The 142,065-nt window shown below is 52.3% G+C and overlaps 1 protein-coding gene across 12 annotated transcripts; it reads right to left on the reverse strand.

Annotated features, from left to right (window-relative positions):
• Nucleotides 1-4,942: 4,942 nt before the first annotated feature.
• Nucleotides 4,943-99,901, reverse strand: CACNA1G (calcium voltage-gated channel subunit alpha1 G). Of its 12 annotated transcripts, XM_032199597.1 has the most exons (37): nt 99,804-99,901; nt 99,497-99,630; nt 91,528-91,625; nt 89,355-89,514; nt 87,189-87,480; nt 86,580-86,672; nt 84,123-84,921; nt 83,986-84,030; nt 82,166-82,533; nt 69,561-69,712; nt 68,846-69,031; nt 67,599-67,713; nt 67,105-67,260; nt 63,233-63,301; nt 60,411-60,504; nt 59,629-59,813; nt 59,043-59,489; nt 52,995-53,095; nt 51,774-51,897; nt 48,667-48,735; nt 47,611-47,795; nt 41,225-41,351; nt 37,765-37,890; nt 37,061-37,150; nt 36,306-36,519; nt 33,782-33,832; nt 28,026-28,177; nt 25,982-26,091; nt 24,796-24,929; nt 23,302-23,372; nt 22,926-23,004; nt 22,720-22,841; nt 21,474-21,818; nt 19,078-19,218; nt 12,605-12,794; nt 9,912-10,081; nt 4,943-6,180 (listed from the first exon to the last, which is right to left on the reverse strand). In XM_032199597.1, exons 1-37 carry the CDS (start codon nt 99,894-99,896, stop codon nt 5,326-5,328), a joined length of 6,942 nt encoding a protein of 2,313 aa, XP_032055488.1. In that variant the 5' UTR covers nt 99,897-99,901; the 3' UTR covers nt 4,943-5,325. The 12 variants fall into 12 exon arrangements, 11 of the variants coding, with proteins under 11 accessions (XP_032055488.1, XP_032055478.1, XP_032055476.1 ...); XM_032199587.1 differs by lacking the exon at nt 63,233-63,301 and having other exon boundaries at nt 21,507-21,818; nt 36,327-36,519; XM_032199585.1 differs by lacking the exon at nt 63,233-63,301 and having other exon boundaries at nt 21,507-21,818.
• Between the last annotated feature and the right edge of the window lie 42,164 nt (nt 99,902-142,065).

A 142,065-nucleotide genomic window follows, 5' to 3' on the forward strand; every position in this document is an offset into this window, starting at 1 on the left:
GCTCTCCAAAAAGGAGGATGGCCGGCCAAACTCACTGAATTGTCTGGACTAAGCCAGAAACAAATTCAGTCTGAAGTGCTACTCCCCAAGAGTAGCTACCATTACGTAGAAAACAGTCTAGGTCCATGTGGCATCCAGATTACCCACCGAACAGAACAAAATGCTGTGCCCAGGCTCTGGCAAGTTGTGAGCATACCCACAAGCAGCCAGCCTGGGTGGGAACCCTCTAAAAACCACAAGCAAAACTCAGCAAAATAAAGCTTCACACAGGAATACTCATGAAAGCCAGCAAATAAAATAAAATAAAATAAAAATAAATAAAAAAATAATAAAATAAAATAAAATAAAACAAAATAAAATCCCCCTCCCAAGTTCCACCAATAATCCACATTGAAAACAGAAGAATTTGATTTCCCCTACAAGAAATATCTGACTTCCCCTCAACTCACCTGTGTGCAGAGAGGTGTGAAGTGCCCACAGCTGCAGACTGCCCTGCTTTTGGGGCCAGCCCTGCTGCCCTCAGTGCCATCAGGACCCTCCAACCTTGTGGGGTTGGCCCTGCAGCCTGCACCATAGGGATGCAGGACAGAGCTCACCTCTGGAGTCCTGCTCTGCATGGCTTTCTGTGGGATTTTGCATGGATCCACATTTTGTCTCTGTTGGAAGGCCAATTTTCTTCCTACTGCTTTCTACTTGGAGATAGATATGAAAGGGCTTCCACCAAAACACACTCTAGACAACATAACTGCCCTGGGTGCCAGCTTTTGGGTTTAGGGTCCCTCTGGCTGCAGAGCGATCGTCCCGGCTGCACAGTGGCCAAGCACTTGGTTTCTCCCTCTAGTGGCTGCTCCTCAGAGCAAAGGAGACAACTCACACTGGGACCTGCCCGTAACCCCTTTGCTACAGACCCCTGAAGAGTTCAGGGCCAGATTTTTCTGGTGGTACCCAAACAGCACCTGGGGGCTGAGCCCCTGCTGCCCAGCAGCTCCTGGGGGAGCACCACCACCAGCTCTTGCTTTGCAAGCAGCCAAACAGCTGCAGGAGCGATGGAGGAGAGGCTGCAGTGCTTCAGGCTGGAAATCCTGAAGTTATAAATGTGCAGAAGAGCCCGGCCTCTTTGCACAGCCACCCTTTTACATGGGCAGATGAAACCTGCCCCTTCTCCAGACTCCTTCCTCCCCGGCTGCGGCTGTCCTCACTGCAATGCCGGCAGCCTCCTCCGCGGTAAGCAGCGTGCCAAATTTTGCTTTGCCAGCCCCGTGCAACTGCAGAAGCACCACTGACGGGCTCCTTGGTTAGTAAAACAGCACGCCCTGGGCAGCGTGCTGGGCCGGATTTGCTTGTGATGCCAAACCAAATTGTTTCACAAAGGGCCGCCGTTTCGCAAGGCTTCTTTAAACTTCCCGTCTGCTGCTGCTATGCAGTACCTATGCCAACTGTCCACAATTAAAACATTCCTCAAGATTTGATCTGAATGATACAGATTATCATCAACAACAACAAAAAAGGGAAGTGCACATGGATGTTCTTTTCAAAAGCTTTTAATAGGACACATTTGTTTTTGTCATTTGTAAAGATTTACACTCGTTTTTTGTCTTTTTGCTTTTTGTAAAAAGGAACATTTTAACCCAATTTTGCCCATGAATACCACCTTTTGTTGCCCTGACCAGAAGACCTTGTTTTGGCCTATATACCTGATACAGTATAACAATATATTAACTATTAAATACAAAGTTCTATAATATATACTAGGTTGTTACGGACATTGCAATGGTACTGTGCCTACTCTAGTCACCTTGTGTAATAGTGTACATGGGTTATTATAGCCAAAGGGGCAGAAAAGGGGAGACTGGGGCATAGCCTAATTTACAATGGTAACACTTTTGTTTTCTTTTTTTTTTTTTAATCTTTTTTAAAATTTTTTATTTCCTTGAACACACCTTGTGCTGAGTGCAATCCACAGAAGTCAAAAACAGTGTTTTCTTTGCCCTCCTCCAAAATATCTACAGTATAAACGGCCTGTAACCGAGCTATGAAAAGTCAGTCCTATGTGCAAGGGGCTGTAAGAATGGAATTTACATTTTTCCAGACACGTCTGCAATCTCTCTCCTTCCTCCTGTGTCAGCCTGGCAATGGCAGAACATCCTCCTCCTGCCTGTATACAGTAAATCCACAGTATTAAAGTGCTGGTGTGCTTGAATGAGCTGGATAGCAATGCGACTACTTTGCCACCAATATGGGCTGAGTTCTGGGGGTAGATGTTTTATATCAGTACAGTCCTTGAACAGTAATAGCACTGCAATATCATAGAACCTTAGTTTAGCTGCTTACTTCTAAACACAACCTGGATGCAGGCTCTGAAACTAAGCTATAAATGTTGTAATACAGTAGGTCTGGCTCCAGGTTTATGAAAAGAAAATTGTAGGTAGAGCTGCTTCTGTTCCCAAGATGCTATGCAGACTTTTAACAATTTCTCTATAGATTTCTACAAAAATATAAAAAATTCTATCAACATAACCATTCTACAGAATTCCTGTGGATTTTGTACATTTTGTTTAAAAAAAGTCAAATTCTATAAAACCCCCCCAAAGGTATTTAAAATTATCTGAAGATTATTGCACGCACTGCAGTACATTTGTATTTGTTTTTCAAAAGGGCGTCTAGAAAAAACTTATCTGGTTTAGAAAACAAACTATTTTACATGGATTTCTTTTCCTGACTGCATCACCGTACAGGATTTTTTATTGGCTAGTCCTTATTGAATATTCATGTATGATGTAAACTTTTTGTTGCTTACACAAACCTTGTCAGTGGGCGAAACCCCGAGTCTTGAAAATAGAACAGCCTTTAGACTTTGTTACATTTGGAGTTGAGCATTTGGATTAACATCACATCACCATTTTGTGGCACGATTTCAAGCTAAAATGCTGCATGCTTTTTTATCAGGAAGGGACTGTATCATTCCAGAGATATAAACACACGCCTGATCATTAAGGAATCAGGGTCAGCAATTTCAGTGGCCTAGCTATTTTCCCAAATTATTTAGTAAATGTGAAAGGCAAAGCTAAGGCTCATTATGAGTATAAAACCAAAAAGGGATTACGAATATTTCTCAGGCTTAATACACTGTAATTTTATTATTTCCTTAAATATAATCTGGGGGAAGAACTGATGAAAGGTTTGTTTGAAATCATTGCTTTAAACGGGCTTAGCTCTGGATTTGGCCAGGCATATCAAAGAGAGTCTTCTCTGTGTGGGCCCATGGTGAAGAGGGGAAAAATGTCCCAGCCAAGAATTAATCTGTCTGCAGTAAATAGTTCAGAGTGTTAATCTTCGTCCTTCAAATACACCGAGTGCCTGACTTCCTGCTGAAGTCCCTTCCATTTTCACAGGACATGTAAATCAAAAGGGATTGTTTATGGAGGAAACTTCTTTGAGTGAAAATAAAGGAGCTTAAGACCTGACACAGGCTGTTATGTATAAACAGCATCTTTTCCTGGTGTACATACTTGAAGCTAATGCAGACACATGTAGTTGTAATGGTCTAATCTCCGAACGGATAAAAGGCTGTGTATCAACATCTTTAAGTGATTTGAAAAGATCAGTAGTGCTCAAAAAGTTACAGACTCCTGACTGGTAGAATTAGCACAAATCCTTCTCGTGCTTGTGCTGGTTTAAGGACGTGATCCAGCAAAGACTTATCCACACATGCCATTTTAAACCTGTGACTGTTCCCATACTTAAAACCATGCCTTCAAAGTCTTATTTAGCCTACATCTTAATTTGATTTCAGGGAGGTTCAGTGAAGTTAATGTCTGCTTTCTATCGGTCTTGTGAAGAGCAGGATGAGTCGAATGGGGCCAGCCCCCAGTGATTTCAGGCTGCGCTATCTGCTTCTGTGATTGCTTTTTGCAGAGGGCATTAGCGCAGAAGCAAACAGTTCATTTCCTAGATGACTGACGCTAAGGACATGTTAACAAAGTAAGGACACGGATTCCATTTTTGTTGACTTTGTATCATGAAGTTGCTGCTTAAGGCTTTTGCTAGATTTGCTAGATTGGAAATAAAATTTCAGCAGGGTTGTGTCAGTTAACTCCAGCAGTGGTAGCAAAAAACCCTCAACAACCATTTCAGTACTTACAGACTTCCTTACATGCGCTCTGTAAAATAACTTTCAAACTGTAATAGGCCTCGATTCTGCTCAACACGTAAATATAAGATCATCAACTTCAATGCAGTTTAAGCAAGAACTTGAGACAGGTGCTCAAGCGCACTGCTGTCCTGGGGGACTGAAGCCACCTAGCTCAAACCCTAAAGCTGGCCTTGTTCTCACCTGCGTCCTGCTGCAAAAAGGGGGCTCCCCTGGGAACAGCAGGCTTCCGCAGGTGTGGAACTCAGCAAAAGCAGCAGCCTGTCTCCAAGATGCTGGAAAACACTTCAGAAGTGACCACAGGCTTTTGTTGCCACGGTTTCCTAGGCACATATGAAAATTATCCGTTGACTTGATTTTGCGAGCCACCAGTGGATGATCTATAATAATCCTGTTATAAGTCAATATTGTGTAGTGCCAGCGTACAGTTGGATTGGCTCTACATTCACTACCTTCAGGTGTATATCAGTATGTTGTACATCCCGGGTTTTGTGCACCTGTTTTTTTTCTCTAGATGTCAATTTTACACAAGATTCGAATATTATTTGGTTTAAAAAAAAATGCCACTGCATTTTTATACTATCCAAGCAAGCTTTTCTTTTTTCTTTTTTTTTTTTCTTTTTTTTTTTTTTTCCTTCAGAAAATGACTTCAGTCCAAGGGGAAAAATAAATTACATTAAATAATTCTTATTTACTGCTGACTGTGGGATACATTTCCTCTGTAATGCACTAATTGGCTACATTTTGTGCTTTGCAAAACAAAATGAAACCCAAACAAAACAAAACAAAAAAGAGAAGGGATTAAATATATATTTTTAGGTTAAAATATTCATAAAAACCAACTTTATCTCAGAAATATTCTGAGATACATAAAATAGAGAAAAATTAAACGAGTCTTTAGTCACAAAATGTACTACATCCCGCAATACTAGATTCAATTAATTTAATAAAATATAATATACATATAGATTCTGCACATTGTATTGCTTTTACCTAAGCAGAACATATGCTTAAGTAAGCGTGATATAGGTTAACCACTCTTTTAACCAGCTGGTTCTTTAATCTTTCTTTGGAAATTTTTTACCCAGTGCCATTTTGGAATACAGAGTTTTTGATTTTTTTTTTTTCCTATTACATGAAAGGAAGAAAACATTTGGCACCAACAGAAAAGTAACTCAGGGGTCCATTTCCGTTTGATCAAAGGAAAAGCTAGGAAGTGTCAACAAGTCTTTCTTTGGGGTAGGAGATGTTGACATACTGTCTGGAAGCAACGAATCCCCTATATCCATCGAATCCTTGGAATCACACGATGGAGCACGCCGTCTCAAGCAAGTATCTCCACTGGCAGGTGAGATGCTGTGAGGTCCTCTAGGTAGCAAACTCTGTCCGTCGGGTGGATCTATAGATATACACGGAGGGCTCAGTTTTTTCTTCTGCCGTGTTCCTTGCAAGCCTTCCATTTCACTTACCACCTGACTTATGAAGCCAGAAGAGCTAGATGTGGAATGGTGCTGAGGGCTGTTTTCCATGGAACAAATCTCTATTGAATGTCTCCTTTGATCATCTAACCAAGAGGGCGGTTTTTTTAGAAGACCCTGGGTGTCTACACTGTGGTATTTCTTCAGGTCCTTCAGTGTAACGCTGCCGGTATTGCCCACGTTCCTCTTAGGAGTGAGAGGCTGAGCCTCTGAACAGGCACTCGAGGCTGTGCAAGTTTCTGAAGTGAAAGGCTCCGAGGAGCTGTTTGTTTCAGATACTTCTTGGTCCACTGAATCTCCAGGTGTCTCCTGATACGAGTCTGCACAAGCACACGATGCTGGTGCCTGCTTTGAAATGTTATACTGGTTGTGGGAATGCTGCTGCGTATGAACGCTTGCCCGGCTCCATGCGGCCAACTCTTTCGCTTCTGAGGGCATCAGGGCACCCGATGAGTCCTCCCGGGGCGCAGCGGGGACATTTGGGTCAGAGAGTTCACTCACCTCGGTGTGGAGGTTCTCCTTGCTATCCAAAGAGTCATTCCTTATAGCCATCTGTACGGAGCGCATAGGGATCGGGGAGGAGGGGAGTTGCCAGATGAGAGAGACAGACCAAACAAAGATTAGTACAAGCAAGGCACAACATTTACAGGGCACCAGCTCTCTGAGATACCTCAGCACAGACCCGCCGGCTCCTACAACTCAGCCTGCACTGTGGGTTCTAGCAGTCCCCATGCCTCAGTGACCCGTGGGCTTATCCCTGTCTAAGTGACAGCACAATTTGACCCTTTATTCTTCATAAATGGTTGACCTCTAGCTTTCTCCTGTAAGAATGAAGGACTGCAAAAACTGAATGCCCCCACCCAAACTTAGACATATTCTGGTTATGCAAAGGATGAGGATCTACGGCAAACCACTTCGTAATTTTTAGCAGTGCAAGTATAAGGAGGAGAAGGAAACTGTGAAAGTGAGCCTGCGTATTCCCTTCTCTAGCTCAGGTGACGCTGAGGAATGGAGCAGGATCCCCAGTGCCACTGCCACCAGAACAACCAGTCTGTGCCCACAGCAGGGCAACAGCCTGTCCCTGGCTTTGGGACAGCTTTGTTCCTATCCGAGCCACAGCTCGGCACCATTTCACAGTGTGGGAGCTTGAAATGCAGGAGATGCAGAAGCTGGATGGGACCATCTGTAATTACTTCCACCTATTCTGATGCTTGGGTCCAGGCTTTTTAAGGCACATTTTGCCTTGGCTGTTTTGAGCCCTATGCAGCATCAGTGCCTGCTGGCAAAAAAATGCCTATGGCATGGTTTGAAGGCTTTGTCTTTCCACTGCATTGTATCCCTTGCCAAAAAGGTTTATAAATCAGCCACATTAACTGGCCCTTAAAGGCAGCATCTCAGTTTGAGAAGACTCTTAAATGATCTTAAAGATTAAAAACTTCATAAAGAAATTTGGAGGAGATGCATACAGCTGGTCTCAGTCCTTTAGAGAAGTGTAAGGAGATGAAATTCTTCATACTAAGGAATGTTTTTGTGATGAATCACCCCCAAAATGATCTTAGAATTTTTATAAAAATTGTCCCACAAGGATCTTTTGAGCCAAATGATCTCTATTCAGGCAAAGCTCTCATCAGCTGCAGTATGCACATGTGTGCATGCACGAACACCAGAGACTATTGTTACATCTGCACATTGGGCTCCCTTTGTCGTCTGTGAGAACTGAGAGAATATTTAATATGGCAAATGATTTTGTCCAACACTAGCTAATCCTTTCTAGTTAAAATTTTACAGTGTCAGAGTGGTAACTAACCACACTCAAGACTGGAGCTAATTCTGGCCTCCTTGATGCCATTTGCTTTGGGGAATGCTTGGGGAGCAGAAATCATGTTCATATCCTGAGAAGAGACACAGACCACAAAAAAAGTAGAACAGAGCAGCAAAAAGTAATTATTGTCATTACTTTTGCTTGTGCACCAACCTGTGTTGCATACAAAGACAGCGTTAGTCAACACCAATTCTTTCTTTCCCTATGATACAGGCATCTTTGGTAGTTGTTAGAAGTGACTGCTGGTATAAAAGTTCTACTGGTTTCTTTCAAAACAAAAGGACCCTCTGCCACCCCACTGGTGTGTACACCTCTAGTAGCCACAACTTGGTGTGGGCTACACTGTGGACACACAGTCCTGGAACCAGCAAATCAACCTGGTTTTAGTTTCAGGTAGAATTCCCCTGGAGAAAAGCATCTGCACTGCCAAGGAGCACATTCCTCAGTGGGGAGCTTGGCTTTACACCTTCTCTCAAAGTATCCGATCCACTCATCTTCATCTGCGAGTGCATTGCTAATTGCCAAACTTTCCAGAGTCTAAATGGCATGGTACTGTGGGGACTGTGTCCATCCACTCTACAGCACTCTGAAGGGAAAGGGAGGTTAAAGACATGGGTGTCAATGGTGGAGGAAAGTGCACGGACCAGGTATGTGGTGGACAAGATTTATCTATGCACAAATTTAGGATAGAGAGGGGAAAAGGGGGAAGGGAAAGGAAAGAAAGAAAAAAAAAAAAAAGAAAGAAAAGAAAGCAAATCAGAATTACATGCAATATATGTAACAGTAAGGAAAAATGGGTACTGCAAATCAAAATGCTTTGCTAGCCTGGGCTATACTGATGTGCCAGTAACACATCAGTGGCAGCAATAACAGGAGCCAAGCAGAGAGCACTTGAGCAAGCAGAACTGCCAGGGGTGTAAAGGAGATTTTACCTCTTCAGAGACCCAGTTTCAGTGTCTGGCCATCTAGATTACAATTAACTCTAGCAGCAATCATACCCTGTTGCCAGGAGCAACTTCTAACTCCCATTAATGGTGCTGGGAGCTGCTTGCTACTGAGGAGCAAACCTAGGGCAAACACCTCGGTAGCTTTCAGAGGGATGCGACTGGCCTGCAGACCATACCTGCTCACCATCCCAAAGCCTTTTTCTTCCTGAAAGGTCACTCCAAGAGCATGGTTATGTCACCGCACGAGCAGAGAGAGGAGGGAGGGGAATAAATTAATTTAAATGTATGAAAGGTTTTAGAAAGAGAAGCCTGCAAAAATGCGAACAAAATTAGGTTGAGGAAGATGGCTAACACAGTAATTTATTCTAGATAGATCAGTTCAAAAAGATGGGTCTGTTATTCATTAGAAAGCAAGAGAGAGTGGTTATGAACTGGAATCATGACATCAATTAGTTTCCCCATTAGCAGTGATTGGGGTAGCTGGCCATCCCTCTGCAAATGAATACATGCTAGGAATTTCTTATGTCAATTTAGTATTACAGACTAATGTAATTGTTAACCTTGGTACTTCACATTCATTTTTAGAGCTTAATGAATCAACTGTCTAATTTGTCAATGTTGATTAAAAGATGAAAGAAAGGGGAATATTTTCATGCAGGAAAGAAATTGTTTTTGAAAAAATAAAACCAATCTACTCTGTGTATATAAAATCAGACACAAACTAGTGAAGAAAGCGGAGTTTGGGAATCAGATATGCCTCTGGTCCTGATCCAGCAGCACAATGAAATATGTTTAAAAATGTGAGAGTGAAGCACAAGTTCAAGTATGCTACTAAAAAGGATAAATTTAAACTTATGTTTCCAATCAACCAGACTGGAATCTTTGATTAGATCTCTTAGATCTTCGGTTGAATCGGGGCTTAAATCAATGCCAGGCAAAATAACAGAGATAAAACCAGTTACAAAATAAAATATGTTCTGTTTTGCATATACTCAAGCTTTTCAAAAGCACATAGGAGATTTAAAAGGATCTTAATTTTCAATTCTCGCTGTAAAAACAATGTGCTTTCCATGATGGTTTTGCATACAATGAGATATCCAGCTGCCTTTTAACATCTTTCCCCTTTCAAGAAATGAGAGGAGTCAGAGGAAGGGTGGCCTGGGTTGGAGTTTGCAGTCACTGTGTCCTTTCAAGCACTGAGAAAATCACAGCAGTTAAGAATTAGTTCCTTAACCCCAATGAGCCCCTGGGGAGCATTTGGCTGCATTTATGAAGAGACCTGAAAAAATAAAGTGCTAACATCGTGGAGAACATTTAGGCACATTGCCAGAGGAGATGATACGCATCACACACATTCTTTGGAGACCCCTGGATGGCTTTCAGATCAAAATCCATCAACCTTTTTGTTATTTCTGTAGGACAATTACACTTCTCCAGAGGTTTCTCTATGAAACCCTCCTTGAACTTAAAATATGGGTAACCTGAAAGCATGGCAATATAAAACCTCAGCTTACCTGTCTGCGGAGTAGCCTCTCAGCAGAAGAAGAGTGCACTGGCTGGGAAACCTGGGATTTGCTCTCCCAGACCAAGTGGTCATGAGCTCTTATGTGGTGAAAATGGTCTTTTGGAATTTGCAGGAGAGAGCTGGTGTCTGCTGGCTGCGACTGCACTGATGCCTTTGAACCTTGCAAGAGGAAGAAGAAAGAGGAATGTGACATGTTCCTCTGGTGATCGCTTCCCTGTCTCAGTGACCTTTCAGAGAAAACTGCTCCTTTGCACCTTGGATCAGACAGGCACAGCAAGAACACTGAATTCAGCAAACAGTTCTCCATGACTGGAAAAAAAACTTCCACCTACTAATAAATTATTCCAAAATGGTCTATTATTTCATTTTTCTTGGCATTTTCCCCTGATCCAACTGGGACTAGCTCCTGTAAAGAACAGAAGATTATGAACTAGAAGTTCATCTGGACCAGCAATTTCTACATCCCTGCGTAAGGGCCAATAACTTTGCAGGCAACCACTCATCTCAGCACTGTGGGGATCTACTTTTGAAAGGTTCTGGAAGAGGATGTCCCCATACCTGAGTGTAAGCAGAGGTCGACTGCTGAGATCTCATTCCCAGCATACACACTGGGAATCAAGTGGAAGAGAACCGCACCTGGCAGCTTTCAAGGCTAGCTTTACAAAGCATCCCAGGAGAAGGAAATGCATACTCCCCAGCCTCTTTCTGACCCTTTGTGGTTGCTGGCTACTTCTTCTAAAAGGTTTGAAACTCTGCGTGCTCCCCCCACACGGGCTCAACATTTTTCAAAACAATTCATTTAACCTGGACCGTATCCCAGAGAATCTCATTTGTCCTGGAATCTTTCCCAGAACAACAGCCCCATTACGAAGGAGTATTCAAACAAATACCTCCTGCAAGTGCCAGTGTTTCTGACAACAAAACCTTTCTCAGCTTGAAATATTGTGGCTTAGTCGTGGTGATTTATTAGAGGTGCCTGGCACCTTTTCCTATCTTCACAGCACTTTACAATATTACAGACTGTAAACAGGTAGGGGTGACTTCCCCCCACCCTGAAAAACAGTGACATTGCAGGTAGAACAGGACAATGACAAATACGCCAAGATTCAGGCACCTTACCCACCTCCGAGCACTTTGGCCCAGTTAAGATGGCTGGAATTTCACCAGCAGGAGAAAAACACAAAAGATTTAATTGCTCAGCATAGTTATGAATAAGATATCAGCTCTACCTTTCCAAAATACTTCTACATTTCAGCAGAACCATTTTTTTTTTCCCTGTGGATTCACAAGGGTGCAATGCCTGCCCCCATAAGCCAGGACTGTCAGATGGGGTTACACAGTTCTCCATGCTGGGAACTAACTGCAAAGTACAATCTTGAAAGGAAGGACTCAGAAATTACTCACTTTTTGTTCCTGATATAGTGTTTTTCAAGACAGGATGAGTGTGTCTGAATTAAGGGTCAGAAATACAGCACTGGAAACTCCCACTGTACCAAACAGATTTTTTTTTTAAAAAAAAAGGTCAGGAATTATAACTCCAAGGAATTCCTTGGCTGTTACAGAGACCCATAAGTTCCATCTCCACCAAAGGTAATGTGAGTTCTGCTCTTAATTTCAGTGGGATTTGACCAGGATTTCAGCCGCACCTTTTACATTATGTGAAAACAGATTCTTCAAAGGACAGCTCTTGACCTTGAAAATTTCATATTGTGGCAGAGATTTCTCACAACTCCAGATTCATCTTCCTCCGTTGTGTCTGCATTTTCTTTCTGCTGTTCAACAGTCACTATTCATCCAAGTTCTTATTACTATGCAAATTTCAACATCTTATTTCTAATCTGCTCAAATCTCCTACCATTCTGAACAGTGCTGAAATTATGTTCTGCTTAGAGGTTTTCAAATGACAATGCTTGTAAAAACTTCTCTGTCTTATCTGTGACAAATGTCTAAAATGATGGCCTACTAAGAGCACGTACAGGGGAATTAAAGACAGCTACATTCACTTACCAGCCAAAGGTAACCCCTAGGAGACAGTAAATGAAAATATAGTGATAAGCACTGGAGGCAGCTCAAAGTACAGGTACAGAGGTGTATATAGAGACCTCGGTATCTGCAGCACACTGCATCTAAGAATATCTCTGAATTTAGCTCTAAGGCGTGCATCCCAACCACGCACACTGAGAAGGACAATCCTACACTCTCATTTTTCCATTCATCTCACACCGAGCTCTCTCTCAGTTCAGCATGTTTATGTTCATTTTACAGGCATTTAGAGACACCGTTTTCCCTTCTTTCACAGATGTTCCCGTACAGCGCTTCCAAAACCTCTACAGCAGGTACTGCTGCAAAAAAATAAAATGGGCACAAGGAAATATTGTTCTGCTGGGATTTTTGTTCCTGGACAACAATTAGCCTGGGTAAGATAGATGAAGCTTGGGTCTTGTTGACTGTGACTACGCCAGGGCACAATCAGCCAGGCCAACAGCTCCCTGTGCCACCGCCAAGCTCGGAGGAGAGGAGCAATCCCTTCAGCCTCATCTTTGCAAGCTGAGGGGGCGGCTTTGCAAAGCCATTCCACACATCTAGGCCCCCCCCAAGACCTTCCTAGGAACCGAAGGCAATTTGCTGCCTCCTATTGACTCGCTTGGACCCCCCCAGCCCACGGCGGTCACAGCTTTGTACCTGACTGGGCCTTGTGGTGGGTCGGAGTCCTCTCGGCCAGGCCGGCGGCGCAGGGCCGGCAGCGCGGCGGCTGGAACATGTAGCTGTCGTTGGGCAGGGAGCGGGTGCGCCCCACCGACGGCTTCCTCACGCTCAGCAAGTCCTTGTCTGGGGACAGCGTCAACGTGTCATCCTTGGAGCGGAGATCAGCCTACGGGGAGAGAAGCAGTGAGGAAGGGAGAAGCCGTAGGGTCGGGAAGAGGAGAAGTGCCCAGAAACGCTAGCGACAGCCATTGCAACCAGTATGGCACGATGGGCATGCACATCGTCAGTATGCACGGGTGGCACAAATGGATCTACCAGGAAGCTAAACCCCTCGGTTGGTATTGTCGAGAAACTGTCACACGGAATGGACCACAGAAACAGAGGAAGCAACACTGCGGTAATAAACCATGACTATTTCGGGGGTACGTAAAGAAGGCATCATGCCTCAAGGCCAGCGGTAGTCACATGCTTTGCAAAACTTTGATCCTCTGCAATAACGATAAAGCTTTCTCCATGTTCCCTCCTCTGCAAGTCAGACTTTTGCAAAGTTTCCCCTTCTAATGACAACATCAACAGCAAAAAAACAACGGAAACCAGAAACTCACCAAAACTATTTTAAAGAAAATGTCCTATTCTGGCTCTCAGCACAATTTTATTGGTTTTCTTCTCATGTTAGGAATAACTAAACCCATTTTATTGAAAGGGATAAACCTACTGCTTTGGGGTTAAAGCCATTCTCTAATTAGAAGGGATCTAACGCAAGCAAGGGTTATTGTATATGTGTTGACTGTGGGGTTTTTACAGCCAAGGAGTCTCTTGGAATGGGCAGCACTAGATGCAATATCAAACGAAGTAGATTCAGGTCTGATTTCATAAGGAAATATATCTCCATCCCAGAACTGTTCCCGGGTGTTCTTGTGTGTGACAGTGTTAGAAAAATGGAAGTAAAGTCAACTTTCCTGTTCATTTCTAACGAAAGAATTATCTCATCTTTAAAACATCTCTATTGAAAACTAGAGAAATCAGATGTGACATTGTCATTTGATACAGTATATTGCAGAGCATTTTAAGAAAACTTTAAACCTTATTTTTGGACAAGCCTTTCATTCACTCAGTGCACTGCAGTTATTGCAGTTTTTCCAAAATCAACGTTCTGAGGCTGGTGGTTTTTTTGTTTGGTTGTGGTTTTTTGCTTGTTTAATTTTGTCCTCTAGTCATAAAAACAAAATTACGCTGTGGCATTTCATTCGCACAAAAACACATAATGAGATTGAACAGGATTTACAAAAAAGAAAAAAAAAAAGAAGAAAAAAAATAAAATTAAAAAAAAAAAAAGATTACTTGAAAAGTTAATGAAGGAAACAGCTCTGCACTGTCCTGCAGTGTTACTTTCACTCCTGGGGAATCTGTCCATTTGGATCTAGCTGGGATCTACTCATTATCTATCCCAGGTACAAGAGCCTACAGGCTCTTGATCGAGCAAAATCTGTGCTGGTAAAGCTGAGACTTGGGTTGGGAAACCTCTGTGTTCCTCCCTCCCTGCCTTCCCCTTCAGAGCAGTATGTTTATATTATTTAGCCTTCATATTATTTAGCCTAAAGCAAAAATGATGGCCTGAAAGCTGAGCTTTCAAATTCAAAACCATTTGGGTTTGAACTCGAGAATTTGGATTCAAGATCCTGTCCAAACCCAACCTTTAATGAGCCTCTAGGTTCATTGACAGGATCCAATACCACAGAGGACTTGTTTCCAGCTTCTGATCATCTTGGGACAATCTCATGAGTGAAATTCATGAAAACCATTTAAAATGGCTGCAAAATGATCCTCTGAGTCCAGCTCGCAAGCAGAGCAGTGGGAGCACATGACTTTTTGGTTCACTGGCAGTTTTGAAAAACATGTTGTTTTGGCTTGACTGAAAATCAAATTTCAGTTTTCTGTGAACCAAAAAAAATCCCTAACCAAATCTATTTTGAGTCAAACAAAACATTCTGTCTGAGGTAGTTTTCAGCTAATGTGTATAAATGAAGTATAAAAAATGCATTTAGAAAATATTTCAACAAAAGATTGCAGTTTTTCAGCAGTTTGGGAAGACATCTTGACCAAAACACTTTGTTGGTATTGACACACAAATTCACTTTTTTTCTTTCTTTCTTTCTTTTTTTTTTTTTTTTTTCTTTTTTGGAGAAAACCTCTCTTGGCTATATCCTTGAGACTTTACTATGCTGTCAAACTGGCTTGCTTATAACCTGATTCAAAACTCAAATAGGTATCTCCTCCCTCCAAACTAACTAATTTTGAAACAAAACGTCCCACACAAAATGTTCAATGCAGTTTACAAAATCTTTTGTACATGATGCCATGAAGCATGATGGGAAATATTGTCACGGTTTAAGAGGTGTTTCCCAAATAAGTATTAATTAGGATGGCATTTGACTAGAATGGCAGAAAATTTATCAACAACACAAACATCCAAAGGCAGGTACATGAACAACAACAAAGAAAACAAGAATGATCCAAAAATGTTGGAAGAGGAGTTATGTCTGTTGTACAGCAGAAAAAAGCACTTGACTGCTACACAGCTAAAAATGTCTAATGTTTCAAAGAGGAGATGGTTAAGGCAGGGTTCAAAATACTGGTTACTTCATTCAGAAAGAGACAAAATAATCCAGACTTTTTTTTTTTTTTTTTTCTCCAGTGAGATGACTGCGAGTAAGAATTCAGAAAAGCAGCAGCATCTCCGAGAGATCCCCATCTGATATTTGTAAAATAAACAGTCTGGCCCGAATCATGCAAAAAGCCTTGTGGTGCCTGTGTTCATAAAGACAAAAATCCGTTACACACCAAAGGGTTGTGGATGACCCCTCTGCAGAGGACACATGAGTCATTAGCTCATGGGTGTCTCTTCCACGCAGCATCACTGATTTGTTTCAGATGGAGAGGAAATTTCAACCTTGATGCTTTCCAATGCCTTTTTTTTTTTTTTTTTTTCCTTTCTCTATTTATTTTATTTGTAGAAAACACATTGTTTTTACATAAGACACCAAAGGAAAAAAAAAAAAAAAAAAAAACTTATTTCTCACAGGGAGCCAGCTTTGTGGACAAAGAGTGGTACCAGCCTAGGTCCTAATGGCATTAAGGACAACGTCCTGTTCAGGGGGAAGGTTGGTGCTATTTGGAAATGTGCTTGAACTAAGAATGCCATTAGGCAGGTGTAGGGAGGCAAAAGCAGTATTTCGAACCCTGTAAACATCAGACTATACAGTGACCAGTGTATGTACATTGCTTTCCAGAGCATTAAGTAAGTGTGTGTAAGTATCATCAGGAAAAGAGTCATCCGTCAGAGCTAAGGACCAGGACTTTTCAGAGAGAATATCTGACGTCAGAGACAGAGCCTCCATCTCAGCTAGAGGGATCTGAAGGGAGAGATGATTAAACATAAGAAACCAGGACACAAATCTTCAAAGAAAAAATAAAATAAAAGTATCATAATCTAAACACTTCTAGACGCTAAAGCAATATCCCTGCAGTGGGAGCAGCTATATCATGCACATTGTTACCAGGGACAGAACATTAAAGAAACAGAATATAACAAAGAAATGACAAAAAGAGTGGGACGTTCATACTTAAATGCTTACCGATGAGTTGCGAGGGAGTATAAAACCACACGCTAATGCTAGCATTATATTTTGTTGTTTTTCTGTCTAGGTGGAGCAGCAAAAGTAACATTGCTTTCCTACTGGAGATACTTATCCTCCTGGCTGGGATCAAGCACAAGAGGCTTCGTTACCTTTTGCCTTCTCTGGAGTGGTTCCTACCTAGCACCTCAGCTGTTTTTGTGGCCTCCAAGCTAATCTGGTCGGATCCCCAAGGATTCCTCAACACCAAAGCCATTTCAAGGCTGGGGTATGGCACATGCCTTTCTCTGTGCTTCAGGAGGGCATGGAGACCTCTCCCCTCCCTGACAGCCAGCTGGGACCATCGTTAACTTCCTAACGACTCAACAATGACAGTGAAATCATTAAGGCTTGATTGAAATTGGGAAGGTCAGAAGTACCTCACTGGGGACTTCTCTGGGCTTTGGCCTGCTGGTGAGCCTACAGCACCTGGGGAAGCACCAAACCTGCCCTGCCAAAAACACCAGCTGCATCCCTCAGCCCCCAGCTGCCACCATCGCTCTATCCCCCACCATCTTCAGCACTCCTGCTGCACCAGCACATCCCTGCTGAAGGCATTCAGGGAAAATCTTGATAAAGATCTCTCCACAGACACAGAGCATTTTTCTAAGAAGCACGAAATGTTTTGGAGAGAGAATCCCCAGCCTGGGTCTGTGTCTGCAGCTGCTGTGTCCGTGGCAGCAGGCAAGCAGCGCTGGAGAGGACATTTCACCAGGTCACAGGCAGCCTGGACATGTCCCAGGTGCTTCCTTTTCATTCCCTATTTCTCCCTGTGCACTTTTTCCCCCCTACCTTCTATGCCTGAAGGCTTTCAACAGCAACATTTCTTCCAGCAGAAACCACAGAGGCCCAGATCTGCTGCTGTTAAGTTGTCAAAGGGTTCTGAGTTACCTCACTCAAAGAAATTATATCAGTGGGGTGAAATAAATCCAGTGATGAGTGAACTTTGAGAGTCTCAAAACCTTGGCTACAAAAGCAAGAGGGTCAGGCTCCTCTCATCTAACCTCAGGCTTGGTAACTAACGTCCACTGGCAATGGATGAGAGATGCTCTGGGAGACCTCCTGGCTTCCCCCAGGGCACCCAGCCAGGCAGGACTGAGCAGGCTGCCAGCACGAAGACTGCAATCCCTAACGGGGATGCCGATGGCTCATGGGGACACATCCAGCCCGCTGACTGGAGCTGGGCTGTGCTGGAGCGTGGTGGGCGCCGGCATCTCCTGCCCAGCAGAGCTGCTCTGCTGGGAGCTGCCATTCGTCAGGTTGCTTTCAGCAGGTCCCAGCGCTGCTCTGAATTCCTGACTTGCCCGAGAACATGACAAATGTTGTGAACGGAAAAGCCAAAATGTAAACAAAACAGCCCTCCTTTCAGCCTCCCCTCTCCCAAAATTGAATTTGAGGCAGTCAAAACATTTTGTTGGAAACATTCAATTGATTTATATGTTTTTTAATTGCAACAACAACAAAAAAAGTCTAGCTTAAATTTGAAAAGAAAAACCCACTGCAAACTGAAATGCTATATTTTTTCATTACATAAAAATGTCAAAACAAATTTTTTTTATTTTTTTATTTTTTTATTTATTTTTTATTATTTTTTTTTTTGCTGCAACAGCACTTTCTGGTGAAAAATGTTGTGGCAAAAAATTCCCAGCCAGCTCTTGCTGCGATTCGCACTGACCCTCAGCCTTCCCCACCAAAGCTACTGTCTCTGTTCCTCCAGCAGCTCTCAGAGGCAGCTGCTTCCTACAGCTTAATAGACTTCAATCTGGAGAGCGATAGGCAGCAATCAGAGGGAGACATGTTCTCCTGCTATATAAAGACCTGCAGTAGGATTTCATTTTACCTAAGCTTGTTCCTTCCCTCTAATGAACCACTGAGTTGGATAATTTAGAGTGTCAGTGAGCTCGTAAATAAGCACACTGATTTAACAAGAAAACTTCTGGCTATTTTTAGCCAGAAAGAAAAGAAATGAAGAAATACGGAATTTGCTGAATTCCAACTGCAGGGGAAAAAAAAAAAAAAAGGTATGTTTGAATTATTATTATGGTTACTGCTGTGAGTTAGGGAAAATATTTGCTCTAAAGAATGACATGCTTGAAAAAGAAGGAATTTTATTCTAAGAAGTAAATGAACTGTTTTTAAATAAGCACTACAGCATGTATTCAAGAAAGTACTGGAGCACGCCATTACTTAAGTACATTGTTAAGGGCTGCCTCACCTTCAGAATTCAGTGTGGATCAGAGATGAGGATCTAGTTTACAATGACCCACTTGCGAGAAGCCGCTGTAGGAAAATCATTCAAAACTGGATTTTCACGTAGTGTAAGTAGGCACAAGATGCAGAGATCAACTTCTGATCCCTGCCAGCTCAGGCTCCCCTCTGGGAACAACTCAAGCTGTCCTCCAGGCTCTGCAGTTGTGTCCTGACACTGCCGTGGAGCCCTGGGTGAGAGCAAGATGCCAGACACAAGAACCCCACTGGAGGATGAAGATGGGATTTTGCACATTTTCCCTGCAGCACTCACGAACAGTAAATCCAAAGAAAACCTTCTTACTGTGTTGAAGATGGAAACTCAAAGCCTGTATTTTTCCTCTTGTACTGATACACAACTTCATAAAACCAGATCTTATCCTGACTCTCAGAGAAAAAGCCAGAATGATTATCCTCCAAAATCCCTGTGACTACATTACATAAAAGCAAAGAATTTTAACTCTCTATTAAAGGTCTCAGTCAAATCAAGTTTGGATGGAGACTTTTCAGGAAATTAGGAATATTAACCTGGTTCTCAGAGTTGTAATATTCGGGAGCAGGGAGGGCATAATGATGGCACACAGAGCCTGACAGGTTGTCCATCAGCTTCAGCTCTCCTTCCAGAGATTCCTGGATCAGCAGTGATATGGTATCAAACAAGTGCCTTTCCTAGGAGGGGTGGTGTGTAGCATGCAGAAGGGTAGAGCAAGCCAAAGAAAGAGATAAAATTTGAGGGACAGAGAGAAAAAAGTACAGTGTAAAAAAAACAAAAAACAAAAAACAAACAAACAAAGAAACAAAAAAAAACAAAGCAAACAAAAGAGGAAAAAAGAACAGAAGGGAGAAAAAAAAAGACAAACATTAATGGAGAATAGCAGTAACAGAAACAACAGGACAGGCAAGGTGAGGCAGGAGAGGAGAGAGAACAGTGTGGTAATATCACAGTGAGCAGTGAAAGCTTTCTCCAACATCACGAGAGATGGGACTGGAGGGGCTGCTGTGTCCCAGACCCCTCAGCCCTCAACACACATGGCTGGATCCTGCTGGTGTCTGAGCTGTGTAATGGGGCTGTTTTCTACAGGACACTACTGCTGTAAGGTTCATGAGCCCATAGTCCATGCTTTTGAGCAAAGAGGGCCTAATATCTGACACCTAAATCCATATCCTTGGTCACATGAACTAAAATAACCCAACTGGAAGAGATGCCGAGCATCCTGTCCATGAAAGCTGCAGAAGCCCAGGACAGCCACACCTCAGGTCACTCATTCATGTGCCAGACACGGGCTGAGGTGCCTCTGTTGTCCTGGCCAACTTCAAACCATCTGGCCACAGCACAGACAGCAGGAGGGTGCTCAGAGCAGGACCCCTCACACACGGTGTGGCAGCAATTTAAGCACCTTTCATGTAGGGAATGTCTAATGTGTACGATGAAATGAAGACCGTCATTACAGTCAAACAGCACACAGTGCAAAAATCTTGGGGACAAGGCAAGCAGAAGAGCATGCTAACCACATGTCCTTGCAGGGTCGTGTCCTGGGAATTGAATTCCTCTACTGTCATGCTCAAGCATCAGATTTGTCCTGAAGATTTTTGGCTGGGACCTTAAATAATTGGAATTCTTCTGGAGGTTTTCAAAGCCTCTGTTTGGGTGGAAGAGCAAGAAAGATGTTCTGGAGATTTTGACAAGAATAAGCCCTTCCCAATGCCACCTTCGCAAAGGACAGGTTTAACAGGCTGAAGAGCTGAAAGCATCCTTCTCATTGATTTCTCCTGCAATTCTACAACTTCTCTTTTTGCCAATGAGTACTGATGCAGGGCAATAGAGCTGAGGACAGTTTGCCAGCACTCTGCTCAACATGTACAACAGCAGTTGGGACATGTTGTTTCTTCCTAGAGGCTGTAATGAGCCTGGATTTCCCCATATTGCCCTGAACTCCTTTTTCTTGTGCCAAAGAGCAGCTTTGGACTCCATCTCAGACATCAGTGACTCCTAATGGAACCAGAAATCGCCGGTAGCTTAGGAACTGAAACAAAGCTCAAGTAGGGATTTACTCTTTTTCACTCTTGGACTAAAGATCATAAATGAGTTTTTCATGCATTAGAATACTCATTAGTCCGCCGCAGGCAGAGGCCAAGATATGCGGTTGTGAAATCATGATGTAATAAAAGCTAATGAGGTCTGTGTAGAGTTTAACCCAATTTGCAATCAGCTAAGACTAAAAAAAGGCTGGACCATTTTTCTTGTATAATTCCAGTGCAGTTCCCTCCCAAAGGACCCGTCTGGGTCTTGACCTCACCTCCCTCATTCCTCAAACGGAGTCTTCATCCAGAAGCTCTGCTTTGCAGAGACTTGCTGCAGCCGTAGCAACTACCACGTCAGGGCCCTGCTCCTGCTAATGGGAGTTTTGCCACGAGTGCTGGTGAGCTCAGGTTTGCGTCCCCCCTGGATTATTCTATTGTTAAAATAATCTTTTCTTACACGCTTGATTGTGGGGATGGATTTTAAGTTGAGGCTCTATAAAACAAATTTATTTCTTAAGCAAAGATTAGCCAAGTTTTATTCCTCTTTTATGTTGCAGTTTGTGGCAGCACTATTATGCTCGTAATTTTGCTCTTGCAAAGAGCCTAGCCCAAACTTTGGATTAGAGCAAATTTAGAGCAAGCTCTGTACTTGGTGGCTTGGGCACATCTCCAGAACAAATTGCAAAGCTCTGTACCTCTAAACAGATGCACCAAGGTGGACTGGAGACCTGCCTAGGGTCTCCTTCCTGGAGCACTGGCTCCAACACCGTGCAGCAATCCGTCAGCAGACAGCGAGGAATCCAAGCCCCTGGCGTATGGTACACCCGCTCCTTCATTACCGACTCGTGCATGTCTTCCCTTAGCAGGCCAACCCCTCTTCACCCTCCAACTGAGATTCTCACCATAGGGTAAACTAATGAGAGCTGAGAATCCACCTTGATTTGCATGGGATTGGTACATCCTCGGGGGCTCTCGGGTCTCTCGCCACCGACACTGCCTGTCCAAGCAAAGATGTCCGAGGGGCTGCGATGGCCAGGGCTGATTGTCTTCATCTCCATCTCCAGTTCTGCCTCGAGCTCTGCCTCCTCTTTAGCCTCCTTGTTGCTCTCCTCCAAGTGCTTCATGAGCACGGCGATCACCACGTTCACCAGGACGAACTGGGCTGTCAACACGAAGGAGACGAAGTAGATGGGCGAAATGACGGTGTTGTAGCAGGTGGACTCCTGGTCACAGTCTCGCAGGGTGTCCTAGAAACAAGGGGAGAATGGCTGAGGGGTGTGAGGAGGTTCCAGCTGGCCAGCACAGACCTCTGCCTGCCATTTGGCTGCAGTGGGTTCTCCCTCCATGCAGAAAACAGAGAAGTTTGGACAAGTCTCATGTCCAGAGTGACAAAATACTTCCAAGTAAAACCTCACTTCTTCTCCCGTGTTAGTCACCATAAGCAGGCTCAAAGGACATTGTCCCTGGGGAGCTCAGCAACAGCCATTGACATGCTGGTACTGTAATGGCCTCACTCGTTCCAGTGCCTCGCTTTGGATAAGCCCGTTTTACAAGGTTAGAAACCAAAAACAAGAATGTGGTGCATGGACTCAGGGCAAAGCAGGGTGCACTACAACCCATCGGCTACCCCACAGTAGCAGGGCTTGCAGACACCCCTTCCTCAAGCTCACAGCTCCCTGGTGGGGTTTAGCCAGCTTACATTCACCATGGGCTACGGACAGACAGACCAGCAATTCCCTCGGCCCAGCTGGCACCCCGGGCGTTCACAGAGCAGGTTTCTTCACAGTGACTTGACTTTTAGGCTGTCCCCTAAGACAGACTCTCTCCCAGAAACATGGGTTTTCTCAGAAAACAACAATAAAACCAACACACAAAACCAAAAACCACAAAAAAGCAATAGTAATTGGAGACTTAAGAAAAAAAATAATCAAAACTCATCTGTTACTGAACTGAACTCATGCCACTTGAGAAATGTGTCCCTTTGCTTTTATCCTGTCTTCTTAAGGTGCTCTCTCAGGGTTAAGAAAGGAAACATACGGGGTGTCCAGAAACCATGGCATAACTACAGGCATCGCGCTGCTGGGCAGCAGGGATCAGGACCATTGTTGAGAGCAGCAACAGGCAATGCCGTTTCCGTGGGTCTCTTACCTTCATTATCCCATTCCAGTTGTCCCCCGTGGATACCCGGAAGAGAGTGAGAAAGGCCATCCCGAAGTTTCGGAAGGTGGCATGCCTCCCCAGCCCCTCGCAGGGGTGCGTGTCGTCGCACTCTGCGGGACCAAGTGCGGCAGTGAGACCCCCGCTCGCCCCCGCGCCCACCCCCTTTTGCCATCACGGCGCAGGGCAGCACTCACCGAGGTCTCCAAAGAGCTCCACTCCAAGAGCTGCAAATATGAAAAACAACAACATGAAGAGAAGACCCAGATTCCCCACCTGGAAAGAGAAAAAGAAATGGGGGGGAAAAGAAAAAAAAAAAAAAAAAAAAGAAAAAAAAAAGAACATTCATTGATTTTTTTGTTCCAGACCTGTTTCTTGCTGTATTCTTTAATCCAAAACTTAAATTGCTTCGGGGGAAAAATGACCTCAATGTGAGGACTGTATCTCAGACTGTGCTTCGGAAGGGAAATGTGAGTCTCTAATGACAGTAGAGATAAAATGATTAGCATTCCTCCGCAATAAGAAATCAGCTGTGGGCCAGAGGAGATCTGGTGTGCTGTGGCAGTGGGTTACCTGAGGCAGCGCTTGCATCACGGTGTCCAGCAGGGCTCTCATCCCTACAGCCATCTTCAGCAACTTCAACACTGCAGAAAACACGGTCGTAATATGGTAACGGCAGCATTAGTACGGAGGCACAAACTCAGCCCCCCTCACAGGAGCCACAGGTTTATAGGAGGAGAAATGTGAAATGATGGCAAGTGTTCTCCATGAGCCACTACAGCTCCTGGCCCTTTGGCATCGCTCCTGGTTGCTTGGATACTATTGAACTCCTGCGAGCAGCAGCATCACCTATCCCGAGACCTGGAGAAAGCACTGCCATTCTGCCTGGCTTTTCCTTTCCCTCTCACTGAGAAGGACAATTTGACACCTACCCAGGAACACAGGAGCAGCCGTTTCACCTCCAGCTACCGAGCAGAATAATGAGGTTTAAAAGGTACGCACATGTTCCCTTCTAGCTGCTTTAAAGCTAACAGCTGGGGGGAGCTGCATCCTTCGCTGGCCTCTTACACCACTTTGCACACCAGGTGTACTTCCAGCTTGGGTTTTGAATCTAACAAAATACATGACAGAGAATATCCTTTCCCCACGTCATCTCTGTTGGACCCAGCTCTTTCTTCCCCTGCACTGTGAGCAGTTGCTTTCCCAGCTCTGGGGCTACTTTCCCACTTCCATAGGCTACCCACTTTCATATATGATTCACTGAGGAACTGATTTACACATCTCTTCCAGAAGGCTGCATATCCAGTTGGAAACTGCTTATATTTTTAATTCTGAAAGGGATCCAATGCACAGGAAAAACACTTTTTTCTCCCTTGAGACACAACAGCACTTCATTTCTTCTTTCGTTGCTTAGATGAGGACTGCAATCATAGCAATTATGCCTCAGAGCACAACATTGCCCTTCAGGAAAGCCTGGGAGCACTTTATTAAGGGCCTGAGCACTCACATTTTGCCTCTCCAACGTTTGGACCTGAGACGTCCCTGTTGTGAAAAACGCAGCCCTAAGGAAGCTGGCTTCACAACTCGGGTACGTGTCATTACAGTTCTGAGGGGACAGATGGATGCAGAGTGATGAGGCATGTTTTGTCACAATGTGGTGAGATGTAAAGTCCCACGGGAAATTAAATTTATTAGATGCTTGTCTTTTAAAGCCAATGTACTCAAGCTTGTGTTCTGTAATCCCCGTCAGAGACGAGTTTGATTTGACTGGCATAATTTCCCAGGTACATCTCTGGGAGTTACAACCACAGCTATTTGTCCTTTATTTCTAAGCTCTCGGTCTTCAAGTCCTCTTAAGATAGAAACACATGGTCAGTTGGCTCAGCTTTTTGGCTCCTCGCAAGTATTTTCCCCCATTGTTCTTTTATTTGTTTACAGGCTGTTGATGCCAGAGCTATGCACACTGCGATGGGGATGTGCCCCAGAACTGTTTCCCAATGCTTAACTCTCTCCTGGAGGGGACCCTGCAACCTCTAACACAAGCCAGTTCTGCTTAATTTGTCTCACCTCGAGCAATCCTGAGAACCCTCATGATTCGGATAATAGTGGGGTTAATTGGTAGCGAAGCATTCACCTCAATCTCTTCCAAAGTGATACCCATGATAGACAGCAGCACAATTGCCAGATCTAATTGGTTCCATCTGGAGACAACACAAAATGAAGTTTAACATCTACTAAGAAGCTGGCAACAGGAGGCAGCTTGTTTCACATGAATTCCAGTCATTTCAATGGTTCTCGCACTCAAATGAATCTGCAGCATTTTTCTGAGGGTATTATACAAAAGCAGTTATGTTATGAAATCATTATAACTAATGCAGCTTGTTATAAAATCAGCTAACAGCCAACGTTATTCTCGACTGAAGCAAACAGAAACAAAGCAGGGCAGTTTTCTACCCAGAGGCTGCAGACCTCAGGGGAGATGCTGCAGCCTCTGTTGGCCCCTTCCAGACATGGCACTCGTGGACCTCAGCGTGAGCTTTAGCCCAGAAAGAGGTGAAGCCCGTGCCCAGTCCTTGGAACAAAAATTGCACTGGGTGAAGGAAAGACACCACGGATTCCTGCCGGGTCAGACAGAGATGTAATCCCAGCACAGAGAGCCGAAACGGGGGCAGACATGTGAAACCATGCCCCTGGCTGCTGAATGATTCACATCATGTCCAGCTCAGTGCCAGGGCTCTTGGTATTGACCTTGAAGGAGGTGAAAATGGGAGGAGAAAGATTTACCATTGACATAAAATATTTATTTGTAAGATACGAGAGTGGAAATTTAGAAAAAGCAGCCATTTCATCTTCTGCTCAGCATCTGCACAAAAGGAGGTCCTTTTGCTCTTTGATTTCTGCTCAGGAGCAGTCTCTCTCCCTTGGCACAAATTCTGCCACTTCACTCAGTCCTCACGATTCTGTGGACATGCAGTCGGTGTGACAAGGGAACCAGACAGTCGGTGAGTGACTTGCTCCAATTTTGTCCACCCACCAAATCGGTGCAAGTCACTCTTCTTCACATGCACGCTCCTGTCTCCAACTCACATCCAAACTGTCCGCCTACCCTGGTTTCCACCAGCCACACCAAAAAGCATTTCCACGTGTTAGATGCCATCACTGGGAAGAGTGCTGGGGTCTAAGATGCTGAATTTGGGCAGCACACTCTAAAAACCCGCAGCTGCCCTCACGGTCAACATGTAGCTTTAGTTACCTGTCTTGGAAGAAGCGACGAAACCCAAAGGCGATAAGCTTGAAAACAGACTCCAGGACAAAGATAACGGTGAAGATGTAATTGCAAATCTTCAGGGCTTCATCGAGAACCTGGGATGTGGACACAGCACAGCAGTTAGATGCCAGCTCTGCAAAGGGGCCGTGCTGCCCTCAAACCTGCCCTCTCCTGCTTTCACCACAGCTCCTCAATTCCTAACTACAGACAAAAGACTCCAACCGCAGCCTCTCGCAGGATGAGAAATGTCCCAAGGAAAAGTTCCAGTACTCCAGGGAGTGCACAGATGGCATTTCTGCCTGGCCCTGGCCCACCCAACATAATTTGCGGGATGGGGTGATATTAACAACCCAAGGCATGACTTAAAGCCCACAGGGACCTGACTGCTGCTGGCAGGAACGCAGCCTTGGCTGAGATCACTTGGGTAAGTGATAGGAACTGCTGCATTTGCAGCTGTCAGCAGCGCAAAATCCTCATGCTCTCTGCAGAAAGCTGAATTTCATCCCACGTGCTCGTTTGTGTGCTGCTGCGGGAGCTGTGTGCTGGCTGGGTCTGTACGAGCCCTTGGCCAAATGGCTGCTTGGTGACAGCCTGTCCTTTACTCCTCACCTTGCGCTTTTGGCAAGGAGCAGGTCATTGGAACAGCAAGCCAGCAGGACCGAGCAGCCTGGGTATTCCTCTGCCACCCTTCCCTCTGCAGGTGTCCCAGTCTGGCCCATAACTACAGGCACCTCCTGGCAGGGGCAACTTTTGCACCACCGGGAGCTCCATCAGAGCTGATTTCATCCCAAAAAACATGCCTGCAAAGGAGCACTGCAGCAGTAGCATTCTGTATGGCCTCTTAAGTATCTCATCACCAACATGCAAAGAAATCATTAGTTTGGGTACACAGCTTTTTGGTACACTTAGCCTCCTAAATATCTGTGGGATCCTCACCATCAGTTACCCAGCCCGGAGCGACTGCGGGGCCCTGATTCAGCAGGGCCCTCAAACATGTGCATGGCCCTTGCCGTGCTGTCATCTCAGCACAGACCGAGTTTGGAGTTATTACCCAGATGCTGCATACCAGAGGCTTAGAGACAAAATGTTATTTTCCTAAAGAAAATTAAAAACAAAAGCCTGCCCAACATTTTTATAATACAAGAGAAAACGTAGCTGCAAAACGACTGCGGTAAGATGCACGCCCTCGAGCGATTCCAATACGAGCTCCTTAGCCAACAACCTTTTTCATCACCAAATGACTGAATCATGCAATGAGCCTTCCAAGGTATTTAAAGGTGACCTGAACAGAAGAAATAAATTGGGCTTGTGCCCTTTCACTTTTTGGCTTCTTTATGATAGGTTGGAGGATATTTTTCCCCTCGCTTGAAGGTCTTTTTTTTTTTTTTTTTTTTTTACATTAAGTATTCAAGCTCTGTCTAGTCTTAAAGAATACTTCTTCCTATTGTGTGCTGTATTTATTCATTCTGAAAGTGGCTAATAAAAATAAGTACAAGTTATATGGCAAAGGCACCTATTTCCATTTCATTCTTACGCGCAAGAGACTTGACATCCCAGGACAGGCTGTTTTTATTTTCAGAATATGACCAAGACTCAGGAGCTTAGCACACTAATATATTAAAATGTATTTTAGGGACCAGCGTGGAACCCACTGCCTGTGAAAATTAGGCCCTACAGGACTTTGGGGATTTGGGGGAAACGTGTCAAAAAGATTTCACAAGTGCATTTTTTTTTCTCCTTCATTTGTGGGAATATTAAGTCAAACATGCTCCCGTCCTCATTTTCAGAGCAGTCAGCTTGCACTTAACTAGAAGGGAGAGGTGCAAGAGGCTCCTGGTACAGATGGCCATGGTCTGAGCTGGAAGCCAGATGTAGGACGGGTATTTGCAGTGGTGCCAAGGGATGATTTGGACTTAGTGAATGGGACCCTGAGGTCAAACAGCAAAAGTGGCCGTAACTGTGCCCACCAACCTCATCCCACCATGGCTGAGCTTGTTACCCCCTGCTTTGTCCCCCTCTGGCCCGGTACCTTTGGCTGCTGGTAGTGCTCCATGGCCATGGTGATCACGTTGAGGCCGATGACGCCTGTGATGAACAGATCCAGATAATGGCTGGTGCACATCTGGTGGATCAGGAGGCGGAAGCGGGAGTAATCTGAATAGTAGGGCTTGCACTGTGCTTCTGCAGCGGGAGGAGGAGAGCGGAGAGGCACGTCAAGTCATTTCTCTGCGTCTTGCTCAAGTCAATGCGCCCTCACTTTCCAGACTCCAAAGATGATAAATTCTACACCGATTACAGCAACATGCTGTCTTTTTCTTTTTTTTTTTTTTTTGCCCTCCCTTGCTGGCATGTTACCATTTTTAATACACAGCAGGGCTCCCGTCATCTTACATCCATTAAATGTCTTCAGCGGGACATGCGCTATACTCAGCCTTATGGCATCAGGGATGAGGTGAGCTGGGATTACTGTGGTGCTAAGGAATGCTTTCACCGTAGGGAAATTTCAACAAAATTTAAATTAAAACAACATTTTTTTTTAGCTACTGAGCTTAGAAAGTCCCCAAAGTATCCAAAAGCCCAATTAGCGGTAAGATTTTGGGGACAGATTTTAGTAACAATGGCTTAAAAATACAGGGCATTCAGTTAGCGGTGGTCTTTGAAAGAGAAGTAATTCAGTCCTATTATGCTCTTTGCAATAAACTGTGGAGAGAACAAAATTCAACACTTTGGCTGTCAGAGGGCTGAAAAATGGTCCATAAAAATACCAAGGAAAACTGATCCGTCAGCCTTAGTGATTAGAAAATAACGAACCTCCATTTATACAAGATTATCAAAGTACAGATTTCACTGTTCAACTCATTCCCAGGTTGGGCTGCTGCAGGGACGACATGCTCTTTAGACCTCGAATGTTCCTAGAGATAAACTCATTTACTCACCTAATCTCTAATGAGGAAATGCCAAGGCTGAGTATATAATTCAGTACAATTTTCAAGAAGGCATTATAATGCAGATTGAAGTGGAAAGGACTGTCTTGAATATGTCAGAGTGTAATATTACTCTTCTAATTAGATGATCAACTGGTTATGAAAATTATTGAACTGTAAGAATTACACGGCTTGATATTTTGTGCTGCTGAGCAAATGTACAGTTTGATACATTACTCTGAGCAAAAAGTCAGGCCAAGGGAAGCCGTGAAGCCCAGATTTGGGTTGCCCTCAGGGAAAACTGATTTTAGAAGATTAAGTTTTGCCTGGAAGTAGAATTTACTTTGTCAATAGTCAATAACATTGCAATCAAAACCATAGATTTAATGGTTTCATGCGCTCCCTGCTTCATAACAGGATCCTGAAAATCAGAGTTTTGTTCTCTTCGGTAGAGACAGGCTTTTCCCCTACAGCCCAGGGACCAGAGAGACAAATCCTTTAGCAGTTTTATTCTGTAGGGGTTTGGAACGTCCAAAATTCTACCTCGGTGTCAACACATAAAAGGCAGTATTAATATTCACTTTCTGATCTGCACTGTGCTTTAGGTGATCTGTACCGGAGTGCTAAAGCACAATATCGATGAAAAGGTCTGTAAAATGAATTTTCATGCTGAATCTATTGAGTGCTTACAAAAAAGCAGACTGGTAGCTGCTGACTCACTCATAAGACTTTGTCAGATATCTCAGAATCTGCATAAATCTCCATAAAGTCAAGATATCTCGATCACATTATGCTAAATTATGAGTAGCAAATTAACTAAAATGTTTGAATACAATTAAGTTAGGAACAGGACCTATTTTTATGAACCAACTTATCATCGCAGAAAGAAACACCATAGTAATTGGATCACTTACTTCTTCTACATTTATGTATAATTCACATTCAAAGAGAAAAATGTCAATGTTTCTGCCTTTTCTTGCAGTGGATTTACTTATGAATAATTACACTGGAATTCAAATTTTTCTTAGCTTTGATTGACAGGTAATTCCAAATCCTACAGAATAGCACCGATGCTGTTAGAACAGAGAGAGGATTTAGAGAGAGTTTCTAAAATGTCTCCTGTGCAGGGATCCTGCACCTGGATTAGTTAGTGCGTGACCTTATAAGCAGGGTTGCTAATTGCTCATCTATCTGCAAAGGCTTCTCCCTTCTCCCAAACACCAAAGCTCCTTGTCACCTTTCCCAGCACATCCCCAAGGTTTCCAGAGCCAAACGTCTCTGGCTGCTGCTGTGGTGGATGCAGCCTTAGAAAATTACCATCGGCAAATGCTTTGTCCTTCACCAGTAAGTTTGTTAGGAGGGGATTTGTCAACCCTGTTTATAAATCATACCGCCACTCACTTCACTGTTCCCCGCATGCTGGCCATGCATATTAGTGCAGTACAGAAATTACCTCGAGATGATGCACACACAAAAGAGCATGCTGTCCGAGCACCGCGGACAAACAGCTACTGTGCCTAGGTAGGCAGGGAACTTTCTGGACAGATGAACTGCTTTTCTTGCTGCTGTATAAACATTATTTATTTAAGATGACCTGTGCATTTCTGCACGTAAATTGGGTATTGTTCATCTGTAATTATCCAGGTGCGAAGCCCCTGCCCCCTATCACACAGTATCCTTTATAATTATTGCAATAAAGATCTAAACAATACCAACATCTTGGGAAATACAGACATCTGTTAAACTCCAGGTGGTGAACTTCACAACTAACACAACACCACATTACTGTACTGTTACAATACACTGTGTCAAGAACAACAAGAGCTCTGGGTTAGTCTCGGTTATTACTGGAAAGGTTAACTGGCTTCCCGGCACACATGGCATTAAAGAAAAGAGTAGGAGAGCAAACAAACAAAAGAAAGAAGAATTGGCAGAATGAGAATGTGAGAAGATGGGGAAATACAGCAAAAGCCCACTACGAAACATCAGGCTGGTAAACAGGATGTAAATCAAGCTGCTTCACTGTGGCTGGAGGCCAGGAGTGGGGGCGAGAAGTGTCTCGGATTTAGATGGAGTTACACAGGAGAAAACCAGCTCGGGGAGCGGATCCCAAGCAATTTCCTCCTGGCCCAGGTAGGAAGGTGATTTTACAGAGAGATTTTTGGCCCAGAGAACCCTTCCTGTCCCTCTGTCCTGGGAAATGGTCTCTATGGGGCAGATGCCTGTCACAGTGGCACTCACTGTTAGCTAATCATTTTGATGGGCTCTCAGCTTGACTTGTTTCCCAAGCAGACTTTCTCTGCTCCTCTTTGCATCATCCCATGGGATCATGACTGTGGGCGATGCCTGCCAAGGGCTGAGGAGTAAAAGGCAGCAGCCCACAGCAATGCCAGCCTGGATCCTGGGCTACCCGAGCATCTCACCATGCTGCTCCCTTGCTCCCCAGTAAAACCCAATGCCGATGCCCCCAGAGATAGCCCTTAGCTAAGGCAGTTCCTATTGCTGCTGCACAACAAACCTTCCCCATTCCTACCCCTGTTCTGCCCTCTCCAAGCTGAGCGCGTGGCTCCAAAACGGATGGTGCCACTGCTGGAGCGGGGCTGCCTCCCAATATAGCTCTGTCAAGAGAGAAATTGCCACTTTCCCCGAAGTGGCTTTGCAGCCGGAGCTGCGTGGGCATGGGAAATTGGAATTCACGAGAGTGGGACAATTCCATTACAGTCTCCTCTGGCTTTTTCCTCCTTCTATAATAAGGGAATTAACTCCTTTGCAGCTCTGAGTGTGTCTGGAGGATGGCAGCAAGGCCGTGAGCAATGAGCCCATGACGCAGCCGGATTTACAAACTGTATAAAGAACATTATTAGGTTAAAAAGTAGTTTGCACTGAAGGAACTTTTTTTTATTATTATTATTTAAACACAGCATTTTACTTGGCTTTTATTGTACTGAATGGATTTATAACAAAAAAAAAAAAATGGAAAATGATAAATTATTTCCACTGTGAAGTTTCCAGTTGTGATAGAATGTAGACTTCGGGGGAAAAAAAAAAGAAAAAAAAAAAAAAAAACAGAAAAAAAACCCCTGTAATATCTCACTACGCACCAGGCAGCAGCGCACGCACACAATTCCCCGTCTTATCTTCACATAAAGAGAAAGGCAGCCCTTTGTAACTGCAGAGATGTGTGGAAGTGCTGGGATCACAACCTCAGGTTTCCCACTGAACCCCAGGAGGTTCATCTACGGCACCCAGGATCGATTCCCTAACGTCTCCAGCAGTCGGGTTCAGAAAGAAATCTTTCCGCGCGCTCACGCCAGCGCCTGAAGAGCAGCGTGGCGCATTCACCGAGAGGGGATCCAAAGAACAGGCAACAAAAGGCAACACAAAGCACAGACCTGACAATCGCACGCTTTTTAAAGGCAGACTCCAGAACTCTTTGAGTCTGCACAGGATAACAGAGGGGTTTGGAATGAATTCAATGCCTTAGAAATAAAATAAAATACCATAAAACATGTTTGACGTAACTGTACGACTAGAAGAGGAGTCACAACCAGACAGAAAGAACAAACAAAGAAGCCCCCAAGCCCAGGGCAACCCCCAGTGCTACCCTGAGGGCCGGTGGCCAGTTTTGCAGAAGAGAGAGACCAACAAGAAAAGCAAGAATGAAGGCAAAGAAATAAAAGTACCAGAAATGGCAATGGAAAGGAGGTTCAGGGTTTATGAAAGCATGTTTTGATAACTTCCAAAGGGCTCAGAAATATAAGGGTGGGAACCTCTGTCCCCCTGAGTTATCCTCCCCAGCCAAAGCCAATTGCCCTCACCTGCAATTTCTATTTAATCAAAACTCCCTGCAGCGTGTGACAGATGGATGGAGCCCTGCTCCCAGCTCAGGCAGTGGGAGACTTTTCACAGGTGAGAGTTTTAACGGCACAATTTTTCCAGCACATTATTTTTGTCGAAAATTACAGCTATATTTGTTTCTATGTTGGCACCTCTTTAATTATTCAGGCTAATATTCTTAAGTTATGAATTAAACAAAACGCTTGCCAGATCAAAGCTTCTTCTAAAAATAAAAGGGGACAGGTCAATGCCAGCGAGCAGCGGGTCAGGGTGGTTAGCACAGACTCCGAGCAGGTTCCAGCACAGCTGCCCCATCCCTGCAGGGCTTGGAGTGGATACGAGGTGACATCTTTATTTCTTTTAACTTACAAGATGCTCATGGGTGGAGCAGCTCTCTATCAGGCTGAAGAATTTACCAGTTTGGCAGCACTACAGATAAACCCATGTCCCTGCTGAGGGCTGGTGCAGATCTGCACTATCCTGGATTTTACCCTGCTGAAAAATACTGTGCCTCCCTGCTGCACAGCCTTTGTGGAGCAAGGAGCGAGGGCTGGCGAAATAACAAAATGATCTCCCTAAGCCAGACTGCCCGCCTTCCAGAGACACTCCTGCAAGTTATTCAGAGACTCCTCAGTCTGTGGTTGGAAAGCTAGCGTAAACAATAAAGGACCCCTTTCATAGTCCAGACATTATTCTCTGAAACAAAACAAAACAAAAATTAAAAATTTAAAAACAAAAAAAAAAGAGCTATGAAAAGTCTGACAGTGCTTTAACGAAAAACAGAAAAAAAAAAATGACTGAAAAACATAACGTGATTAAGGGATAAATTAAGGATTTGCAAGTGTCAGTCCTGAGCCAGGTCTGCAGACCTGCAGGTCAGAATGAGACGCGTGTGCCATGAAGTAAGCAAACGAGCTTTGCACCACACACACAGTTTAGTGGGATGCCTCACAGCAGCGTGGCCAGCCGTTAGTTACACAGCACTGCCATTCAAGTGGGACGAGACGTGACGACTTCCCAGTACCTTGCACTGCACTGGCTGTGCTCTCCATTAATACATCATCCAGCATTAGATCTAAAAGAACGAAACGGCATTAATCATCCGGCAGGACACGCGGCAAGACTTCCCTTCCCCTTGAGAGGTTCCTATGGCTCTCGCGCTCTCCACTGCCTCTACCGCGAGCATCTCCTTGCAGATCCTCTCCTCGTGTCCCATGGAGGGTGGGCTCGGGCACACGGGCTCATCATGAACATTGAAGGGCTCTTGTGCTTTTCCCGCGTACACAGGTGGAAGCCCAAGAGATCCCTGAGAACGCCCTGGCTTGATGGTGGTGGAGAAGGAGACGCTCCTGGAGGACAGACTTTGTACCTGAGGTGGGGCACGCGTCCTGCTGGGCACCTTACAGCAACCACTCCTGCACTTGCCTACACCTCACCAACCAGGATCCCACACGCTCCTCTGCTTTTCAGACTGGGTAACTGCATTTGAAAAGTCTATGAAGAAAAACAACTGTTAGATGTCTACATCTGGCTACATGAAAAATAGACATCTGTAGGTAGACTCGGGGACGCTCAGGAAGCCCTGCTAGAAGGAGCCCCCATGCAGTTGCTGGCACAACCAAAGCCTTATGTCGGTATCTGCTGCAAGTTCCCACCATGCAGAACGAAGCTAAGCTGTGACATCTGCTGTCTTCGAGGGCAAAGCCGGACACGGTCAATTAAAAACAGCATTTTGCTGGACGTGAATTGGGAAAACTGTTCTGAAGCGATTTGGAGGGCTTTAGACTTTGCTCTTCAAAGGTTTTTATGGCGATTGAATACTCAGCAATATTTGATCCTCAGTAAAATAGCTGTTTATTGCCTCTTTAATTAGACATTTCATAGGACTGAATGAATAACTACATCTCCAAGGATGGTTTGTGATTCCTTCCCGCTGGGAAATTGCCCAGACTTACATCTTTTCATCTAGTTCCTCTAGCATTATAAATAAGGTCATTAATAATAACTAAACATCTATTTTTCTTCTACGTCTGCCTTTCAAAACTGCAACTTTAAATAGGGATCTTTCTATTCACCATTTAAAAGCATTTTTCTAAACCATCAGCCTGAAACCGTGCTTGGGAACTTGGACTGACCAAAAGTGCTTTCTAGGCATTTCGTTGGTGTGAAAACCAATTCCTTCTACCTGGATCCCACTTAACTGAGAACAGTCTAAAGTGTCCTCCAGCACTCTTGAGGGAAGCCTTCGTCTTTCCACTGAGCGTCGAGGAAGCCAGGCTCTCGGCATAAAGCAAAGTTTGATGTCCAGAGGCTGGTGTGAATAATCCTATCGGTTACAAAACCTGTGAAGCTAATGGGACTTAAAGACATGGGAAAGTGCTGCGTGAGTGCTGAACCGAGAAAGGCTGAGACATGCTTGTGTTTCATGGTTGCACAATTAAGCCTGTCACAGCTATTAAACACCCCTTAGGTTATTCAAAAAATAATAATAAAAATAAAATAAAACAGACTTAATATTACCAGCATTCAGAACAAGCACTTGATCAGACAGTCTCTTAAACAGTACTGAATTCTGTCAAAGATAGAGAAGAGATGTGAAAGGGGACACAGAGTGAGCAGCAGGCGGACGGACTGGGGAGGGAAAGAGTGAGGCCATGGACACGAGGGCAAAGGAGAAAGTTAGAAAGTTCAGTCACAAGAGAGCATGCGAGAAGAAAAGTACCTCTGACCTTGACCCTTTGGCTGACATATTCCTTCCTTTTTCAATCAAATTTAAAGAAAAAGAAAAAGAAAAAAAAAAAAGACCAAAAGACAAAGATAGATAGACTTTTGACAGAGTGGAGGTCAAGCATCCTTTCACATTTAAAGCCTCCTCCAGGCAGGGCTGCAAGCTTGCACACTGAACTTGGTGTTTGGATCCGTTTGCATCAATGCCATTTTGCCTAGTTAGTTACTCTCCTCAATTGCTGTTTTTTTCTAATCTGTATTTCTCAAGCAAATGCATGGATATGTTTCTCTAAGGGGTTTTTAAGCATTACTAGAATGAGATGGCTCCATTATTTTATTACACTCTTGAATAGCAGTGGTGCTACTCTACCAATAAGTAAACCTGTTTGATAAATGGGACAGGTAGCATCACTGTGGCATTACAAGGCTGTAATAAACCAAATAGTGAATCCAGTTATCAGCAACAGTGCTCATGATTCATAAGATTTACGGTGCCATCCAGCACTGCTGATCTTTGCAGTTGTCACTATTTGTGTAACATTGAGCTCTGCTATCCAAGAAGCTCCAGGTCTGATTATTATTATTTTTTTTAATTTAAATAACCTCCAATGGAAAGGTCATTGCAAATCACGCAGCTATTAAAAAGGCTTCCATGGCTCCTAGCTCAGCCTAAAACAGCACTATTTCCTTCATGCAAATTTCATAGCTGGACATGCTTTTAGGAGAAGAATGATCACCAGACGCGAGGCAGGGAGGGGAGGGAGGAGGGGATTGTGTGGAAGGTCAAGCAGGACTCAGAAAGATGTGGAAAGACTACCGACCAGCCATCTGTTTCTCCTTACTCCTTCTCTTTTTCTCCAGCCGGCGAAGCCTCTTCTCCTCCCGCCTCTTGGCTTCTTCTTCCTCCTGGTGCTGCCGACACTTGTGGAAATTCTCCACCACGACCCCCACGAACATGTTGAGGACGAAGAAGGCCACGATCAGCAAGAAGGAGATGAAGTAGAGGAGCATCCACGGGTTGTAGTTCATGACTGGCTGCACAGGGGAGGAAGGCAAATATCAACTGAACCTCAAAAGCTGGGAGCAAATGATTACAGCTGCTACATCCACAGCCTTGAAAGTGGGTGCCCCTTAGGTCAGCGTGCTCTGCTCCTCATGAAAACTAGAGCCTTCTGAGATGTTTTGACAGAATACTGCCCAAACACAAAGCACATGGAGGACAGAACCACGTCTGTTCTGCCAGCAGCAGGACAGTCACCTTCTTTGCAGCTATCGTCTCCCTCACTGAAAACTTATTCCTACACAAAACAGTTTTCTCCCCAAATGCCTGAATTGCTTTAAAAGGCCAGCCTTCATTCTTCAACGAGTGTAGTTGTCCTGCAGTGGCCTAGCTACACTGATTGTGTGGCAAAATCTGCAGCAAAAAGGCTGGCTCTGAATCCAGACTTTTCTCAGGGCTCCTCGGCACACCCCAGGATGTGGCTGCCTCCTGGCAGCCCCCAAACCCCCAAGCCACAGCATTCTGAAAAAAAAAAAAAAAAAGATCTGAAGCTTGTGACCTCTAGCAACCACGTACCTGCTGGTCAACTCCCACAGCGTCCAGGCCATCGTACATGATATCCACCCACCCGTCCTTGGAGGCCAGAACAAAGAGAGACATCAGGGCCTAGAAACACACAGAAAAAAAGTTACACGCAGTTGCAGTAAAGCTTTTTTTTACCTGTAACATTTTACTCTTCTTTGCCCTTTCCTGTCTGGGGATTGTCATTACCTGGCTGATAATGGGACACTTTGATGACCAAGGTTTCTCCTAGCAGCAAAACCCAATCAATGTCAGCACCCGGTTCAGCAATGAGCGCTAATTCAGAAACCACAAAGCCGAACACAAAAGCACCTTCACTTCCACCCTCCAGGTTTCTACTGCTCCCTACTAATTAGTCCCTGCCACACAGCTAAAATAAGGCAGTGTCACAGAAATGGTTGAAAGTGTCCGGCTTTATTAGACAAGCCCTTCTGCAAGATATATTTGGTTTGTTATGTAGCAGTGAAGCAATTAAGTACTCCACGAAGCCACATGTGCTTGTTCTGTTCTGAAAAGAAGTGTATGCCTGCTTGGAAACACCACCTTTGGGATTTACAGAGACAGAATGCTGTGTATGTGAACTGAATATTTACTGTGGCTGGTAGTGCCCTGTAAGAAAATCCCATGGGATAATAATGCACAGGTTTTAAGTCAAGGAGGTAAAGGAGCAAAGAAGCAGATTACCGTTCTATTAATACCTGGCCGAGATTATCGAAATTATACTTGTGCCGGACCCATTTGTAGCTTGCTTCTGCACAATCCGATTTATTTGTGATGTTTCTGGTGTCCTCCCCCTGGCAGACAAAAAACTTGCCTTTGAAAAGCTGCAAAACACATAAAGAAGAGAGGAAAGGTAATGGCTCGGACCACGGGATTCCTCTGCAGAGGATGGGCATTTCTCATGGGGAATTCTGCACAGCCCATGCAGACCAGATTAGTTAAAGGAAATGGCCTTGTTCATGTGGGTTATTGAGTATGAGCACAGCCTGTATAATACGTACCTAATGAGCAAATGCATGACTTCACACCATTTAGGACACCCACCTGGTGTGTTAGGTTGTGTGGTTCAGTGGTCTGAGACCAGCCAAAAGCCCGTAGCTGCTGGGTCACCAGCTCCAGCACAGCCCGAGCTAATCACTGGGACCACTCCACAGCTGCTCGCGACACACGGGATGCCTCCGGCGGCTCAGCCCAGCCAGTGATGCTGGCTGCAAGAGTCACCGGGAAATGAGGCGTAACGGGGGCCCTGCCAGCCACGCAGGTGGCACTAAAGAGGCGCAGTGCTGAGCTCTGCTCCGCTTTATACAGGTCGGAAGGGGACATGCTGGAGGGAAGCCGACTTGCTGCAGCTGATGTTGGGCTCTTGCTGTGTGCAGGGCTGGCAGCGCTCTGTCTTGGATTTGAATGCTGTTCTCCAGCCACCACTGGGCTCTGCAGCCCTGCAGGGGACTGAAAATATTCCTCACGCAGTGCCGAAAGAGTCGAGCCCAGCTGGGGCTGGGTACCTGATCCTGACCTTGCTTCCTTTGGTGTAAACCAGGAGAGATGCAGCTCCTGGGGAGTTAACTCCTGATTTACACCCGCACAAGGAACACAAACCTCTGTGTACTTAATTCTAGAGCTGGTGCTTCCCACAGCCAGAACAGAAAGTGGCAGGGGAGCAGGACTGCTCCAGACAGGGTGATTGATGTTAGCAGAATTGATGGGCTCGGAGCCTGCAAGGCATCCAACAAACCTGATTTTATTTGCTGACAGAAGCTATTGACATTACTATCACTGATTTTGGGGAAAGTGGCAACCTGCTCTCCAGGCTTCTTAGAACACTGCTTGGATATACAGAGAAAAGATGCTGACGCTTTTTGATCTGTTGTTCATTTCAAATATCAGTAGAAATAATAGCGAACAAGACAAGCCCACACATTACTCCATGGGTTTCCTTCAGAAATCAGCAGCAGCAGAAGGATGTTCTCGAGGCATGCAAAGTTAATCACCACTCAATGCAATCATAAAACTCTGGATGTTAGAAGAGAAGCATTCCCTGATCTTTCCATGGAGAAACACTATCTGTTTGTAAGGCAGGCGAGGGAGATATAGCCTGCACAGATCAAAAAGTTTTAATTAAGCAGGAAGGTAAACAACTGTTTTAATATATTGTCTATAAATACAATTTCTCCTGGAGCTGGACTGTAATGCCCGTCAGATGGGAGCAGTAACACAGCTACTAACTGGGTTTGGAAACAGAAAGCCCAATTTGTAAAAGTGCTGCTCGCTGGCTGTGCTTCAGTTGGAGCTACGGATTCCAGCATTTCTGAAAGTGAAAGACCTAGCGTTTTTGCAGTGTGCTTGTTTATCAATCTGTTTCTCGTGTCCGATGATGCCTAGCCACATGTGGACAAGCGGCACAACAAAAAGAGTCTTGCTAAGAGGAAACACCATTAGAAGCTTGGAAGTCTAGATTTTTGTAGCATAAGAAATAAATTAACTGTAGTTTGATCTTCTGCTTATATTTACATGGGAAAACCAAATGTAATTTTGAGAGATCGTCTTTTTATAGAAATAGTTACATCCTTCATCTTACACCTAATTAGACATAAATATTAACGGAGAATTTTGCTTACTGAATACAGGCTCAGTCTTGCTTGTGTCTACCACTTAAGCACATCGATAGTCACGACAATTTAACAGAAGACTGCAAGTCACTAGGGGAAGCAATCGCAATAAGCAGGGAGGAAATTCAGAGAGCATACTGCAAGTTTTGTTGTTTGGCATAAATTTTCCTGTGTCTGAATTTTATATTGTTTTATGCGATATGCTTAGGTTTATGTATCTGTTTAGTATAATGGATGGATGTTGTTGTGCTGTAACACTCAGCCAATCTAGCTGCTGTGATGGTTATGGATGGCACGATTTTCTCCTCTGTTTATTTTCAATGCTGTATTTATTATTTAAACTGTACATTAGTATAAAATATTATATAAGACACCTTTCCAAAAACAAAGCAAAACAGAACTGCTTTCCAAAGCTGGTCATGACAGATCAGATAAACTTCAGAGAGAAATAAGTGTTATGTCAGAATATTTATATGAAACAATCTCTTCTTCTCAGTTAATGAGAAACCAACTGCATTGGAAACTCTGCCACTTTTTCCCCTGGGTTCCTGCACTCCTGGGACTGAGGATGTTGCTAGCAGTGCCAGCAGGAAACAGACTCAGAAATTTCTATTTCTGCAAGCTTTCAGTTATAGAAACTGTCAGAGCCTGAATGAATCTCCATTCAAGGTCTCTCTGGAGTTTACAAACTTAAGATTGCATCCTTGAGAGTTTCTATTTCCCTATTGCTTTAAACCTAGAAGAAAGGTGGAGGGGAGATGTCCCCACGTTATCTCACAGACTGAACAGGAATGGGATTTAACAGTTTCCCGAGCAGGGTTTTTCTGGCAGTACATGTGGTGCCTCGAGCCTGACCTTTCTGTGGTGTGGCCAGGGGAAGAAAGTGGCGAAATAGCTTGATTTATGTCCTGCTGGAGGCAGAGCAAAAGTCCTTGTGGTGGGGAAAGGATGAAGAAAGCCCATTCTGTGCCTCCAAGGGGGTCATCACATCAGCTTTTGTACCACTGCATGCAATAGGGAAGCTTCAAGAAAGTTCAACGCATCAAGTGACACACAGCCAAGACTGGAAAGTCAGGAATAATCGTGTTTTGAGAGCACTGGAAAGGCCACGCTGTCCTGCTGAGGTGTGGACTGAGAGCTGCAAAAGCCCTCGGGTCTGAGTCACCCGGGGCTGTTAGCTGCAGCAGAGTGAGGCATTCAAAACCAACACACGTTTCTAGAGCCGGCTGCAAGACCTTGACAAAGCCAGGAAGAGGCAAAGCCAACCTCACTAACTGGCTGTAACTGCTGCTACTTCAGCTACAGCTAGTGATGCACGTAGCTGGTCACTGCTGTTAGGCTGTAATCAGAGAGTTTTTAATGGGTGACCAGTAATGGGAAATCTGCCTCCTCCTCGCTGGAAGGAAGAATTCCCTAGGAAGACGGATCAGCCCCATGGGTTTGGCTTCAGGAAGGGCACGTGCTGCTACTGATACCAAGCTGTGGGGCCACTTGTGGCCTGCTACACTTTCTGTCTTGGTGCCGAGGCATACATGTACAAGGGACTCACCTGAACTCCCAGGATCCCAAAGATAATGAAAAAGGCGCAGCAGATGACCACGATGTTCCCAATGGGCTTTAGGGATGACATGAGAGTCTCCACCACCAGCTTCAGTCCTTGGGCTCGACTAATGACTCTGCGAGGGCAAGTAAGCACAAAACCTATGTTAGTCCTGATCTGCCCAGTTCTGCCTCCCCCCCAGAACAGAAGACCTGTGGAAAAGACAGCATTAGAGATTTCTTAAGAATGGCAAATAACTCAAAAAAACATGATGAGAGAACCTGTGAGATTGTTGAGTGTCTGAGGGAAAGGGATCTCTGCCTATGCATACAGCCTTGCATGAAAGAAGAGAGGGAAAGCAGCCACGTGAGAAGAGACAGACCAGGAAGGTCAGTTGAGGAAAGGAAGATGTAGAGGCTAGCCCCACGTTGTTTAAACTCAGAATGATGATTTTAATCTAACCCGCTGTCTATCCTTGATCCACCTCCTGATCAACTTCTTCTAGTTGCCACTCATTACAACGTTTTTAAGGCTTGGCATTTTCCTGTTCCTATTAATTGGCCCAAAGAGCTCTCTAGTTTCCAGACTTGATCACAGCTTCCCTGGGATGCTGCCTCTTGTTTCAGTTCATCCACAAGCACACCCCTTTATGTCTGTAGCACGTCCAGGACTGCAGAGTCCTCCCAGAGCGCACTCCTGTGTGGTTTTAGGCAAGGCTCTTGATTTCCCTATTTCAGCCTGGAGAAACGAAGCAGGTGTCTGTATGTGCACCCACAGTGCTGCTACGTAGAGACCTGAGCTGCCCCTTGGTTCCACCAGTCTCAGCTTTATACCTGCTGTACAACCCCAGCTACAGAACCAGTGCTGTCATCCAGGTGGAACTTCACCATTGGGACCGCAGGAATTTCACCTCGTTTCTGTAGTTCCTCTCTGACTGGTACTGCACAGAATTTCCTAACAGAGGATTAGCTTATATGGAAAGGTTGGGGGAGAATAATGAGCACATCACCAGAGAAGCTTGTTAGAATATACTTATAAAAGAGGAGAAACTGTACTATACTCTCAAAGACAATATTATGATGAAAGGGCAAAGCTTGTGAGCGTTAGAGAAGCCATCTCCCCATGCTGGGCAGGATGAACACAGTATTCAGGATCACAGACATGAAAGGTGGAGAGCTGGGGGACTGACAAAGCCATCTGAAGAGGTTGCACACCTCCCCCCTCTTGATGCCAACTGGAGTTAAGCATTTCACTAGCTCTGTAAATCAGCTTGTACTGATGCCACAGAAGCTGTGCTCTCCTAGAGCAGAAATAGCTGTCTGCTGCGTCAGCCTGATGGGGGGAAGCGCCTGTGTGCTCCTGGGTACAGGCTGGTGGCTCCTCTGAACGCTTGGCACTCAAAAGTGCCACAAACTTCCCCACCTTCTTGTTTCTGCCTGGTTCTCTCTTTTGCCATCAAGTCTTCTCACCGCCTCTGCCGTTTGGCCCCAAACCCAGCTGCCCCGCCTGAAGCACAGCTTGGAGTTCTGTTGTCTGGAGAAAATCCAATTTCTCCTCCTCTCTCCCCCTTTCTGGTCTCTGGTGCTCCCAGCAGAGGTCCCCATGGACACGTCCACATGCCCGACATGCATGGCCTGAGCGTGTGCTTGCCTGACCTGGGTTGGGACCACAGCCAAGCCTGCACGAGCCCTCTCCTGCCCCAGAGCCCACAGCTCGAGCAAACTGCGGCGCTCAGCACACAGGCACTGGTTCTTTCAAAGCCTCTTGGCTTTAAACAGTATCCTGAAGACCTAAAAATTATTTCCCTTTTTTCTGGTTAAATATTTACTCAAAATGTCAAGGGTAAATCATCAATTATCCTCTTAAAAAAGAAACAGATGGTGATATTTTTATCCACTCCCTTACCAGTGAAACACAAAAGGCAGATGCTTCTATTACTCATTCTGGGTGTCTCTTCCAGGTAGCTGGTGTGGCTCCTTATTTTGGACACCTCAGCTTTCCTGATGCTCAGACCTGGGGTATTTTAGGAATTAAGCTGCAGGAAAAGGGCTTATAAAAGGCTCAGAGAGAGAAGCAGCTCAAGGCTGAGGTGCTCCAGGGGATGGCATGGACCCCATGCAGCCGTGGCAGTGCAGAGACCGGTTGGCTCCCAACGCTGCCTACAAGAACTGCTCCAGGCTGGGGCAATTACGCTGCTGCTGTCATGTCATACCTGCACTGAGGCTGAGAGCTGTGCCTGATGCAATGGGGTGGCTCATCCAGCCCAGCAGGCAATGTCTGGAGGGCAAGGACTCCTCCCAGTCCATGTCAGCATACAGGGCCAGGCAGTCTGAGCTTGAATCCCAAACTTTGGGATCCTCAGATGGTCCTTCACATATTACCCTTGCACTATCCTTGGTGATATATTACAACTGCCAAACTACAGATGGGAAACTGAGGCACGGGAGGATCATGGTTATGCTCCCAGAGCTCTGCGGGCACTTCATGTCCAATGATTTCAATAGAAATTAGGCACATTGGGATCTTGGCTTAGGTATTTTGCCCGCAGTTATGCAAGATGGAACGGAAGTCAGGCCTTGTAAATTGAAGGCCTGTGGTCTAGCTACTGGAGCATCCTTAAATTTGGGGGAACAAGGAAGAAATTTAGCCTCCAGAGTCTGAAGCTGATAATTTTCTCCAATGGTTATTAACGAAACCTATCCTAGAAATAATAAAGTGATTTCCCCTGTGGTATACTATTTGGTATCCAACAGAGATAGAAAATAGGAGGTTTCTCATCTGACTTAGCAAAGTTGCGTGTATTGAGAAAAAAGGGCTGAAGAACTGCAGCATTTGGCTGCTTTCGGAGATTTGATCAACCAGGGAATTCCTCAAATGAGAATGCATGAGGGTAAAAGCTGCCACCAGTCTAGCTCCATGCCAATGCTGTTTCCAGCCCTACGGAGAGAGAAGACTTTGAAAAGATTTTTGAAAAATGATAGTTCTTACTAATGAAAACCTTCAGACCTTGGAGCTGCCTCAAACTAAGGGCCTGATCCAATGTCGAGGCAAGTCCGTGCAAAGTCTCCTGCTGTCTCTCTTGAGAGTCTGATAACTCTCTCAGAAGTGCCAATGAAATCCTCAGCATTTCCAGATTATTAGTGTCAGCTCCAATATGTCAACAGACAGCATCCCTGTGCCTCATCAATATTGCCTGAGATCCTGCAGATATCAGGCTTGCAGACTCGTACTGTCTGATCCGCCACTCCTGCAATTTGTTGCTGAAGGATCCAGCTGATTTGGAGCCCTCTGGACGTGCCAGAGCCGGGGACTCGCTGATGTTGCATTCAGGGCAATTCCCATCTGCATTAAGCGTATGACAAATAGGGAAATTGAAGTTAGACCGTTTTTTTTTTTGTTCGTTGTGAAGAAATGCTAATCCCTCGAGCTCCTCCTGGTTCTGCTGGTCTCAGCGTTCACAATGCTGTCAAACCCCTTGTGTGAGACACTCCAAAACCACTGCCAGCCTCACCCCAGCTGGATCACATTTCCTAACGTTAAGCCTGCTGGTCTGATTAGAGCACTCAGATGAAGAAGGAGCACTTAGATGAAGTAGCAGATCAACATTAATGAAGGCCTTCCTCCACAGATTAAAAAAAAAAAAAAAAGCAAAGGTGATAATATGACAGGGAGAAGTGAGTCTATGAAATGACTGTTTCATACCGCAATGGTATGAAGAGTGAATAATTTATCCATCTGTTTTGAAAGGCAAAGCCCAGGCGCTGCAGAGAGTAAAACAGCACTGAAGTCCAACCAAATTAATTCTGAATACATTTTCAATCTTGATTTCTCTTGTATCTTAAGCTACAACACTTGATCCCAACAAGAGCAGGTTGAACGCATTAGGAAGGAATGTTATTGTATAAGCAATCCCTCTACTGGCTGAAACATCAGAGGGTCATGGAAACATCTTTAAATGTCACTCCTTTGTGAATATATTTTTGGAATTTTGGTCATAAAGCTGGGCTTGAATGCTCATGGATTCAATTTGGAGGCTGATAATCAATCATGCAATCAAAAGCCAGTGATTGGCACGCAGGCCAGAGCTTTTTTATGCCTGTGCAAATGGCACAAGCATGTGTGGCTTCGTGTGCTGCATAAAGCAGCGGGGTTGTTTGCACGGGAAAAAAAACAAGCGACAGAACAAGGGAGGTCTTTCTGCAAGAAGGACCCCTTCCAGTTATGAACCAGAAAAGCCAATGTAGAGGCAATGAGGGCTGTCCCTGCCCTCAAGATCGCGTGAGAGCTGTGGCTGCTCGCTGACAGTGCCCTCCCTGCATCACCATCCCCAGGTGCCTGCAGGATGGGAGGGCAGCGGGCGGCCAGCTCCATCCCCCAGTGGTGGGCACGAGATGCTGCTTGGAAAGGAAAACCAGTGACTTGACCTTGATATGGGGACTAGGGCCACGGCATGCACAATCCTGCTGCCGTCCTGCACCGATCCAGCCTGGGATCATGGCAGGGACATGGAGACCCGCGGCAGAGTGGGACAGCCCGGATGCACATCACTGAGGCAGATGGGTTTCCACAGGCAGAGATTTACGACTTAGTGAAAAGTCCCTGGTTTGATGGCTGCTTTTTCATTTCCTACAAATCTAATTACAGGGGAATAGAACTGATTGTGAACATATTTAGGGAATGGGCTTGTTGCTGTCTTTTTGCATTTCCTTTGTAGTATAAAGCAGTGTGTTGGCTGAAAACATTCAGACACTCTTGAGAAAACATATTGAATGCCAACAGGAATGGAATAGCAATGGAAGGACCTAATCCTGCACATGCTCCAGATGGCAGGTCTTCCTCCGCCCTGCAGCTACTCCACGGTTTATTCCCCATAACTGCAGACTACTCATGCACATAGGTGACTGCAGGGAAAGACCAGCAAATGAAGCCTCGAGTCCTGGCAAGGCAGACCTACAGATCCACAAAGTAGCACACAGGCGTTAGGGTCAGACAGCGACCCTAGCAGGGCTCAGCACAACACAAACATCTCCCTCTAGATCTGATTTAACCACACCACCTCCAGAGAGGAACTTGCATTCTGCAGTTCAGAGACAGGAAAATGATCCTTGTTTTACTCTGAGATAGCCTGATTATTTTGCAAGTTTTCTTAATGTCAGTCAAAAATCAGTCTAAACAGAAGAGCAGAACAGATCCAACAAACCAGAAATCTGGCAGAAACTCCCCCCAGAAACAACAGATGACATGGAGATGCTGGGGGACACCTGAAGAGAAGAAATTCTGAACTGGAGTCACATAGGAAGACAGCCTAGTCAGAGAGACGAACCACACCAACAGGAGATCTGTCCAGATAAAAATGATTAAAGCAGCTCATGTCCTAAAACTCTCCAAGCACAACATACACATTGCCCAGTTTAACAGAAACTCTTTCAAAGCTGTTAAGAATATTTGAAGGATACATAATGTATGGTCATGGCTATTGTTATTTAGACTTATTATTCACACAAGGGTAGTAAAACAACATCTTCTGTCAGAAGCAGAGTCCTTTTTTTGTTGTTGTTGTTGTCCTGAAAGAGAAAATCCTGACTCAAAGAGAACCTTTTATGAAGGAAGCAGCAGTACGATATGACAGGCACACAAAGATGCTTTGAGCAGGAAGGTTTATTAGCTGCTGCATAACAAGAGCAGCAACAATGGCATTAAAGAGGGACTGCATTTAGCATGGGGAGAAACCTTCTTGCCTTGGGGTATGGGACCAAACGGTGCTGCTCCTGGGGCAGGTTCTTGCCCAAGGGGCGCCTGCCTCAAGGCATGGGATAGTGCCTGCTGCCAGCGCTGGGGGAGCGAGTCAGAAGGCCAACTGCTTGCAGCTTGTCAGGGCAATATATAAAACAAATATCTCCTTAAAATTAATGGGGAACGGAGGGGAAAAGGCTTCTTTGCATTCTACGTTAAGCAACAGTTTAGTCTCTGCTTCCTTAAAAACGATCTGCCACCTGCTACTAATTTCCTTCTTTGTTACGAAAGCCATTGACTGCCTGAAGGAAAGGGGGAGAAGAAGCTGTTAAGCTGCACTTTACACAGAGCAAATGAGAACACAAATAGCAGGGGATGTGTGTTTTAATGAGCAAGAGAGGCATTGATCAGTTTACTACTGCACTTGGGGCTGGTCCCAAAACCCAGCGAGTGCCCGAGTGCCCGGAGCCCCTTGCGGCTCAGCGGGACCCGCAGGCCGCTCATTGTCTGGGGAGCAGCAGGAGGCTGGGCACAACACGCCGTGCCCTTGTCTCGCCTGCCCCTTCCCTTGCACGAGTGCTGCTGCTTTGCAGCAGTGGCTCAGCAACCCCTTGGGCACGCACACCCTACGCGCTTTTCGGTCTTCCCCATCCTCTGCTTACCTTAAGGGCCGCAACGTCCTCAGCAGTCTCAGAACCCTCAGCATCCCCAGGATCTTTGTGCCGCTGTCGGACACCATCGAGACCAGGATGTCGATGACCGAGATGAGAACCAGCACCCCATCCAGCACGTTCCAGCTGCTTTTCAAGTAGGCTTTCTCCCCAAAACACAAGCCTAGTGCCACCACCTGCCCGGACAACAAGTTGCAACAAATTAGGACTATTGCATCCAATATGTTTTCTCCAGTTAGCAGCCTGCTGAGAGTGCATTATTTACAGATACAAGTCTGTGAGTCCATTTGCTTCCCAGTATCGAAGCCTAATGAGACAAATCAGCAAAGTGTTATATTGCAAGGACTGTAAAATAACTGCAGATACATCCCAGATTGTCCCTGACAGCTGATGTATTTTAAATGCAACTAAGCCTAGCTGCACAGAAGTGTTTCTAACATGTTTAGATCTGGCATAAAAAGTTTGATTGTGTTTTATTTCTATAGACTCCTGGAGTAAAGGTTCAGAGTGGCTGACCCACAGCAATCAGTTACAAGCTTTGCAAATACAGAAACTAGAGAAACTTTCCATAGAAAGAGCAATTGTTCTGTGAGATCATTATGAATTACACAAGAGAGATTTACAGCAGTAGGTTTCTCAGCCTCCTGCCTCAAACCCGGCAAAGAATTTCAATGTGCTTAAGTATCTTCCTCCTCAGGAAAGCACATAGCTGCTTAGGTTGTTGAGGACAATGGGCTGTTGAAGACAATGGGACTTCCATGCATGGCTGAAGTTAAGCATGTGCTCAAGAGCTTTGCTGAATAGGGAAGGATTGCTGAATTGAAGCATCCCATTGCTCATATAATGGTGTAAATCAAGAGCAACTTCAGTGAAATTGTTCTGATGTAAAACGTGCTCAGAATAAGGCGTGTGGTGGGTATTTGAATATGATTCAGAAGGGGAAAATATTCACCTCGCTCGTCACTGGTAGACCTAGAAGTTTTGCAAGCCCAATGTAATAAAATATCACTGATATAACACAGACACACATCCTCCAGCTTCATTTACCTTAACTGTCATCTCAGTCAGGAAGATAACCGTGAAGATGTAGTTAGAGAGGGTTAGGAAAATCCGTTCCTATAAAAAAAAAAAGAAAGAAAAACAAGGGACAACATTTTACGTCTCACTTTCCGCAGCTCTACGCCTCCCTGCGCACATTTGTGCGGCTGCCAACTGCTCTGCAGCTTCTGTGCTGAACCAGGCCTCGGACTGTTTGCTCGCGGAGCGGGGAAATCCAAATATTTAGACAACCTCGCTGCGGGCGGCCAGGCTGTGTCAGCACCATGGAGAGGGGCAGCGGCGCAGCACCGGCCCCTCCGCCAGCACCATGGCGGCCCCCAGGCCCCCGGCTGCCCCCCAGGCTTCTGGCTGTCCATCCCCTAGGCCTCTGGCTGCCCCCCAGGCCTCTGGATGTCCCCCAGCAGACACCTGGCCATCTCACACCCTTGGCACATCTCTCCCTGCCCCTCACCTGTGGCTGGCGCCGTGCAGCGCAAATATCACCGAGCTCCCAATTCCCCAGTAAATTAAGTCAATATTGGAGCGGCTGTGCTGCCAGGCGAGCGGGACCCATGGGAGGCCAGAGCATGGCTGGCATGAGCTGTCACTGCTCCACCGAAGCCGAGAAGCTCCGGGGGTTGGTGCCAGCTGAGACCTGTCCCCAGAAGGGTGAATCACTCGCCCAAAGCCACAGGCGAGACCTGGGCACGAAGCCTGGCGGTCTCATCTCCCCATCCACTGTGCTATCCACTAGACCATGCAGTCCTCGCTGCCACTGTTCTGAAACAGCAGCTAGCGATTACAGATGAGGCCATGGACCGGTTCCCTATCTGTAGTTAGCAGAAACCTTTCTTTTTTAATGATGACTATTAAATAAATTACACTTTTCCCTAATCCCTAAGCAATCTCTGATTGCTTGTGCTGAGAAATGGATGGCAGACAGTGGAAGCTGGAGGAAAGGTGGGGAGTGTGCATGTATACACGTGTGTGTACAATTGAACTGGCCCTGGTTATGCTAATGACAATTTTGGATTTATTTCTGCTGCTCTCTACAGAGCAGTCCTGTAAGAGATGCAGATCTCTCACTCAAAATGAGATGCAATTTCAACAAGACAAAACACCTTGGCAACTCTCTCACTTGCCAGATCATGATTTACTGAAAGTGACTCAGGAACCACAGAGTAGCTTGTTTCCATCCTGGGCCCATAATTAATTAGGTGCTAGGCCTGCACTGTGATTGCAGGAGCTGTGATAGGGAACATCTCCGGCTGCCCGCTGACTGCCACACAAAAGACGGCTGCGAGGGCGAGGCGGCGTGCGGGAGGAAGAGGGTAGGGACCTGCTTGTGGTGCTGGAGATAAAACAGCAATAGCGTGGAGGAGACTGAGGATATTACATTCCTCTCTGGCAAGCGTGGGGCTATTTTGAAGGATAATCTCCACGGGCCATGTCGCGCTCTCTGAAATGGGGAGCGTGTGTTGGCTAGCAACAGCATCCCCTGTTCCGATAAGCCAGCTGAAACTGGGGCAGGGAAAGAGAACTCGCTTGAACAAGCTAGAAAATCCACAGCTCGGGGAAGCCAAGTACAATTATTTTAAACAACTCAAGCTAAACTAACTCTCTCCATTTCCAGATGAAAGCTCCATCAGTGCGGGCAGGGGCTGCACACTCCTCCTGGCTGCCACTGCTCAGCATCAGCATCCTCCTGCTCCTCTCTGCTGCTCCCAGACCACGGCTCAGCTCAGCTCCTGCCCCAGGTGACCCAGTTCGGGTCCCTTGGCTACAACCTGATGCTGAGGAGCCTCACACTGATCCCTGTCCCCTTTCCTCTCTGCACTCTGCCAGTGCCTGGGGACACCACAGCTCATCCTCCCTCTCTTATACAGGCAGCAGTGCTGTTTTGTGCTACATGCCATGGGCTCCTCTGACTCTGCATGTCACACCGCTCCCTTCATCTCCATGCAGGTACAGTTCCTTTCAGAGCCAGCCTTGGTGAATGGTGGCTCTCAAAGGACACAGCAAGGGGCTCCAAGGAAGCATTTAGGATCTCAAGGGTGTCCCATTTGGGGAACAGCAGGGTGATTTCCTCCTGCTAGATTGGCTGGCAGGGAGTCCTGCTCTTGTCTCGCAGCTGTGAGTTGGTGCTCCATGGCTGCACAATAATCAAAAGAGGAAAAAAAAAAAGTGGATTTAGGGGAAGAACCTCCGGGCAAACTAATTCAGTAAGGAGGACTACTAGGGAAAGCTTAAAATAGGCAGAGAGCAGCCACGACTCCAGTTTTAAGGTCTAACATTGAAGATCCATGAAAATGAACAGCCTGACACGCCTACGACAACAAAACAGGATTCTATACGATTGCGATATGAGCAGTCTTTTGCAATACATCAGCAAGAGCCCAGCATATATCTCAGCCGCAACCTATGCTAAAATAAAAGAGCAACCGGATGATCCTGCCCCCCTGATTGATGGAAGTTGGTGCTGTGAGGGTCTGGTTTGAAAAATCATTACACAGTCAATTAAAGCAAAATGGTTCAGGGAAATGGAATTACGGTGCACATAGCAATTTGGTTTTGCTTGTGTCACAACAAAGATCACAGACAAAAGGGAGAGAAAAGTATGAAATGAACAGTTTCCCCCATTCCCTTCGCACCATACATACGTGCCCGTGAACAACAGATGGATGAAACGAATATTGTGCTGAGAGAGGAAAAGTGTTTGAAGGTTGATCAGAGAAGGAAACTGAGACAGATGCCATGCTTATGCCACGAATTCAGACCTCGATCATACTTGCAGAAATGGGCTATTATTAGGGGAGCCTCGATATGTGGCAGACCACGAGCTCTGCTCTCGTTCTTTGAACGGACTCTGGAGAGGGACCAAGAGAGCTGGGAGCAGCAGCCCCAGCACACGGAGCAGGGGATGGTGAAAAGCCTTTCCTGGGACAGCATTACCCCGGTAAACACTGTACTTAATTCAACACATATGCTGGCAGCTTCCCATTTAAAAAAGGAAAAGAGAGAGCCCAAATGCACGGCGGTGGGGTGCAAGCCACATGAGCTGGCTGCACGAGGAACACGCCAGCCTGGAGCACAGAAAACATTAACCTCAAACTCACAGCGCTGTGAGGCTCGATTTTGGGTCGTTCCATGGCAATGGTAATGCAGTTGAGGAAGATGATCACCAGGACGATATGATCAAACATCTTGTGCGTGATGATTTTATTGCACATCAGACGGAATCTGCCAAGGAAGAGGGAAAAAAAAAAAAAAAAGACAACACACAGACTAGCTGTTAATGCTCGGCTGGTTGGGGACGAATACGCTCCCGCCTGCGCAGCAGCCGAAGCACGGTCGGGGAATCGAGCACCCTGTTTGCACAGCAGATGAGCCACAGTCTTGCAACCCCCTCCCTGGCAGAGCCCCATGCTGCAGGCAGATCTGGGTAGGAATGAAAAAGGACCCGAGCTACAAAGTTCGATGCCAAATTTGGGCCACAAACTTCAAGCCCCGGTTAAAACCAGAGAGGAATCTGCCCCACTCGGAGTGGAGCAGCTGCTTCCCCAGCTCGGACAGGCAGCCAGGTGTGGATCTGGCCCCTGCCTGGTCCGCAGAGTTCAGGTTTAACTTAAATAAAGGAAGAAATACCTCCAGCAAGCGTGTAAGGGTTGAGTGCACACAGAACAAAGAGACAGAAGCTATTTATCGTGACAGATGGCTGTACACTGACCCGGGATTTATAATGCCGTATTACATTCCCCTAAGTCTGTTTCTGAAAATCTCTCTAATCTTGCTATGAATGAACTCGAATGCTGTCCAGGGCCCACCAGCTCAAAGGTGGGAAACCCTCGTTAAGCGTGGGTTAATGTCCAGAGGAAGAAAGAGAGCCTGGAGCCCAATTGCCCCATGGCCGGGCTTTGGGAAGGGCAGCACTGGGGTAAGGAGAGGGCAGATTTATGGGGCTGGTGGGAGAGGGAGGAAGGGAGGGGGAGGACAAAAGTCAGGGCTGAGGGGAGGTTTAGCAGGTGAAGGAGGGCGCTTTGCTGTGTTGTACGTGTACACCAGGTGCAAAACTAGATTTTTCTGCTTAATGCAGATCCTTTCCCTCTCATTTCCAAGTCTCTTTGCTCCATTGAATAAAAAACGTACAGAGCGCTGGCATCAGCGATGAAGCCTTTGCCATGCCCAGGCTGCAGACCACCACCAAACTCTCCCATGCCAGGGCTGTGCCTGCACCAGAGCACCCTGTGGTGTAGGGACCGCCGAGGGGACACGGGTGGTGAGCCACCACAGCGGGGACATCCACGCCAGGCATCCTGCTGCTATGTGAGCAGCCTTACCTTGAGTGAGGAGCGAAGATGTAGATGGACCAGGAGTCTCTCTCTCTGCAGCAGGCAGGAAGACGTGCCCGGATCCAAGCCTTCACACGGTCCCTTTTGCTCTAGGAGGAAAATTTACAGCAGAGACGGACCAGGAGGGAAAAGCAGAGAGAACAGTTAAAACCCCCAAAGCTCCCAAGCAAAGGATTCAGGGCCATTTTTCACTAAACAAATATCCCCAGATACTCAGTAAAGCCAAAGGAAAATGATCTTTCCCCAAAAGACCTTCAGGGGATGGAGCTCCAGAGGCCGGGTGAGGGCTGTGCTGGTGCTGAGAGCTCGTGGGGCCTCACCTTGCTCATGGTACCTTCCTCCAGCACACGGCTAGCCAACAGGATGGACTTGGTAAGTAAATCCTCTGTCCCAGAGGAGTGATAACCTGCTCAGATCAGCCACAGACCCTCCAGATTCTCGACAGACGCTTACCTGAATCTTCTGAGTTGTTTTTTGTTTGTTTGTTTTTTAAATTATGTATAATGCTTATGTCAAAAGCTATAACAGCAACAGAGGGAGGGATTCCTGCTGCTTGCTGGGTCAAGCCCTGTGGCTGTGCACCACTGGAAAGCCAAAGAAGCCATTTGGGACCTGCGTTTCAGTCCAGGAACATGATGGCAAGCATCTGCCTCTCATTCGGCATGAACAGATTAGACAGCAGATTATGAAGCCAGAAAGGAACATCGTGGCCAGCCTGACCTCCTGGATGAGCACGGACCTTCCAACTCCCCCGATTTAATTCCTACTTGAAACCACAGCACATCCTCAGCCATGCACACTTATGTGTTAGACTACCAGGTTATTTAAGGCCAGGAGGGCAGATTGTAGTGCCGTGGCCAACAGGTCAAGTAAAGACACAAAAATCTCAGTGCCAAGGGGAAGCCTTGTCCCAGCTGTGACAGCCTCTGGATTAGGTCTTCTTGAATTCTCAGCCACAGATCTCCAAAGGGAGGCCAGGATCTTTAAGAAAATTATCCTGACAGTGCTGTGAACTCACACACCACCAGCAGAAGCCACCCAGCACCCAGTTCCCCAGCTGAACTCCTCACCCACCACGCCAGGGCTTCCTTAGCCTTTTCTAATCGAAGCACCGGGAGACAAACCCGCAGACCAGTGCAGGCAACATCACCGCAGTGCTTCGCGTTGGCAGACAAATAAAAATGAATTCTCACTCACTCATTACCCTTATTTCCCCACTGCCACGTGGGTCTGAATCTGCACAGGTGTGGGAACACGGCTGCAGGGCTCCTGGAAGATTATTTTGCAGGTGTTTGGGAACGGCGCCGCGAAGCACAGAGCAGGAACTGCCACTGGTGCCCAAGGAGCAGGGTGAACCACAGGGCTCAGGCACTTGTACGCATTTCATCTTCAGAACGGGGAAGGGGGGATTCTGTGCTCATTTTGAGCCAAACTGTTAGCAATTTGAGGTACTCTGGACTGTAAAAATGGGATTTGTTAGGGTAATTGAGTGGAATGGAGGAAATGCTTTCTGCTCCTACATGTACTCAGCCAGGGGTCTCATTAGCGATGGGTAATAGCTAGTGTAGTGCCCATCTTAATGAAAGCACTTGGTGATAACCTGAACCCTTCAAAAAAGGAAAACAACCTTGTGAAAATTACAAGAGAAGCCTGCATAACAAAAAAGCTGGGTTTTTCTGCCCCTCTCCTTTGGTTGTCCATCCTTCCCTCCCCTTCTATGCACACACGCCCCAGGCCATGGCACACCAGTAGGTTTTGGCCACATCTTGGCTGTTTTCACATTCCTTTTCCAACTCCAGGCAAGGAGTCAGAAGTGCTCCCTTCACTCTAAGCTGTATTTAATAGAGCATGCATCCTGGGGATGTGTTATCCCTCCTAGCAGCCTAGACTGTTAAATTATCCAAGAGTTAACAAAGGTAGAAAAAAAAAAAAAATAAAGAAAAGGATAAAATCGTGTGTCTGTTCAAAGTTGCAGCAAAAGCAGTGATTGCTACCCCAGCCTCTGGACGTGGAGTAATAGCTGCAGCTCGGTCCAGTTCATTTTGCTAGCTGGAAGGTTTCCAGAAGTATCTATTATTCAAAGCAGTTCTGGTATTTATCATGGGGATTTGTAGTGAATGGTAATGCGTCAGCAGCACAGAATGCTTCTTTATATTCCTTTTGTCCAATTTTAATGCCAAAGATATTTTGGGGTTTGTCTAATTGTTGCAGCTCCGAGTTCATGGGCTAAATCAGATAACAAAGGCAGAAAGCGATCTTCCATCGCGTCCCTATTCAGCGTGTCAACGCGAGGGCAGCCGTGGCTGCAGCTTGGCTGCTTTGTCCGAGGCTGAGTGCTGTCCTCCCGTACATCCGCATAAATCTATAGTCAAAGGAATTACTCCAGATTTCCACTAGTGAAACAGCCCAGTTGGGTAATTTGAGCCAAATGTAAGATATTTGCGAAATAAAAAGCGAGCTCTTCCAGCCCAAGTCCCATCAAACGCTTTCTCTGCAAGGTCCAGACACACATCAGCCGCGCACAATCAGCCTGATTGCTGCTTAAGCCCGCATTATGTTCGAAGCAATATATCAATTATGTTGTTTAAATCACATCTATTTGTTCATAAAACACACCTGGGCAGGATGAATAAAGACTGGGATGGGAGGGGGGGAGGAAAGAAGAAAACTACTCCTTAATTTGGGTGCTGGTGGCTTCACCAAAACCCAGCCGCTCACAGCAGCAGCCCCCCCAGCAACACGGGCATGGATGCGGGGGCACACGGGGCCGGGGGCAGTGATGCTCGTTGATGGGCTGTGATGTTGCCTTCACCCCACACCTTCAAACAGCCCCCCCCAGCCTGTGCGAAGGAGAGCTGCTGTGCTGCTAAATAGCTTCTTTTTTTTAGGACTTCCAGATATTAATGTACTTCTGAGGGCAGGGTGAAAGGCAGCTGGCATTAAAAGATGACTGATGCACTCCTCCGAGTCAGGGAAAGGGTTAGATTTATAAAAGATTTATTATAAGGATGGGGGGGAGCCGTTGAAAAACGCGCTACGAGCAGCAACAGACCTCCAGGCAAGCTTGAAGCTGCACAGAGGCACTCGGGACCTGATTATTTGATTTTAAATATGCAGTAGAGGCAGGCTAGGATGGTTTGGGGGAACAGCTGGACTGCACATCACAGGAAAAAATGCAATAGCTGGAGTGAATCCGAGCTGTGATTGCAACATGCAATAGGGATTTTGCCCCTGGGAGTAGGGGACACTTGGCTCTGCCCTCGCTTTCCACTCTGAGCACTCGGCGTTTGAGTTTTTCTTCTCTCTGCAGGGCACAGAAATTTTACAGCTGGCATGTGCAGCGACCTGTAACACAGCCTGGATCAGAGATCTGGCCAGCAAAGGTCCCCCAGCAGATCCCCGACCTCAGGTACAGCCACACAAACCCAAGCAGGCAGCAGATCGCCAGGTCGGTGAAGCTTCTCCTTGTCTACATCCACACCCCGAAGAAGAGATTTTGTCCTCCCTAATTTTGTACTTCTGGGGAGAAGGGAGATCGGGGGCCCGATTCAGGCCCCTCTGAGCAATGTAAATTCAGAATAAACTCTCTGAAGGCAGTGGGGCTGCACTAATATAATGGGAGTCTGAGAGATCCAAACGAAGCCTTTGCACCGCCTTTTATTTCTGTGCAGAGGCAATCAAAACCATCCAGCAAGGAGAGCTTGTTAAGCTTTGTTGCAGAAGGGCATATTTAGGATTGCTTTGATCTGAGTAACAGTTGAGTTCTTTTCTTCTTCTGGTGGTAGGGGAGTTTTGAATATTATTTTTTTTTTCATTTAAAAAATAATGACATTTTTTTTCTGACTTTGTCAAAGCTCGCACAGGGGCAAAGAAACCCCCAGAACGTCAGGAGGCAATCACAAAGGGAAGCTCCGCAACCTGGGGACTCATTTCACTAATCTAAGCAATATTTTCCGATCCGTCTGGTTTAGCAATTTGCAGTAAGTGCATATTTCGGAGCACGGGGAAAGGCAGCCGCCAGCTGAGGATGTCCCAGCTGCCGAGTGTGGAAGCACCACCGGCAGGGGCATGCTTTATTTACCCCGTTTTGTCTATTCTTTCCCTAGGCATTTGCTTCTGAGAGCTCCATGGAAAGGGTAGGGACCTTTGGTCTAACCCTGCGTGGCCAGACCTCAGCACGCAGAAAGAAGACATTTAATTTCCCCTAAAAGCAGCCACCATTGCCATAATAAAAAATTAAAGCCACACATCTTATTCAACAGCTTGTCAGCGCTGGCTGGAGCTGCGGGGATGGGTGGGATGGGAGGGGGACAGGAGGGACGTGTCCCATCACAAGGTGTCCAACGCAAGGGCAGCTGCTGGGGGGAAGGAAGGCACCTGCAGGATCTTTGCACCAGGTGAGCTGGAAAAAGCAGCACACGTTGGACATAAAAACCATCCCTAGCCGGCTATAAAGAGCACGGTCTCCTGATCACTTCCAGTCGTGCTTTTTCAAAAAATAATTACCTCTCCTATTCTTAAAAATTCAATTTATTTTATGGAGGTTAAAAACCAGGTTAAGACAATCAGTAAAAATCCCAGGCTGAGGATCCATGCTGGAGATGTAATGGGATAATGGCTTGTTTTAAAGGCGATTTACGGCTGAGTGACTCCATTCTGCCAGCACAAACTCTCTTTCTTCTCCTGTTCTCTCTCTGGAGTCACCACGGCCTTTTGCATCCCTTCACATGCTCCAAATCCCATTTTCATTCAACAAACTCAGTGAAATATAGTAAAATCATGCCCACAAGCTACAGCTCTTATGTTCTCAGCACCGCCCCAATTACCATTTCATTGCTGTACCCAAAACCCATCAGCTTCCCCCGACGCAAACCGAGCAATCCCCCAGATGACCCACCAGACCAGCACGTCTTTAAACCCAAGAACGAGGTGAGCTGAAGCAATGAGAGAACCTGAAAACAGCTGAAAACACCCCAAAATGCCCCTGCCATGAGGACACCCCTATGTGCATGCCAGGGCCAGGACTGTGGGTGTCTTCCATCCATGCTGCTCCACACTTCCCCTCCTGCTGCTGGAGTTTCTGAAACCCCCCAGTCCCGGTGGCATTTACATGATTTTGGGCAGCAGCAGCACGTGGCAAATTACGTGCCTTGATTTGGAAGTGCGGATGCAGAGAATATGCAAAGCTGGAGATGCCTCTCTACTATCTGGCGCTCTAATCAGCTCAAAATTACAGCTGATTTCTCTTCTCCCGCTGCCATGCTTTTAGCTAACGTTTCCTAAATGGCACTTTTCAGGCCGCTGAAAAAGAGACACTTATTGGACTAATGCCTCTTCATACTGAAATTAATGCAAAGCCTTTGAAATTACCACTGTCTCTACGGGACTAATGTCTCCGTGGGACTTGTGGGCCAAGCCCTGCCCTTGTGTTGCCTGTTGATGTCAACAGAAATTGTCTGCTCCTGTGTGTGGGAGCTGAAAGCCAAACAATGGCTGGGGAGCAGGGAAATTTACTTATTGAATCTAATAAAAAAAAAAAAAAAAAAAGAACAGAAAAGCATACGATCTTAGAATAAAATTTTAGAATCATCTAGGTTGGAAAAGACCTTCGAGGTCACCAAGCCCAGTCACCAGCCTGACCTGCTGAGCCCAGTAAGGGACACTAAACCATGTCCCTTAGTGCCACATCCACACATATTAAATTCCTGCAGGGACGGGGGCACATACTGCCACGATGGGGGCATGTACTGCTGCGATAGCATTTGATCCATACCTTTTCCTGGAATCTGATATCTCCATCCAGAGCCATCTGATACGGCACTGAAACACTTAACATAACGCCTGCCCTTCTTCTGGCAGCATCCACAGCCCGATTGCTCCTGGTGCTCTGCTGGTGCCCCTCAGCCTGGGCTGGTGGTGACACCCTCCTCTTGCAGTGGCCATAGCTTTGCACCCACCAGCACGCTCCCGAGACAGGTGCCGATAGCACTTGGTCGAGCAAAAAAAGCCAAAAGCAAGCACTTGGCACTTCCTTACCATGTTGCCTTCGTCATCACCATCATCGCAGTCCTGCCGGGGGTCGTCCAGGTGGAGCTGGTGTACCAGCAGGCCTGGAGAGGTTTTCCCATTGCAGTCCTGGTGCTCGGAGGCGGAGGTGCGGCTGCTGTGCATGCTGCTGGTCCGGTACAGGGAAGGCACCTGCAGGGTGTCCTGGAGGTCGAAGGAGCCTTTTGTTTCCAGTGACTCCATGCGATGAGGTAAGGAGCCGTTGAAGCTGCCGGCCCGGCTGGAGCGCTCCTCGTCCGAGCTCTCCCCATCCTCCGAGCTCTCCTTCCCCTCCCCGGAGAGCAGGGACCTGCGCTCTCCGCTCTGGCCCCTCCGTTTGAGGCTGGGTGCCCGGCCGATGCTGTTCCAGCTGGAGCGGCGGCTGGTCCAGCTGCTGCCAGCACTCCAGGGGCTGTGCGGGGAGCTGCGGGCGCTGGGCTGCGGGAGGGATGGGGACAATATCAGCACCATGCCACCCACCCGTGCCGGGCTGTCCCCACGCGGCTCGAGCACACAAAACAACCCCGTGAGCCTGGCAGATGCCTGTGGAGCATCCACAGGATGTTCAGGTCCTTACCGGGGACTTGAGCTCGTAGGCAGCAGGGTCCACGGAGACGCCGCTGGCCCGGCGCGACTCGTGACCCTGTGCGGCCTCGCCAAACACGGCGCTCTTGGGCATGGGCATCGGCGTGGCGGCGGTGTGGATGATGAGCGGTGGGGTGAGGCTCTTCTTCAGCTCCGGGTGGTCGCTCAGGGCCATCACTGGAAGACACAAGGGGTGTTTGGGTGCCCCCCTCATCCTGGGGCACGGTCACAGCCTCCTCTCGGGCAGGCGGAGCAGCTGCATGAGGGGTGTTTGTTCTCTGAGCTTCGGGAGGACGGGGACCAAAAGCCATCTGGGGAGCCAAGAGCCTTCCTCCAACATGGCAGGGAAATAGTGAGGGGTAAGTTGGGAATGGGATCAGGCACTGATGAGAAAGGGGAGCAAATCTGTTATCTGCTGCCCCTCAACCCTTCAACTGAGCCCTGTCAACTCCTCCCCTGGAGACCCCTGCCCATGTTGGGCTCCATCTCTCCTCTCCATCCTCCTCCTTCCCCGATTCCCCCAAGGGCTCTTCCACTTGTGCCCCTGCAGGGATGCTCCAAACACCCAGACCTCATGCCTGGCACTGACAGCACGTGCCTGAATGCCATTGCCTCTCCCTTTGCAGCTTGCACTCCAACCCCACAGCACAAGCCTGCTGTGGGCCGGGATGAATGCATCCTCCCCAGGAGGGCTCTCCCCATCCAGGACACCCGGTTTTCACAGCAGAGCGGGGTTTCTGCAGCAGGGACAGGTGTCCCGGGGCTGTTACTCACAGGCTGGGTTCGACAAGTTTTTCTTCAGCCCGGCCTCCTCTTCTAGGCTGCGGGGGAAGAGATCGCCCTCCGAGTCGGACTTGGAAGCGTCGCCCTGGAGCAAAGCAGAGAGCTTCAGCAGGGAGGATGGAGGGCTGCACCGCACGGACACCCCTCCGACAAACGGATTCCCACTGCCAACAACACACCTACGGATCCACCGAGTTTTGCACCACGATGCAACACCACCTTTCACAAAATGAGGCATGCACATATTTATACCACAGACTAATTAACCTCCTACCAGGAAGACAGACTGCCTCTGATTCCAAACGCAGTCCCAAAAAGGGATCAGAAAAAGAAAAAAAAAAAAAAAGAAAGAAAGAAAAAAAAACACCTCCAGAAAGCATTGCTTATTTTGGGGTTTCCTGGAATTGCACATGGTGTGGATATGAGGGAAGGATTCTGATGAGCAACTTTGGGACAAAAATTGACCCTACTCATCTCTCTCAATTTCTGCAGCATAGCTTAAAGCTCCCTCTGCATGGGCATTCACATGGCTCTTTCTACTGATGCTTCGACAAAGCAACTGAAGATTCAGAAGGGACATGAGGGACCCTGACTTTCTATGTAGCTGATGGAAGAGGCTCCAAGAGGTACCTGATAACAGTTGCCCCTGGGTGGCTACGCACCCTCCAGCTGCAACATAGCAGAAGTTTGTGGGATTTACACAAATTCCACTGCATCTTTTCAAATCCTGAGAGCTGCCGAGGACACGTGCCCATCCTCAGGAGGGGAGGGATGAGGTTTACCATTTCTCGCAGCGTGGTGCCTGGGCTCTCGCTCAGTCTCGTGGCACGGACCCGCTTAGGGACCTCCCTGCACGGTTCTGTCCATTGGCACTGCAGAAAGGTGCTTAGGGTGTGGTATAGTCAGGACCCATCCGGCAGGAAAAGGTGCTTGCCAGAATGATGCCCATCCAGCAGAGAAGGATATGGGGCTGAAAACGCTCAAACGTTCTGGCAAAGGGCACCAGACCCCGGCGTGAGGCACATCAGGAGGGAGGAGGGCAGGGAAGGGAGGCAGGGTGCCGGGATGAGAAGCCAAGCAGACCCTCACTTCAGCTGGGAGAAACCAGGAGCCCCAGAACCCCCACCCCAAGGCCAAGCTGCACCCCGGGAGCCCCTGTGGAGGTTTGGTGCTCGGGTTCCTGGTGGGAGAAAGGCAGAGGGGCCCCAGCCTGGAGGAAAGCTCGGCAGCACAGGGCCAGAAGGGAGATGGCCTCCGACACCACGTCTGGTGCTGTGCGCCTCTTGGTTAGGGCAGGGGTTAGCTCTGCTGCTCCCCACCTGGTTTGCTAAACACTTAGGGTATTTTTTTTTTTTTTTGCTTTGTTTTCTTTTTGTTTCTTTTCCAGGCAGGCTGGACACTCTCAGACACAGTTTTAAAGCAAAAGAGAGTGTGATGCGAAGAGCTGGCTCTTCCCTTCCCCTCCTGAGCACTCGGGACTGCTGTGCTGTCCAGGGAAGCCCGCCCTGCAGGAAGCAGGGAAGGTCAGGAATGCACCTTGCGAGAGGGGGCCGTGAAGCCAGGCTGGCCCAAAATTCGCTGGATTTGGGGCTGTCTGGCTCCAGCGAGCGCGGGCTCCAGCTGGCTGCAGGGACGCTCCCACCGCCGGCTCCGCAGCTCCGGGGGCCTGCCAGGAATTACTCACTTCTCCCTAATGGGTTATTAAAGGCGAATAAATAATGGGAAAAAAATCCGACGTAATTCATATTCCTGGAGTGCTCTCCGACAGCCCGGAGGAAAGTTTTAGGGTGCACAACGAGACGTGTGCCGAGGGGGGGAAGCGGAGCCACGGGGGACTCCCCCCAGCACCAAACCCCACAGCGGGGGGGCAGAAGCGTCCCCTGCGAACCAGCAAGCGCCAGCCCCAGCACGCTGCGGCAAGCACTGCTGCCCGTTACCTGTTCTTGCACTCCCAGCTTGCCTTTCTGGATAGAAAAGGGGTTAGGAGAGAAGAGGGAGTTACAAGAAAATGGGGGTAGGTCGAGAAGGGCCCCCCGGCACTGTGGCTAAGGCAGTGTGTACCCGCGGTGACAGAGCGCACTTGGATGTGATGGAAAGGGCTTTTGTGCTGAAGTTAAAGCCAGATGTCTTAGAGAGGGCAGAAAGGGAAGGGGGTGGTGAAGAGAAAGATGAGGTCGGGAGACGAGTGAGGCTCGGGGCATGCTGCACTTAGGAGATGTGCAGCTCACTGCTGCCCTTTGCCACCTGCTCATCCCGACCTGCTCCATGCTCAGGAGAGTCTCACCAGGACCCCACATCACAGCTGACCTTCCCTGGGCACCCCAGAGCATCTTCCAGCGGTGGCTGCCTCCGTCCCACCTCATCCTGCAGAGCGTGGGGCTCCTGCCCCCACAACCGTGCTGCTCAGGGGATTGACTCCAGGTCCCTTGGGTGCCAGGAGCTGCTCCCAGCATCGCTGCCCACACCTCCACGGCTGTGACCAGGCTGCGAGCATGCTTCGGACCAAGCTGCTGCAAGCCCCATGGGCGAGCTTACCCCATTTTAGGGCTGCACAAAAGGGTCGGCGAGAGCTGGGGCCGGAGCCCCATCGGCCACCCCAAAGCACCCACCTTCGTTCCTGCAGCTCCCCCAGAGAAGGACGGGACTCAAAACCAAGGCTGACTTGACAATGAGGACAACAAAAAAGAAAGGAACGACACCAGCCCGACAACCCCCAAAAGCACGACAGCTACTACGATGGGAAGGGTGACCAGGCACCACGAGGGGACACAACCACGGGGGGCACGGGTGGGCTCATGCGCGGGCGTACGTACCGCCGCCGGGTCGACAGGCAGCTGAATACAGCTCAGCTGCCCGCTCGCATCTTCTCGCTTGGAGATCTCCTGAAGGAGAAACGGGGGCAGGGAGGGGAGGAGGAAGGAAGGGGAAGGGGGGGTTCAATTTTCACACTTTCAACAGCAGAACGGAGCGGGGAGTCAAAAAAAAAAAATCAATCAATCAATCTGGGTAAAAAACGAGGAGAGGCGGGGAAGGAGAAGGGCAGCGTGCGGCCGCGATGGAGAGCCGGCTCCGCGGGGAGAGGGTGGAAGACCTCAGGTGGAGCACAGCCCTCCAAAGAGGCCAGCCTTACCTTTAAATTAAGTGTTTCAAACAGAGAGCTTGATTCAGCTCCTAAGTGATAATTGTGCTAATGAAACACCAGCTAATTATTGAAAACACGATTTTTTTTTTCCTTTTTGCAGCTGCATAATGGGATCTCTATTTATTACGCCGTCATTAAGCAGCAATGGAGGCTTTTAATGAATGTTTGATTAACACAGTATCAGTCCTCTTACAGCCAGGTAAAATACCTCCAGCACCTCTTCACGGTGCCAGAAATCAGCATTTCCTGGCCCACTTGGAAAGCCCGAGGTATTTGCACCCTTCTGCTCGCCGTCAGCCCCAGCAGCACTTGGGGAAGGTGGCACGGCCCTGGGCGCATGGTGTGGGGCACCAGGAGGCACAGGGTACCCCCTCCTCAACTGCTCGTCTACGTGGCAATGCCATTTTGCCCTGCTCTAGGCCAGGATGAAGAGTTTAAGACTGATCATTTTGGGGGCTGAGTGGGAGAACAGCGTCTTGCAAGCCACGGACACTTAATTTAAAGTCTGTGCTTGTAAGAAAGAGAGAGGTGTGGACTAGCCATTGAAAGGAAACACGGAGACACTTTTCTCTCACAAGGACAACCCCAACAAAGCTGATAGGAATGCAAAAGGATGCAACAAAAACACCATCCCAAAATCTCTACAAAGGGAAAATGAAGAAGTCTTCTTCAGAAGAAGAAGTCAAAGCCCTGTTTTCTGCGGGGCCTGCTGCTACACCCAGAGCGCAGGCAGCATCCTTCCCGCGGGGGCCAGTGGGCATGCTGGGGGTGGCCCTGGGGGGGACACAAGGCAGGGAGAGGGCCAGAGCCAGGAGTGAGGGAGGACAAGGGAACACGAGACTGGGAGGATCGCCAATGGAAGAGCACTCTTTGGAGATAATATTGTCAGGAAGTCCCTCGGGAGAGGAGCTTTATGTCTGACAAAGAGGAGTCATTGTTTGCTTCGAAGAGAGAAATCCCGAGGGCAGGGACCTGAGAGTTCAGGCAGCGATTTCAAATTAGCAGCTCCATCAAACGGAGTCCCCTGCTCACCTTCCCCGCACGAACGCCAGACCCAAGTTAAATCAGAGAGCGCGCGTCCAAAAATAACCGCGTTGCATAAAGTCCTGCATGTGCCTCTTGCACGAGAGAAGCAGGTTATCCAAAAAAAAAAAAAAAAAAAAAGGAGAGAATAGAAAGGGAAAGAAACTCAACCCTGCAAAATATATTGCTCCATATTCAAAGTTTGGAACAGGTCCTTTTTGTTTCCCAACTGCTTATATACATCTGCTGCCTAGCAACTGGGGCTGCAAAGCCATGCACTAAAATTAACGAGGTGCTCGCAGATTGAGGGAAGGCAGTCAAGGACCAGGAAGATAAAGGCAGCAGCCCTGGGATTGAGTTTCAGCCCAGACAGCTGAAGGAGAATGGAAAAACACCTAACTCAGGAGAAGGGCTGAGTGCAACCACTGGAGAGAGATGCAGGGGTTTGTTTTCAGCGAGAGGTGATCTCTCTATTAATTTTGCTTTGGAGAGGAGCCTTTGTGTGCTCGCTAGCAAAAACCAGAATGAGATGTGTTGGAGGAGCAAAGCTGAACAAACACGAAGCTGCGAGGCCGGAGCTGGCGGGTGAGGGTCTGTCTGCTGCGGCAGCACTGGCTCCCACCACGGTGAGCTCAGGCTCCTGGCCTCGGCATGTGCTCGCTCCCCCTCTGCTGCAGAGAGCTCGGCTTCAGCCGAGGTTTGTCTTTATCACATTTCCATTCACTGGGGGAGCGCTGAGAGCTCAGGATAACAAGGACGTGGAAGGAAGGTGATTACTAAAACACCATCCTAAAAGGCTGAGACATCAAACAGCACCATAAGCAGAGTCGCAGATTACACAAATCAAGTGCAAGCCCGCTGAAATTGCCATGGTTGGGCAGAATTAGCCCCAAAAGGCACAGAGGGGTCTGGGCTTCGAAGGCTGTGCTGGGTTCTGGTCCCTGTGCTCAAATCTCGGTCACAGCACGAGGAAGATGTACCCACAAGGACATGGCTGGAGGAATAAAATCGCAGAGCATTAAGGCAGGGCATGACCTTACAGCGAGCCGTGCCGTGGGACCAGCTGGCCACAAAGCGAGCGTGAGAAATTGCTGCCCAGCGCCACGGGCGTGCGGGGTGCGCGGGTGAGAGCGTGCGGCGAGTGAGCTCGGGGATGCTCATAGCGTGGGGCCAGGCTGTGGCACTGGTGCTGGCCGAGGGTGTCACTGCCCTCGAGGACTTGGGGGGCAGAAAATGGGACAATGCACTGTAAGGCAGCGAGATACGGGGGCTGTGGGGGCTCCTCCACTTAGGTGACCTTCAGAGAACCAATTTGCTAGCTTGAGCAAAGGGTCGGTTTCAAACCCATCATCACTCCACAAGCAGCAAGGAGATTTTACCTCTTCTTGCTCAGGCAAGGGAACATTGAGCTATTGAGGAGAACCTGGCAGTGACCTTCCCTTCAGCTGAATGGCAGGGGGGGAGTTACAGAGAGCAACAGCTACAGCAATAACAATTAAACAGGAAAGCACCAACACAGAGAGAGACGATACAGAAAAAGAGAAAAAAAAATCTTCTAGCTATCTTCTCCTGGTACGACCCCATTAATGTAACTCTAAACTGCACTGCAAAAAAATAATAATAATAATAAAAATAAATACGGTTCTGTGCATAGCCCTTCATAGGCTGCTCAGATAGGGTGATAAGCAACCAATCTTAAATAATATTCAGCCACCCCAGCACGCTTAATATAAAGCAGAGATAATGTGTAGAAGCACAGCCCATACAAGCAGATCCCAGTGGATGGTTTTAGGGTATATATTCCTCCCTAAATCCCAGGTAGGGTGCAAAATCCCCTCGCTCCCACCGAGCATCTCCGAAGTTGGACAACCCCTGCAAGGCATGGAAGGTCTCCACGCTGGGGACTGGCTGCCATGCTTGTCTGTTCCCAGCTGCACAGTTTGGGGGAAAAACGTGCAGCTCAAATCTATCCCCCTGCCCTTCATGAAAGCCCACAGCTGCCCCGTAGAGGTTCCCAGCTGGCAGGGACAAAGCCCCATTCAAGTTAAACTGGGGAGAGCACTGCAGTGCTGGGGACGAGAGGAGCTCCATCAGCGCGGGCCATCAAATAGGCAATCAGACTAATCTCCCGGCAGCCTGCGTAAGTTTTCAGGAGGGGTTTAATCTAGCTCACAAGCACGGCAAGAAGCGTTTCAGAGACACTGTCATAGCAGTTATCCCAGCCGCAGTGCCTGACTCACCGCTGAATTCTCCCTCCTGCATTAACGCTAACAATGCCTTTCATTTAAGCCCTTCGCTTAAAGGGCCTGCTGAATTAAATTGCGCCCTAGCTAAGGAAAAAGAAGGGAAAAAAAAGAAAAGATATTTTATATTTTTTTTTCCTTCTATTTTTCCCCACTTCTTTTCTTGTACCACTCCAGCAGACGTATTGCTGCCCATTTCAGAAATCAAAATTCCTGGGTCTGGTTTGGAGGCCCTGAAAACTAAAGGACAGCGAAGGCACGAGCGTGAGGACATTACCTCCGTCTGGAAACCCTCCACCAGGATGGCCACCAGCAGGTTAAAGAGAACATAATTCCCAAACGTCATGAGAGCAATGAAGTAGAGAGCAGCCCAGGAGGAGGTAGATGCCATGCCGTTGTAGAGGACCTTGTTCCAGTCTTCCTGGGTCAAAATCTGCAGAGAAAATGTATCAGGACAATGGAGACACCGGAGAACAGTGCGCTGGGTGTCTGCTCTGGGTGGGCAGCCTGACACACACAGGCACCCTGCTTTGGGGCTGCCACCCGTAGCTATAACCACAGTCAGTATTTCTGCCTCAGGGTTTCTCCTCATTAAGCTTCTGATTTATTTGCTAATACGGCCTGAAACCCCCCCATCCCCTCCCTCATGGCGTGAGGCCCTCTCCCTCCCATGGCAAGGAGTTTCGCTAAGCTCCATCGGATACTTTGGAAAGCATCCCCAGCCCCCGCAGCCCCAAAATCCACACGAGCTGGGTGCTTTCTGGTTTGTACCTGGAAAACGGTGACGATGGCCCAGAGCAGGGAGTCGAAGTTCTTCCTGTCAGGCAGCGTGTCGCCGTCTCGCTCGGAGGCGAACTTGCAGCCGAAGAGGTGCATCCCCAGGATGCTGCAAGGCAGAGCGCGGGCTGAACGGGGCCAGCAGTGAGGAGCAGCCACACGGCAGGGCTGACTGTGCCTCCTGACTTCAGCCGGGTGATTTTATTGATTTTTTTTTTTTTTTTTTTTACAAGATGAATCATTCATTCAGTGAAAATCATACCTCAAGATCATGCGAACCGACTGCGAATTTGGGTCAGACCTGCCACATGGTTTCAGCCAAGAAGCATGCCTGATCCTTCTTTTTCTTCTGCTTTGTTGTTTTTTTTTTTTTTGTTTTTTTTTTTTTTTTGTAAGTCAAAACATTCTGTTTCAACATTTTCTAAACAAAATGTTTTGACTTTCTGTTTTGCAATGACACATTTTCAGCAAAACAGGCTTAAATTGAATTAGGAAGACAAAAAGGGTTCCTGTGAAATGCCTTGATGAAACCTATCAAGGGACCCACAACATCTTTCCTGATTCTGACAAGAAAACAGAATACCTTTCATTTCAGACTGATGCTAAAAGAATCATTTGTTTTCCCCTGCTCTCGGCCAGTAACCTGAATAATCAAATTATTCACAGCTCTGCTCGGCACCGTGGCAGCAAACGGTGTTTCAGAGCAAAGTGTCTCACTGGGGAAAGGAACATTGCTCCATGAAGGGACAGGCTTTTGTCAGCCCTCGGGTTGCAGGAGAAGCAGCTGCTACCAGGGCCAGGCTCTTTGTGAAATCTAGACCAAAACCCAAAAATTCAGGGTCACGCCAAGCTTTTTTTTTTTCCTAACATCCCTGCTGCAGATCCTCACTTCTGCACAGAGGCCGGGCCAGAGCACGAGCACCAGCACAGCTGGCTGCATTTTAGGAACGCTGCCCTTCTCCTTGGCAGCATTTTTAGCACCTGGCTTTCTGCTTAGCTGTAAGCAACAGGACTGCTGTCTTGGGGGGATGTCAAGGAATCCTCCAGCCGAAAGATTTTCCTTGCAAATCATCTTGCAAAGACAGATGTCTCAATTGGCCAGAGTTAAGAGGAATTATCCAGCAAGCCGCTGCCAGCACTGGCCAGCAATGGGGCTGCTCGCTCAGACGAGCCCTGGTGGGGACCCCTGAGCACCCAGAGTTCACGGCACCAGGGACCCATGTCTCTCACCCAGCACCCACCTAAATATGAAGATGAAGAGCATCAGCAACATGCAGAAGGTGGCCACGTTGTCCATGGTCTTCATGAGGACGACGAGCTGGCGCTGGAGGGCCGGCATGAAGCGGACCAGCTTCAGCACCCGCATCAGCCGAAAGGTCCGCAGGACAGAGAGGCCCCCGCCCTGCTGGCCCACGATCTCCCACACGCTGAGGGGGGGAAAAAAAGGTCAGTAGGGGATGAGAAGGCAATGCCCGACGCAAAAGGCACAGAGGAGAGGAAGGGAAGGAGAGGGGGGAAGAAGGATGGGAAGCGGGAAGCCGGCCCTGGGCAGAGAGGAGCTGCCAATGCCTCCTGTGGGCTGGATGCCGTCCAGGCTCACAAGGAGCAGAGCCCCACCGGAGTGTCAAGAGCACGCCTGCAAATCAGCGGCTGCAGCTGCAGGTGCAATTACAGCCTTTGCTCGTGCCAAAAGCCAGACAGCTACTTAATTGGGCACTGGTTGTGCCACTTGGATGCTAGACTTCCCAGGACATTGGGATGGATAGCTTTCTGTGCAGGCTTCTCTCTAAAATGGCCATAAAATAACCCCAAGACGTATATTAGTAATTGTATCTTTGTGCGTTAATTTACAGAAGTGACATAGGAAGGTATTTATGCCCACTCTCCATTATTCTCTGTTTTAATGAACCAGTCAAACGAGGGGAAACACGCATAAAGAAAGCTCTGGTTGCGTACCTAATCACCACGATGATCCCATCAAAGATGTTGTATGGATTCTTAATGTAGCCGAAGGGACCGTAAACGAGGACTTTCAGCAGCATCTCCAGGGCAAAGAGGCTCGTGAAGACGATGTTGCTGATCTCCAGGGCATTGGTAAGCTCCTCGGGCTAGGGAAGGAAGGGGAGGAAAGGGACAAGATCAGCAGCTCCAACCGCTCCGTTTGTTAGGCACGTGCACGCTTACACCTGAAATACATCAGCCCACATAATGGGTAGGGACACTGATGGAAACGGTGTAAGGAGGACGTGGCAACAGCTTGCTGAAAGCCCAGGAGAGAGCAGAAGAATGGCATTCGAGTATTTAAGTTTTATACGTCTGTTGTAAGCTGGGGAAGTAAATCCAGACACGGACTTCACGTAAAGCACAGCTTTAGCACCACCACGGGAGGTTTGCATCGGAGCATCACGCACCAAGGTTTCATATCCTCCAACCCTCCTTAAACAGAAAGGAAACTCAGATGGTTCTCATGTAAATAGCATTTCAAGCCTGCCTTTTTATTTAATGTCTCATCAAAAGATTTAAGCTAAGATTTTCAAGAGCAAAAACGTTAGGTGTTATGCCTGAAACGTCTCAATAAAACCTCATTATCAGCAAGCCCTGAATTCCCCTCCTGCAAAAAGGGCACAATCCTGGCATTTCAGAATGGCAATCTAAAAATAGAGGTATGAAAAAACACAAACGACAAAACCCACAACAAACAGACTTCTCGTAATCTTAGACCTAAATTAATACTTTTCATGTTTTTCTAGCATATTTCACAGAGGGTTCCCAACAATGCCTGCAGACACCGAGCGCTGCGCTTTCCCCGGCGGGTGGGCGAGCATTATTGGAAAACATATGGCAGAAGACAAAAACTGACGGTGTAGTCTGTTCAGGATCAGACTCTTCATCGACAGGAAAGGCCGGAGCAGGGCCTGCAGCAGCAGAGCCCTTCTCCCCGTGTAACCCCAATGCACAGCCCCAATTTCATAACGCACGGGTTTAGGGTGGCTGCGCCAGGCGCAGAAGCCAAGGTGTGATGTGCATGGGTGGGATGCTGACTGCACCCACCACTTCCATAAAACACTTTTATGGCCAACAGCAGCAACAAAAACTTCCTACAGCATGCCAGGAGCTGCCAACGCCTGGTCATGGGGCAGCATGAGCTGCAGAGATGTCCCAAACCCAACTCCAGCCCAGCAGTGTGGGAGCTGCAAAGGGGTGGCTGGGGACAGGGTCACCACCTTGCTCACAGCATCATCGGCCATGGTTCGGAGGCTGAGAAACCCCAGTAACCAAAGCTTTACAGGCATACACTGACAAATAAACAGTTAAACCCACACGGGCATTGAACTCCCTTTGTTTCTGCAGTCAATGTCTCAGCACCGAGGCCAAGCCCTTTTAGCTCAATTCCTCCAAGCCCGGTGTGATGGAAGATGGGGACCTAAACCTGCCTGCTGCTGTCTCAGCACACATAACCCCCAGGGACCTGCACTGATTCCGGTGGGACGACAAAGCAGTGGTGCCAGCGTAGCAAAGCGGGAAATGGCAGCATCAAAAAGAAAAAGTATCTGAAAAAAGAAAAAGGGGACAGTGGGGGGAGAGCTGGAATGTTTCCTGTGTCTCATACACGCTTGTGGAGGAGCAGATGCCTTGGCCAGGTTTGCCAAGCACACACCTGACATGATATAGAGCTGCAGTACAAATGCTCCCGATATTAAACACCGCGCTGCTCTAACATTGCATACCTCTGGGAGCACTCAGACAAAGTCACAAATAGGCCAAGAACCTGTATGTTGAGTTGCACCTCGGGATGATTTCAAATAGCTAAAAGCCTACATTAGTCAAAAAAAAAAAAAAAAAAAAAAAAAGTCAACTCATTCAAAAGCACCCTGACACCGCGGTGCTGCTCTCATTACTGCAGTAACACTGCTGGGAAAAGCAGTGGGTTCCTGGAGGCTTTCCTTCTCAGTTCCTGGAGGCTTTCCTTCTCGCCCTTGGGCACCGCTAACCCACCACGGAGGCTGGTGTCACCCGGGGCACCACAGAGCTCCTGGCCCAGCCTCCGAACCCATCAGTGTCGGAGCAGGGAGTGCAGAGATTGTGGCTCGTGGCACCGGGGTGCCCGCAGCCATCGGGGGCACTGCTGCTGGCTGCCGCCCTCCCAGCAGGGTCAGGACCTCAGCCTCCACTCGGAGAGGTGAGAGGAGATGAGTTCAGGGAAGCCAGGAGTGGGAATCAACAGGGACTGATTCTGCTCGTGGACAGAGAGGGCTCTGCTTTCCCCAGAAGCGGAGATGTTGTCCCCAAGGAAAGCACGGGCAGTGCCTTGCCAGATCTGAAAGGACAGCTTCTCCTGACTGTTTTGGAAACCAGAGGGGGCCAAAATCAGCTAGTGACCACAGCCAGACCCCCACAGCCAGATCCACAGCACCGAGCCCTACTACGGCATGATGGATGTGCCACCGCAGTTCCCTGCTGCTGCTCAGCATCCTGCCCCCCACAGCCCCAGCTCCCGCTGCATTCCCCCCAACAATAAAACCACCAGGACCCTGCTCCTCCTCCACACACTCCTACTTCCCTTGCAGGAAAAGGATATTAACACTGGAGACATTGGGTGCACACAACAAAAATGGGGAGTGGGATCTCCTGAAATAGAGCTGAGAATAACCCGAATCTGAGCTTAATGGCCAAGACAGGTTGGAAGGGAAGGGAAGAGGAGACTTCTCCCCTGGGGCCAGAGACCATGGGGAGGGAGAGGCGAGGGAGGAGCGGCTGCTCCAGGCACTCTAGGGCCATGGAATTACTTTGTCCTGGGAAGCAGCAGGTCCCCGAGCAGCGGGTGGGGGTGACATGAGCTACTCGAGGGGTTTCACAGTGTGCTCCCAGCAGGGGAGTCCCCAGCGCACAGCTCCCAGGCCCCTGCTCAGCTCTGGGTCCCTTTCCAGGGACACATCACCACTGCCAGCCCTTGGGGCGCTCGCCCAGGCCCTGGCCACAAGTGCTGCTTTCACACACGAGAATTATTTCTGCAGATGGAAGCGGGCTGAGGCTGCGAACCTGCCGCAGGGGACGTGCATCCCGGCTGGCAGCAGGGCTTCAGGCCCCGGGGGCGCTTCCGAGAGCCCCCGCTGCGGGATTCCCAGAGAGCTGCAGACACGCACAGATAACAAGGCTGTTTAGGAGATGCTGCTGCCTTAGAGAAATCAAAAATGCGTCTGAGGCATCTTTCCTTAGACATCATTAAAATACTGCAGGGAAGTGGCTTCTCCGTCCCATGCGAATTAAAACTGTCAGCCGATCCGAACGAAGACAGAGGAGTTTCAGATGTGGGGAACTGAAACACTGCATCTCCAAACTGAAACACTGCGTCTCCAAATTTCTGCAAGCCCTCCCCCCGTTTCAGTCCCTATTCCCTTATCCATTTGCTCTGTACTGTAAATCATCTGAAATTAAAAAATATAAATAAGTCAGCTTGAAGAACACGAGCTTTTTGTTCCCCAAACGTTCAAATGGATGTTTCAAATATCTCAGACAACGTATTTCAATAGATTTTTTTTTTTTTTGAAGCAAGTTCACTGAAACAGCTTCCCTCCTACAACCAGCATCAGTTTTGCTAACTTGCCATTTTCTGGCACCAGCTATCTCATCAAACCAGGACTGACCAGCTCTGGATGTAACACACCTGAGCGAGCCTGGGCCACCCAGCACATGGCTGGAGGAAGCAGCCTGCAGCATCTTCCCTGCAGGATCCGGCAGGCAGGGAGGTAAGCAGCATTGATCCTTTCACTAAGTGATGGATTTGGAAGAAGGAACCTGTCTGGATTTGTTTTGTGTTGCAGGGAACCACAGCCCCGTGTAGGTCTGCACACTCAAGGTGCAAATCGCGCAGCTTTGTGCCGCACAGAGCCTCCTGCACGCCGCTCCATCACAGCGCATCTGCCGGAGTCACACTTTCCATTAAGAGAAGAGCCTGCTAATTTCCTCATCAGTAGCAGCAGTGACTAATTAAAAGGAAAGCATCCTATGATTAAATGAGCAGCACCCAGAAAGAACAAGATCCAAGCACACCTTGGGCATGGTGTGGAACACCAGCTCTTCCCACGAGTCCTCCCCATAAATACTGAATTTTGTCCCCAGGACATCTCACCCCGCTGGACACACAGACGTGGTGCCCTGGATAAATCATCCCCTGTTAGCTCTGTGCCTGTGCAGTGTCGATTTGTTGATGTACCCAAGAGCATGCTGATGAGCTCTGGCAGCACACACCGCAGGAGAGGACAGCGTGGCACCTCTCACAGGCACCACACAGCAAACGAGCACAGCGGGGAGGAGGCTGGGGCGCAGGAGGGGTGAGAAGGGCTGGAGACCTGGGGACTCGGAGGGCTCACCCAGATTTCGGCTCCACCAGGGGAAAGCATTTATCCCATTCACCTCTCTGCCCCCACACAGGCTGCGGGGAGCACCCAGAGCCCCCCGAGTCCCCCATTGCCTCAGGCTGTGGAGCCAGTGAGTAATTCGCAGTGGCTTGAGGGTGTCCCTGCTCCACAGAGCACAGCTGAGCTAAAGGGGCTGGGGCAGGTGAGGGACAATGCTTCCAGATGCTGGATAATGTTATCTCAGAGCTCAGCCAGCACTGTCCCCCTTTTCAGCACTCAGATATAAGCTACAATGCATTATTTTGGTGTTTTGCATTTTTTTTTCCTTGTTAAACCAACTAGAAGTTCTCGAGCAAGGTTTCCAGTGGCAGAAGGGATGGGCTGGATTTCTATCTAGGTAACAGGGTGCTTTCCCCTCGCCCACAAACACGAGACAAAAAGCCTTCTGTCCTGCACAAAGGGATGCGTGGGGTGGCCAGGCAGGGGCAGGTCCCCTCTGAGCCCAAGGCTCCACTGCTGTGAGCGGATCCAGACCAGCAGGAAAACTTCGAAGCCATTCAAAGGACTGCAGAATAAAACCCTTCTGAAAGCATTTCCATGGCAACTAAAGCAAAATACCACAGAAAGAAAATAACGACCTCAGCTATTTCCCAGGAAACACCGACAACATTTTCCTGACTCATCACTTGCAGATTTTTTATATATACACACATAAGAAAAATCGCATGGGTCACGCAAACACGCGACTCTCCACGCTTCTCAGCCTGACGCCTCCCATCAGGATCCTCTCCACCCTCCGCGTGTGGACACACCACATCCACCTCAAAGTGGGAGCCAGACCCTAATTCCTGGGGCAAAAAGCATGGAATTCAGATGAAGAGAAGCAGTGATTAACCAGCAGTCCAAGGCGCCCTTCCTGTGCCCTCTGCTGTGCCCGATTCCCCAGCGTTTGGGGCTGGCAGACCCCACAGAGCCCCGGCTGCCCCAAATCCACTTCAAGGCCCCCCAGTAAGTGCTGCTCCACTCGGCTGCAGGCCCACTTGTTATTTTATAAATAGAAGCTGGATCCGCGGATATTTTCAGCCGTGACATTCATTGTCTTTGAGGCTCCCTGGAAGGATTTGGGCGTTAGCTTTAGTCCTGGTTTGGCCGCACCAACCTGCGCCGCGCTCAACCAGAGCCTGCTGTGCTGCGATGCTTTCCCTACAGATTCTTTGTCCCGACAACCTAAAAGAAAAAGTTCCCCTGGAAAATGACTCGGGAAGCAGCAAGATGGCAGAGCTTTTGCTCAGCTCCTCAGTCCCTGGGTTTGTCACAGCTTGTGGCCGTGGACCTCTCCTGCTCATCCCCATCCCTCCCAGCTCCAGCCCCCAGCTCTGGGGAAGGGAGGCACCGCTGTGATGTCCAGGATTTAGAGATGTTTGTTACACGGGAACAACTTTGACAGAAAACCAGATGAGCCCAGCTTCATCCCATCACACCATGGGAAAGAAGGATTCTGCTGGAGGCTGAACGGGAGCTGAATATTTCATGCCACAGCAATACCATACGAAAGGGAGGCAGGCAGCTTCCATTTCGGGGAGATCGGAGCTGCCTGCACCACAAGGACCCCCTGCATCACCTCATCTCCTCCTCATCCCTCCCCTACAGCTCACACCGCCCCTTCCCACCCAACCTGGGGCAGGCAGGCGCTGGGTGTCGTGGCTGTGACCCCCAATTCCACATGGGGCCATGTCCCTACATGGGGCCGTGTCCCCTTGCACCCATCACCAGGGGTGCGGTGGGGACCTCACCGAGCCCGTGCCCTTCCCCGGGAGCCTGACAAAGCCACAGACCCGTCTCTCCCCTTGCACACCCCAAGCTGTGCTCTCCACACCCGTCTCTGGAGGCACAGCAGATATTCTCGCTTGAACTCCTTATCTCTCCCAGCTTGAGATTTCCGGATGAATATTATCCCGGAAAATGCAAGAAAAACATGAACCGGCTCATCCCTCCACCCAGGTTTCGAGGGAGCTTAAGCTGAACAAAAGCTGCATTTCCACTTGGTCACACCTTGTAAGTACTTGAGATTTAAAGCCCTCTATTTCTCGTTAATCTAAACCGAGTTCCAAACTTATCTCCCCATTAGTACTTGAGAGGTACCAAGGGGAGAGAGGGAAGAAAAAAAAAAAAAAAAGAGAAAGGAAAAGAAAGGAAAAGGCTGCCTGTACAGCTCCTGCCCAGTTCTGCTGAAACCGGGTTTCTGGTGCCGGTAACGCTATCTCTAATGCTGACAGGCATCCACGGGGGAAAGCTGGTAGAGTCCTAACATCAGCAGAAACCCCGTTATAACACAGAGCTGAAACCTGGTGGGGAGATGGGAGTGTGAACTGAGTGGGCACGAGGGGCTCTGCGAGGACACAGGTGGCCGTGGGGCGCCGTCTTTTTTTTTTTTTTTCCTTTTTTTTTTTTTTTTCTGGCTCAGGGAACACCACAATAATCAAAGTCAGAGCAGAGAGAAAGGCCCGACTATCTGTGGGGAGCAGGGACTTGTCATGGGCACAGGCAGCAAGCAGGTCTCAAGGCACACAGCATTTTGCCGTTTCGCCGAGCCGCAGGCGCTTCCCGGTGCTGCCGGAGCAGAGATAAGATGAGGCTGCCACCGGCAGCTGAAACAACAGCTGTAATGATACGATCTAAGGCAGCCCGAGCGTTCCCAGCCTCTGAGCAAAATTAACCGGAGAGGATTGACACTTCGAGCTCCCCATCCGCAGAGCTGAAGAAAACTTCAGTGGATGTCAAGGAATCCACATCCCTAAAGCATGCGGAGAGCCAAAGTGCCTGATAAAAAAAAAATCATTCATTTTCCCACTGCACGAAAGCTCCTTTAATTTTCAAAGGATGCAATCTCCAAAACCAGGATAAAGCCTACTTTACGGGCAGGGCCCCGTTTTTAGCAGATGTGAGGACCGTGGCACCGCCACGTTTTGCACGGTGCCCTGAAGGAGCTTGGTGAGGCAGTCAATTAACAGACACAAGTTCCTACAAGACCTCATAAACCCTTCAAAATGCCAAGGAGCGGAAGAACCCCCGAGGTCCGCAAAAAGAATTACCCCCAATAACAAACGGAGAGCCGGGTTTGAAGTCAGTGATCCTGGTGATTAACAGCTCTGATGACTTCCATTAGCATTGATTTGACTCCCCCAGTCTCCAACAACAAACCGTTAATAAGAGTAATTTCTGCTGAAGCGGGAGCTAATTGAATACAACACGTGCAAATCTATAGGGCACCTTGTTTTCCTACAGTCTGAGTGCCCTGTGCAGCTGTAGCACTGAAAAATTGAGTTGAGGCTAGCTGCAAGCCCAGCCCTGGGCAGAGACAGCGGGCTCCGGGGGAGGAAAGCCTCGCTGCGCTGCCAAGGCGCTGATCGCTTGGCTGAGACGAGCTGGCACGGGGCTGGAGAGATGTGTAATGGAGTTAAATAGAGAAATGGGACCTGCACCAAAGGGGAAGCGGAGCTATCTCGAGGAAGGAAAACGTGCCTGAACGTGGGACCCCCTCGGCTCCTTGGAGTGGGCAGAGGCTGTCTGGGGAAGGGGCTTTCTCCTTGACTTCTCCTGGATTTAGAGGGATGCGTGCGCATGCACAAGGGCCTTCCTGCATCAAAGCCTAACGAATCACATTTATAGGGGGGAATCATCAAACTACAAACTTCAAAGTAAAAAAGTCAGGCTAGCTATTAAGTGGGTGCAGAGCAGCCAAAACACAGGGCTAAGGAGGTGGACGAGCATTTGATAAAAATCTCATTTTGGCACGCACGGATCTCATTTTGGCACCCACAGATGTCCAAGGAGCCGCCTTCCTGTGCCCAACAGATCCGCAGCTGCCCTCTGCCACCACTCCCGCATCCAGCTGCAGCACGTTCAGCCTGGCTTGGGTGCTCCTGAGCACCCAGTCCTGGGAGAAAAGTGCTTCTGATGCCCAGAACACCCTCATTCCTCCAGGCAGCACGCACAAAACGGAACCAGCAAGTCACTCGGGGACTGACTTTTATCCCTGATCTCCAACTCATTATCTGGAGCAGCAGTTAATGAGTCTGGGGCATGGGCAGAGCACGGGGAATGCAATAAAAAGGGGACAGGAGCAGGCACAGCACTGTCCCCATGCTGGCAGCTCCATCTCTCTCTCAGCCATGCCAGGAGGCACAGACACCCAGGCTGGGGGCTCTGGCCCTCCTGCCCCATGCAGGGGCTGAGGATGCTGCTGAGGCTGCTCAGACCTCTGCAAAATAACCCTGGTGGCTGAGCCAAGCTCAGTCTTGAGTCTCTGCCCTGCTACGAGCATTTTATGCATTCCTTCACTCAGCCTTGGCTTAAGACCCAAAGCAAATCCTGAGGTCCCCAGGCTTCCAGGCAGGTAATAACTTTCAGCTACCTTCTTTCCTTCCCACTGAATTCAGGCAGAAGCACGAGCACGTAAATGCCTTTTGGGTGACCGTTACAGATGCTTGAACCCGTAGCCCCTCCATGCTGGCAGGTTTTCCAGCACAGCTGCAGGTACTGACCCTTCTGCCCCTTCCTCCCTCCATCATCCTGGAGACCTGAGAATTTGACGCCGATTCGGGAGGCTGCCACGTTCCGCAGCCTCTCCTGTTTACATAAATAGGTGCTTTAATCCATTTTGCCAGCAGGCTTTCCTCTGGCACAGATGGCTGGTATTTTCATGGTGCGGCAGCTCTCAGATCATGACGTTCCTGGTGACAGCTGTACGTCAGCTGTACCGTGGCGCCTGCAGCACGACCCACGAGGAATTAAGCCTCAGATACCACCGTGAGCTCCCAAACACCAGCACAGCCTCTTCCCCCGTGGAGAACAGCCTCCCGTGGGTTATGTGCTCGTCTCCTTCGGTGCTGTCCCAAAAAGCCATTCGCCCTCGTCACCTCTCCAATTTGCTTTCCCAAAATGAACAAAAGGATCCTAGAGGCCGGAACCAATTTCCCCTTCCTTTACAGACCCCAGAGTTTTGGCCCAGCCTAGATCCAAGTCCCCAGGAGCTCCAGCCATTGTGGCTTTGGAGGACCCTCTGGCTGGGATCTCGCCTCCGTCTCGCTAACAATGGTGCAACACCACGGAGACGGCGGCTGAAACTCAAGCGCTATTTAAACAGACGAGTATGTAGGGTATAGTTCATACCGCGCGAGTTCAGACAAGGAAAATCGGCACAGCCAGGCAGCTCAATGCGAACCAGATTTTAAAAACAAAAACATAAACCCCGGGCCCTTCCTTAAGGAAGCCCTCACCGAATTCTTTCCCCTGCTCAGGAGTCCAACATCATGCCGTGTGCTCAGCCGTCGCTTTGCACTCCGAGAAAGGACTTTAAGAAGCAGAAAGCAGCACATTGTGGAGCGCAGCCTGGCTCGCAGCCAGGGCTGGGGGGGGGAAGCAGCACAGAAACCCTCTGCTTCAGCAGCACATTTCCCTCCTGCTCTGTGGCAGAACAAGCTTTTGCAAAGCCCTCGCCGTTTGAACCCGCAGCGCTGCAGAGTCTCAGCTTCCCTAAGGCGAATCAGTCAATTGGTTCAGCAGTGTATTTAGAATCCCCCAGAGCCTACCCTTAAATCACCTTTATATTTCTCTACCCAAAGCTAATAGTTTCTACCTGCATTTTGCTTCATCTCCGTAGAAAAACAAGCACTTTCGCAGTCACATTAATAATCCGCGGCAATCTGGTTGTCGGTTCCCTGATGGAAAATTTCACAGTGCTGCCCAGCAGCAGCGGCGGCCACGCGCTGAGTGCTGCGCGCCCCTCGTGCCTCTGCTTTCCTCCCCCTGCACCCTGCAGGGGCAGAGCTGGGGGGCACGGGGAGGATGGGCAGCACCCCAGGGTGCACAGCCGAGCCTGGCCGGGCGCTCAGAGCACGCAGGAGCCTCGTGGAAGCAACCTGATGCTGAGCTCGAGTCAGTGAGCTCCCTGTCTGAAGGAGCTTAGAGAAAACCCTGAGCCCCCAGCCATGGTTTTACCGTTCTCCCCTGGCTACAGCAGTGAGCAGCTCGTGTTCTGAAGCCCAGCGTGGTCCCAGGACTGCTGAATCCCACCCCACACTGCTGGGGAAACAGGGTGGGAGAAGCCCTTCTCCTCCCACCCCAACCATCCCATCCCTCCCGGAGCACCAGGGCTGCTGGTGGGTCCTCTCCCCTCTGGCAAGGTGCTGGTAAGCAACGGCACCATAAAACGTGGCCCGAAAGGATTTATCCTAATATAGCCTGGTGTGCCCCGGCCAGCCTCGTGTGAAAAGCCCACAAGGTAAATATTCATTAAATAAGCAGAGAGCTTAATATAGAAATTCAGGGAGTGAAGTACTCTTCAAGCCCCCTCACTTCTCTGCAAACAATCGGCCAATGAAGATAAATTTGGTGAGGCTGAGCACTTGCACTTCCAGGCAAGGCTCTTGTAAAAGAGAAATCACATGTTTCAGTGTTTATCATCCCCGCAGAAAGGCCTGGTCCAGCATCTCTCCACTCTAATTCCTGCTCTCGTAACTGTCAGATTATGAAACTGCAGCCTGTAAGCCTCCCGAGTTCACAGAAAAACACCTCTCTACTCTCCGCCGCCACTTTAAGCAGATGAACTAATAAAAACAGCTCCGCTATTCACTCCACATGCCTGGGAGAAAGGAATCTGGAACGGTAGTGGCTTCAAAATACCATCAGAGGAAGCAACCACCCACAGTGCCTGGAGTCCCCTCATGCCTATCTGCTCTTCACCCAAATCCGCCAAATCACCCAAATCTTCTACCTGCCTGCTGGGGCAGCAGGGGCTGGGATTTCCCCCGATCCCAAGGATTAAGGAGCTGTTTCCTTTGTGGTGTTTGATGCCAGGAGCTCGTCCTGCCATCCATCCAGGCGGGATGGTCCCGGGTGCACGCACAGCAGGAGCCTGCACCAGCATCTCCTGAAGAGGGGCAACGAGCTTTGACCACCCTCGGGCAACCCCAACGAGGCGGTGGGCAACAGAGCCACCGCGGCTCCGCTGTCACCTTCCAGCCACTGGAAGGAGAAATATAAAGGAGACGAGCTTTATAATTAAGCAGCCTCATGGACGCTTCCTCACACGGCTCCAAGGGGCAGCACGTGAAGGTGAGGCGGGGCAGGCGATCCCACCGGCAGCAGTGCAGAGAGCACGGCCGCTTAATATGTGCTGAGAAGCGAGGCTGGCCAGCCAGACTGCATTAGGCCGTCAGGGAGAAGGCGCTGGTTGGAAGGGACACATTCAGCACACCCGAGTCCCCCCCCCATCGCTCAGTCACTGAGGCATTAACGGCACGGGAGGACACGGGGACTGGGAGCCGGGCTGGCACGGGGCACTGCGGGCAGCGCAGAAAACGCCTCCGTGCGCGGCGGCGAGTGACTGTGCAAATAGAAAACGCGCCAGGACGGGGGAGAAGTAAACAAGGATGACTCCAGAAGCAAGGGAGTTCCCAGAAGAGGCTGGCGCAGGGACAGGGCTGGCTGTGGCTGGGAGGGAGAGCCCCGGTGCCCCGTGAGCAGCACCGTGCTGGCTGCCGGCAGCCCTCGAGCAGCGGGGGGCATGTAGCGAGGTTTTGCAGCATCTCGGCATCCCGGTTAATAAACTCTTCCCCCCAGCAAACCGTGCACCTGCAGGAACCCAGGAACCAGCCCATCCCGTGCCCATGCAGCACCTGTGGGGCTCAGGGCACAACACAGCGCAGGAGCAGGGCAGCATCCAGGGATTCAGCCACAAAACCCGAGCGAGAGACCAGACCGCGGCTTCTGACAGCAGAGCTCTTGTCATCCTTATAGAGACGTTTCCAGGGTGGCAACTTCTTTCCTTAATGACTACATTCAGGGAAAAGCTTGCCTAGCTGACAAGCGGATGAGAGGCTGGAGCCGAGGCAGCCTCTTGCCTGCAAGGACCGAGATAATAAAGTGGAGGAATAGCCAGCGCCGAGTCTATTTTGGATTCAGCACGCTGCTGCTGGAGCGTTCACCGGGGAGGCAAAGGCATTTGTTACATCCCCCCTGGGGACCACGCATTCAACAGACGCTCCTGCCCGCGGCTGCACCGACCCCAGCAGCTGCCACGTGGCAGCGGGCTCAGCACGGAGCCGATCCCAAAAATGAGGGATGGGAAGGGACCTTGGGACATCACCTCGTCCCATCCCCTGGGACTGGGAGGGAGCTGGAAGCGCCGAGCCGGCTCACCTGCTCGTGGTACTCGATGCCCATGCTGAGCGTGTTGATGAGGATGGCCACCATGATCCCGCGGCCGAAATATTTGCTGTCCACGATCTTGCGGAAGGTCTCGCACACCACGCGCCAGAAGGCCAGCACCCTGCCGGCGCTCCTGGCCCGGGCCCTGCCGCGCTGGGGGTCCCGCTGGTCGCTGTAGTGGGCGTCCTGCGTGAATTCGTAGACCCCCTCCTCGCTGTCCGAGCCCGCCGTCTCGTTGTCCATCTGCTCGGCCTCGCTCGCCAGCGCTTTCAGGCAGTAGGGGCAGCCCTCGGGGCTGCAGGAGCCGCCGTCCAGCTTGGTGCAGGGGCTGGAGATCTTGCAGGAGCTCGGGCAGGGAGCTGAAACGCCAACGGGGCAGGGGAGGGTGGGCTGTTAGGCAGGGTGGGAGGCGGTGAGAGCGGTCCCCCTGTGCCTGATAGCACCGAAAAACTGTCCTCAACATGACAGGTGTTTGTGAAGGGGAAAAGGGCTCCCGAGCAGAGGCAGCTCTGATGCCATCAGCAAGTGCTAACGTGGATGTGGCTATCCAAAGGACACCCCAGCCCTCAGTTAATGCAAGGAGCCACAGCCACCTGCACATCCAGCCCTTTTCTCACTCCTCACGGAGCATTTCCCAAAGGGTTAAAGATCCCCAGGCCAAGCTCCTGCTCCCTGAGCACTCTCTCCCTGCTCGCTGCCCCCAGCACCCTCTCCAGCCCAGCACCCGTCTCCTTGCACCCTTGGCCGTGAAGGCCAGGAGAAATCAATCAGCTCCTCCAGCCCTGGCACTCTCTGAGCTGCAATTAGCGGGAGTGCCGCTGCCAGCAGCCTCCTTTCCTGCTCCCGCTGTTTGCTGATGCTCCAAAATCCCCAGCTTTCCCCCACAGCAGCTCCCAGCTGCCAGGTGGCTTCCCGGGGGACGGCAGCAGCGGGATATTCCCCCCATCGCCAGCTGGCTGCTAGGGGAGAGGCGAGCTGCAAAGCTCCCGACTCCCGCACAGCACCACCAGCACAAGCCCAGCACCGCAGAGCTCAGAGCCCTGCTGCAGGTACGAGCTCTGGGCTGGGGGAAATTGGCTTTTCCCTATGCAGGTCCCACCTGGAAAGGTCAAAACCCGAGGTATAAAAGGCCACCGTGGCAGGATGGGGATGGCACCGACTGCCTGGGAAAGCCTGGCCTGGAAATGCTGCCTGGAGGCCAAGAGGGTTTGAAGGAGGTTGGCCCGAGCTCCCAAACCTCAGGATGTGGAAGGGGAAAGAGCGCCTTGCGGTGAAGGTATGAAACCCTCGCCCGGGGAGAGCTGCGTTCAGTTCCTGGCACTGCTGCAGACTTCCTGAGCAAATCGCTCAGGGCAGATTTTTAATGCTCGGCATCTGCGAATGCCATTGAGAAGCCGTGAAGCACAGACACCCCCTCACCCCCAGCCTGGGGCCCTGCGGGGTGTGCTGAGCCTCATCCCTCCTCGGTCCAGAGCCCCCACCAGCCCTTGCCTTTTAAAGAGGAAAGGACTTGGCCATTTGGAAGCAGCCAGGCTGGGCTCCAGCTCTGCGCAGTGTCCCTGAGCCAAGCTGGAGATGATCTGGGGAGTGCGGGGATCTGGGGAGTGCTCTCTAATTGCAAAATAAATTGTATTTTGGGGGGAGATTTTGAAGGGGAATAAAATAGCTTCATTGAAAACATTCATATCCCTTAGTTTTGGGGTGGGTTTTTTTTTTTTTTTTTGCAAGTACAAAGCCTGGAAGTTTGCAACCTCCCTCCCTGTTTTATCTGCGATGCATTAGGTAGGTTGGAAGACTCCCGCTGGCCTCACCTGCAAATCCATCACCTTTATCCGTAACGTGGACCGAAAAGAACCCTGCAAAGACGTAGGCGAAAGAGAAGGCCATCAGCACAGCACTCACCTCTCCGCCACGCAGCCCCACACCAACACCCAGCCCCAGCACTCACCCGTGCTCTGCGTCTCCAGCAGCTTGTGCATGGTGCTGTACGGCCCCGGCGGGATGTTCAGGCTGGTCAGCGTGCTGCTGCCGGCCCCCACCGCCGCCTCCCCCAGGCTTTTCTCCTTCAGCACCTCGTGGGAGGTGCTGGGGTGCACGGTGGGGTACACCTTGCCGCCCCCCATGCCCTTGGGGACACCTTCTGGGCTCGGCAAGCCGAGAGCTGTCTGCGGCAGGGCCGGCCGGCAGCGCAGCGGCTCCACGTGGCAGTCGGCGTGGTAGATGCTGTGCACGGACTCGGTGGGGCCGGGAGCGGCACCGGGGTTCGGTGCCGACGGGGGTAGCATCAGCCGGTTGGTGCCGTTGTGGAGGGAGCCGGTGTCCACGTCGCTGATCTCCGGGCTGGCACGGGGCGCCCGCAGGTTGCCGTTGCCCAGGTGGTAGTGGTGGTGGTGATGGTGGTGGTGGTGGATGAGGTGGTGCACCGAGGACCTCTTCCTAGCCCGGCGCTTGCTGGCGTGCCGGTCGGTCCCCGCCTTGCCGGTGGGGCTGGCGAGGAAGCCCATCCTCACGCCCGCCACCCGGTAAAGCTCCACGAGCTGCTTGCTGCCTTTACGGGCGATGTAAACCAGGTACTTGAGGAGCTCGTCGTAGCAGCTGCCCGGCTCCGAAAAGCTGGCCAGGGTGCTGGCGTTGGACAGGTAGCGCACCCGCTGCTCCTTCATCAGCTGGCTCTCGCGCTGCTTCGTCTCCGAGAACTGCGTCGCGATCACCACGAGGCAGAGGTTGATCATGAAGAAGGAGCCCACCTACGGGGATGGGAGCCATCAGAGCCCTGTGTCCTCAGCTCTGCCCACCCCATGGCCCTTTCTCACCCTACATCACCACGCAAGGAGCAGGGGACAAACCCCATCTGGCCCCGGTGTCACCCACTGAGGTCCACCAGCCGTTCCTGGTGTCCCCCATCAAGGACCACCAGCCAGGACCACAGCACGCCTGACTCATCCCTCAAGACAAGCTTCCCCAGGTCCCCACCCCGGGGACTCCCACACCAGGGCTCTATGGAGGACATCAGAGATCAAAGGCAGGAGGAGATAATTTTGACAAAAAGCTTTTGCTCTTTTAAGATCGTGTTTTTCTCTCTCTGCAGACAGCAGTTGTAATTATCGCAATTAGTGGCATTACGATGAATGCGCTGAGCCCTCCTGATAGGAGCGTTTTTTCTGGCAGTGTGTGGGTAGCTTGCGAGCAGATCCCTTTCCCCTGCTAACGGGATTTGCGGGTTACTGTTACGCAAGGGCAGCGGCAGTGTGCATCCACAGCTTTGAGATTTTATTTCCAACCCGGGTTTTCACGAGGTCCTGCTTTCTGCAGATGCCAGCCTGGATCACAAGGAATTTCTGATATGCTAATGGGCTGTCACAAACTGCTAACAAGACCCTCACGGCACCCGGGAAAGCACTGTTTGTCCTTCCTCTCTGCTGTTTTGGGGACACAGAGAGCAAGGGATTGCTGCTTTTTTGGGGGAAGCTAATAGATGAACCAGAAAAAGCATCATGGGCTAAACAGCCTCCTACCTTCTCATCAGGGTTTGAGGCCTGGCTTGATGAGGACCAGAAATCCCCACAATGGTCTAATGGAGGACGTGCAGCTATTTTGCTGGATTTAGTCCAATTAGACAGGAAGAAAGGGACTCATCTCACTTATCTCAGCTATATCTGCGCAAGGCACCTAATGATCCTTTAGAGTCAGGAGAGGAATAGGCACATCAAGTCTGCAATGCATCTAATTTATTTTGAATGTCTACCTCAGGAGCAGATGAATCAGCCCCTTAAAGCACCTATTTTTCTCCCTTGACGATAAAGGGAGTCTAGACAATGAGCTCCTCCACTCGCAGGAGACAGCGCCGCTCGCGTAGATGAAGCCCATGGTGGAGCCCACCCCTCCGAAACTCTTTGTTGGCTCCTCTGTGGGTGGTCTCGGCTGACGCTGGGAAGCGTGGGTGGGCTGTGGGCACTCATCCCTTCCCTCCTTTCTTCCTCTGCTCTCTGAAGTTTGGGGCTGCTTTCCCTAAACGTCCCCTCTGCACCGAGGCCCAGCCAGCAGTGCCCTTCGGCACGGGGAAACCTCTGGGCAGCCTCCTCCCTTCCATGGTTTGAGACCTGATCGGGTAAATTTCCCTGCTTTTAAACTTAAACTCAAGGAGGCAGCTAAGGGAGATGACCTTGGAGGACAAAGAAAGAAGTAGGAGGAGCAACAGCAGCGCATCTATCATAGCTTGCGTGCACCTTCCCTTTGCAGCACAACGCAGTGCCGTGCCGAAACTGCACATCCTGCAGCAGGCTGGTTTCTGCTGCGTGGGACCAGCCTCACATCCCTTGTGCTATCCTATCCGCCTGCTTCTCTCGGCCACCTCACCCTCTCCACCACACCAGGAGACCCCCCCCGTCCCCGCGAGGCCACTCACGATGATGAGGAGGATGAAGTAGATGAAGTTGTAGAAGGAGTGCGCGTCCATGACGAAGTACATGATGTCCACCCAGCCTTCCAGCGTGATGACCTGGTGGGGGCAGGAAGGGAAAACCAACACGGCGAGGCCCCGTTACAGCACCGAGAGAACAAGCAACATTTCTCCTGCCTGGGCCAATTCTGAGACCCCATAGCTGGTCTGGGAGCAATACGGGACAGCGAGGAACCAAATCCCGCTGCCACCAGTACCAATAGCCACATTGCTGGTGGCGCCCAGTGAGGGCTGCATCCAACCCTTCTTTTCTAGCTGGATGAAGGGCCAACTTTGCACTTTGCAGAGGGAACAGCAGGCATGAGGCCATGCTCTGTATCAGGACACTCCTCCTGCACCCACACAGCATTTGGGACCAGGCTTTTGCCCATGAAACCATCATCAAAGCAGGCATCAAACTGTCTCCCTGCCATTTCGAGCATCCTTGTGCTACTACAGAAGGGCTTGCTGGTGCACCACAGCCTTGGGAAAGGGGTTGCAAAGCCCCACAACATCTGGGGAGGCACCATCAGCCATCCCACCCCTGCTCCGTGGCAGTTTTCACGCCCGGCTCACCTGGAAGATCGCGATCCAGGCGTAGCCGATGTTGTCGAAGTTGATGGCTCCCTTGAAGGGGTTGTGCTCCCCGGCTGAGCAGTTGGTGTAATACTGGTTCCAGTTGACACAGGAGGTGTTGGTGGTGTCGTTGTAGGAGTAGTAGTCCAGGGTGCACTCGAGGCCCTCCTCCCTGCGTGTCGGGATGCTGCGGCAGTAGCGCATCCCGTTCTCGCGGGGCTGGGAGCAGATGAAGGGGTTCTCGTCCTCGTTCTCAGTCTGGTAGTACCGCTCCAAATCCACCGCGTAGGGGCTGAAAGGGGCCAGACAGGGCTGGGGTTTGCACGCCGACTGCGGGCAGTCTGGCGTGATAACGACTGAAGCGACAACACAAAGTGACATCTTTTATTCTGAATCGTAAAGGGGTTTTTGTTTGTTTGTTTGTTTTTTTGCTTAAATCCCCCTGGCTTTTCTGCAGCCCCCCTGGGGGAGATGATGTCCCTGTTGGGGCTTAGGAAAACCGAGGCAGTGCACTCAGTGGGTTGCTGGTGGGGCTGGAACCCCTGATCCCTGCCCCATACAAACTCTTCATCAATAGAAGGGGGGAAACAGATGGAAATAGAGGAGTAGAAAAGGAATCAGACGAGGAGTGGAAGAGGTTGGTCAGACTGCTGAAGCACTGCTGTGCTGTGGCTTTGGAGCGACCCCTCTGATGGCATTACGAAGAGTCTCTCCATCTGGAGGACCAACAGCATTGACCTGGGGCTCTAAGAGCAGGGCTTAGCCCAGCAGCTCTTCTCTGAACCCTCTTTGCTGCACTAAGACGGAAATTGGCCACTTTAAGCTCCTGTATCTCCTGTCCTAGTGATGCTGAGCACAGCTTAGGAAGACTATGCACACAGACCTCCCAGGCCTTCCTAAACCCAGAGGCACGGCCTCCATCTACAATTCAGTGCCTGTTCAGCCCATAGATAAGCTATAAACTCCCTCTGAGGGTGGCCTCACCACAACAAGCATGGCAAAAACACTCAGAGAGCTGAAACAAGCCATGGCCGGCCAGAAACTGGCTGCTTGCAGAGCTAGAAGCTGTCTCCTTAATGCCGCCAGTGCTCCCACTAAAGCTCTCAAAGATATTTTTAAGCCTAGTTCAGCCCGCTTCAATCCTGCAGAATTGCCTATAATACCCTTCAGAGCTTATCAAAACCCCTGGAATTCTGGCTCAATTAAGCGGCACCCAAACCTGTAGCTCGGTTGGATTTACCCAAGGGTGAAGGAGTCCCCCTGCCCTAATGCCATTTAATTAGCGGGGTCTTGCCCTGGTAATGGTTCCCCTGATTTCCCCTGGGGGACACAGCCTGCAGGGGATGGCAGGCGGTCAGGGGATGTGTGGGAGAGGATAAGAGATGCCTCCAGCTTTGGGAGCCCATTGGGATCCTTGGATGTGCAAAGGGAGAGCCTCTGCCTTACACACTCGTGCATCCCGGTGTGGATCCAGCTGGATCAGTGCCGGGGAGGCTGCGTTTGGAGGCGAAGCACTGAGAGGTGACATCTTTGGAGCTGTTTTGCATCTGAGAAGCCCTAATTACAGTCCCAAAGGCTGCCAAGCTGGGATGCTCCTCGCAGCGCTGGGCTCCCAGCACTATTTGCAGCACGGCTGCTGTATGTGAAGACAACCAAATCACCGAGTGCAAACCTGGGGGCTGGGATCTGTCAAAAATTAGCACTTTTAGGCAGGGACTGTCTCCAGCTCCGAGACTAAGAAGCGTCTGGCATCGTGAAGTGCGTGCCCAGCTCCATCAGCCTCCCCTGGGGTTCAGGTGGGACCACGAATGCCATAGCAATAAGCACTCCCAGCTGCTGAACGGGATTCAGGTCTCGGCACCCTGACGAATGCCGAAAAGGTCACACGTTAATGATCTGCTGAATTTAGAAAGCCCCAACTCTTAAGCCTGGCTGTTTTCTTGGAGGCTCTTATCAATCACAGAGGCTTCCCAGCGCCGGCCGAGGGCGAAGGGCAGCACTGTGGGATGCGAATGGCAAATTGCTGACCTGACTCCATCTACGTGCACCATGGTGGGATCCGTGGTGGCATTTTGGAGCTGGGACCATGCACAAAGGGCCGGGGCTTTCTGCTGGAGGGCAGCCCAGATGCCCCCCCCACGCTCCAGCCACAGCCACAGGACTCACATGCTGAAGTTCTCGGGGAGGAAGCAGCGATTCCTGAGCAAACCCGCCCACAGCTGGACTCCCACGATGCCGAAGATGAAGAAGACAAAGAAGCAGAGGAGGAGGACGTTCCCCAGCATGGGCAGCGTGTCCAGGAGCAGCGTCACCAGGATGCGCATACCTGAGGGGAGGACGAAGCGGTCACCAAAGAAGGAAAATCTGCACTGAATTTTCTCCTTCCATCCATGGCCTCCTGACATTTTCCTTATCCCCTCCACCTACACCCTTCCTTCCCCTCTGTTCTCCTCATCCCCTTTGCTGCAGGTCCCTGCAGCTCCCTGGCCCCACCACCAGCCCCAGGTACCCCCATCCAGCCCGGCCCCACTCCTGGGCACACAACCCACCTTCCCCTCTCCTCTCCCTTCCTCCATTCCCCTCCCAAATCCTCTTTTCCTCTCAAAGTTTTCTGCCAATTACCAGCCCCTTTCCTTCCAAGATCTGTCTCTGACACCTCCCTTGCTCAGCCCTATTGCTTTCCCCACTCAGGCTGTATTAACATTCCCTTCCCTTCCTAACTCCTCTCATCTACCCTAAATCCCCTCTCTTCCTTCAAACACGGGATTTTCTCTGGCAGTTTATTCTCACGAGCTCAGGAACAGCCAGTTCTGTAACAAAGACAAATTGATGGTGACTTCAACTTGACATTTACACACAAAAAAATTGATTTTATCTGACATCTCTGTAATATTCTGCTCATCTCTCTCTCCCCTTCCTTCCCCATCTTCTGCATTCTCTCACTCGCTTGCATTGATTTTCATTTAAAGGAACCCTTACTATTGCTCCCTTTACTTTGATACTTCAAGAAGCTTTCTGATGTTGTCGTCTCCTCCATCAGGTTTCTCCTTTCACTCCTCTAATGGGGAGCAACCACCATGAGTCAACTCATAATTAACTGGAGCGACTTTCCACGGTTGCTGCATTTATCATCATACAAAACCCTCCTCTTGCTTTCCCCACCTTATATTTCTATCCCATCATAACTACATTGCACAGGAGCCAAGACGAAATACCCGGGATTTGAAAACACATTAAGGGAGTTACATCCCCGGTCAGACGGTGGCAGATAAATTCAGCCAGCCATCAGTTCAGCAACGGGGATAAAAAAAAAAAAAAAAAAAAAAAACATCACAGAGAGGATTCGGAGGGTACCGTAACGTCTGAACCAGCAGCAGCAAACCGGGTTCAGTGTCGGGACGAGACAAATAAACAGAGCCCAGGCAGTTCCAGCACAGAGCTGGAGCTGATCAGTGCTCATCGAGGTACAGGGGAGGGGTTCAGGCTTGGAGGTAATTTGGCGAAAACAACGCTGAATCCAGCACCACAATGTTGCAATGTTTCCTGGTGTTCCCTGGGTACTTCACAAGCCTCAGAGCATCACTGCACTCACAAGAGGCTGTGAATCTCCCAGCAGAAGGACTCAGACGCTTTGCTTCCCAGGGAGAAAAAGGCTTGGATGAATTATTTCACATTAAAACCAGTACCTCGGTTCTTAGGATAGGTGAGAGATCTTCTCCAGGGCGAAACCAGCAGGCAGAACTGCACGTGGCCATCAGTTTGAGAGTGGGCTATGCTAAATTTACAAAAACGGGGGCTTTCTAGGCTTGGAGTGCCTGGATGGGCACCCATGCAGCTCTGCAGGCAAGGTTTGCTGCACGGACCAGCTGTGGGGAGTGGAGCAAGAGATGCTGCACGAGGAGGCTCCTCGGTGCCTCCCAGGGGCTGCCTCCAGGCATGACACGATTTCTGTGTCCCAGCTTCTCCGGGAAAGGATGGGGGAGTGCAGGGAGGGCTCGGATCCCTCTGCCCACGCTGCATGGGGAAGGCTGCTGGCACCCCACCACCTGCTTCCCTTCACCTTCGCAGCCTCCTAAGACCCCCTTAGGATGAGAAATAAAGGAGTCTGAAGCCAGCCCTGGGGATCCCCTTGTCTTGTGGCACCCAAAGGCACAGATGGGAATATTATTTGAATTGGTGAGCGCCAGGCACTGGAAAGCCAGGAGCAGTGGTAGGACCTAGAACCACCAGGGCCTGGGCAAACGTTGGATGGAAGATGGGAAGCATCCACGTTTGTTCTTCCACCTTTGGGGCACGGATATAAGAGATTTATAAAGGGAAGAGCAAAAAGCCAACTTACTGGGGACTCTGTTAATGGCCCTGAGCGGCCGCAGGACGCGCACGGTGCGCACGGCCGAGAAGCTGACGTTCTGCAGGTCCAGCGAGTACTCCAGCATCCTGCAAGGCAGACAGGGACGAGCGTCAAGGGTCTCCGGGATCATCAAACACTGCAGATCAAACCGCCCGCCAGCTGCTCACTGAGGGAATTTTACTGTGTCTCTCCCCTCGGAAAGGTTTACCAGAGGAATTCATTAAGGGTTGTTTATCGGAATAAAGTCAACGAGTGCACGCAGCCGGGTCTCTCGCCTCTCTCTCATCTGCTCTGGTTGCTGCTTCTGCACAGGATCCAGGGCAGAAGCTTCTCAAAGTCCCTGCTCACTGCGGGAGGGAAATTGCCAGACAGAGCCCTGTTTATAATGACGGATTGTTCCCATTTCACAGCTCAGCACAACGAGGCACCACCTTCACCTGACTTCGCCCACGGCTGCAGTTCACCTGTGTGAGCCCCTGGGGCAGCCCAGCCCCATCTCACCCTGCTCACAACGCCTTTGCTCAAGCACAGCGGGGCCACCGGCCGTGTCACCGCTGGGATTTGGCCCTCATCCCGGAGGAAAGCATGAGAGACCTGCCGAAAAGCATCTCCGAAGAGGCAGAGCCAGGCAAACGCGACGACAGAACCGCGAGGCTCCCTGCACAGCCGGGCTCCTGCTGCTGCAGGCAACCACAGGATATTAATCTCTTCCGAAAATTATCAAGTTCCATCTTGAAGCGAGTTGGGTGGTTCCCTCCCTCCGGCTTTGATGGTTAGCAGCCTAATTTCCAGCCTCAATTTATTCAGGGCGAGCTCACATGCATTTGCTCTTACGCCAGCGCTGCCTTTTAAGTTGCTCCTGGAGCCGTTCCGTGTCGCCGGTGTTTACCCACCCGACGTATTGACAGAGCACAAAGCACATCTCCCAGCCTCGATTCTGCAAAGCCAAACAAAGCCAGCTCTTCCAGCCCCGTCTCACAGCCAGGATCTCTGCTCCCAGCCATCTCCACCCCTGTCCCAGCCCGAGTTACCCTCCCCTGCTCAGGCACCGGCTGCTGGAGGAGGCACTGCTGGCGCCTTGCTCAAAGGCTTTTGGTGCTGCCCCGTCCCTCCCCGCTGGAGATGTGCTCTTGGTGTGATCCCCAAAACCTACAGCTCCACACCTGACACAGTGATACCTCACCCCATTTCCCTTGGTAGGCTCCAACGATGATGATTACAAACCATAGCCAAGACCAAAGCAGCCTCAAGAAATTCTTCTGACCCTGACTTCACTGACCCTACTCCGGAGCTTTGTCCCCCCCAAGGAGAGCCACCAAAGCTTCCCCGGCCTCTCACAGCTCTAAAATACCCCTCGGTGTTCAGAAATAAGATTTTCATATGGTTTGCAGGGTTCTGGTAAAAAGCCCATGTCGAACATACTGCTTTTCTTTCATCCATAATTAAAACAGAGGCGAACAGCAAAATTCAGAGCAGCACATGATTATTTGCACCAAGACAAATCGTTTTCTGATTAATGACAGCTCCAGACTCACTCCCAGAGATGAGCGTGCTTGTAATCTGCAAAGGGCATGTTGTAGAACGCGGTTTGATTTAACGTACTAAAAAACAATTATAGTGTCAAATTAAAAAAAAAAAAAAAGATCCCACTACCTTGAGCAAAGAGCTCAATACGAGGACTGGGAGCAGGTGGGTGCGGGGGAAACAGTCACCAAAAGGCAGCACCAGCGAGCACCCAGCAGCTCAGAGGTCTCCTCCCATGCACAGGAGGGATCAATCCAGTCCCCGGCCAGCAAAGCTCCCCAAAGAGAGCAAACACTGGGGTGCTGAGCACCGGGGAGGTGACAGGAGCATTTACCCGCCTGTATCGCATCAGCGCACTGAGAATTCGCGGTGTAAAAAGCCCACAACAAAGCTCCAGCTCGAATGTCATTTCTGCTCAAATGTGAGAGCACGATGCCTGTCAGAGCCTCTGCCGTGGTCCCGAGTGCCCAGCAACGTTAACAGTTCAGAAAAACACTCGGCATTAACTAGGGTGGATCCACATCAGACGCTGAGACTCATCAGAGCGCTCGGCAGCCCCCGGTTGCTGGAGTTATTCAGAAAGAGGAAACATTTCGGAAACATTTTCGACTTCCTAAGAATATCACCAGAGCATCTGCAAAGCCAGGCGTATGACGAGCTGCTGGGGGGGGGGATGCATGAAAAGAGCTGATGCAGCCTCTGGCAAGCGCTCCTCCCAGAGGGAGAGGTGCTGGGGCTCGCAGCAGGACAGACGGACAGACAGACAGGGCACATGAGGAGCAGCTCTGGACAGAGCAGGCAGCAGGAGGCTGTTCCCGTCCCGCCTGGGGATGGCCTGGCAGCTCGCTGGGCTGCGTCTGATCTAAATGGGATGTAAATGCTGCCAGGCAGGGCTGCGGATGGAGCCATGCCCACAGCCATGAGCTCTCCACCGGGAGCCCCCCGCAGCGCCCTGGGCGGCCCCATCCTGCCCCCCTGCCACCCGCAGCACGGGGACAGCCGAGGACCTGGGGACACGACGCAGGCGGGGATGTGACCGAGGTGACCAAAGCTGCAAGGTGACAGCCCCCACCTGCACTGGGGCCGTGTCCCCGAGAGCTGTGCCTCACCCCCACAGATCTCCCGGGATGCAGATTTACGCAGCGCTAGGAGCTCTCCAAGCCCGGGCACACAGATGTCCCTTATCTACAAAGCGCAGCAATGGGTGGATGATATTAAGCCATCAGCGCTGGGAAAGACAAAGGCGAATTATTTCGGCGGTGCCGTATCTGGAGAAAGCCAGGATGAAATTTCCTCCCGGCCTTCGCAGGCTTCGCCGTGCTCTGCTTTTCGCTCAGGCGTTGCTTTCTGAGCCTCGCGAGTCTCACCGCATCCGTGGGCGTTGTTAATTTGAAAAATTTCCATTTTATTCCAGCCCGACGGAATAAAAATAAAAGCGGTGGAGGTAGTGCGAGCCCCTGGATCCGGCCGTGCAGAGGCACCGTGAGTCCCAGCCAGGACACCTGAAGAACGAGGCTTTTGGAGCAGCAGCAAGTTCAGCTCAAGCTGAAAAGCTGAGAGAAGCAAGATTTCTCTCTCAAAAAAAAAAAAAAAAGTCTGAAAACTTCCCCCAAATACCCCTTTTTGCAGGTAGGTTTGAGTCAGCTGGGCTGTGAGGGAGGCTGCTGAGGGCTTGCTGCAAACAGCAGCCTCCCTGCACCGAGGCTGGCAGGGAGCACACCAAAGGATTCACCAAAAGCACCCCATGGCCAAGCTGGGACCCCCGTGGGGACACCCGGAGGTTTGGGGTCACGGCTGGTGGCTTGGCTTGGTTCTGCCACCGCTGCCCCCCGGGGACGAGGCAGGAGGCTCCCCGTGGCCGGCTGGCAGCACTGGTGTTGTTGAGGGCCGGGCACGGCCTCTGCTGCAGTCGGCAGGGAGGGCGGCTGCACATCGGGTAATTGTGTGTGCAAATCACCCGCTGACACGCACAATTACCCCACCGATCACACGCACAATTACCCCGCTGCTCACACGCACAATTACCTGACCACCGGCACCACGCAGCCAAGGTCCCGGGGTGCTGCTCCAAGGTGCCCTGAGGCACTGGAGACCACTGTGAGCAAACAGAGTGGGCACGAAAAAGAAGCTTTCACCCCCGCCTTTCTATTATTATTTTTCTATTATTATTTTTCTATTATTATTTTTCTATTATTATTATTTTTTTAAGGGATGACGGGGAAGGAGGAGCCTTTGCCCCGTGTCACGCCAGGAGGCTGCAGCAGGGGATCCCACACCCCGTGCTTTGCCTTTCCTCCCCATGCCCACCCCGTTTGCTGAGGTGCCCTGGGTGCCTCGTGCGGCTGCAGCGCGGTTCGGAGGAGCCCTGCCTGCCTCTGAAGCACAAAGGCACCAAGAGATCAAGGCCACGGGCTGGGAACATCACGCCCAGCACGCATCCTTTGGGTACCACGGACATGGGATCGATGCTCCCCGCAGCGACCCACCTGGTAGAATTGTCTCCATGCCCAATTTCTGGCTAAAGAGCTTTTCAGAAACCGTCCTGTGCTTTTGTTTCAGGTGGAGCAAGGGACCGTGGTGCGTCTCTTGCTCTCTGCTACCCACGAACTCGTCAAGGCTTTCTGCAGCATATCTCAGCCCTGAAACTCAGCACTCGAAAACAGGAGGGAGCAAGACATCCTTAAGAGTTGTTTATGAAAGCTTCAGTGGAGCTAACTCTTTAATACTGCCTTCAGCACAGGGAGAACAAAAACAAAACAAAAAAAAAAACCAACAAACATTACAAGAAGTGCTCAGGAAGCAAAGGGAAAAAAAAATGGTATGTCTGCTTCAAAAGCAAGCGGGCTGCCAGCCACCTCCAGCCCCAGCTCCTCCCGAACTGTAAGCAAAATATTCCAGAAGTGTTTAACTTTGTCAGAAAGCCCTCTGAGAGGCCCGTCACTGTTCCAAGGAGCAAGGCACAAACGGGACACTTGGCCAAACAACTGGCTGAGCGCGGAGGAAGAGCAGAGCCGCGCAGCTCACACACAGATGATGCACAGCCCTGCCTGCGGGGGGGCAGGAAGGCAGACGCCGACCCAGAGCCCCAGAGGAGCCCTGGAGGCACCAAATCCTCACCTGATGCAAGCCCCCCTCCTGGGGGAACGACCAAACCATTGGGTTTTGTTGCTTTTTGTTTGGTTTGCTGAGCACGGTTTGGTTTTCGGGGCAGAGCATGGCTGTGGGTCCCCAGGGGGCCAGGAGCATCAGCACCCCACAGCCACACTTTGCCAGCTGAGCCTGCAAGAGATCCTGCACATTTCTGGGCGTAAGCAAGCACCCGTCCTTGGCACCTCCACTTTGTACGCCGCGAGAGGTCGAAATCCCATCGAGCCACCCTCAGCGGGAGCCGGCACGCAGCGCCTGGTAACCTTCAAGCGCTCCTTGAAAAAGCAAACTCCCCAAATCCTCTCCTTCAAAATAAAGGAACATAATTATGCGTTTCGTCACTTTTTTTTCTTTTTTTTTTTCCCTTTTCCCACACAGCTCCGTAACCTACAGCCAAAGCTGTGCTTCACCAAGCGGAGTTTTGTCTGTGTAGCGCTCCCCTCATCTGCAGCAAGTTTTGCTGTAATTACAGAGATGTGTTGCAGACATTACACTCTCTACAATTAGTGCTAATTGCATTACATTGTCACAAAGAAGTCATTTATTCTCCATGAGCTCATGAGATTGGTCTGGACAGTTTAACAGAGCTGAGAAGTACTTAACGGCACGCTGCGCAAGTGGCCAGCCCAGCACCGCCCAGCGGCACTGCCTTTGGGGCAAATACGCAAGAAATTGGTTCCTCTGCGACCACAGCCCCAGGCAGGGCCAGAAACTTCTCGAGGAGGGAGGGTGAAATGGTTGAAATGCCATTTTTTTTCCTTTTTTTTTTGGAAGCAAGCCTGTCCTAGGCTGGTCACGGTTACGAAGGGTTTCCGCGGGAGGTCTGCCCGCAGGGAGGAAAGCAGTGGGCAGGCAGAAGCAGAGCTTTGTGCTGCCTCCTCTGCAAGGAGGTTAAGGGGCTGGGGGAGATTTGGGGCAGGCCCTGAGGGGCGAAAGGCTGGGTGAAGTCCTGCCATGAGACCCACGTTAAAACCCCATTTGCTTTATGGGGTATCTAACAAACCCAGAGCGGCTCAAGGCATCGCCCTGGCGCTTGCTCTCCTCCACAGCTCGGCCCTGGAAAATTCCCCAATTTTCCCCCGAGCCTGTATCCTGGGATGCCCCAAGCACATCACCTGCACCGTACCCCCTTCACTTTACTGGGCTGGGACCTGACCCTTGGTCTTGTCTTTGCCTTTTGGTCTTGTCCTTAAGGTGTTTTCTACCTACGCCTTCACTCCGGGCTCTGGTCCCCTGATGTCCCCTGCTATGGCAGCAGCCCGGTCCTGCAGCTGTCCCCAGCACTTGGCACCGCAGGGGGACAGCGAGGGGTCCCTAGGACAGCAGCGATGCTGGAGCAGGAGGCAGCGGGGGCCAGGATGGATGGGGAGGCTGGGGGAGAGCAGCGGGACGAGCGGCCACAGAAAAACCCCGCGTGCACCGAGGGAAAGGCTCTGCCTTCGCCCCTACAGCCAGTTCGATCCTTTGTCAGCTGAATTGCTTGTGACAGGGCCCAGATGGGAACAGCTCGAGCACAAAAATGAAAGGCCGATCATTTAGCGAGAGGCAAAGCTGACCTGGCAGGAGGCACCAAGGCGGGCAGGCTGCGAACCGCTGGAGCTAATGAAGCCGCCGCGCCCCGGGGGATGCGGGTGCCCGTACCCACACCCAGGGCTCCGTGGGGGAAAGGGGCTGAACCCAGGCTCCCGTTCAGGTGCAGGAGGCAGGCGGGCGGTTTGATGCTGAAGCACAGCACAGCTATGTAGGAATTAGGGCAGGGTTAGGAGAGCCTGGAGGAACAGCAGCAGACACCCATCATGATGGGGGGCCCCGTCATGGGCATCGATATATAACCCTGGCTCCAAACGCCAGACAAGCTAAAGAGGATGGGAGAGGGCTGGGGGGGGGCAGTGCAGCACCCCCAAACACGCCACCCCCATAGCACAGCACATCACATCACACTCAGGTCCCCTTCCTCATCACGCTTCATCCTGCTCCAAGAAATAACAAAGAACTCAAGAGGAACCTGGGATCTTTCGGCCCCTCCAGCAACGAGTTCCTAGGGGCTAACTGGGAGACCTGCCGCCTCCTTACTGGTTGTACTGGGCCACCTTCGTGGTGCCCCCAGCTCCCCACAGGGGCGCACACCAGGGGCTGTAAGGGAAGCCTGCAGGCACGGCGCCCCGTACGGCAGACGGCAGGCGCCCCGCTGACACCCTCGCCTGGGAAACGGCCCAGCCTGGAGGGGCCCCGCTCCTTTCCAGGAAAATCCAGTAAATTTGATCTGCAGCTCTATCAAAAGCGAGGAGGGGAAAGAAAAAAAAAGAAAAAAAGAAAAAAAAAAAGCGCCATTTTCCCAAAAGGTCTCCGGGCTCTTGGAGGAGGGAGGGGAGGCGAGGGCCGGTGAGTGAATCCTGTGCCAAAGAAACTCAGCGCCCTGGCTGGGGGCCAGGCACTTTTCATGTGGATTTGCAGCCCCAGCCAGGAGATTCTCGGGTGCTGGAGGAGCCTTAACTCAAACCAGGTGCCTCGGAAAGGAAAACGCTCAAAAAGGCAAACTTGGTTGCTTTCCCTCAAAAACAACAAAGAGGGCAATCACGCACATTTCACTGAAATATCCTCCCTGGAAGGCAGCTCTCCGCGCTTCAAACAATCTGCTGAACACCCCCCCCGTCGGGCAGCCTGCATGAAACCCAAGCCCCCAGCGCCGCGGAGCCAAGCCCAGCGCCAGGCAGGGTGGCCGCGCGGCACGGGACACGCATGTGCTGGCCAAAAACTGCAGCAAACGGCTCCTGCTGCATCCCCACCAGTGCTTGTGAGCCATACATCACCAGTACACTGTCATCACCACCACCAGGCACTGGAGATCTCTCTCGTGGGTGATGGAGACAACCAGCGGGTCCCCCTCTGGGCTGGTGTCCCTGCTACAGGAGAGGGTAACGGCCTCACGTTGCACCAGGGAAGGTTTGGAGAGGATATCAGGGAGGATTTCTTCATGGAAAGGGTGGTTGGGAAGAGGTTGCCCAGGGGGGTGGGGGTGTCACCATCCCTGGAGGTATTTGAGATGCGTGGACGTGGCTTAGGGACGTGGTTTAGTAGTGTTAGGTCAGCGGTTGGACTCGATGATTTTAATGGTATTGTCCAACCTAAAAGATTGTAGGCTTCTAGGATAGGTGGTGCTGACAGCCCTGATGCATAAGAGCCCAAGGGACCTCAGCACTCTCCATCCAGAGCTCTCTTTCCCCAGACCTGGCACATGAGACACGAAACCCACGCGGGCAGGGGGCAGCCGGGGCGCCCGACTCACCCCGCGATGACGATGAAGAAGTCCAGGCGGTTCCAGGTGTCTCCCAGGTAGCATTTCTTCCCGAAAATCCCCAGCGCGATCATCTTGACTATCATTTCCACGGCAAAAAAGGCAAAGATGAAATCGTCGAAGCTCTGCCAAAGGAAAGGGAGCGGGATGAAAAGGGAGCAGGATGAAAAGGGAGCGGGATGAAAAGGGAGCGGGACGAAGGGTGCACGGCCCCGCTGCCGGCCACCGCAGCTTTTTGCTGGGCAGGGAAGGGTCTTGAAGCCCTCCCGCTCCAAAAGCCACACGTGCCCGGCCGTACCTGCAGGATGCGGCAGCGCGGCGAGTCGCAGGCGATGTCCTCGCAGGGGTGGAACATGCCCAGCGTCACGCAGTTGAGCAGGATCACCAGCATGCTCACCCGCTCGAACCAGCTACACGGAGAGCGGTCAAGGAAGCAACGGTGCCAAGCACAAGCCCCCCTCATCATCCCCTCGCCCCCAGGGCTCCTGCACCCCGGTCCAGGTCTTTGTCCCCAGTTTAGTGGATAGGGAAAAGAAGGGGGGAGATGCCAGCAGGACCCCAAGGTGTTTTGTCCCATCCGGGACACTCCACATGCTGTCTCTCCTCGCCCTGCTGCTCCCCAGGTTGGTGCACTTAAATACCACAAGTTTTCCATAAAACTACCATCAAACTTTAAAATATCCTTTTCTTACCCCTTCTTCCCTCACCTCCATTTGGCACCAGGCACAAAGAAACACCCAAACGCAGTACACCAGCAGTCACCACTGAATCAAAGACAATCCTTGTCTTTCCAGCAAGGCGCACGCCAAGAGCTGCTGCCCAAGCGTCAGATTTTGGGGTTTTGCACGGAGACCCTGCCCGCTGTTTGGTACCCAAGTGGCAAACCGGTGGCATGTTTTCCCCATGGTGACATCAGTGGCCGTGGCTAATGTGAAAAACGCTATAAAATTAAAGTTGCGTGGCGAGACTGCTGAGTGCTGATATGATGGATTAAAAAATTAAATTAAAAGAATGATATAAACTTTTAGAAAAAAACACGCCATTAATTTCCTCTCCTGGCATTTCACAGAAAAGCACTTTAACAACATTACAATTTTCTATTAACTATGTCACAGCTTATCCCAGGGGCGTTTCCCTGAAGCCAGTGATTGAACTTTTCATTCCCAGTCCAAATTAAGGCTGTCAAAAACATTAACTGGCCGCCTAAAAGGCTTAGGGCTGCCGTGAGGCCCCGCAGAGCCCATCCCCTGCCCAAACGTTGCCTCTCAGAGCAACGCTGAAGAGCTGAGCTGCTGGGACAGGCTCTGAGCACTTGCTTGGACGGAACAAGGCGCGCTGCTGCAGCAAATCCTCCTGGGGAAGCTTCGAGCCTGGTACTGAATCTCTGCATCCTTCTTCCAGCCAACTCCTGGCTGCCAAGGGCACAAGGACAAGAAACCAAGGAGCTGTCACCACCGGGGTTATCTGCCAGCACCAGGGCTTCCAGCTGTGGGTAGGACACTCTGGGTCCGGTTGTATTCAGGAATATTTTAAGCCTTGACCTCCAGCTGCAAGGGGGAAGGCAGAGCACCTCAAGCAGGTTTCCCAACCCGTGCCCGGTGTTGGGGACGTCCTTGTCTGGTGGCTGCAGGGTCTTCCATAGGGCTGAAGCCTGGAAAAGTAAATTTGGAGGGGAGAGGCTGGATTGGAAGCTCCTGGCCTCTGCTCCGTGCTTGCCTTTGGGCTGGATCAAGCCGCACTTTAGGCAGCTCCTCTCCGCACCTTCACCACCTTGTAATTAGAGGTTTGCATCTCATTTGAGGGATAACAAGGATGCCACGCTGCAGCTGGTGGGTGCAGAGACCTGGAGGTGAGCCTGGGACACAGACACCCAGAGGTGAGCCTGGGACACGTGTCTGGTGAGGCCGACCAGCCCTGGCACGAGGCAAGCAGCGTTTGGGGAGCTGCCAGCAGCTCGGTGCCTGTACCCAAATGAACGCAGCCCCCGTCAGACGAGAGCTTTCACTGCGATGCAGAGCTGGGCGATGTTTTGGAGCCCGTGTTGTCACGTTATCAGGCTGGAGAAGGAAAAGGTGTGGGGGAACCAGCAGGTGCCTGCCTGGTGGGGCGCGGGGCCGGAGCACGCGGTGCCGCAGGACGACCCCGCTCCGATTCCTGCGAAATCACACGGGGCTGAGTCACCGCCCGGTCCCTGGCAATCTGGATCCTTTAATCTGAAGAAATGTTTACAAGATATCGGAATAGAAATTCCGACTGTCAGGTCGCGGCTACGGGCTGGAATATTTATCCCAAATATAGCCCTGCGGGGGCACGCACAGAGGGCAGGCTGCAGGAGGGAGCAGGAGGCTCCGGTAGCAGCCGCGCCAAATCCGCGGGCGTTCTCTGGCCTGGGGGGGCTTGGAAAGCATCCACGGCTCTGCCAGTGATGAACTGCAAAGCCCTTCGAGAAAATCAGGAATTAAAGAGAAAAAAAAAAGCCTGCAAGATCCCGAATTGGTGACAGAATGAGTGTGCGTCTGACAAGGGCTGCGCGAAATATTCAAGGCTCAGAAGGAGCCCGCTTGGTCAGATGGGAACCCGACGAGACAGACGGACAGATGGAAGCTTCCCCAGCCAGGCAAATCCTTGCAAATAAATTCTTTCCCGGCGGCAGAAGACAGGCCCAGCTCTCCTCACGTGGCCGGAATGAGAACACGACCTGGGTTGGTGCCTGGTCCCTGCGTTCACTGCCACGACGGGCACCCCGGCTCTGAGAACAGGCACCCCTTGGGTGGAAAAACAGCCTGGGGAGAGGGGGGCCGGGAGCAGGATGGGATTTTATCTGCTGCTGGTGTTTTTCTTTGCCCGGCTCTGACCGCAGACCCACTTATCAGCACATCGCTCCCTCAGGCAAACACATTTTCAGTCCAATATAACGCTTCTCCCTGATTAAATATCCCCGGGGCAGGGCCGGCACAGGAGCCTGCTGGTGCACGGGGCGATATGTTAATGTGCAGCTGATAGATCACAGGGTTGGGGGTTATTTTATTTTATTTTTCCTTTTTTTTTTTTTTTTTCCAGCTGAATGGAACTTCAAGCTCTTTCTTCTGCTAATGGGATTTTCAGAGCCACACAAAGTGCTGATGGCTACGGCTTTGTACCTACTGTTGTTTGAGGGAGAGGCTGACAAAGGAAAACTTCAATTAGCAGCAGCAGAAGGTGCTTTATTGAATACTGCTTGCTGCTGCTGCCTTGGCAGCGAAGGGGCAAAGCCGAGCAGGGAGCACGGGGCTTAGGAAGCCCCACACAGACCCCACTGCTCCTCGCCACGCTGAGTGGCACCGCATCAGGATCGCATCCTGCGCCAAGGCACTGCTGGTGCTGAGCTGGCCCTGCGGTGGCTGTGCCCTCCTGGTGCAGGGAACCTGTGTCACACATGCACGACCAACACTCAAAACAGTCCTCTCTATGCCACGGGACGCTAGAGAGTCCCCGCTTTTGGGGTCACCTGCCCACCCCGAACCATTCTTAAAACCCCACAATTTTACCATCGGGTCGGATCTGAAATGCTCACAGGTGCTCCCTTTCCAGAAAGATCCAGCAAGACTTTTGCCGTGACCTCTCTCTGAAATTGTAAATAATGAAAAGCACAAGAAAATAAAAAAAAAAAAACAGAAGCCAAGCGCTTGCAAGGAAAGGAGCCTTCACCCTGAACGAACGCCCTCAAACGCCTCCCCCCGGCGCCACCTGCGTGCGCACGGCTGAGCACGACCTCCCATAATTAAGAGGCAAGAACCCAGGATTCAATTAGCCAGCGCTACCCAGCTTAATATAATCAAAAGAGAAAGATATTGCATTATGCTCGCTATGATTCGGTTGCAGAAGTTTGGATCAAATTTGCCAGCAAGGGAATTAAAAGGGACGATGCTGCTGGAGGGCAGCGGCAGCTGCAGGCGCGCTCCTTGGCTCGGGGATGGCAGCACCAGGACAGTTCCTGGGCATTTCCCTCCTGCCCTGCAAAGTTTTTGCTCTCTGGGACAGCTGCTGCTGTTGAGCAAACCTGCAGAAAGTGCTGGCGAGGCCTGGAAATTCTTGTGCAAATGTGATGCGAAAATTGGGTTGAAATGACAGCCTTCCCCTGCAGTGCCACCGAGTCCCACCAGCTTAGGAGCGACGCCGGGATAAGCCACAGACGTTAATGAGAACGGAGTTTTAGGCTTCGTTCCTATCATCAATTCCAGAAATAGCCCCTTTGACAAGAGCATAATGGGACTTCCAGGGTCTGGCCTTTGGGGGAGAGGGAGGCGGCAGCCACCAAATTCCTAAAACATTAATTCAGGCCGCTCGCGAGGGAAGTGAAAAGCCCTCAGAATTAATCTGCTTCGCGGATGGAAATAAAAACCCCTTCCCAGCTCTTCCACCGACCGCCCAGGCCACCAGGAGAAGGCTCCGAATGTCACACCTGGCGGAAAGGTTGTAGGATTCCTGCCGCAATCCTACCCCAACCCTGCACAATTAATTGGGGTTTATTTCATTTTTTTTAATGGTATTCCTTCAAAATTAAGGGCAGCAGCCACGTCGTGCTTCCAGCACGTGCAAGAGGCACCGCAGCCCCTGGGAGCTCTCCAAACATCACGGTGCCACCCTGAAAGCATGGCCATGGTGTGGGGACAAGCAAGAACACATGAAGTTTTGGCAGGGGTGGCCTCTGGGGATATTGTCTGGCCTCTTGTGCTCCCCCCTTGCTCTGCAGCTCTCTCAGACTGCTTCCCCTCAGCCCTGGGAGGTTGTTTTAATTCTTGCAGCTTTGCAATTACACCTGGGAAACCCAAACAGGGCGATTATTCATGCCACAGGGTTTGAAATTTCATTTCATTCAGTTTTCCTTGCAGCCATTGCAGGTGCTGCACTGTGGCACCCCCTGCACCACAGCCACACGGAGACCTAAAGGCAGCCAAAACCCCACAGAGCGCCCCAAAATGCCACTGGCACCCATCAGAGCGCAGAGGAGGTTCATCGCTGCTTGGCAGGGAAGCAAAACTCTTTAATAGAAGAAAATAGGAATTTCTGGGATTAATCGCCTTAATCGCCTTTTCATTTTCTCCCAAAGATTTCAAACCTGTGCTGCCAGAGATGCTCAGGGGAGGCTTCCCCCTGCCTGGGAAACACAACTGCTGCTCCAGGGGAGCGTGGCGCCTGCTCTGCAGCACAGAGGAGCCTGCTCAGGTGATGGAGTAAGAAAGGATGCTGCATTTAGAGGGGCTGAAGCACAATAAAAGAGGTGTTTTGTCAGAAAAAGAAAAAAAAAAAAATCCTGACAAGGCTCTTGCTTGCCTGACTGCTGCAGAATTGTTTCCCCTTTGCCTTTTAGATTCAAACTTCAAGCTTTTTTTTTTTTTTTTTTTTTTTTTTTTTTTTTTCCAGCAACCAAAAGGGTTTAAAATCTTACTGCTTAAAGAGAAAAAAAAAAAAAATGCAGATAAAAAGAACCCTGCGAGCTGAGTGCCTTGCATAATCCCCAAACTTCAGGAGCTGGAGCTTTTAAGCAGAGCCCTGCGTATCGCTCGCAATTAGCTCCTGAGCTGGGAGGGCTGGCACGGCCACCAGCAGCCCGGCCGCGGGAACAGCACCAGAGGGTGGGGAGCTGTTTCTGATAAGAAATTAAATAACACAATAAAATCCCAAGCTAGAGCACTTGGGTGTGAATTTAGCCCAGATTCCCATTGCTGTCCTGCTCACACCTGTCCCACGGAGGGGTGCGGGAGAGGCACGGCAGAGGCTTGGGACACCCGTTAGGAACCGCAGGGAGCCCTGGGTCCAGCTTCCCACACCATTCCCAACACGCTGCCCTAACACCACTCAGCAAAACCCCAACCTCTCACCCTCTCCATACCCATCACCGTTCCAGCACCTTCTGCTGACATTTCGGGGCTGTGGGGTCATCCCCTAACACCCCATCCCTTGTGGTTCCCAGCCCACCCCGTTAGGAAGCCCCAAGGAGCAGCGCCCTCCCCAGCAGCTCATACGTGGCATTTCACAAGATGAGCAGCAAAATCCTCCCTAATGGACTCCCCTGCTGCAGGAGGAACTGAGGGTCACAATTTAGAACTCGCTAAGTACGCCGGAGCCATCACTGGTGCTCGATAATATATTTAAGGCTCCTTCTCCCACCACGCCTTAAGTGTGGAGTGGATACACACTCAACCCCCAAATATACGGCTTTTAAACGCACTGGCTGCAAAAAGTCCCTTAAAAAAGCCTGCCCTTAGAGCTCGCTGGTGATGGATATGGCAGAGCAGCACTGCTGGCTGCTCACCCAGAAAATATTCCCAGCGCAACGCTCCGCCACCTCCCAGCCATGCATGCTCGTGGGGGGGTAAACTGAGGAAATCCAAGGGCTTGCTGCACCGCAGCTTTCCCTCGTGCTCCAGCAAACAAGTGCAGCAAGCTGGTGCTCTGCAAGGCAAAGCTCCCGTGTGCACAGAGCCTCCCGCACAGCTCCGGGCACAGGCTGCCAGCAGCAGGGCAAGGGTGCCCCGAGGAGCCCCAAAATCAGCCGTGCTTCCTGCAGCGGGCAGTGCCCGTGCCCTACAGCCTCCGCCTCACTCGGGATATTTGGGGTACTAGCAGGTTTTCACCGTCCCCGATTCAGCTTGCTGCATTGCCCAAGACCAAACCGTTATGCAAGGCTTCCCAAACAAGTTGCGGCGCAATCTTTACAACATCCTACACCGACACGTCGTTGGGATATGTCACATATTTGTCTTATTTTGTTCCTTCTTTGTCCTTTTTTTAGTCTCCTTCTACTTTTTTCCCCCTTGGAAGTACGCTGGTTCCCATGGCAACAATGATGTTATGGGCATGGACAGAGCTCAGTGACGTCCACGAGCTGGGTACGGGGCGGATTTATGTAACGCCCGCGGAGCTCAGGAGCGGCAGCGATGCCTCTGCGCGGCCGCACGCGGGGCAGGAGCAGTCCCGTGCCGGGGACTCCGCAGCGGTCAGCCAGGCTCAGACCGAAGCAGGAAGGATGGAGAGGGCAGGGCGGAGCGGAGGAGATCCCAAACGCATGGGATGGCAGATTGGGATAAAGCGGAGAAAAATAGATTTGTGCGTTTAGGGTATTTGATTGGAGAGCATCCCCTGCACTTCGCTGTTGGAGCAGAGGGCAGAGCAGAGTTCGTGGGGGCAGGCAAAGAGGGAAACCCCTGAAGCTCCCATAAACAGGCAGGGAGCAGCCATGGGAGGCTCCTGCAGGCTTCAAAACCTGAGCAAAACCAGCATGTTTCCTATTTTCCCATTTCCTATTTTCACCAGCCAGTGATTTACGCCCCTCCCCAGGGCAGCGCACAGATGGAGGGGACGTCTCCCTCCTCCTCCTCCTCTTCCAGTGGTGCCCGAGGAGGAAGCTCCCAAAGCAAGGTGCTGCCGTGCCCAGCACCACCTCGAGTCCCCCACTGCCCACGGACCCATCCAGAGCCCAAACCCCTCTCCCTTCACCCCTGCATCCTCAGGGTGCCCTGTGCCCCCCCAAACCCTGCCAGCAGTCCACACGCGCCCTCACCAAGCCCCAGCCTATTAAAAATACACGAGGTGAGCGCATGAAAGATTCATCCAGGGCAGGAGGTGTCGGCAGCTGCAGCGGGGCACGCAGGAGCTGCACAGCTCGGCGGGGTCAGCAGCAGCCACTGATTAATGCAGCAATTCCCTAATTGCCCTAACAAGGGGGTGGCAGGAAGTCAATACTGTGAGGTATCGGGCCAAGGACCACAAACCTGCCTGGGTGATGCTGCTGCAGCTGGAGAAGGGAAGGCAGCTCAGGCAGAAAGGGAATTCCCTCTGCTGAGAGAGAGCCAGGGAAAGCCTCGTAGGGAAGAGCTGGTAGGAAAGGAGCTGGGAGCCGAGCACGCTGAACAAATCATCTCCATATCCATTGGAGATGCGCAACCAGCTTCTACTCCCAGCCCTCCCAAGCCACCATCCTTCTGCAGGCGCCTGGGTGAGGGATGCTCGCGGGTGAGATTTGAGGTGGGGAACAGAGGCACCGGGCACAAGGGGTGCTCGGGGCTGAGCCTCCCGCAGCGGCACAGCTGGGAGGAGGAGGAGATGCTGCCCCTGGCGCCCAGGGGCCAGGTTTGTCCGGATCTCCAGAGGCAAGCAGCTCTGGGGCATTTCCAAGAGGGCATTTCTATTCCTTTTTACCCCTTCCAATGAGAGGGTACTGCTCAGGCTTGCCTCTTTCCACCACCTGCCCTCCAAAGAGCATCCTCCAGGCCTTGGAAAGACAGAGGCTCCACACACTCCCTCCTTTCTGGAAGCGATGGAGCTCACACCCTGGGGTTTGTCCATTTGCTCTCCATAGACAGGGTGAAAACCAGCTTGGGAATGAGCAGAGGAACAGCTCCGGGCAGGGCAGCGGTGTTACAGTCCCCTTCCCTGCTGCGCCAGCTCCAGCATGACTGGGGAGCGCCCAGCTGCCGGCCACGAGTGCTGCGGCAGCTCCCTCCTCTTTCCCACCCTGGTATTTTAATCGCAGAAGGGCATGAGCTCAAAGCCCCCGGGGAAACCCAGCCAAGCTCTGCAAAAAGCTCAGAGGACAAACCCAAGGACAAACCCGGCATCGTTTTAACCCTACAGACCGAGGCAGGGCAGACGCTGTAGGAACCAGAAGCGCTGCCTCCAAGGGAGGCAGGTGACACATAAAGCAGATCAGGGGCTGTACCCCGTGTCCCCCCAGTTTTCCCTGCACTGTCACCAGCGCCGTGCCCTGGGGACACCATTTGGGGCTGCTCCACAGGGCAATCCCTGGGGATCCTCAGTTTCCACAACAGCGATGATAACCAGGGTGACAGCCTCCTCCAGGAGCCCACGGGAGCTGCACCCAGCTACCCAACTACCAAGCCCTTTCCACTTAATGGCTTACAGCAATTAACACCGGGTACCACTTTCCATGCAAAGGTGTTTGCATGGAAAAGCTTTGGGGCAACTCGAAGTACCCGCAAAGTTTTGGCTACATTTTCCAACCTGGCTTCCAAAAAAGATATTTACAAATCTGAATGACGATGAGTTTCCAACTGGACTGCTTCTGTTTCACTTGGAAACGGAGCCAACGTTTCCTTTCTAAAAAAACACCAACACAAAATACAACATTTCATTGCAGGTTAAGTACTTAATTAGACAGAGACCATCTTGCACGCTTCAGATTTTCAAGCCTAAGCCCAAAAAGACAGAGCGCTCCTCGGCGTGAGCTTCCACACCAGGGTGAGCATCGAGAGCATCACCCTGCGGGCGGTGGCACCTCACATGCTGCTGGGGACAGAGCTAGTCCCCCCCCAACAGCAGCATCATACCGAATTTCCCCGGCACCGAGGGGATGAAGAGTTTGAAGCAGCGGGTGCTGCCCGGGCACGGTCAGACCAGCGGGCAGGGGCACGCCGTGCACAGCTCCCCAGCAGCGCTGCCCTGTACCTGAGTCACTCCTCCAGGTGTCTGCAGGCGACATCCACGTGCGTGAGCTGAAACATCCTGATGCCACGTCAAAATATCACGGTGACAAAGTGTGACTAAACACCGGCACGGGATCAGGCTTGTGCGGGACAAGGCAGCGCGGCGAGCTCGCTTCCCAAAGTTTGCTTCCCCAAACTCGCTGCCTGCGGGCACAGCACAGGGGGTGCCTGCGCCAGCCAGCTGGGGGCTAGGGCAAGGCTCCCCCTCCGGCTCCTTGCCACACGCTTGGTCCAGCATCTCATTGCTCCCCGTGCACAAATCTTTGTGAAACTAAAGAATTTCCACAAAATAAACCCCTGCGGTTTATTCTCCCTTAATAAGCCTTGCAGAAACAACTGCAGGCTGCAGCTCGTGCCCTTCGCTGTCCTGCCCCCTGCTCTGTCACAGCCTCGCCTTCCCCTCCTGCTCCCCATCCACTTCTCACTTCTGTTATCTGCGGCTGAAGCTCTCAGAAACAGCTGAGAAAGCTCCAGCCTCCCCGTTCCAGCTGATCACCGGTACCTCTCTCAGTCCCAGGTGGTTTAATCGTCTGCCCTCTAATGCAAAATGTGTGTTCCCCTCCTAACGAATAAAGCGAAAGGCAAGGAGGAAGCAGAAAATAAAGCCATCATGGATGAGGCCACTCGGTGTTTGTCTTCTTCCTAATCCCATTACTGCTCTGGAGGAGGTCTAGGTGTTACGGCCCCATCTTCAGCAGCTGCTCTGCTTTCCCTCTGAACCCTGGAGACGGGGCCCTAATGAATCCCACAGCCAGAAGCAGGTTTTAAGCACCACAGCAGCACCTCCGACAGAAACCAGGCTCGGAGCATCTCGCAGCCCTGATACCCATCTGTTCCCCGAGCCCTGCCGGTGCCGAGAGGAGGGCGCGCGAGCACGGGGCGGGGGAACCCGGCACTTCCAAGCGCTCACCATCCATTTGCACCTCATAAAATTCTCATTGCCTTTGCCTGGAACAAGTGCAGTGACCGCAGCATCCCTCGCTACAAACACCATCGCATCTGCAGCAACCTCGAGTGCCGCTCGAGGTTGCTCGGGGCTGCGTGTAAATGCTGCGGGGAGCCGAATTAGCAGGAGCAGAGCAGCTGGGGGAAGGAGGTTGGTTTTGTGCGCCTTGCCAGGCTGCTTTGCTCCTGCCTTCCTCCTCTGCGGCGGTAAACAAGGAAGGCTGAGCGGGATGAAAGGTTGCCGTCCCGGTCGCAGGTATTTCTCTGAGCATTAATTGATTTTCCCTGATCTGGCCTTGCACATCTCATCACGCTGCGGCTGCGAGGAGCCTGGGCCTGCTGGCACTGCCTTTGTGCTCCCCAAAAATAGGGAAAAAACAGCCAAGCTGGAGGCAGGCAGGACAGCAGCGGTGGGCAGGGAGCGTGCCTTGGCTCAGCCCAACCTCGGGAACATCCCAGGCAGGTGACATCTATAAAAAAACCCCAGCCTGCCACGTCCTTCCCAAAGCAGCACCATTTCCTAGGAGGAAAGCATCCTGCAGGGCCCACTGCAGGGCTCAGGGGTACAACTGCCCAGCCTGAGCCAGCATTTTGGGAACAGCTCCCCCTCCCAGGCTTGTCCCCAGGTCACACTTGTTCAGATTTGGGATTCCCACGAAGATCACCAAACGCAAAGCTTGGCTTGTGCACGCGTCAGCATTTATTCCTGGTGAGAGTGACCCTGGAAACCTTTCCGTCTGCTCAGCTGAGCAAGCCAGATTGCATTTTCCTTTAAGGAGCATGCTAAATAATTTTATTTTTATTGCTAAGTGCGTATATATTTGCTAAATAACTTTCAAAGGTTGGGGCCTGACAAAGGGGCTTTAAAAATTGGATCAACTTTTGCTCTCCAAGCCTGGAGACACCGAGCTGCCCTGACCCCAGGGCAATCAAAGGGCACTGACCTCACCTGGGCAAAACACAGCTCCTCCTGCACAGAAACCCTTCATCCCCACTTAAATTCAGAGGAACTGGGATGAATTTGCTCTCGTTAGCTTCATCTCCTGGTGTCCTGGCAGGGCTCGTGGCAGTGCCAAGCGAAGGCAGCTCCCACCCCACGCCACCTCTGCAGGCCGACGGAGCCGGGCTCCTTCCAGGTTTTACCCCAGGGACCTGACCTGGGGTCTGTTAAAACCAGGCCATTTATTTAGGTGCTGAGCTATGGACTGAAACGGCTAAAATTAGCCCGGGAAGTTGCACTTTGATGGCTTTCTCATCCCATGCCTCAGTTTCTAAAACCAGGGAAGAAAAATCATTTCTCTCCCAGCCTTTCAGAAGCACGTGGAGATCTTCGGGTGACAGTGCGCTTTGGTGCAGACGTCTTCATTATTCTTCCCCTCCACAGAGCAGCGTTAAATCTTTCCCCTTATAAAGTCATTTTCTAAATTAGGTGAAGACGGTGAGTTTTGCGCTGAGCACATGTGGATATTTTTATAAAATGTTTAAAACTTCTCGTCTGACTTCTCCTTCCCTTGAAGGACAACGCTCTGAATTAAACCCTCCTGTGACCCCGATTCGTTTCGCCCTCGAGTGCTTGCGAGCAAGACTTGGCCAAGAAGTAACGTTAGCGAGCTCCCATCGTCACGGGTAATAAGATAAATAATAGAATGGCAAAAAAATAATAATAAATGGCAAAGGTTGGGGACACGCGCTGCTCGGACTGCCTGGGAAGAGCCAGGCTGGGGATGCTCCGGGACAGCCCCTGGAAGGTTTACCCATCACTTCGGCTACCCAGCCCCAGCCAGGCAAGCCCCCACAAATCCCACGGCTGAGTTCCCAGCATCGTCTCCAATTTCCACCCAGCATCATCTCCGATTCTCCAGTTTCCACCCCTTCCTCCCTGCGCTCTGCTAGGAAGCCCCGCAGCCACCTCTGGGGTTCTACACCGTGGGTCCTGGTCGTGGTGCGGGGCCAGCAGTGGGTGTGGGGGCCCCGATCACCTCCCACGGGTCCCGTACCCGGCCCTGGTCCCCTCCCGTGGGTCCTGCACCCACGCGGGCAGCTCCAGCCACTGCCTGGGAAAGGGCGAGCACGGTCACACGCCGGGGAGAGGGAGCCAGCGCCAAGCTGGGCTGGGCTGCAGCGTGCTTAACCCTTGGAGAGCCCTCCTAAAGGGGGAAATGTTTGCCAGGTACAGGGGTTACGGTGCTGGGAGCTACGTGGGGAAGGGATGGAGCTGCCCTCGGTTGGGAAATGTGGTCCCTGCTGCCCAGGGACACGCTGCTGCCCTGCGCTGGCAGCGGGGAGAGCCCAGCCCTGGATCAAGGAGGCTGAAATGCCATCGGGTGCAAGGAAAGGGGGAGCGAAAGGCAAAGGGGGAGGCAGCAGCAGAGCCACGGGGTGCTAGCCTGAGCAGCTTGGTGAGCACGCAAACGTTTTTACAAGGTGCTTGCCCTTGCCAGGGGTTTTGCCCCCCTGATTGTGGCGCAGAGCCACGCTGCCACGGCACGGCCGATCCTGAGCACGGACGGCAAACACGGGAAAGGTCACCGTGCTGCGGCCCTGCGAGCTCAGGCAAAGCTGTGTCAACAGGGAAAAGGTCTGAGCTGAGCCCAAATAAGACGTCGGGGCTGAGAACCACGCCTGCAGGCATTCGGGGAGGTTTCGTGCCCCAAACACACGGGACAAGGACCCGCGGAGAGGAGGGGACCCGGAGCGGGGCCGGAGGTGGCAGAGGACGGGCACTCCTGGCACGCACCAGGCACCACAGCTCAACGCCAGATTTTCATTCCCTGCTACAACTTCCTGCTCTGATTTTTGTTATTTTTAACATTGCTGCTGCAGTATAAATATCTACCGGGCAGGACGCTCGCCTGCGAAGCTGTGGGTCCGTGCTCCAGCTGGGGCAAACCTCATGGCTCGACTTCTCTGAGAGACGACCCAAAAAGCTGGAGGGGAGCCAGAGAAAGGGCTGACCCGTGGCGAAAGGCCGAGGGAATTAAATCCTCTGAGCCCTGTGGCTGCGGGGGCACCGGCAGGGCCGGAGGTGACGGCACTGTCCTGAGGGGGGGGGATCAGCACCCCAAAAAGTGCCCCGTGTGCCAGGGGGAGCAGCCCGCAGAGGGAAAAGGGGGGCAGGAAACCTGTCCTAGCGGAAGGTTCCCCAAAGCAGGGGGAATTTCTGCCCCAAGCTGTTTACTTCCCATATTTCTGCACATTTCCCTCGTGGCTAATTGGGATTCAGACGCAATTAGCACGGCTGCCACTCACCAACCCAGCGCGGCGGCACCGGGACACCACCGGGCACGGGGGAGGCACCTGCAGGGGGACAAAGCCCTCTGGGACCAGGCAGGCTCCCACTGCCAAGCCAGGAGAAATGACCCTCCCTGAGCCCCTCTGTCCCCCAAAACTCCCTCGCCACGGGGAGATTCGGCCCCCAGCAGCTGCCTTTGACCACCTACCCCCCTCATCTCCATCCCTCCCATCGCTCAGACGCGCCTCTGAGCGCCGTCAGCTCCCCGTCCCTGATTAATCGCCCATAAAGGATAAGTGGAAACAGGCTGCTAGAAAGGGGGGGGTGGATCTTGATATTTAATTACCGCGGCTGCAAGGCTGGGCACGGAGGGCAGCTCTTTTGCTCCCCTCTGCAGGGTCCCCCCACTCCTCCAGCCGCTCTCCCGACCCTGTCCCCAGCCTGGGGACGGCTGCGGAGGGGCCGGGACCGCTGGGTGCCTCCCGTGGGACCTCGGAGCCTGCTCTTCCCTGTGACAACCTGAGCTTTTGGTGGGTGTTTTAAGGGTTAGCCCCAGCCCGAGGCTTGGCACGGGGCATCCTCATGGATTATTTATGGCTCCTGCTGTGTCTCTGCCCCGTTTGCAGCCCCCATCGCACCCAGAACTGCAGCGAGGACCAAAATACCCCACAAAAAAAGGTCCAGACCCCTCGCACTGCTGTGGTTTTGCACCTGAAAAGGAGCTGGAGGAAAGGGGCCCTACAGCTGGCCTCATTTTTCCTCCAGGAAGGCTCACAACCAAATCAATCCCCCAAGCACTGGCAAGGACACACTCGGACCCTAACCCAGGAAAAGACCTCAAGGACAGGAGGATTTGGGGGCAGTTCGTGTCCCCCCACAGCACCCCCCAACCACACTGCATGTTTGTGGGGTGCTCACACCGAGAGAGCAGCCCTGGCCCCAGGGCACCACAAAAAAAAAAAAAAAAAAAAGGGGAAAAGGGGCCAGGGAAGGGGCGAGTGCCCCCCTGCCCCGCTTCCCACGGGAGCCTCCGGGCCACGGGAACGGCACTGCTGAGAAATTTGGGGGCCGGCTGCAGAGAGCGAGCTCGAAATTAAAAAGCTGCAGCTGCTCAGGGCAAAAACCTGGGTTCTCAGAGCCGCATCTCGCCCCTCCAGGGGTCAGAACCCCGCGGAGCGAGCTACGTGTCCGAATCAAAGGCGGCCGCGGTCGGAGCCATCCAAGCAACACAGGCGGGCAGACGGTCTGCAAACAAACAGGGCGAGCCAAAAAGCACCAGCGGAAGCGGCGGGGGGAAGGAATTCTCTGCGCTGGAAGGAGGTTGTGATCTGGGCAGGCCGGGGAAGGAATGCGGTGACGTTCGTCAAGCTAATAGATTAGATAAATTATTCATGGGTAATTTGTTTGCCCCGCTCTACGCATGGGAGAGACGCAGGGGAAGCAGCACCGAGGGCTGGGCAGGAGCCGGAGGCTCCAGAGCCCGAGGAAACCTGGGCTTTGGGTGGGGTGGGATGCTCGTGGAAAGCCTTGCTTGGTGCCTGGGGAGGGAGCAGCAGAGGAACAATGGGGGCTGGGGATGTCCCGCAGGGAAACGTGCTCCGGCAGGGCCCACGCCTGCCCGTGGGAGGCACGGCTCCATCGGGGCACGGGGCCACAGCGGGGACGTCCAGGGACAGCATCCTGCGTGCCCTGCTGCCTCATCCCTGCCCCCTGAGGCCACACCTGCCATCCTCACCACCCCGCAGGCTGTCCCACACCATCCCCATCCTCACCCCGACACCCAGCCCTGGGAGCCCCCCAGATTTTAGCCGGGTGCAAGGCGCAAACGGGCACGGTGCAATGGGACACGGCAGCGCGCGGCTCTGGGTGAGCGCAGTGAAATAAAGGCAGCAAACCCCTGGCACCGGGGGCCAACCTCTGCCCACAGCCCCAGACAGGTTATTTCCAGAAAGCACAGCAAGTGGCCTCAGGTAAAGAAGGAGCAGCCCCTGGGTGTCTCTGCTGCTGCTGCCGCCCCCCTGCGCTGGGGGAAGGGGGCTGGGGGCCCTTAAACACGGAGAGCCCACCAGGTGGGGGTTTGCCAGCTGCCCTTTGCAGCTGTGAGGGCTGGAAATACCATCAGAGAGAGTTAAAATGGGGAAAAAAGAAAAAGAAAACACATGTGGCATGCGGGACTTGAGGGGCAGGCCTTCCTGCCCCCCAAAATCACAGCCTTCCCATGGAGAGGGCGAGCAGAGAGTTGCTGCGGCACCCGCTGCTCCCCGGCTGTGTCCCTTTTTGGGCTCCCCCAAGCCACGGCAGCGGACCCAAAGCCTGGCCCATACAAGCAGTGATGCTGTCTTCCAAGCACCTCCGTGTGCTAAATCCTCCTCCGAAGCACCTCGCCGGGGCAGGGAGCCTCGAGCACGCCGTGACCCCGTGGGGAGCGCGCCCCGCGTGCCAGCGCCTTCCCGCGCCCCGGCCCCGCTCCCGGCCCCGTGTGAACGCGGCACGGCCGGCCTCTTCCCCTCTGGATAGCCGCTCCCAGGGAGCGATTTCCTCTGCATCGCCGTGACCCCGCTCCCCGGAGAGCCTCGGCTGTCCCTGGGATCCATTCTCAGGCTTATAAAAACCGCAGCCGGGGCCGGGGGCAGAGCGCGGGTGGCTTCGGGGACCAGATTGGGATGGATGCGGAGCTTGTCCCACGCAGCCAGACCCCACAGCACCAAGGGATAACAGATGGGTGCTCGGCCGTTCCTACAAACCAGCCGTGCCCTTGGTAGGTCACCCGTGCAGAGCATGAACCCGTTCCCTGGGGTTATTGTTAGAAGTGAGCGAGAGGCTTAAATAAAAAGGCGAAGTGGCAGCACCGTGCGTGGGGACACGCTTCCCAGGTGCCTGGCCAAGGGGATGGGATGCACCAGGAGCGAGCCAGGACCAGCTCCGTCCCCGTCCCCACCCCACAGCCCCACAGAGACACCGCAGAGCCCCAGCCCAGGCTTTCCATCAGCTCCGCGGGGTTTTACGAGGCCCCGGGGACCGGGGAGGCTGTTACGTTAGCAAACCCCCGCCCGGGGAAATAGCAGGTGTTGAGGCACGGCCGCTGCCAAGCTCACATTATATAGACGTACGTAAATATTTTAAGAAGCAAAACACAAAATAGTGGGAGCAGCAGGAAGGTCGCGAGCCGTGGGACCGAAGCCAGCGAGCTGCCAATTACAAATCCTCGTCTCACGTCACCCGCTGGGGAGGATGCACTCCCCGCAGCACCCACGGGGCTGACACTGAGGCAGGACAGACCTGGGGGGCTTCCTGACCCCCCCGGGGCCCCCAACCCAGCAGGGAGCTGCTGGGGAAGGGACGGATCCACGGAGCTACTGGCAACCCCCAGCCCCTGGTGCCAGCCCCACAGGGACCCCTCAGGGACATCCCCGCCTCCACCACCTCCCCAGGCACCCCGGGGGGCTCAGCACCACCCCTCCGTGCCCCCCCAGAGCCCTGCTCACCCCCCGGGAGGTGGCAGCGAGGTTGGCAGCCTCCTGGGTGGGGGTCTCCATCCCACATCTCCCCCTCCCCATAGGGGCAAGGGGCTCGTGGGATGGTTTCCCCCCGCTTTGGGGCCAGGAGATGCTGCCAGCACCGGCTGCTCCCCCCGGGGAGGACGAGGAGAGCCGGGGCTGGGGAAGAAGGGCGTGTGGGGAGGGAGCAGCAGGAGAAAGCCAGCACGCTGCAAGCCTTCCCCACCCGCCCTCCCCTTCCTGGCTCCCTGCTCATGGCTTTTCTTGTGTCTCCAAGATAAATATTTCGGCTCTTTCCTCCTCGCAGCGCTCAGCAGCGCCGTGCGCTAGCGGCTCGGGCACCATCCTGCCCCGGTGCTGGGGCAGCAGCGGCCTCATCCTGCTCCCACTGCAGGCAGCGGTGACACCCAGGGGCACCAGCACGTGCGCAAGGTGCCGCCCTGCATTTTGCAATATCATAAAATAAATAACAAATAACACAAAAACGGGGCTGCGCACCGCCCCGTTATCTGCTCAGCAGCACCCGTTGGATGCCAAACCCAGCAGAAAGCCCTGCGGATCCCCCTCGGAGGGCAAAAAGCGGTGAGGAGAGGGACCTGGATGGAGGTTGTGCAAGAACCTTCCCAGCCAAGCCCGGGCTGCTCGGTTTGGCCGGCGCTGTGCTTGGCCGTGCCGCCGGGGCTCGTGTTGCAGCGAGGCCGGGGCCAGGCTGTGGCTGCCAGCACCCAAGCGCAGGCGAGCGGGGCCGTAACGTGAAGCGACAGCGTTCACTTGGTAATGCGAAGTGACAGCGTTTACTTTCTGCCCGCCACAAACACACGTGCCTCCAGCCCCACAGCCCACCCGGCGCCGGCCGTGCCGCTCCGGAGGCCCCCGGAGCCCCTCGCCGTGGAGGATGCTGAGCCCAAATCCTTGCTGGGGAAGCGAGGAGGGCATCGTCCTGCCCAGCACCAAGATCTCCCCGTGGGGAGCGAACCTCGGCACGCTCGGGAAATAGTTTTTTGGAGCAGCCCCCACACCGCCAGCTCCCTTCGCTCGCAGCTTTTGCTCGGGCACGTGTGTGGCACCGGGGCTGAGCGCGCTGCCAGCTGCTCCCCCGGCTGTCCCGGCAGCTGGAACCATGGGAACACAGCAGAAATCACGAGAAAAGCATAAAAAACAGAAGCCAGGCTCTCCATTCACACCACAGAGCCTGCCTGGAGGCGATGGGGATGCGCTCGGTTCGCCCAGACCCTCACCCAGCTCAAGGATCAGGGCGTGGGGGGAAAGCACCGAGGGGGAGGAAGGTCCCCACTGACACTCCTGGCCATATTTTTCCAACCCACTAACCCTCCTGTGCTGGCAGGCAGCCTCCAGGAGCTGCCATCAGCTCTGCCTCCTGCCCCCATCGCCACGGGGCTGGCGCTGGCTCCTCCGCCCCAGCTGCAGCGGGGCCGTGGGAGGTGGGAAGGAGGCAGCGAAAGGTAGCGAGCGCGGCACCGAGCCCGACCAGAAATAACCTCCCGAGCCCGCCAGGTTTGGCTGCCTTTCCCCCACCTTCCTCCAGCGCATCCGGCAGCGTCCTGGATTTCTAACCTGGAAAAGGGAGCGAGGGGCTGGGAGGAGCAGCAGGGAGGGGAAGGGCACCGGGGCGAGCTGCAGGCAGCTCAGGGCAGGGCTCGTCCCCCGATGGTGCCCAAGGTTGCCAGCATGAAAATTCTGCCTCCCATTGCTTTTCCTGCACGTCTGAGGGCAAATCATCTCATCTGCACCTCCCACAGCCCCTCAGGGCTGCAAACCCCGAGGGCTCTGCAAACCCCATGGTCCCTGCACGGCCACAGCTCACCCCAGGCAGGCTCCGGGCAAAAGCATCCCAGGAGCTGCGTGCTCCCAAACCCTCAGCAGGGCTGTATTAGTTCAGTCACGCAGCCCTATTGATTCAGGAGCATTAATTGGTCTTCACTGTTCAAATACCGGCCTCAATTAGAGCCACTTTTCCTTTTTTTTTTTTCCCCTGGATCTCTCCCCTCGTCTCCGTTAAATACCAGAATACCTCCACTGGCCTTGGGGAGAGTCGGTGTTAACTGTACATTTGTATCCAATTTACAGTAAGGCTCTTTGCAGCCTTAATGAGCACGCCTCTAAAGAAAAGGAGAGACACACGCACAAAAAAAAATAAAGGACACCTACTGCAGGAGATGCTCGCTGCCAGGCTCGGTCACTGAGCGTCTGGGGGATCGCAGAGAGCCAGCTCCCACCCCGAGCGAGTCCCAGCTCCGGGCAGCACACAGCTGGAGCGATGAGGAACAGCACAGCCTCCCCAAAAAGCTGCCCCACAACCCCAGGCACGACCCCGTCCATGCCCCACATACCCCAAGGAGAAGTTAGGCTGCGTCCCGCTGCCCCAAAGCTCTGCAGCCCCGCGCTTCGCTCGCCTCGTGCCAGCCGGGAAGGCAGCGGCCCTTGAAGTTGCTCTAATTCTCATTATTTCCTTCTAGTGATTTCCTACCCGCGGCATCCCAAGCCAAAGCCCGGGAGACAAGGGCCAGGATTTCACATTTAATTAAGCCTCGCCGAGCTGGCTGCAGCCCTCCTTTGCGGCCGGCGCTGCCTCCGTCACCCCCAAACCCCTCAGCGGGGCCGGATGAGCTCGTGGAGACCCCAACCCTGCTCCTCCAGGCTCCTGCACACCACACTGATGGCCAAGGCTGGGGTACATCCCCTAGAGCACCACATCCTAGCCGTGGCAAGAAGCCCAGCGGTTGAGTTTTACCCCCCTCCTTCCCCATTTTTCTTTATTATTTTTTTTTATTATTTTTACTGGCTGGCTGCTGGTTGAACGGAGCCTTGGGATTTCCAGCCCGGTGCCAAAAACACGCTGGGAATCGCGAGCTGATTCGTTAGGGCAGGGCCGGGGAGAGGCTGGCTGCACTCCCCAAGTTGTAGGGGGAAAATAAATGCGAAGATTTGTCAGATGCACAAATGCTGCAGCACGCCGGGAGGAGCGAGCCCGGGGGCAGACCCACGGCTACGGGTACGAGCAGCAGCTTCTCCACCAGACTCCGGCCCTGGACAAGGCCAGCGGCACGGACACCCCCCCGAGGCAGCCCCCCAGTGCCAACAATCCTGCTGCACGGGATGAGATGGGGTGTGAGGATCCCAGAGCGGGCAGCCAGGGCAGCCCAGCCTCATGATGGGGTTCCTCGGGGATGGCACGGCCCCAGGACATCGCCTCGCCCCTTCCTTTGACCTTTTGTCGTGGCTTCCTGCCTGATTTTATTCTGAACTCTAAACCATCCAATGTCCGACCGCCCCTGGGGCACACGGTGAGATATTCGGTGAGATTTGGGGGCAAGGGAAGGGATTTCCCACCGGCATGGACCAGCACACCCCAGAGCCTTGACGGGTGGGCAGAAACACACCACAAGCACAGAAGCGGCCCTGCTGCCAGCCTAAGGTCCAGCAGAGCTCTTGGTGCAGATTTCCAACGTTTTTAAAGCCTGTCCATGACAGCACCAAGTTCCTGACCAAGACAGACCCACAGATCTGCAGGGGCAACCTGAACCACCCCACAGAGCCACCTGCACACCGGCCCCGGGCCATGGCCTCTGGCTCTTTTGCTCTCCAAAGTGCCCGCACAAGGTTGTTTTAAGGGCAAGTCTGTAAAACCAGGGAAAGAAGGGCTGCGTGTGCTTGCAAGAAGCACTTCAGCAGCTACAAATGAACCAGCTCCTAAATTTTCCAGCTTGTTAGTGGCAAATACCAGGAAAATGCTTAATGGGAAGCATCGCGGTGCGAGTGCTGCACCCGGCACCTGCTGCCGGGGCCCCACCGTGGGGTCGTGCAGCCCCATCCCACCCGGCCACGTGTTGGGACCACAAACCCCCCGAGGATTTGTGCCGCCCAGGGAGGAGCAGCGCTGCCCAGCCTCTGCATCCCACCGGGAAAAACCCAAGGTGGGAGCCTGAGGAGGAGGAGGTGACCCTGGGGAAAACCAGCCTGCGGGCTGCCTGCGAAAATCCTGCTGCAACACCACCCTGCCCGCAGCAAGGCAGGTTTCCAGCCTCCATCCCACAGCACCTTTTCTTATTTTCCCCCGTTCAATGAGCCCATCAGATAACTAATTCTAATGATTTCCACCCCCCAGACCTGCAGCCCTCATGACAAACCCCCAAGCGCCGTGCTCCTGCCCTGTCCCCACCAAACCCCGCTCCCTCCCCGTGCCGGGGGTCTCCTCGCCATCCCAAATCCCCTTTGGGATTTCAGCCACGCAGCCCCCGGGCACGGCCCTGCCCGCGGCGGGGTCACGTAGGGATAAGCCCCGGCACCTTCCCCGAGCGGAGATGTACCGGGGTGATGCTAAAAACCCTCCCGTTTCCATGGGTACGTGAGGCACATGTTGCTATGTGATGTGCGGCCCGTCACCAAGGCGACGGCGGGATGTCACCGCGCAGGGCTTATTAGTTGCCATGGCTATTAAAAGGCGCTTGTCCTCTGGGGACCCCCAAGGACCAGGGCCACCGGCTTCCCCCAGGAGGCCACCGAGGTGCCAGGTGCCCGACGGGTCCCCAGATCCCCCGAGGATGCAGTGATGGGCGGCTGCCCGCTGGGATGGAGGAGCCCGGCCCCGCAGCCCCTGGGGAGCCTCCCCCTACCCGAGCAGGGCGCACAGCAATAGGGGTTTGTTGGCCATGGTGCAACTGGAGACCCCAAAACCCAGGGAGCAAGGCGAGCCCACAGATGCAGCCCTGCCCTTAGCACAGCACCGCTTTGGAGATGGATCCGGCCCCAAACCCGGCATCACCAGGCAGAAACGCATCCCCCACGGCACCTCAGGATAAACACAAGCGCCTCCTGCACCCCAAGGATATAACCCACAACACAGTGAGACCCCTGCCGCCCCATGCAGGACTCCCCCAGGTGATGGGGGACCCACTCTTTGCTCCCAGGGACAGTATTCCTGGCAATGAACCCCTGGGGACCGGTCCGATGGCCCCAGGACCCCCCTCCCTCCGCTCACAAACCCCTTCCCAACAAGCTCAGAGTGAGTTTTCTTTTTCTTTTTCTTTTTTTTTGTGGCCATATAAACCCCCAGGAAAAATACTTATATCCTTTATTAAATAAATTAAAGCCGTTATTTTCTCATCATCTCGTTAGGTTTTCTAGGAAGGATATATTTTTTTTTTTATTTAACTCCACTGGACAAAAAAAAAAAACACGATAAAAAAACCTATAGGAAGGTATATTACCCTGTAGTGGAAAATTAGATTCCTCCTACACAATACTATAGGATGATTTAAATATAATATATAGGAATATAACATGTTATTAAGTTGTATAGTATCTTTCTAGAAAGACCTCCAGTATAGGACTCTCAAAATTACTCCCCAAACCTATTACGTCTCAATCTAGCCCAGCTGACTCCCTTTCCATTCCTTTCTGTGAGGCTTTTCCTGAAAGGTTAGGGTTTTAATCGCGCCTCCGAGCTCTGCCACCACCTCGCTGTGCTCCTTGGGGCACAGCAAACCCCAGCAGAAAACCCCAAAGCAGCCCCAGGATGGACAGACGGACGGACAGCGGGGTGGACACGGCACTGCTCCCCCTGACAGCCAGGAGAGCACACGAGGGGCAGGGGGGGCACAGCTTGCTGCAGTCCCCTGCTTGATGCAATTCTGCGTCTCCCTGTGACCGAGTGCCCCTGTTCCTGCTCCCTGCCCCACACGCTGGGGGTTCAAACAGTTCCCGGGCACGTGCCCGCGCCCGTCCTCTCCCCCTCTGCAAAATCAGACGGGTTGGGGAGGGAAGTTGCCTCTAGCTGTTGCCATAGAGACTCTGCGGCTCAGCGCGGAAAACCCAAATCTTGTCAAAAAATGGCAGAATTTAAGATTTTAATGGGAGAGAACACACAGGAGGCCACGAGCAGCAGCTCACATCCTCGCCTCAACAGTTTTTGCCTTCAGCCGTGGTTGCCCCGTGCCCAGCAGCGAGCACAAGAGCCTGAGGGGCGAAAGCCATGGGAAGAAAATCAGGGGGAAAGGCAAATCCCAGAAAAGCCCCAGCCCAGAGAGGGCTGGCAGCACACCACCACGGATGTGAGCTCTGCCTGGGGATGCCGGCCCCTCAGCAAGGTCCTGGCTCGAAGAAAAAGGGGGAAAAAGAAAAAGAGGGAGAAAAGTTCAAACGGGCCCCGGAGAGGCATGCGGCTCGCTGGTGTTTTCTCTCGCCGCTCGTGGCCGGGCGGAGCTGGGGAACAAGAGCCCTGCGCCAAGCTGCCTGCGCTCCGCCGCCTTCATCCGCTGCCAGAGCAACACAAAACCCAGCACCACGAGCGAGGCGAAATATTTCCCGGAACCTCCGCTGCTTAGCCCACAGGCTTCACCTCTCAGCCAGTTCAGCCAGCGACAAAAAAAAAAAATAAAATAAATACAAATAACGGAGCGAAACCCCAGCAAAACCCAATTCTTGGCCACGAGCGCTGGCTGGGAGCGCCTCGCCATCGCTCCTCGCTGCCACATCCTCCCCGCTCCCTCCTGCCCTGGCTTCCACCCTGACCGCAGAGCGGGATAACTCACTGCCCTGGCATCCCCGGCACCCGGCTAAGACAAACACCGCAGGCTGCAGGGCCCGGAGCATCCCCATTTCCACTTCAAATTTGTGGTGGATGCAGTGACCCCCTCGGGGACAGGGCAGTGGTTTCGCAGGGTGGCCCCCGCGAGGCGCAGGGGATGAGTGGAGCCGTGGTGCTGAGGGGAAGGCGGCGGCGCCAAGGGGGTGTTGTGTTTCGGGGCTAGGAAGGTGAAGCCTGAGGGATACCAAAACAAGGGACTTCAAAAAGGAGCAGTGTTGGCTCGGGGAATATTGTTGTATGAGCTCAGCCGCTTCAGACGGATGGAAAAAATCACGCAGAAGCCTCGGCAGGAGGATGCGGCACGCGGGGGCTGAGCACGGTGCACAAGCACGGGGTGGCCGCTGCCACCGGCCCTGCTGGACACAGACCCAGGGGTAGGGGGGACACAGGGACCCTATTTTGTGCACACCGAGGTGCCACCAGCACGAAGATCCTCGTGCTTTCTGCTAATCCCAGCCCCCCTTGGATGCGCCCACCCTGCTAGCAGCTCCCCGCGTGGCCCAGAGCCAGAGGCAGGACCTGGGCTGGTCAGGATGGTGCTGGGCAGAGGGCGCAGACGGGGACCTACAGCCGGGTTCCTGCAGCACCCGATGAGCTTTGGGAGCGAGGTGGCTTGGGCCTGAAGGTCACTGGAAGAGGAATTTCACAACTCCTCTCTGCACCTCTGCATTTATTCCACGCTGCCATGCCCTGCTCAGCACACAGTGGGTACGCACACGCTCACATGCCTTCACACTGGGGTGTCCCATACCCTCCCCTGGCTCCCCAGGCCAATCCTGGGCACAATTTTAGCTCTCCACATCCAGAGCAAGACCTTTGCCCCCAGGACCCCTCTCTCTGGCTGCCCCCAGCCCCCTTTTGCTCAGCAGCAGGGCAGCCGGCCACCCACAGGCACAGCCCAGCACGTGCATCACCTCAAGATGCAGCCTCGGGGCGCAGGGTAGCGCCTCCAGTCCCTAAATAAAGCCTTAAAAAATCACTCCAGATAGGATTCACCGAGCGCAGGGAAAGCCTCGGGGCTGCTCCATGCCTGGCACCGAGCCCTGCCCGCCCCGGTCCCCTCCTCGGCGCGCTCTCCACGGCCGCCCCATCCCCCTGAGCAGCTCCCTCGCCTGCTTTCTCTCGCCGTGCCTGTGTGTGGGTGTATTTGGAAACGAGATCTTTCCAGCTGAACTGCAAAATGAAACGCAGAGATCACAACTCCTCGAATAGCTTCATCGCACACACACACACACACACACACCAACCTGCAGCCTGCCCCCATGGGAAACCAAGGCAATAGTAAAACTGCGAGGTGGGAAGTCGAGGTGTGGGGAAGGTAAAAGGAGGGGTTTGGGGAGGGGAGGAGGCGCAGAACGGCGTTTTCAGAGCATCCTTTTTGTCACAAAAGGGAATTCGCGGCCGGATTTGCAGCTTGACCACGACCTGCCCAGCCCTCCGAGCTCCTGGAAGGGAGACAACCCAGCTCCACGGGGCTGCGAGAAAGGAGAGAACAAAACAGAGCAAAAAGCCAAGCCCAGAGCCCAGCTGCGAGATTTGAACGTCCGCTGCTGGAGGAGACAAATCCCAGTTACCGAGACGAGGGAGGGCAGCGTCCCCACCCCTGCCACGGATGCCCACGCTGGCGCTGGGCTCCTCAGCTGGTTCCCAGCCTGGTTCCGGACAGGATTCCCCCAGGCCAGCCAGAGGGGGAGGTTTCCAAAGGGACGTGCCCCTACAGGATGGGGCGAGCAGCTGGGAGAAGGAAATGCCCCTTCCCCTTCCTTGTGCACAGGGGAAGCGGGCAGCAGTGCCCACCCCAGCACCCACAGCACAACAGGGTTTGGTGTTACACCCCCTGGGACACCTGAACCAGGGAAGCTTTTGCTCCTCTGCACAGATCCGTGGGTTCGTGCCCCCTTGGTAAGGGCAGCAGGGCTGTCTGAGACCCCCAGCCTGCCTCACCGATGCATCCCCAGCCCACCAACAACTGCCCAAAGCAGGCAAAAGCTCGGGGAATGGCTGGAAGCACGAGGAAAGGGGCTGCAGCTGGAATCCAGGCAGTCTCAGGACCGAGGGGCTTCACACACCCCGCTTGCTCCCCCGAGCCCGAGCCGCCCCCAGCCCCGAGCAGTCGGTGGGGTCAGACAGAAACGCGATTTACGCGAGGCGCAGGCCCTCAAGATTTATGACATTGGCTCGTGGTGCAGCACAAACACGTTCACATCTGCGAGCGGCCGGGTCCTCTGTCAGAGGAATTAGGAACCGTGACCCCAGAAGTCGCAGCGAGTCTCTAAAGGAGCATCAGAGACAGACCTGCGCCGTGACCCCGGCAGATTGCGGTCTCGGGGGCATATCCTGAGACGTATTTATGCTCCTCCAAAGCCAGATAAGTCAATAAGCACATACAGTAGCAGTTACAAGTCAGATATTAATTTAATTCCTCTCCTCCCTGCCTGCCCAAATAAGCATTAATTCAGCGGAGCACGAGGGCCCCGCTATTCATCATCCTTACCGGGCTCTCTCTTCTCTCCAGTTAAGGTAGCGTTGCTGCAGCCAGCCTGCCGGGAGAGGAAGGCTCCCAAAATTCAAGACACCCCCAAAACCAAGGCACCCTACACCTGCACCGCCGAGCCAGGTGCCGCCAGCCCGACCAGACCTGGGTTTTTCAGGCTGTCCCTGGGTAAGGCTGAAGGGGAGGCTGGTTACAGCACAGCGCATCGACTGCGTTTCAAAGCCTCGTTCAGGGCTCAGCAGAGGGAACATTTGCTTCCTACGGCCCCTGGGGTGGGGAGGGAGCCAAAATGCTCCCCCCCAGGAGCCCGGTCTCAGCCCAGTGCTGCCAACGAGCCCCGTTCCCGATTAACATCTCGGCTTGCATAGCGTGGCTGTCAGCTTAACGCCAAATAAATGTTTTGGCACCGGGAGCCGCAGGCGTGGGGGCGAACCCTGCCCTGCAGAAGGGAGCTGTGTCCTCGCAAGGGGTTAACGATCGCTTCCTAATTGAATTAACAAATCATTAACAAGTCCTATCCGCCATCTGGGCAGGGGAGGGCTCTGCCTTGGGCTGCTGCTGTGGCCGCCAGCCCCTTGGAGACCGTCAGTACCAGGCAGGAGAAGCTCCAAACCCGGCCTGTGTCGGTTCTGAAGCCCAGAAAATCCCAGGGGAGGCACAAAGCGCAGGGATGGGCAGGTGGGTGAAGCCCCCTCCAGCCCCAAACACTCATCAGGAGCATCCCGAGGCAGGTTCGGAGGATGCGCCGGGGGAAAATCTCTTGGAAGAGACCCAAATGAGAGCGAAGTCTAAGGCTGCTTTGCTACCGGAACCCTGCGAGCGTGGGGCTGGAGCGTGGATTACAGCAAATAAATCCCCTTTTCTTTCTGAGCTCGTCCCTGCCAAGTTCCCAGCTCCCTCCCATCACCTGCCCGATGGGCTTCAGCATTTGGGTTTGATTTTGTGCTGCCCCCCAGGGGGACACCCCACATCCCTTGGATAAATTTCCAGGGCACGCATCCCAGCAGAGGGAGAACCGAGGAGGGCGAGAGCAACGGATGCACCCCCAAAACCACCCCCAGCCCTTCCTCCTGGGAGGCGCATGAAAAATTCCAACAAAACCACGCTCCAGACGCCGGGGCCAAGCCGAGCCCCATCCACTTGTGGCTGCAGGGTGCCCCCGGGACGTTCGGTGGCTGCGTCCCCACATGTGGGTGTCCCCACAGCCCCGCTCGTGCTGGGGGCAGCGACCAGCACCACGCCACCGCGGGCAGAGAGCGAGCCCGAAACTTTCTCTCGGCCAAATAGTCAGGGTGAAAAATGTGCTTTTTTTTTTTTTTCCATCCGCTCAAAGCCTCTTTGCCGAGGCTTTGGTAGGAAGCAGATGTGAAAGCATCCCAAAGCACGATCAATTGTTACTCACTCGGTTATATAAAACCATGAGAATTTCCTCCTCTCTTTTTTTTTTTTTTTTTTTTTTTTATTATTTTTCTTCGCGCCAGGCCGGATTCCTGGCTGAGAGGCCGAGGCTCGCGAGCGCAGCCAAGCCAGGTTGGGGGAAACCTCCGCGTGCATCACCAACCAAAGGGGAAAAAAAAAAAAAAAAAAAAATCCCCATCTAGGCCACTCAGCGGAAAGCCAAGGCGCTCCGCAGCCTCCGCCAGGGGAAGAAAAAGCCACGCTCTGGCCCCGGAACAAACCCAGAAACACTCAGGCCTCCTAATTAACTAGAAAATTTCAAGCCCTCCAAACCACAGCAAGGCTTCAAAGCCCTCCCAGCCCGGCTGTGGATGCTCCTTCCCCGGGTCCCCGTGCACGGGACGGGGGCTGAGGCTGCCCAGGGAAAGCGACTGCGGGATCCGCGCACAAAGCCAGCGTGGGGGCTCCTTTGGGCCAGAGGTTTTTCCTCTCTCCCTCCCAGCAAAATACTGTAAAAATGGAGAGCTAAGAGAGACCCGGGTTCGAGAAGCCCAGGCAAAGAAAAGCCTGATCTTTTCTGCGAGGAAATAAAAAAAAAATAATAGCGAAGAGTTTAAAGGAAAAATGGGAGAGAGGCATTTTTTCAGCCCTGTGCCAAAACATCTGCAGGGGGTGCGCAGGGTGGTGGGGGGGGAGAAGAAAGCAGAAAATTTTGTATGCATCATAAAATCCTGGGCATTTCTCGAGCGACTCCAACACCACCCAGTGCTACCGAACCGGGGGGGGGAGCACAAAAGGATGGACTCGAGGGCAGCGAGCGGCCGAGGGGTGCCACCGACATGGGGGGGGAGCCCTGGCGATGAGAGGTGCCCGGGGGGGTCTGGCCCCAGGGGTCCAAGCCCCAGGAGATGCAGGAGGCTGGGGAGAGCCGCCCCCTCCCCAAATTAAAAGCAGGCTGGGGGCATCTCCTCGCTGCTTCTCGCAGGAATCCTCCTCCTGGATTTCCTGCCGGGGGGGGCTCGGAGACGCGGCAGCCCCCGGTCCCCCCCTGGGGAAGCCGGGTCCCCGGGCTGGGATGACATAACCAGCATGGGCTCAGCCCTTTGTCTGCGCGCCGAGAGGGAGGGAGGGAGGGAGAGAAAGAAAGGAAGAAAGAAAGAAAAGAAAAACTTCTGGAAGTCATTACAATTCCTCTGCTCCAGTCTCCTTTTTGGCAGACGGCTCCCTCAGCCCTCCTCCTCCCCCCCCCCGCCCCCCCCAGCCCGGCTCAAAATGCCAGCCTATGATTTTTAAATGAGAAAAAGCTGCCCCGTGCTCCAGCGCTTGGATAAACTCCTACACAAACTTCCAGATGTGACACAACAGCCTTGGGAGAGGGAATTCGCCGAAGAGAATCTCCCTTCGAAAACACACCCGCGGAGCAGCCAACGGAGGGAGCGGCGGCTCCCGGCGCTGGATGGATGCAGAGATGGAGGCAGTAGGATTGGGATCGGTGTGTTAGGATTGGGATCGGTGTGTTACCGAGATTAGGATCGGTGTGTTACCGAGATTAGGATCAAGCAGCTCCTGGCTTTGCTCAGGAGGCAGCAGCGAGGGGGCTGCCGGCCGCCGCGCCGAGCCCAAATTCGCTCCCGCAGGGCTCCGGGCGGCGGGGAAGAGGCTTCAGAGTTATTTGTCCCTTGGGAAAGGAGGAATAAAAGGGGAAAAAAAAAAAAAAAAAGAAAAAAAAAAAAAGGAAAGACACCACGCTCGTGCTGCCCTTGCTAGAAGGCAGCGAGTCCTGCTTTTTCTCCTGATATCGCTGCATGGGAGGCAGAGCAGCCCATCCCCAGCCAGCTGTGCCCCATCCCAATTCCCCTTGTCCCCACGGGCAGGGAGGGGATGTGAGGACCCCCACAGCCCCCCCCACAGTCTTCAGTTCCCTGTGAGCTGCAGGGAATGGGGTTTCTGCATCCCCCGTGAGCAGGAGGAGCCCAGTGGTGACCTGGTGCCTGCAGGAGAGGAGAAAAGCGAGCACCAGGACTGAGCACGGGTCGGGTGAAGCCACTGAATTCCTCCTTGGTGGGTTTTTAAAACAAACAAACAAAAGAAATCTTTCAGTTTCAACCTCCCAAAACAAAGCACCTCGGTTCACTGCACCCAGAAGTGACCTGGTCCTCAAATCTACCAACAATCAAAGAGCACTAACACGCTCCCCCCTTAAAACACACCCTTTGGATAAAAAAAAACAACCACTTTTAAGCGTGCTACAGCTGAGCCCTTCGAGCAGCAGCACCCAGCCCGAGAAGGGGACAAGGACCTCGTGTGCCCCCGTGGCACGGAGCACATCCAGCTGGGGAAGCCCAAACCACAGCAGAGCTCGATGGGCTCGCGCCCCGTCCCACCACGCTCGGGCACGTCGGACACGTGGACATGGGCATGGAGCAGGGAGCTTGGCCCCAGCCGGCCCCACACAGCCCTCAGCCATAAAATAAATTTAAAACCTAAGGTCCAGAGGCCGTGAGCTCTGCCCCAGGAGGATGAGACGGGGCCGTGCCAGGCACCCTACGGGGCAGCAGCTCGGTACAACCAAACCGCTCCGTGCGCAGCCACGGGGAAGAGGCAGGTTGGAGCACCACGGCCGAGATCACAGGCCCTCCAGTAACGCTGTTATTTTCCTGTTCAGAGCTCTTGACGCCACGCAGCAGCATCCTCCCCGCTTTCTCCAGCCCTGCTCTTCAATCACCGCGCAGCTCTCGAGCCCTAGCCTCGTTTCTTGCCTCTGATCAGAGGAGCAGGCTGGCACAGCCCCTGCTGCAGCCTTTCATCCTCCCAGCCTTCGTGGAGCTTTTATTCTACAAGGGAAAGTCAAGTATAACCAGCTTCCCTCCTCCTTTCCCCCGGGGACACCCGTTCCTCCCTGCCCACCAGCCCAGCCTTCCCCAGCCCCGATGCCCCCAGCCCCAGCGCAGTGACCCCGCAGCACATCCCCATCACCTCCCTCCCCTTTGGGGGCCTGGCCCCAACCAGGTTTTCCTTCAAAGACCAAAATGGGGTGGAGTGGAAGGAGAGCTTTGCAAGGCTGAGAGTTTTAAGGTTAAAAACCCAACATTTCAGGCCCTGGAGCATTCAGTTTCTGGATCAGGACAAACTCCGCGACCTCTTTCTAGCCCTGAGGGAGCAGAACGAGAGCCCAGCACAGGTTTCCCCCATCCCCGCTCCAGACCAAGGGAAAAACAGCCTCAAACAGAGGATGCTTTGAGCTGGAACAGGGTAGAAGAGCCTAACAAATCGTCTCAGCAGGACCTGGCATCCCTGCTGACACCCAGCCCATCAACCTGCGCCCTGCCTCGGCCATCACGGTCACATAACCTGCCTGGAGGGATGCAGAGCAGCGTCCCAGTGTCACGGGGATGTGACAAGCCCTGGGGACACAGCCAGCCTCGGGGACACCAGCTGCCCTTGCTGGGACAGCGAGAGGGCTCTGGGTGCAGCAGCAGCTCCAGCACCCGCTGCCAACACCCGCAGCACCCATCCTGCCCGCAGGGACCACCACGGAGGGCAGGGGGACGTCGGGGAGCAGGCAGGAGGTGGATATCCACACAGCCTCACCCAGGGAGAGGCAAAAACGAGATGAGAGCACGGAAGAAGCCCCCGAGAGCCCCTCCATCGGCTGCCAAAGGCAGCGGGCAGGGAGGGCTCCTGCCAGCCACGTGGCCGGGCACTGTCACTCCTCCCCGAGCAGCTGGTGGCAGCAAGGACTTTCCGAGGAGGTGATTATAGGTTTGTGGCACCAGGGCACGATTCCTAGGAGATTACGGCGCAGGAAGAGTCACTTTTTCACTTTTCTGGCCCACCACAATAAACAAGATAAAAGTGTAACATCTAAAAAAGCAAAGGGCTGCGGAGAGCCAAACCCACGAGCAAGACCGCTCTGGTTAACCTGGTTAAAGACCACTTTTTCTTTGCTTTTTCTAAATAAGCTCCCCAACAGGGGGTCAGCGGCCCAGAAAACAACTAGCAGCTCACAGCCACCCGACCCGCAGCCCTGCAGCATCGCTCCCAGCAGTTCGATTTCCCTGTTGGAAGCGGGAGAGGAGGAAAACGCCAGCCCCCGGGGCTGTGCCCAGCGCTCAGCCCTGCGCACAGCAGGGTGTGCAGGTGCCCAGGGGAGGCTTTGACGGTAACGCTCCTCTCCCAGGGATGAAAGCAATCCCACTCGTAGCCACAGAGGACAAGACGCATTTTAAGCCATTGCTGGAGGGAGCGGGGTGGAGGGGATTTTACCCAAACCAGCTGAAAACCTTCAGGTGTCGACACCTGCTTCAAAACAACACCACCGGGGAGAGGCGGGGGTTTGAAAAAAAATGTCCATAAATCAGCTGTCATAAATTGCATTATCCACCGAAGGCAACGAGAGCACCCAGGCTCGCAGTTAATATCCCTCCCCCAAACAGAACGCTTCACAAAGTTTCGAGATTTCCTAAGATGCTGAAATAAACGCAGCCTCGGATGGCTTGGCTGGTGTGAGAGAGGTCTGGGGGGAACTGCAGGGAGCATTCATGACTGGGAAGAGAAATCTTGCTTTTCTTCCCCTCCTGGGGGACATTTTAGGAAAGGAGGCAGACTGTTTATCGGATGAATTACCGCCGAAGCTTAACTAAAACAATACCCACAGCTCCCGCAGCCCCTCGCCCGGGCACACCGACCTCAGCCCCGACGGATTTACTCCTGGTTTGTGTGAACTGGGAGCTCTCTCCCAGCACATGCTGGCCCTCCGTGCCGTGTAACATGTCCTCCCTGCTGCCGCACAGCCTCTCCCACTCCAGATGTGGGGTTTCTGCCCGCCCGTGCTCGGCTCTGGCTTTTGCACGGCCCCGGGAAGGTCCCGCTCACCCCGGGCACGGGCTGCTCGCGGGCACCATCCCCTGCTGGAAGCCACATCGCCTCCTTTTATCCCCCCGTAGGATTTTTGTTCCTGCAGATAACACGCCGGAGCTGGAGTTCGGGGATGGCAAACCAGGCGCGATGCGAGGAGCCGTGCGCTGGGTGCGACTCAACTCCGAGGGAGGCTTTCAAGGCATCGAGACTGCAGCAAGAAGTGGCTTTTCTATTGTCTTCCCCCCCCCCCACTCCTCTTTTGAAAGCTTAAACTTGACTAAAGCAGCTTGGACACGGAACCTGTGCAGAGCAGACGGGGAGTTTGGAGGAGACCAGGAGCTTGTGTGGGGTCACGGCTCACCCCGGGACCCGGCCAACAGGCACCCCATGGGACCCCGCTCCCCCCGCCTTTTGCCTGGACCCCACTGAGCCAGGAGCATCCCCTGGGCCACGGCAGCTCGGGAGGGTTTGGGGAGAGGGGGCCCTCCAGCCGACCCCACACGCCGTGAATTATTTAGGGACCCCGCAGGCGAGCAGTGAACCAGCCCCTCTCCATCCCCCCTGCACCACCGCCTCACCTCCCCCCCCGGCTTCATTAAAACCCCCAGGGAAGGGAGCGGGTAGCCTAAAACGGGTGAGAAACGGGGTCAGGGAGAAAGGGGGGTTCTGCAGATGGGGGGGGCTATGGGGTTTGGGGTCCCTCGGCGTGCCGGGGAGAGCAGGAGAGGAGCAGGAGGAGGGGGCTCCCGCTGCCCCTGCCCCCGTTCCCCATCCCTGGGGGAGCTCGGGGATTTGGGGAGGGGGGGGGGGCACAGCGGAGGGGACCCCCCCAAGCGGGACGGAGCGAGATGCACCCCCTGCAACAACCCAGCAAACTTCCCGAGAGGGCACCGGGGTTGGGGGGAGGGGGGGGCGAAACGGCTCCATCCCCTCCTAAAAATCCCAACCGAGGGAGAGGGGGGGGGTGGGCAAAAAAAAAAAAAAAAAGGGGGTGCGGGCCAAAAAGGGAAGGAAGGGGGGGGGGAGGGTGCTGGCTTACCTCGCCGCCGGCACCTGCAAAGGATACGGGTTACAGACCAGGCGGAGGCACCAGCTCCGGGGCCGGCTGTCCTGGCTCAGGTAGAAGAAGACGACGGGGGCCAGAGCCGGGTAGGGCAGCGCCTCCGCCTCCGAGCCGCCGCCGCCGCTGCCGCCCCCCCCGACCCCGACCCCGACCCCTTCCCCGACCCCAGCCCCCTGCCCCTGCCGCCCCCCGGCCCCGGACAGGTCGTTGAGACGGATGAAAGTCTTGGTTTTGCCCGGCTCCGGTTCCTCGGTGGCCGCTCGCTCTCCAGCCTCGTCCATCCTCCGGCCGCGACCCCCCCCCCGGGGGAAGGGGGGAGCCGGGGAAAGCCGAGGATGGGGAGGAAACCTAAAGGGGGGAGCCCATCGCGCCGGGGCCGGGGGGTTTCAGCTCCGGGGCTGCATGGCTGGGGGAGCCGGGGCCGGGCCCCCCTCGCCCTGCCCTGCCGGCTGCGGGCTCCGTAGCTCCTCCTCGCCGTGCCTCCGGGGGGGCCCGAGCCGCGGGAGGGGAGGCGGCGAGCTCTGCCCCCCCCCCTCCCCTCCACCACCACCACCACCTCCTCCTCCTCCTCCTTTTCTCCTTTTTCCCCCTTCTCCCCTTCCAGTAGCCGGGGTTGAGCCCCCGGGGGAGGCTCCCGAAGGGCTCCGGCGGCCCCCCCCGCGCCCCCACCAGCGGCCCCCCGGGGGGGTGCAGCCGCCGAGGATGCTCGGGCGGGCGGCGAGCGGAGCGCTGGGCACCGCTGGAGCCCTCACTCCAACTTCAAGTCCCGGCTCCTCCTCCCCCCCCCAGCCAATAGGGGCCCCCCCCCGGCCCCTCCGAGCCCCCCCATTGGACGCCGAGGCCGTCAATCAGGGCTGCACAGCTGGACGGGCAGCGCCCCCCCCCCCTCCTTTACCATCTCCATCCCTCCCCGGCGCGGCTGGACGGGGCGCACAGGGCGAGCTAGGGGGGGGGTGGGGGGGACGTGGGGGGAAAATGAGGGTCCTGCCCCCCCCCCAGCACCACCGTGGGAGGCCGGGACCCCCGTGCTGGAGGCCGTGGGGCTGCTGGCAGCGGGGGCTGCCCCCCCCGGGTACGAGGCACGCACGGTTTGCAACCCCCGGGGGGGCCATGGGGGGGTCACCGCCGTGCCCATCACCACCGGGATGGCCTCGGGGGGGCTGCCGGCGCTGTGCCCCCCACCGGCACCGCCCCACATCCAACCCCGCTCCCTCAGACCCCCCCAGAGCACAGCAGGGACCCCCAACTCCGGGGCAGAGCCACCCCCGACGGGCACAGCCCCCGGCTCCGGCTCATGGGGGGGGGGGGGGTTCCAGCCCCGCCGCCCCCGGTCCCCCCGCTCTGAGGACGCTCCCGGAGCTCCCTCTGCCGGTGCGACGCCGCCCGCTGCGGGAGCCGGCCCCGACGGCGGGCACCGAGCCTCGAGCAGCCCCCGGGGAGCGGTGCCGGTGAGGGTGGGGGTGAGAAATCGCCCCCCCCCCCCCCCCTAGGCTGAGCCCAGGCTCCGGTTCCTAAAGCTGAAGACACCTGGAAATAGGTGGAAAGTTCAAGGAGAGCTTTCTCGCCCTCCCCACTGTCACCTCGCCCCACGTCGCGCCACCACGAGCGTCCCCCGGCTGGCCCCAGCCACCCCAAAGAGCGAGGGGAAGATGCTCGTCCGACCCCAAATGCCTTCTGCTGGCCTAGGAGCGTGCTTGATCCTGGATTCGCAGCCCCTGCTGCCCGGCCCGAGACAAATCACGTTTGTTGGCAAAACTTCAAGGGCCAACAAACGCAGCCAGGCTGTGCTGCAGAACCGCGAGACGGCGTTTGGGGAGGGGAGATGGAAACCCCACAGCACCAGGATGGTCCCCAGCAAGCCTGGGGGGATGCAACGTGGCAGCACACGGCCTGTGTGACACCGGCCAAGCAGAGAACCCGTGGCACAGGCGGTAAGGAAGAGGATTCCCATCCATTTCCCAAGTTTCTGAGCAGTTCACCCCTCCGGACACTGCTGTGCGCACCCACGGGGAGGGCGCAGCTCAGCCAGCTTTGGCCTCTCCCCACACCTACCACAGCATCCAGGACACGCAGACACCACAGAGCACCCCCAGCACATCCTCATGCTGTAGGGGAGACATCAATCACACCCCAGGAGCCCCCCAGGCCACGCAGAAGGATGTCCCAGCACACCCTAACCAAACACAAAGGGTGACATAGGGCAACCCATGGGTCCCCCCGCACCCTAACCAGGCACAAGGGGTGACACGGGGCCACCCACGGGTCCCACCTCACCGTACCCATCTCCCAGCACTACAAGGGGTGGGACAGCAGGGGGGAGCCCAGCAGGGGTCCTGCCGCCACCCCTCGCAGAGCACAGAGGGGAGCAGCAGCAGCAGCTCGGCTGCGGCGCACAGCGAGGGCCACAGACGCATTTGCATGTGCAAGGTGCAACGTGAGATCAAGCAATTTCCTCGCTACATATGTACAGCCCGGCCACAGCTGCTTTTGATCCGCTTCTCTTTGTGTCCTGATAATGTACAGAGAGCCTTTGTGTGGCGTTCTGTTTATTTAAATGGATTGGGAGCAAACATTTTTTTTTTAAAAAGCCGAAGCTTTGAGCCTCTAAGTGGGTTACCAGATTATATGCTGTCTCCATTTTAATTACATTTGGCTCGTTTTGTTTATTGCATACGTTTTCAAGAATTATGCTCGTTGTGAGAGCTGGAAACATCTTGCTTTCGGAGGTACCTGCCCTATAAAGGGATCCAACATCACACAGGAGAGCCCACGCAAACTTTCCCATTGCAGAGAACACTCTCCTTCCAACCAGGATGGAAAAAGAAGGGCTCCACGGGGCTGTACATCCTCAGAGCTTGAAAGGAAGCCTCTGAACGTCAGGAGGATGAAGCCAGGGGGATTTGGGCATCCGCGTGCTGCAGCAAACAGAGGCGCTGAAGGGCAGGGGTGCTCGCTGCTCCCCCCACACCCCATCCCCATGGGTACAGGATGGTGCCCCAGCACAAGGCATCTCCCCCAGGAGCCTTTCTCACCCCCCCTCACTTTGAACGAGGAATTTGCCCCCCACAAACCCACGAGGGGTTCGGCTTCGAGGCAGAAGTGGAGCAAGCGATCAGGGGGAGGGCAGGCGGCTGCGGCCCAGAGCCCTGCCAGAAGGGTTGGAAAGCAGCAGCAGTGATCCCGGAGAGCAGAGACGTGCGTTCAGGGATTTGGGATGTAAATGAGAAGAAGAAGTTTCAATACAGCCTAAGAAACTAATGAGGTCACATTCGCCTCACACGCGCCGCCCTGGCCTCCTAATTAGACCGAAGATAGCACAGGGGAGAGGGATGGGGGTGAGGCAGGGACAGGGCGGGCGGTGGCAGGAGTTTTAGGGCTGGGTGGCTTTGGAGGGGCTCCAAATCACACCACAACACCAGCCGTACCTCCGACAGCTCGGTAGCTAACACAATGCCCCCCAAATCACGCAGAGCACCACAGGGACAGGAGCTGAGCACCTCGCTCTGCCCCCGATGCCCAAGGAGGGAAGGGAGGCAGCAGCCTCACCATCAGCCTGGCCATCCTGCTGTGCTCCCCGCTGCCATTTCCATGCTTTTTCAGCACAAAAAAAACCACACTGCATTTCGCTGGTACTTCTAGGAAAGGCATCACAAGCATCTGGGGGGGAGCTGGAGGCGGGTGGGTGCTCACCCAAGGCGTCTGTGGTGCGGTGAGGGGGGCTCGGAGCCAGCCACGGGGAGCTGCAGCCCCTGGAGGAGGAGGAGGCGCAATGGAGCCAGCCCCAACCCAGGGGCTCCAGCCCTGTGGGAGCAGGTCTCTGGCTGCTCCGCTGCCGACACGCAGCTGCGGTAGCTGTGGGTGATGTTAATGTGACAGGGTGATATTTCTATCAGCTCTGGGAGCTGCAGATTGAAGCCATCCAGGCGTCTGGCTCGGGGCCGGGCGATAAATCGCAACGAGGCACAGAGCTCACTCTTCTCACGCCTCGGAAGCAGGGAGGAAACACACGTCTCGCCTTGGTGCCACGGGCTGGGGCAGGGCAGGGCTCCCACCAGCAGCTCACACACACGGGGTGTTGCTGAAGTGCTCTGAGGGCTGCCCCCAAACCCCTGTGCCAGCATCGACACACCGCGTGCCACGGGGCCGTCCCATCAGTGATAACCTCACGAGAAACGCCACTTGCTGCATCTCAGCTGGTGTGACAACGGCATGGGGACAGCACAGAGCATCCTGCCCACCTCTCCTGCCCTTCTCCCTTCCCACCGAGCCTGTCCCCACACAGCCCCAGGTCCCCACGGGGTCTCTCCCCTGCTCCTCCCAGCCCTGGCTCCATCCATCGCAGCCGCCCCGTGGTGCTCCCATCCATCAGCGCCCACGCCAAGAGCCCCCAGCCTGAGGGTTTCAGCACATTCACTCCTCAGGACAGCACCTAATGACCTGGGAGGAGCAGCGAGAGCCCAGCCTCATGTTCGATACAGCCCGAGATAACGGCTTAACCCCGCGTAACCCCATCCGACAGCTGCTTTTTCCCAGAGCTTATATTGCTAATTCCCTTTTTCATCACCGCTCCCTCGCCCTCCTCCCTCCGCCCCGCAGCAGCAGCCGTCCCTGCGGTGCCACAGCTGTGGCCTTCGCCCCGAGCATCCCACGGCCCCACCAGGCACCCAGGGCTCTGGGCTTCCCAAATCCCCCCACCCCCAAATCCCAGCCCCGGGCACCAGCAGCCACCCTGGAGGTCTCGGTTTCATTTAGCAATTGCTTCTCCCAGCTGCTAGAGGCTACAGGCAGGGCTCCATCTTTTATTTTTTTGTTCTTTTTAATGAATATTTTTATTGTCTCTCTCCATCTCTATTAACCAAAGAGCCAGACAAGTAGGGAAAATATACTACGGCACGAAGCACAACCACTGCGCAGGGGGGACGGACACCACTGGCGTGATCCGCTTGGTTTGTGAAGCAGAATTACCAAATCCAGCTGGGGACCACTTATTTTTGGCTGATGACCTGCACTTTCCTGCATGATCAACCTTTGCACCTCGACTGTTTGGTGCACAATCAATCCGTGCCTGAGCAGGGCTGAGGTTTGGGAACTGCTACGCCTGCAAGGACAGGGCTGCGGCACTGACATAGCTGAGAGCCTGGGCACAGCGAGAGCCGAGCTCTGTCCGGCTCCTGGCACTGGGATGCAGATGGGACCACAATATAATTGAGAGTGGAACCCAGTTTTCCAGTCCAACCCCCCTCCTTTATCTTTAAAAAGCCTCATTTTCCTTAACAACTGCCACTACACCCAGGAAACACCAGGAAGGGAGGGGATCGGTCTGTAAGGGCTCCCCCGGGAGGTGGGTGGGCATTTAGTGGCCAGATCTCATCTCTGACCCTCAGAAGGAGCAAAGAGCCATCAGCCCCACAAAGACAGCCCCCTCATACAGAATTCAAGGACTAATCCTCGCACCCACAACTGTTTTGGGGCTGAGAGCCCAAACACCACATGGAGACACCAAGACAGAAACGGGTCCATTGGAAAGGTCGCTCAGAACCAGGAGGGTTATTCCTGCTGCTCCACCAAGACCATGTGCTGTTCTCCCAGGGACCCCACTGCAGAGCCTGGGAAGGAGCTGAGCACACCCAGCACCATGCTGGATGTTGGCCCTATTGAATATTTTCCAGCATTCCCTGTGAATTCAGTCGGGGCTGTCCCCGTGCCCTGCTGAGAGGCCCCAGTGCTGCGCACCAGCAGCCGCGGCGCTCCAGATTGTCCCCACATCGCTCTGAAGTGTCAGTGCACAAACAAAGCACGGCTTTCAAGGAAGAGGCAGCCTTCAGAAGGGGTGGGAAAAAAAAATCTTGACTGAAATCCAGCCTTCTGCTGTGCCACTTGCCAGAGACAGCTCCCCGCCTGATGCGCGCATCCATCCTTTGCGGAGGGCTTGCCCTGCATCCCGCAGCACCGTGACACCGCTGAGCCCTCTGCACGGTGAAGTCCAGCCCTGCCACGTGTGTGTCACTGCTGCTGCAGAGATCTGGCTCTGTTAGGCCAGATTTTAGGCAAAAAATCTCTATCAGGCGCATTCAGGCAGGCTGCATTGTGGTGCTTTCAAGCAGGTGCCCATCGGGACACCCAAATTGGCCCCACCGGGCGCACACGGGATGGTGATGGGCACCCAAGCAGATTCGGGTTTGCAGCTCCAGTGCCACACTCCCAAACCTTCCCCAGCCACCCCAAGCCCTCATTTATTGCCTTTTCCTCCCAGGATCTTTGTCAGCCATCAAGAGCCGCCGTTCCCAGTGCCTCCTCTCCCCACCCCCTCGCGCTGCTCTCGCCTTTCATCTGGTTCCCATGCAGCGCGGGTGCTGGGAGCCAGCAGCACGCCAGCACCGCTTCTATCAGCAGCTCCCACTGTAATTGAATCTTCAAATCTTGTCTGACAGGAGGAGACAAGAGGGAAACGAGGAGCTTGCTGCTGAGCCCCACGGCCCCGAGTGCTGCGGTGCCCGTTAGCGGCAATCCCGAGCACACCAGTCTCAGTCCCCAGCAGGGCTGGAAGCGCTGCCAAAATCCCCCTGAACTCTAAAGGCATCGTCACAGCTCAGGGTAACCCTGGGGAAGTGGGGAATAAAGCCCAGAAATGCCAACCTGAGCTGTGAGATACCAGGAGGCCGCAGTGCAGCAGCTGGGGACGGGCTGCAGGGCTCAGATCTCAACTCAGGAGGGACCAGGGTGCCAAGACCTTGCTCAGCAAACGTGGATTCAGTGGGAAAGAGGAACCTCACAAACAGCACACCCACAGTCACCTACAGCCCTCCCAAACAGCTCCAGAAAATCCCCCCCAGCTCTCCATGCAGAAAAACCACAGCAGCCAGGGACACTCAGCAGCACTCCCACCTCCACATCCCGGGCATAAGCCCACCAAGAGCCCCCCCCAGGACAACCCTCACCCCCCAGCTCTTACCAGAGTAACTGGTAACTCTTAACAGAGTTTAGGAGCCTCAGACAGAGCATTTTTTCCCCCCAGCACCGCAGCAGCACCCATAGGGCCAGCAGCCAGGGGGAGAAGAGCCCACAGCACTGATGGGCACCAGCTGGGTCAGTGCTAATTGAGAAGAGGTGGATGACCTGGAGGTGGGGCTGCCCTGCAGGTCAGACTCATTAGATCCCCCCTCGCCAGGGCTGTGCTGTTGTTGGGGGGTGAGGGCACCAAATCCCAGCCCTACAGCATGTCCCAGACCCAGGTGACAGGTCCGGGAGGGGGCTGCACCCATCCCAGCCCTTCCCTTGTCCCCAAACCACAGCTTTTCCTGCTGCAAATGACCCAAATGACTTTAAAATAAATGAATATTAAATGAACATAAATGAGCGTGGATGTTTCCTGCTCTGCTGAGGAGATGAACAGCAGGAGGATGGGGAAATGCAGACCTCGGGGGGCTGGGAGGAAAAGGCCTGGGGCAGGAGGGAAGGAGACCCCCCCTCCAAGCTGGTGGCACGCGGCTGCCTGTGGGGTCCCTGCTTCCAGGCACCCTCGGGGCCAGCAGGAGCCCAGATTTTGGGTGCCAGGAGCCAGGGCCCTTGCTCTGTGCTTGGCTCGGTCCCCACCAGATGCCACCAGGCACAATGATGCTCACAAATTAGGGACACCCCCAGTGCCACCGGGCTTTCTGCACCCCCTTTTTCTCCTTAGCCCCCTCGATGCCCCCGCTCCAGCTCGCCCACACCACCCCTTGATGCGGAAGGGGCTTTTTATTTTTTTTCCCTCTCGCTTTTTTTTTTTTCTTTAAGACCTCTGCTGGGAAATCTTTGTAATTAATGGCCCTTTAAAGTAAAATATAATTAAGAATAATGTGGAGCACGCCGGAGTCTGCCAGCAGCTCGCGACGCAGGCGGCTGGTGGGGAGCGGGCAGCCGAGCGGCTCCGGGTGCCGCACGCGGCTGCCTCGCCCTGCCCTCATTTAACATAAGAACGATCTCCGATTCACCAAAAATGCCAGATTTTGCTGACACATCCATGGGAACGCTGAGATTTTGGCCTCTCAGTCCCCTGGGTGCAGCAGGACGGGATGCTGAACCCCAAGCGCTGGGACGAGAAGTGACCCCAAAGCGCCCGGGTGCTCGCCAAGCTGTGACGGCACAGTTGGTGCCTTCTTGGGTAGAAAAGCGTTATTCCCACACACTTCTCGAAAGCCAGCGAGGGAGAACCTGCTCGCTGAGCTTCCAACAAAACCTGAGCTCCCCAGTCACCCTTTTGCAGGGAGCGGAGCGCCGCAGAAGCGTGCAAATGAGGAATGGCTCATTTAAATTTAATGCTGATGAGGAGATCTTCCTCCTCTTTCCAGCAGAGAGCAGATGTTCTCGCTTCGCACAGGCAAGGCGCCTCTAAATCACTTCCCCAGCACCGAGGTGGCTGGTGATGTCATTGTTTATAGGTTGTTGGTTATTATTTTACAGACAAACCTGACATTTTCCCTTTTAAAGATACATTGGGGTGGATGCTGGGTTTCTGCCACTGCAAATATCCTGGCAGTCCTGTCGTCAGCCTTCTCTTCCAAGAGGCAGGATGCTTTCCGTACAGCACATAATTAAAACAGCACTTTGAATTTTCAGCAGCTTGCAACATCCCCGTGATATACGGGAACGCAGGCGGCTGCCGAGCCCAGCCCCGGAGCCGTGCGCGAGCAAGGGGTGCGCGCGTGGACACCGTGCCACGACGAGTGTGTGCAAAAGTGCAAGCACGTCCACGTGTGAGTGCAAAACATGTGCTGGATGCAGGAGGGGATGGATGGGAGAAGTGGCCCCAGCGCCGGCAGCTCGGTGCCTGGGTGCTTTGAGCCGACTCAGCCCCGTTCGGCTGAATGGCACCGCCCGGCCGTGCCCGGCCTCGGACACGGGTCCTAATTAGCTTAATGAGTCCCCCTCGACACAGGCTGATCGACTGTGGGGTTTTAACCAGGCACTGCGGGCTGCAGGGGTCATGGCTCAAATGGG

The sequence above is a fragment of the Aythya fuligula genome, chromosome 18, assembly GCF_009819795.1.
Source record: "Aythya fuligula isolate bAytFul2 chromosome 18, bAytFul2.pri, whole genome shotgun sequence".
Classification (NCBI taxonomy): Eukaryota; Metazoa; Chordata; class Aves; order Anseriformes; family Anatidae; genus Aythya; species Aythya fuligula.

Coding starts and splice junctions, on each gene's coding strand:
- CACNA1G (XM_032199597.1), bottom strand. CDS start 99,896: ATGCTGGTGATCCTGCTCAACTGCGTGACGCTGGGCATGTTCCACCCC. Junction 59,490..59,628: donor CCTACGAGCTCAAGTCCCCG/GTAAGGACCTGA, acceptor TCCCTCCCGCAG/CCCAGCGCCCGCAGCTCCCC. Junction 51,898..52,994: donor ATCTTCGCTCCTCACTCAAG/GTAAGGCTGCTC, acceptor CTTCCTTGGCAG/ATTCCGTCTGATGTGCAATA.